General features: G+C 39.0%; 1 protein-coding gene across 2 annotated transcripts; it reads left to right on the forward strand.

Annotated features, from left to right (window-relative positions):
• Positions 1 to 46,790: 46,790 nt before the first annotated feature.
• Positions 46,791 to 103,737, forward strand: LOC117409371 (RING finger protein 24). 2 transcript variants are annotated; one of them, XM_034015321.3, is made up of 7 exons: positions 46,791 to 47,168; positions 67,370 to 67,420; positions 69,675 to 69,824; positions 85,289 to 85,331; positions 86,448 to 86,489; positions 96,569 to 96,648; positions 98,243 to 103,737. In XM_034015321.3, exons 3-7 carry the CDS (start codon positions 69,682 to 69,684, stop codon positions 98,379 to 98,381), a joined length of 447 nt encoding a protein of 148 aa, XP_033871212.1. In that variant the 5' UTR covers positions 46,791 to 47,168; positions 67,370 to 67,420; positions 69,675 to 69,681; the 3' UTR covers positions 98,382 to 103,737. The 2 variants fall into 2 exon arrangements, with proteins under 2 accessions (XP_033871212.1, XP_033871210.1); XM_034015319.3 differs by lacking the exon at positions 67,370 to 67,420 and having other exon boundaries at positions 46,794 to 47,168.
• Positions 103,738 to 121,896: the final 18,159 nt, after the last annotated feature.

Consider the following 121,896-nt stretch of genomic DNA (forward strand, 5'->3'; position numbering starts at 1 on the left):
TGTTGTAGGGTATGACGCTATCTATGGGAGGGGCTTGTATCAGGGTTCTAATAAAAAGGAGTTTCTTATTGGTTAGAGGTTCATACTGCTTAAAAGAGAAGAATCGTTAGCATGGATTCCGCAGCATTTGGCTATATTTCAGACAACTCTTGCGACGAGTGGTTTGATTTTGATTACGTTCCAGAGAATAGGGATGCTGAAGATCCCGAGGCGCCGTGGCAATGGTGTGTATCTGAAAAAGTGTGTTTTCTACCTTCTTACGATCTGCCGAACCAGAGTCTACCTACCACCCCTCCTACGGAGCCGGAGATTCCAACCGAACCTGTCTTTACACCGTTGTCTCACGCTCTTCCTACAGAACCCTCGGAGGATCACGACGACCCCGACAGCCTTTATGGAGTGACATTCACAAGAATCCTCAAGATTGTCAAGGGCCTTCTGGCCTCTCTACTGGAAGTGATCATAGACCGGGATCTGCAGAAAAATTGCGCCGGTTGCGCCGTGGACCACCCCAGCCAGAGACATCATAGCTGTCTCTTTGAAGCAGACTACGGTTATTTCAACAAGAGGTTTGAAGAACTAATAGCTAAAATACACGTACCTTGGTTAAAGATTCTGGTTTCTAAGGCTCTTCATCTACTCGATTTTTTCCTACCTCTGAACAAGATTCAGAAGCTGGTTGAGGATTGTTTAATTGAACTGAGACCTGAACCTTACATAAAAGAGAAGCTCCAGCAGCTGCAACAGGACCTGGATGAAAGGACTCAAGAAGTGGTTAACAAGATAACTAGATCTTTCTATCACAGAAACTTTACAGAACCCCAGGCTCCTCTGACTTATTACGGGGTTTTTGACTTTGAAGATGGGGAACCGCATGACTCGGGACAGAATGCAGAGTGAGTTGGAGGGTCTTCTGTTTGAACTCGTAGTTGACAAATTGGCTTCCCGGCCCTCTTTAAAAACCCCTTGTCTGTCGATGTAAAACGTTTCACTGAGCTAAAAAGAGCTACGCTTGAAATACACGCCTTGGTGGATCCTAAATATTGGGCTGAAATGATTGCTGATTCTGTAAAATGTGAAATACCTTTAAATGTTTTTCTAACGGCGATGATCCCTGAAATGTTTTACACTGTGTACCCCTGTAAATGGGAGTATTTACTGGTGTTGTATACATACGTGTCTGAAGCTTGTCTTTATCATCTCGTCAATGGTCTGAATACAGATATCTCTAGAGCTGTAAAAGATACTGTGTCTTGTTTAATGCATTACTATGAAAGGCAATGTCGCCTGTTTATGCGTCGTTTAAAGTATCCAATCATAATTGTTAATCTGTATACTGTGTGAATAAACCCTTTTGTACTTTACAATCACCGCATTTGTTTGACTTTTTTTCTGAAGGGATGACTCTTCAGCAAATGAAACGAATTTACTATGATGTTTCAAATCCTGGTGGGTTTGGAGGCCGACAGTCTCTACAGAGAGTTCTTAGGGAGGAGGGGTGTAGGGTTAGTGATAAGGATATAGCTGAATGGTTATCTGAACAAGACACTTACACCCTACATAAACCCTCTAGAATAAACTTTAAAAGAAACCGCGTATTTGTATCTAATATTGACGATCAATGGCAGGCTGATTTAGTAGATATGTCTAGTCTGTCAAAGAAAAATAACTGCAACAAGTTTATGTTAACATGCATAGATGTTTTATCCAAATTTGCATGGGTTCAACCTCTAAAAAACAAAACAGCTGGGTGTGTGACAAAGGCTTTCAAGAAAATCCTTGAAAGCGGTCGTTCACCCAAAAAATTGCAAACTGATAAAGGTAAAGAATTTTTAAACAAGTCCTTTCAAAACTTGTTAAAAAAATATAGTATTGCACACTTTACCACCGGTAATGAATTAAAAGCCTCTGTTGTTGAAAGGTATAATAGGACTCTAAAGACTAAAATGTGGAAATATTTTACAGCCTTCAACACTCATAAGTATTTAGATAAGCTAAAAGAATTGGTTCGCTCTTATAATAATTCTTACCATAGAAGTATTAAAATGAAACCTTCAGAAGTTAATGAAGACAATTCCTTTAAAGTTTTTAAGAATCTATATACTCAGGAATTCCTGTACAAACCACCCAAATTCAAGTTTCAGATTGGGGATGCTGTTAGAGTATCAAAATTAAGGGCCCCCTTTATAAAAGGTTATGAGCAGACATACACGGATGAGATTTTTAATATATACGAACGATTGCCTAGGAAGCCCCCTGTATACAGGCTGAAGGATTATGACGGAGAGGAAATAAATGGGACCTTCTACGAGCTTGAATTACAGAAGATAAAAGGGACGGTAGATAGACTGTTTACGGTAGAGAAAATCTTAGCCAAGAAAAAAGAAAAAGGTAAAAAGTATTGTCTTATAAAGTGGCGGGGTTGGCCGGACAAATTTAACAGCTGGATCGAGGCCAAGCAGCTGCAGAATATTAAGGGTACTCCATCATTGTAGATTTCATTACACCGTGGCTACTGACAAGATGGATCAAACCTCCTTTTATGTGACTCTACCCAGTAACGCCTCAAAGGATATATTTCCGAAGAACACTATAGCCGATTTTACTATACGGTTATCAAAACCTGTGAATCTACAAGGAAAATGGGAAGTTGGATTAGCAGAGATCCAATACCCTTATACGTGGGAAAATATAAGTGATGCAGAGAATAGATTTTTTACCCGTAGTATAGATACGCATGTTAAAACAGTATTTAAAATAGCCGCCGGTTATTATGATTCTGTAAAGGAATTAATCAACGCTATGAATAATGCTTTTCGAGATAGATTGATAGACATAGAGTTATTATACAAATCTGTAGAAAGAAAAGTTTATATACATGGAGATGCCAAATTGTACCTGTATACAGAGGGTCAATTAGGAAGGATCTTGGGGTTCTATGAAGCCGCCGCTGAGAAAGCTTATAAGAGGGGGTTTTATCCTGCAGACATTAGAGCAGGATTTTACACTTTGTATGTATACACCGATATAATAACCCATCAAGCAGTGGGTGATAGCTACGTCCCCCTTCTAAGATGTGTACCTATTAATGGATCCCCCAATGAAATAGTAACAATAACTTATGACCGACCTCATTATGTAGCTGTCAGTAAGAATTGTTTTGACACTATAACTTTGCAACTTAAGACGGATCAAAACAGTCTTGTTCCATTTCGTTTTGGGAAGGTCATAGTGAAGGTCCACTTCAGACCTGTTAAACAGTCTCTTTATATATAATTGAAAAGAATATGAAAATGAGGGTCTATGGAGATTCTAACCCCTATATACAATATTATAAAAATCAAGCTGGAAATGGGATGCCAGGGTTTACTGGGGCTCCGGTAATGTACGGGGCAGGGATTGGGGGTATATTCAGAGGGCTTTTTAGAAAAGCTATGCCTTTACTTAGGAGGGGTTTTGATATAGCTAAACCTCATTTAAAGTCAGCGGCTAAAAATATTGTGAAGGACGTGGTGTCGAACGTGATAACATCCTACGCTACTCACAACCATGAGGACCCCCAATCAGGATCGGGGTTAATGGTGATGTCAAGAGGCTATAGAAAAAAACGTCCCAGTCCTCCAGGAGCTCGAAGCCGATCCCGTAAAAGGGCTAGACGAGCACCTTCTAAAACATTAAGCAGCAGATCGCGGAGGAAGAGGTCTGTTAAAAAAACAAAGGCACGTCGTAAAAAGAAAACTAGAAACATCTTTTAAAACATGGCTCTAGTTCATCATTTATCTCAAGAATGTGTAAAATCTGAACTGGATTTATTCACCGTGCCTTACACCCAGACAAGTATAGATAAAAGCCTTTATGTTGAAATACCACCGCTCTCAGCCCTTTCGGACACCGCCCCTCTTGAATTTTATATTGCAGGAAACGGGGAGGATTATCTGGACTTAAATAACACTCTTTTAAGACTTGCTTGTAAAATCACAAAAGCTGATAACACTGATCTAGATGTCAATAGCCCTGTAAGCATTATCAACTATCCTATAGCTACAATTTTCTCACAAGTAGACGTTTCCTTAGGCGAAAGATTAATTAGCCAGAGTAGTAGCACATATCCTTATAGAAGTCTTATAGAAGTCTTGCTCAATTATGGTAAGGAAACCTTGGAATCTCAGTTTTCGGCTGGGATGTATTTTAAAGACACCGCTGGCAATATGGATGTTGGAGATCCTGCAGGGGCAAACGAAGGCTTAAGACAAAGAGGTGTTTATACCCGAAGAAGTCACATATTTGAACTTTTAGGACCTCTACATTCTGATATTTTTTTTCAAGAAAAACTCATGTTAAACGGCCTTGATGTAAAAATTAAAATGATTAGGGCTAGTGATAGGTTTTGTTTAATGGCTGGCGATGCAAACCAGTACAAACTTCACCTTTTAGAGCCTCTCTTTATGTCAAGAAAGTTAAAGTGTCTCCGGATGTGAAAATAGGACATGCTCAGGCCTTGATGACTTCAAATGCTAAATATCCTATTGAGAGGGTCGCTGTCAAGGTTTATAGCATTCCTAGAGGACTCAGAGTTAGTAATCAAGAAAACATGTTTCTGGGGCAACTGCCTAAATTTGTAGTCATAGGTTTGACAGAATTAGCGGTGATTATGTAAAAAATCCTTTTAACTTTAAACATTTTGATGCCAACTTTATAGCCTTGTATGTTGATGGAGAACAAATACCCTCAAAACCTTTTCAACCCAACTATGTGAATACGCACAACTCTGTTAGAGAGTATTATAGTTTAATACAGGCCACTGGAAGACATCTGAAAGACAAACCTCTGATTATCGATCGTTCCAATTACTCTAGGGGGTACACCCTTTATGCTTTTGATTTAACCCCTGACCAAGAAGCAGGGGATCACTTTTCTCTAGTTAAAACAGGAAACATGCGCCTTGAAATGCGCTTTTCTGTTCCGCTGCCGGACACTGTAAACCTAATCATCTATGCTGTGTTTGAGAACGTCATAGAGGTCTCCCAACAAAGAGCTGTTCTCTTTGATTACTGATTAAATGAAATAGAGTCATTTAACGTGACCATGAATACTTTACAACTTACCTCAATACTAACTAGTAACCCTTTTACACAAAAGAGTTTTTATGGGGTTTTAGCATGTGACCAACTGTCTAAGGGTAGAATTAAAAAAAATCCTGCTTTGATCATCGTGAACACTCATCCTCAGAATTATCCAGGGGAACATTGGCTGGGCCTTTATTTAAAATATGGGAACGGTGAATTTTTTGACTCATACGGTTACCCCCCGGATTTCGGATATTTTCCTAAAACTATTATGGAATTTTTATTCAAAAACTCTACACAGACTGTATTCAACAACCAACAGCTGCAAGGACCGGGTCTGGGTATTAGGAATCACAGAATTAGGGATATTTATGCATGCTAGACCCTCTAGGAATTCATCCCAACCTGCTGGGGCCCTACGATCTGTAACATTACTGACCCCGGTAACTGTTTTAATTAAATCAACCATATGGGTTCCTCTCGCCACATTACCCCGTAAAATAAACTCTCCTTGATCGTTCCACGAAGTAGTACTAGAGTTCTGGATCATGGCCTGTAAAATAAATTCAGCATTCCTCTTGGATCTGTGAGGGACGCTTCTCATAACATAATCCTCTATCTGAGAAACTTTCTCTTGAGCAGTACTCTGTCCATCTTGAGGAGATGCCTGGGGCCCAGTTGTATTATCAGTGACAGCATCATTAGGAGGGGTTAACAGTGTTAAAGTATTAGTTTCTTTTTCATCCTGTTTAATCAAGGTCAGATACCTTTGTAAAAAAGCAGTATATAGTTTAATTTTTTCATAATCGCTAATATCAGTTCTCAGTAACACACTTTTCATATCGTTATCAAGACGGCTTTCCACTGCTTTTCTAATAGGTTCAGGAGAAGTGGAAGGGCCTTGTCGTAGTCTGTCAATCTGTTGTTGGGGAACGAGGTACATTTTCTGAGCATACTCCATACTTTTAACGTCTTGCTGTTAAAAGATCTGATAAAAAAGGGATGGCAATGCCTAACAAGGAACCTATAAAACCTCCTTTTTGGTTTACTGTTTTTCTCTTCTTTTTTAGAGGTTGTTTTTTATTACATAACTTCTTTATTACAACTTTTTCTTTTTTAAGTCTTTTTAATTGGGCTTTGGTCAAAGGAATATTCCCCCTTAAAGTGTTTATGGCTATTTCAACAATAGATTTGATAAGATCATCAGAGGCCTCTTGTAAAACGATTCTTCTCTGGGGAGAAGACCCGCTGACTAACCTTTTTAAGAGGGGGAGGTTTCTTTTTATTCTAGCCGACATGTTGTCTGCTGTTGATAAAATAATCTTTTTAAGTATCTACAACCCTTTATAACCTCTTAGCCTTAGGTTTTTTCATAATATAGGTAGCAGGCCAATCAGGTTGGAACAAACCTGTTTGTAACCGATAATCTTCAGGGGTCTGTGCTTTTAAATCTACCAAGAGATAACCGTACGGTTGTTTTGTCGCATCTTCAAAAGCTTCTAAAAAGAAATTAGAGTTTCGCGGGTACATCTGTCTCGCTAGGGTGTTAATCTGCAGCTTGTCTCTGGGATTTTTAAAAAGAATCATTAGCATTTAAGTTTATGGTACGACTCATTTTACCCTGAAAAAACAAATTTTGTACTAGATATAATATACATAAATTCCTATGGTGCGTGTATTTTGTAAAGGCTTTCTGTATTTCATCATTTTCACTAGCTACCTCCATCAAATCGTCAATAATGATTAAATTGACTTTGTTAGGGGGGAGTAAGGTATCATCACAGAGAGATGAGGGTATCCCTTCAACAAATTTTAAATTGGGAAATTTACAAGCTAATTCATCGTATAATTTTTGCCAGCAACTATAACAGTATATTATATTCTCAGGAATTTGCGACAGAACCTGTGAAGAGTTTTCTAAAAGTTTTTTCACAAAAAAACTTTTCCCTGAACTAGAGGGTCCCGATATGATTGCTGCAAAAGGGATGGAAAGACGTACATCAAAACCTCCTTCAGTATCCATAGGGCAATGTGGTGTAGTCAGACTTCAATACTCTCTTATTGTACACAATCTGAAAAGTTTTCCTGTGTGGTCTATTTTCTAGCTGAAACTCTTTTTTATTTCTGTGATGACAGACTACGGCAAGGCCCTTCCACTTCTCCTGAACCTATTAGAAAAGCAGTGGAAAGCCGTCTTGATAACGATATGAAAAGTGTGTTACTGAGAACTGATATTAGCGATTATGAAAAAATTAAACTATATACTGCTTTTTTACAAAGGTATCTGACCTTGATTAAACAGGATGAAAAAGAAACTAATACTTTAACACTGTTAACCCCTCCTAATGATGCTGTCACTGATAATACAACTGGGCCCCAGGCATCTCCTCAAGATGGACAGAGTACTGCTCAAGAGAAAGTTTCTCAGATAGAGGATTATGTTATGAGAAGCGTCCCTCACAGATCCAAGAGGAATGCTGAATTTATTTTACAGGCCATGATCCAGAACTCTAGTACTACTTCGTGGAACGATCAAGGAGAGTTTATTTTACGGGGTAATGTGGCGAGAGGAACCCATATGGTTGATTTAATTAAAACAGTTACCGGGGTCAGTAATGTTACAGATCGTAGGGCCCCAGCAGGTTGGGATGAATTCCTAGAGGGTCTAGCATGCATAAATATCCCTAATTCTGTGATTCCTAATACCCAGACCCGGTCCTTGCAGCTGTTGGTTGTTGAATACAGTCTGTGTAGAGTTTTTGAATAAAAATTCCATAATAGTTTTAGGAAAATATCCGAAATCCGGGGGGTAACCGTATGAGTCAAAAAATTCACCGTTCCCATATTTTAAATAAAGGCCCAGCCAATGTTCCCCTGGATAATTCTGAGGATGAGTGTTCACGATGATCAAAGCAGGATTTTTTTTAATTCTACCCTTAGACAGTTGGTCACATGCTAAAACCCCATAAAAACTCTTTTGTGTAAAAGGGTTACTAGTTAGTATTGAGGTAAGTTGTAAAGTATTCATGGTCACGTTAAATGACTCTATTTCATTTAATCAGTAATCAAAGAGAACAGCTCTTTGTTGGGAGACCTCTATGACGTTCTCAAACACAGCATAGATGATTAGGTTTACAGTGTCCGGCAGCGGAACAGAAAAGCGCATTTCAAGGCGCATGTTTCCTGTTTTAACTAGAGAAAAGTGATCCCCTGCTTCTTGGTCAGGGGTTAAATCAAAAGCATAAAGGGTGTACCCCCTAGAGTAATTGGAACGATCGATAATCAGAGGTTTGTCTTTCAGATGTCTTCCAGTGGCCTGTATTAAACTATAATACTCTCTAACAGAGTTGTGCGTATTCACATAGTTGGGTTGAAAAGGTTTTGAGGGTATTTGTTCTCCATCAACATACAAGGCTATAAAGTTGGCATCAAAATGTTTAAAGTTAAAAGGATTTTTTACATAATCACCGCTAATTCTGTCAAACCTATGACTACAAATTTAGGCAGTTGCCCCAGAAACATGTTTTCTTGATTACTAACTCTGAGTCCTCTAGGAATGCTATAAACCTTGACAGCGACCCTCTCAATAGGATATTTAGCATTTGAAGTCATCAAGGCCTGAGCATGTCCTATTTTCACATCCGGAGACACTTTAACTTTCTTGACATAAAGAGAGGCTCTAAAAGGTGAAGTTTGTACTGGTTTGCATCGCCAGCCATTAAACAAAACCTATCACTAGCCCTAATCATTTTAATTTTTACATCAAGGCCGTTTAACATGAGTTTTTCTTGAAAAAAAATATCAGAATGTAGAGGTCCTAAAAGTTCAAATATGTGACTTCTTCGGGTATAAACACCTCTTTGTCTTAAGCCTTCGTTTGCCCCTGCAGGATCTCCAACATCCATATTGCCAGCGGTGTCTTTAAAATACATCCCAGCCGAAAACTGAGATTCCAAGGTTTCCTTACCATAATTGAGCAAGACTTCTATAAGACTTCTATAAGGATATGTGCTACTACTCTGGCTAATTAATCTTTCGCCTAAGGAAACGTCTACTTGTGAGAAAATTGTAGCTATAGGATAGTTGATAATGCTTACAGGGCTATTGACATCTAGATCAGTGTTATCAGCTTTTGTGATTTTACAAGCAAGTCTTAAAAGAGTGTTATTTAAGTCCAGATAATCCTCCCCGTTTCCTGCAATATAAAATTCAAGAGGGGCGGTGTCCGAAAGGGCTGAGAGCGGTGGTATTTCAACATAAAGGCTTTTATCTATACTTGTCTGGGTGTAAGGCACGGTGAATAAATCCAGTTCAGATTTTACACATTCTTGAGATAAATGATGAACTAGAGCCATGTTTTAAAAGATGTTTCTAGTTTTCTTTTTACGACGTGCCTTTGTTTTTTTAACAGACCTCTTCCTCCGCGATCTGCTGCTTAATGTTTTAGAAGGTGCTCGTCTAGCCCTTTTACGGGATCGGCTTCGAGCTCCTGGAGGACTGGGACGTTTTTTTCTATAGCCTCTTGACATCACCATTAACCCCGATCCTGATTGGGGGTCCTCATGGTTGTGAGTAGCGTAGGATGTTATCACGTTCGACACCACGTCCTTCACAATATTTTTAGCCGCTGACTTTAAATGAGGTTTAGCTATATCAAAACCCCTCCTAAGTAAAGGCATAGCTTTTCTAAAAAGCCCTCTGAATATACCCCCAATCCCTGCCCCGTACATTACCGGAGCCCCAGTAAACCCTGGCATCCCATTTCCAGCTTGATTTTTATAATATTGTATATAGGGGTTAGAATCTCCATAGACCCTCATTTTCATATTCTTTTCAATTATATATAAAGAGACTGTTTAACAGGTCTGAAGTGGACCTTCACTATGACCTTCCCAAAACGAAATGGAACAAGACTGTTTTGATCCGTCTTAAGTTGCAAAGTTATAGTGTCAAAACAATTCTTACTGACAGCTACATAATGAGGTCGGTCATAAGTTATTGTTACTATTTCATTGGGGGATCCATTAATAGGTACACATCTTAGAAGGGGGACGTAGCTATCACCCACTGCTTGATGGGTTATTATATCGGTGTATACATACAAAGTGTAAAATCCTGCTCTAATGTCTGCAGGATAAAACCCCCTCTTATAAGCTTTCTCAGCGGCGGCTTCATAGAACCCCAAGATCCTTCCTAATTGACCCTCTGTATACAGGTACAATTTGGCATCTCCATGTATATAAACTTTTCTTTCTACAGATTTGTATAATAACTCTATGTCTATCAATCTATCTCGAAAAGCATTATTCATAGCGTTGATTAATTCCTTTACAGAATCATAATAACCGGCGGCTATTTTAAATACTGTTTTAACATGCGTATCTATACTACGGGTAAAAAATCTATTCTCTGCATCACTTATATTTTCCCACGTATAAGGGTATTGGATCTCTGCTAATCCAACTTCCCATTTTCCTTGTAGATTCACAGGTTTTGATAACCGTATAGTAAAATCGGCTATAGTGTTCTTCGGAAATATATCCTTTGAGGCGTTACTGGGTAGAGTCACATAAAAGGAGGTTTGATCCATCTTGTCAGTAGCCACGGTGTAATGAAATCTACAATGATGGAGTACCCTTAATATTCTGCAGCTGCTTGGCCTCGATCCAGCTGTTAAATTTGTCCGGCCAACCCCGCCACTTTATAAGACAATACTTTTTACCTTTTTCTTTTTTCTTGGCTAAGATTTTCTCTACCGTAAACAGTCTATCTACCGTCCCTTTTATCTTCTGTAATTCAAGCTCGTAGAAGGTCCCATTTATTTCCTCTCCGTCATAATCCTTCAGCCTGTATACAGGGGGCTTCCTAGGCAATCGTTCGTATATATTAAAAATCTCATCCGTGTATGTCTGCTCATAACCTTTTATAAAGGGGGCCCTTAATTTTGATACTCTAACAGCATCCCCAATCTGAAACTTGAATTTGGGTGGTTTGTACGGGAATTCCTGAGTATATAGATTCTTAAAAACTTTAAAGGAATTGTCTTCATTAACTTCTGAAGGTTTCATTTTAATACTTCTATGGTAAGAATTATTATAAGAGCGAACCAATTCTTTTAGCTTATCTAAATACTTATGAGTGTTGAAGGCTGTAAAATATTTCCACATTTTAGTCTTTAGAGTCCTATTATACCTTTCAACGACAGAGGCTTTTAATTCATTACCGGTGGTAAAGTGTGCAATACTATATTTTTTTAACAAGTTTTGAAAGGACTTGTTTAAAAATTCTTTACCTTTATCAGTTTGCAATTTTTTGGGTGAACGACCGCTTTCAAGGATTTTCTTGAAAGCCTTTGTCACACACCCAGCTGTTTTGTTTTTTAGAGGTTGAACCCATGCAAATTTGGATAAAACATCTATGCATGTTAACATAAACTTGTTGTGGTTATTTGTCTTTGACAGACTAGACATATCTACTAAATCGGCCTGCCATTGATCGTCAATATTAGATACAAATACGCGGTTTCTTTTAAAGTTTATTCTAGAGGGTTTATGTAGGGTGTAAGTGTCTTGTTCAGATAACCATTCAGCTATATCCTTATCACTAACCCTACACCCCTCCTCCCTAAGAACTCTCTGTAGAGACTGTCGGCCTCCAAACCCACCAGGATTTGAAACATCATAGTAAATTCGTTTCATTTGCTGAAGAGTCATCCCTTCAGAAAAAAAGTCAAACAAATGCGGTGATTGTAAAGTACAAAAGGGTTTATTCACACAGTATACAGATTAACAATTATGATTGGATACTTTAAACGATGCATAAACAGGCGACATTGCCTTTCATAGTAATGCATTAAACAAGACACAGTATCTTTTACAGCTCTAGAGATATCTGTATTCAGACCATTGACGAGATGATAAAGACAAGCTTCAGACACGTATGTATACAACACCAGTAAATACTCCCATTTACAGGGGTACACAGTGTAAAACATTTCAGGGATCATCGCCATTAGAAAAACATGTAAAGGTATTTCACATTTTACAGAATCAGCAATCATTTCAGCCCAATATTTAGGATCCACCAAGGCGTGTATTTCAAGCGTAGCTCTTTTTAGCTCAGTGAAACGTTTTACATCGACAGACAAGGGGTTTTTAAAGAGGGCCCGGGAAGCCAATTTGTCAACTACGAGTTCAAACAGAAGACCCTCCAACTCACTCTGCATTCTGTCCCGAGTCATGCGGTTCCCCATCTTCAAAGTCAAAAACCCCGTAATAAGTCAGAGGAGCCTGGGGTTCTGTAAAGTTTCTGTGATAGAAAGATCTAGTTATCTTGTTAACCACTTCTTGAGTCCTTTCATCCAGGTCCTGTTGCAGCTGCTGGAGCTTCTCTTTTATGTAAGGTTCAGGTCTCAGTTCAATTAAACAATCCTCAACCAGCTTCTGAATCTTGTTCAGAGGTAGGAAAAAATCGAGTAGATGAAGAGCCTTAGAAACCAGAATCTTTAACCAAGGTACGTGTATTTTAGCTATTAGTTCTTCAAACCTCTTGTTGAAATAACCGTAGTCTGCTTCAAAGAGACAGCTATGATGTCTCTGGCTGGGGTGGTCCACGGCGCAACCGGCACAATTTTTCTGCAGATCCCGGTCTATGATCACTTCCAGTAGAGAGGCCAGAAGGCCCTTGACAATCTTGAGGATTCTTGTGAATGTCACTCCGTAAAGGCTGTCGGGGTCGTCGTGATCCTCCGAGGGTTCTGTAGGAAGAGCGTGAGACAACGGTGTAAAGACAGGTTCGGTTGGAATCTCCGGCTCCGTAGGAGGGGTGGTAGGTAGACTCTGGTTCGGCAGATCGTAAGAAGGTAGAAAACACACTTTTTCAGATACACACCATTGCCACGGCGCCTCGGGATCTTCAGCATCCCTATTCTCTGGAACGTAATCAAAATCAAACCACTCGTCGCAAGAGCTGTCTGAAATATAGCCAAATGCTGCGGAATCCATGCTAACGATTCTTCTCTTTTAAGCAGTATGAACCTCAAATAAGAAACTCCTTTTTATTAGAACCCTGATACAAGCCCCTCCCATAGATAGCGTCATACCCTACAACATGTCCAAACATGCCTGCGCTCTACCCGCTCTCTGCAATGAGGACGTGGGGGGTCAAAGTCCTCCACCGGCTAACATTTTTTCTAAATTACATTTTCATACGTTATTATTTAAACAACGCACTAATACAACTTGCTTTCTCTTCTTTCTTTCTATCTTTTCTTTGTAATAGTCTATAAAATAAGGATACAACAGACGCCATTTTTAGGTAGGGCTATTTTTGACGGATGTACGGTAAAAAAGGGACGGGTCATAAATCACTCAAAGCGTGGGAAAAAGGGGCGAGGCTTTAGAGCCATAAATCACTCAAAGCGTGGGAAAAAGGGGCGAGGCTTTAGAGCCATAAATCACTCAAAGCGTGGGGAAAAGGGGAGGGGCTTAAGGGTCATAAATCAATCAATGCGTGGGAAAAAGGGGAGGGGCTTAAGGGTCATAAATCAATCAAACCGTGGGGAAAAGGGGAGGAGCTTAAGGGTCATAAATCAATCAAACCGTGGGAAAAAGGGGAGGGGCTTAAGGGTCATAAATCACTCGGGGCGTGGAAGGGGCGGGGCTTATGGTCATAAATCAATCAAAAGGTGTGAAAGGGGCGGGGCTTATGGTCATAAATCAATCAAAAGGTGTGAAAGGGGCGGTGCTTAAGGTCATAAATCAATCAAAAGACGTGAAAGGGGCGGGGCTTAGGGTCATAAATCAATCAAAAGGTGTGAAAGGGGCGGGCTTAGGGTCATAAATCAATCAAAAGGGGCGGGGCTTTGAAAAGTGACAGACGCTGTCGTACCATTACTACTTACTGCGGGTCCAGAGCACAAACTATATCCCACTAGGTGTAATAACATCTCTGTCCTCTCCCTGAGATAAGAGTGTGTGCTGAGCAAATAAAAAGAGTACGTAAAGAAATCTGAACACGCGGATTTCGTGACAGCTTTGTTATTGGTCCTGAACCCTGGGGCTGTGATGTTAACATTAGTTCCACAAGAAATTATGCCTTTGTGTTTAACTTTTCTCTAAATCCCAGTTAAAAAATTAGATGAACATCTTGGCACTTGAAAAGGTTCATAGTAGACAAAGCCAGCAGCTCAAGCCATATGATAGTGATACCTTTAAAGCTCTGACAACATTGTAAAGTGGTCTCGGCCAAGTAGAAATATTTTGTACTTTGTTTATTAAACGTATACAGTAGGTGTCAAGGTACTGCATTGGTACCCCTGAGGTTTTTGTTCCATTTGTGCAGTTTTACTGCCCTTGGCTGTGATCATAAATAGCAAATGTATGGGGTTTCTTTGGTAAACCCTCACGTGTCCAGTAAATCACAAAACAACCAGATATATGGAAAAATGTGACATGTGCAGGACTGTTTCCACTATACCCCAAAAATAATAATATTAAGCACTCCCAAGTAGTTCCCCAGTTTCACACATTAGGTTTATTTTTTCCTTAAAAAAAACATGGGAGTTGATTAATGATTTGAGTCGTTTCTGTGAAAGCATGCCTCACGGTTTTCAGAGTGGGCAGTTTGGAATCTCTTGTAATTCCTTCAGTTTTGCACACAGTGGGTTACACCACAACTGTACATTATAGATGTGTTACAGTAAACTAGATATGTGTCACAGAGTACCTTGGAGAGTACTATTTCTTAAATACTGTGTGACTGGTATGGCAATACTACAGACATTCACAGTACTGAGAACTGAAATGAGTAAAACCAAGACACTGCAGACATTGTATAAGAAACCAGAAAACATTTGATACATATATTATGGTATCAGAAACAGCACCCTCTGGTATGTTTCTTTTGTTTATTTTAGGTCTTTGACATAGGGGGCAACATAGTTACAAAGCAAGCCACTATTAGACAGCACAAAGGAAGTTAGAAGAAGGGCTGAGTGGGTAGTCAGAAGGTCCATACAGTGTAGCAAACAGGTGCTGTACGGACGGCTTACTTTTAACAGGAAAGATCTACCAATTAAGAGCGCACCTGCACATAACCGATTTCACTTCATCAAATACTATGGACAAGGCAAAATATGCTCCAGCATGCATACTTTAGTACACAGGCTTGCCAAAATGTTTGCCTACTTGGCCCAGATTTTTATAATATTACCTACCTAGTGAAGGTTGAATGCAGATGTTTCATTGGGAAATCCGAAAAAAAAAACAACAACATATTTTCAATATATGGTAGAAAAGCTAGAAGTGTTTAAGAAGGTTCATCATATTGCTGAGGTTATGTGTCAGTTTTTTACCAAAAACATTTGATCTCTACCTTACTGTTCAGTTTTGGCAGGGTGTTACAAATGTCCCTTTTTGACAAAAATGTGTATGGTTTTTCGAACATTCCATGACAATGTCAACCCGCGGTGCAGAATTCTGATTGTCTCAAGCCCTTGCAAGTTATATGGAAAGCTTTTTTGATCATGATTTTCAGTATTTTCATAGGTAGAAGATATATTAGAATAACTATTTATATCTGCGCTCTAACAGAAATTCTTGTATCCTTCAAATGTAACTTGTGCCAAATCTTGACTTCAACTCAAATTGCAAAATTTTACCATTAAAAACATTGGTTACTGCTATTCAATATTTCACACGAGAAAATACATGTAAAAAATGCCATGCTGCATATGTGAGCAGTGACATAGAGTTCTATAGAACTTTGGAAGCACCAAATAAATTGTCCAGAGTTCTGAAGGTAAACTGAAGACATAACGTAAGTTTGTTTGAAATAAAAATGTATTTTGTGTAATATATATATATATTAGGGCTGTCAAACGATTAAAAAATTAATCACGATTTATGTTGAGATTTTAAAAATAATGTGTTAATCTTTGTTTTAATCGCATATTTAATTGATACATTTACTGCATCCATCTCATGTAAGTTTGTTTTTGTACTGATGATACTGATTATTAATATCATCATCCAAAAAACAACCCAGCATAAAATCCCTGTTTTCCTATTTCTGGATTCTCTTCATAATTTTATATTTATTTACAATCCAGCATTTGCTGTTAAATTGTTTGAACCAACTGCTAAATCACAATGGAGTCATTTAACTACTCACCTTAATGGATTTAAAACGATCAGTTTCCTTTACAGTTTAATCAAACTGATGTTTTTCATTGTCGTTTAAAGAATAATAATAATAATAACAATAATAACAATAATAATAATAATAATAATAATAATAATAATAATAATAATAATAATAATACAATTAAATTCTCTTTTATTAATAACTTGAAATTGACTAAATAAAACAAAACATTCACTGAGTAACAGTTATATCCTCCATAATTATAAATAACATTGTTTAAAATAAATGTGGTTATTGAAATAAAACAAAGCTACAATGTTAACGGGTCTGCAGTCGGTAGCTATCCAACACCACTGGTTATAGTATCGTACTGAGCTTGATTCATGGGTTTGCAGCGACCCTGAATTTCTAAAAGAGTACTCTGTCTAAACTGATGGGTTTCATTATTTGTATTGTTGTCTGTAGCAGAAAATCTGATAGTAGTGTATTTTGAGAAATGAAAGCATGTTTAGCAGCATGCAGGTGGTACAGCAGACTAGATGCACTTCTGTGATACTGGAGCTCACTTTGACAGTAGATACAAGTAACCCTCTTCCAATATTATAACATCAAGAGAACATTCAAAGAGGAGGTTAAATGTCTAAGAGACACAAATGGCAAAATCATAGATGAAGAAAAAAAATAGCAAATATATTAAATGATTACTTTTCACAGGTTTTTACAAAGGAGGACACGGACAACATGCCCGACATGTCGACCTGTTCCTATCCAATTTTAAATAACTTTAGCATAACAGAGGCAGAAGTGTTAAAGGGACTAGGAGCTCTTAAAATAAACAAATCCTCTGGGCCGGATGAGATCCTCCCAATAGTACTCAAAGAAATGAAAGAAGTTGTTTACAAACCTTATTTACAAAACCTTATCAAACAAAACTTATTTACAAAAGTCTCTTGACACAGGGGTTGTACCAACAGATTGGAAAATAGCAAACGTAATACCGATCCACAAAAAGGGAGACAAAACTGAACCAGGTAACTACAGACCAATAAGCCTGACTTCTATTATATGTAAACTTATGGAAACTATAATAAGATCCAAAATGGAAAATTACCTACATGGTAACAATATCCTGGCTGACAGTCAGCATGGTTTTAGGAAAGGGAGATCGTGTCTAACTAACCTATTTGACTTTTATTAAGGATGCAACATTGAAAATGGTTAATTGCAAAGCATACGACATGGTTTATTTAGATTTCCAGAAAGCTTTTGACAAAGTCCTACATAAAAGATTAATTCTCAAACTGAACGCAGTAGGGATTCAAGGAAATGCATGCACATGGATTAGGGAGTGGTTAACATGTAGAAAACAGAAAGTACTGATTAGAGGAGAAACCTCAAAATGGAGAGAGGTAACCAGTGGTGTACCACAGGGATCAGTATTAGGTCATCTGCTATTCCTAATCTACATTAATGATTTAGATTCTGGTCTAGTAAGCAAACTCGTTAAATTTGCAGACGACACAAAAATAGGAGGCGTGGCAAACACTGTTGCAGCAGCAAAGGTCATTCAAAATGATCTAGACAGCATTCAGAACTGGGCAGACACATGGCAAATTAAATTTAATAGAAAAAAGTGTAAAGTATTGCATGCAGGCAATAAAAATGTGCATTATAAATATCATATGGGAGATACTGAAATTGAAGGGAACTATGAAAAAGACCTAGGAGTTTATGTTGACTCAGAAATGTCTTCATCTAGACAATGTGGGGAAGCTATAAAAAAGGCCAACAAGATGCTCGGATAAATTGTCAGAAGTGTTGAATTTAAATCAAGGGAAGTAATGTTAAAACTTTACAATGCATTAGTAAGACCTCACCTAGAATATTGTGTTCAGTTCTGGTCACCTTGTTACAAAAAGGATATTGCTGCTCTAGAAAGAGTGCAAAGAAGAGCAACCAGAATTATCCCAGGTTTAAAAGGCATGTCGTATGCAGACAGGCTAAAAGAATTGAATCTATTCAGTCTTGAACAAAGAAGACTACTCGGCGATCTGATTCAAACATTTAAAATTCTAAAAGGTATAGACAATGTCGACCCAGGGGACTTCTTTGACCTGAAAAAAGAAACAAGGACCAGGGGTCACAAATGGAGATTAGATAAAGGGGCATTCAGAACAGAAAATAGGAGGCACTTTTTTACACAGAGAATTGTGAGGGTCTGGAACCAACTCCCCAGTAATGTTGTTGAAGCTGACACCCTGGGATCCTTCAAGAAGCTGCTTGATGAGATTCTGGGATCAATAAGCTACTAACAACCAAACGAGCAAGATGGGCTGAATGGCCTCCTCTCTTTGTAAACTTTCTCATGTACTTATGTTCTTTCTTTCCAACGAACCATCAGAAAGTTTAAAAAAACTTCCTTGCATGCTTTGTTAACCAATGCGGTTCCATGGCTAATTTTATATTAAAAACAATGAAACGATGACTTCACTCATTCAATCCTGGCATGCGGTATGCTCAGAGGGACAAGACAGGAGTGTGATTAACGTGCGTTAAAAAAATTAATCTCCCAAAAAATTAATGTGTTAATTGCAGAACTTAACTGTGATTAACTGACAGCCCTAATATATATATATATATATATATATATATATATATATATATATATATATATATATATATATATATATATACAGTACTGTGCAAAAGTTTTAGGCAGGTGTGAAAAAATGTTGTAAAGTAAGAATGCTTTCAAAAATAGACATGTTAATAGATTATATTTATCAATTAACTAAATGCAAAGTGAGTGAACAGAAGAAAAATCTAAATCAAATCCATATTTGGTGTGACCACCCTTTGCCTTCAAAACAGCATCAATTCTTCTAGGTACACTTGCACAAAGTCAGGGATTTTGTAGGCATATAGTCAGGTGTATGATTAAACAATTATACCAAACAGGTGCTAATGATCATCAATTCAATATGTAGGTTGAAACACAATAATTAACTGAAACAGAAACAGCTGTGTAGGAGGAATAAAACTGGGTGAGGATCAGCCAAACTCAGCTAACAAGGTGAGGTTGCTGAAGACAGTTTACTGTCAAAAGTCATACACCATGGCAAGACTGAGCACAGCAACAAGACACAAGGTAGTTATACTGCATCAGCAAGGTCTCTCCCAGGCAGAAATTTCAAGGCAGACAGGGGTTTCCAGATGTGCTGTCCAAGCTCTTTTGAAGAAGCACAAAGAAACGGGCAACGTTGAGGACCGTAGACGCAGTGGTCGGCCAAGGAAACTTACTGCAGCAGATGAAAGACACATCATGCTTACTTCCCTTCGCAATCGGAAGATGTCCAGCAGTGCCATCAGCTCAGAATTGGCAGAAAACAGTGGGACCCTGGTACACCCATCTACTGTCCGGAGAAGTCTGGTCAGAAGTGGCCTTCATGGAAGACTTGTGGCCAAAAAGCCATACCTCTGACGTGGAAACAAGGCCAAGCGACTCAACTATGCACGAAAACATAGGAACTGGGGTGCAGAAAAATGGCAGCAGGTGCTCTGGACTGATGAGTCAAAATTTGAAGATTTGGCTGTAGCAGAAGGCAGTTTGTTCGCCGAAGGGCTGGAGAGCGGTACACGAATGAGTGTCTGCAGGCAACAGTGAAGCATGGTGGAGGTTCCTTGCAAGTTTGGGGCTGCATTTCTGCAAATGGAGTTGGGGATTTGGTCAGAATTAATGGTCTCCTCAATGCTGAGAAGTACAGGCAGATACTTATCCATCATGCAATACCATCAGGGAGGCATCTGATTGGCCCCAAATTTATTCTGCAGCATGACAATGACCCCAAACATACAGCGAAAGTCATTAAGAACTATCTTCAGCGTAAAGAAGAACAAGGAGTCCTGGAAGTGATGGTATGGCCCCCACAGAGCCCTGATCTCAACATCATCGAGTCTGTCTGGGATTATATGAAGAGAGAGAAGCAACTGAGGCTGCCTAAATCCACAGAAGAACTGTGGTTAGTTCTCCAAGATGTTTGGGCCAAGCTACCTGCCGAGTTCCTTCAAAAACTGTGTGCAAGTGTACCTAGAAGAATTGATGCTGTTTTGAAGGCAAAGGGTGGTCACACCAAATATTGATTTGATGTAGATTTTTCTTCAGTTCACTCACTTTGCATTTTGTTAATTGATAAATATAAACTATTAACATGTCTATTTTTTAAAGCATTCTTACTTTACAGCATTTTCTCACACCTGCCTAAAACTTTTGCACAGTACTGTATATATAGATTTTTCTTGGTTGGAAGATCTTCTGGTTGAATCGGGTGTTGATGCAGAAAACACTGCTGCCAGTCTTCTAAAAGGAAAAGTATATAACGAGGCATCCGTGTTCACAAGTTGGTCATGCAGGTAATAGAGTGGTTGTCCTGGCAGTCATTCTGCAGCAGTAAGTCAAAGCTGTTTCAGTTCTGGGAAGAGTAGATTACTATGGTGCACATCCTCCTAGATTTCATCCGAGCAGAGAGAGATGACAACTGGAGCCTCCATCTGAATGCAGCTGCTGCCATGCTTCCCTATGTCTTTGCTTTTGATCGGCAAAACTATTTCCGGTGGCTCACTGTCTACATTAGTGATATGCAACTCCTTCCTGAGACTACAGCTGAGGTATACATTCAGTTTCAGAAAGGCCATTTTCCAGATCAGGAAAGCCTTTCTCTGGTGTGTGAATTGACATGGCCCTTGAACAGTGAGTAAACCAGGATACCAAGTCACCAGGAGGAATCATAGGCACCTCCCGGCAATCCAAGGCTCTGAAGAAGTGGCTCCTGACCTCCCACCAAAGATCAGCTATTGTCACTGCAATGAAGCAAATTAGTGACATGAAAAGGTGATGATGAATCTGCTCATAAAGAGGCTGAATTTCAAAGGATGAGCCATGATGAAAAAGACATCCAGCAACTGTACTCTGCAGTCAATGCCCTGATGAGGAACCCTTTTGAACTGCAGGAAGACTTTGTACCTCTTAGCAACATTGCAACGGGTATAGCACTCAAGGAGGAGGATGCCTTCAGACTGCTGAGTGCTAAACAGTTAAGAGAGGAAGCTTGCAACATATTTGTTGAAATCAGGCTTACACAACATGTCAGCGTTTGTGTTTGATCTCATCAAGAAAACGAGGCTACCTACATTTGCTAATATTAACCAACCAATACGGGGAACGAGAAGACAAAGATTGCTGACTGCTGCCAGAAAAAGAAAGATTGCTCTCCCTTACATGAGCTCTCTGCTGTTCCTTTCTCGCTACTCTCACCTGGGTTCATACTGCAAAACAAATAAGAGTGCTCTGATGGCTGAACTAGAAAAGATTTTTGCAGAAGACATCATCAAAACACTGCCAAACACCAACAAGGCCCCTGTTACAGCATATATAATAGATGCCATGGAGGTATTCAAGTTCAAAAGCCAGCAGTGAATATAACTTTTGGAGTGTATGCTGATGCATTCAATAGTACAGTGACAAGACCCCTGCCAACAGCCTCTTGTGTATTGAATCTTGTGATTGCATGGCATCAGAGGAGTGCCAATTAACCCTTTCAATATCAATATTATTATTATTATTATTATTATTATTATTATTATTATTATTATTATTATTATTATTATTATTATTTATTATTATAAACCATACACATTTTTTATCAAAAAGGGACATTTGTGACACCCTGCCAAAACTGAACAGTAAGGTAGAGATCAAATCTTTTTGGTAAAAAACTGACACATAATCTCAGGAATATGATGAACCTTCTTAAACACTTCTAGCTCAGGTGGAACACATTCTTCAGCCATTTGAACTCAAAAAGTCAAAAAACAGCTAAAAACACGACTGTGCCGTTTGACCTCTGATAATGCTGCACGATCATATTACCCCACATTGTGATATATTCAATAAAAACACAGGTCTTGTTCAATGCAATCATACCACTTTTGTGTTAATCCAATGTGTAAAACTCTAGTTACTGCCATTTGTCTTACCACCACACCTTAATGCACATTGTAACTATGCATAATAACATTTGTAGTGTGCAAGGTATATTTGTATTTAGACTAGCTTAAATTTTAATAATAAAATACCTTATTTGAATTCAAACCATGAAGAACCCAACCTCTATCGAAATAATCAGACTAGAAAACGTTTCCAGTGAATATAAAGGAACAGTTTTATTAGAAATAAAACTAAATAAAGGAAAAAATAAAGGTGCAACAATTAAGCTAAAGTAATACAGAAAGGAAGAATTAACTAAACTAAACAGTACAGAAAAGAAAGTATAAACGACGACACCCCACTCCCGCTGGTTGATCAGCTATCCAACGCAAGATTCCCTTAAAGGTTGCAACTGCATTCCTGACAGCTATTTAAGACGAAGGTTATCGTTAGTAACACAAATATTTACTTTCGTTAATATTTGATAATCAAAGCATTGTTAAATCAATAAAAGAAACATATATATATATATATATATATATATATATATATATATATATATATATATATATATATATAGGCGCTTTATTTTAAAGTAGCTAAAAGCCTGTAAACATTTAAACACGAAGTTCCACATACGAATAGCTAGTTGAATCTACGCCAGTGAATGGCATGTGTAAAATAACAAGCACAAACCAAAGTCTTAAATCAAGAAAAAAAATATAATACATCATGGGTAAGCGTGAAACTTCGGTATTATAATGAGATTCGTACATTTGCATACAAATGTAGTTTGAAATGAACAGTCGTAACTAAACTCTGTGTGTGTGTGTGTGTGTGTGTGTGTGTGTGTGTGTGTGTGTGTGTGTGTTTAGGTTTAGAAGGCAATTCTCACTCTTGCGAGATAAAGACCCTCTTAGCGTCCAGACAACCTATCAAGAATGATCTGTTACCAGGACAGCTACATTTGGATTCTAGCCTTAAATGCAGAATGATAATTGCCGTATAAAACCCACATCAATTTGTATAAATCACATACAAACGGTTACTATAGTGTTTATTAAATTCAAAACATGAATAGAATGTAATAATACTTTTCATATATTCTACCTAAAACAAAACGTTCATTTTACTTTAAGGTCTGCTTATTCTCGAGTTCATACGAGGATTAAAACACTACTCATTGACTATTTAACGGACATTCGCTGCCTCCTCCAGCTGATCCGTGTCATTAGTTATGTTATTATTCTTATACTTTCTTGGTAATGTATGTTCCTTTCTAACTCATTATATTTTTGTTATTGAGTTTTGTGATTGCAGCCTCTTGCCCGTGGGCATACAATACTTGTTTTAATTGTCCGTATGGCTCAGTGAATAGTAAAAGAGACCGAAAATAATTTTCAATAGGTATTGTTTACTGGTTTGCTAAATACTTCAACTGCAGTGTTTAGTTTCTGTCAGTAGGTGGCAGCACTAGCGCCAGCATTACAATGAATGCCACTAAGGAAAGTCCCACAGATAAAATCTTGATGCCAAAATGAATGTTTAAGAAACCAAAAATATGTAAACTGTTAACAACAATAATTAGCAAGAAAGGAAATAAAATGGCAACTAAGATAAAAGGACAATAATATGTTAAACAAGGGAGAGATGTTACAGCTATACACAGATGGATTAAAAGATCCTACATCTGGGAAAACAGGATGTGCTTGCTATGTACAAATATTTGAAATATGTAAAAAGAGGAAGATTATCAAAGCATTTATCAACATTTACTGCACTGATGGTGGCAATTCTTATGGCCACAGACAAAATAGAGGAATTTAAAGAAAAGGATATTGTGATTTTTACAGATTCTCTACTGTCACGAAATCCGCATGGTCAGATTTCTTTACGTACTCTTATGAACTGCTCAGCATACACTCTTATCTCAGGGGAGACGTTAGGAGGACAGAGATGTTATTACTCCTAGTGGGATATAGTTTGTGCTCTGGACCCGCAGTATATCCAGATGACTAATATAGAACTCAAGAAATTGACAGACTCATGTATTTAAAGTTTTTTACGAATCGGAGTATGATCAGTACTCGTTCGGTTTATTAACGGTTAAATATTGGATAGAGTAGCTACAGGCTACGTCGTATCCCCAGCTGAAAGACACACTGGGCAGTCCAGTGTCTTAACAGATATCAACGTTAACACTTTAATACATGTATATATGTGTTAATCAAGGCCGACAAGCAGGCCAAGAACACGTCATCTAAAGTACCCAATGGTCTATTTCAGCACATTCAACAAAACTCTCTTATTTCTAAAACATAGCGTGAGTCCGTTATGGCAATACATGCAATACATGTGAGATAAAATAATAATAATAATTGCTTAATGCTTACCCTTTAATATAAATCGTAAAAGGATATGGCTGTCTTCACCAGGCAAATGAAACTGAATTCAATCAGCTCAATTGTGTAGGTTTGCAAAAGATGGACCACCTTGCCCTGTCTGGGATGAGTGTGGTACTCCATTGAAATTACTCTGGAGTTAAATAGGTTTTTCGTCTCATTGGAATACATGGGACACCTCAATTAAATCCAATCATTAATCAGGTGAGACAGCTCTTTATCCCTTTTACAAATAATAGTTTTCAAAAGATCCGGACTAACTTTTCAGAATTAATAGGTGTCATGTACTCAATAAATTCAAAACTTCACATTTGTTTCAACTCTTATGATCTCATTTCTTTGCTTTCCTCCGAGCCCCTCCTTTATCTGAAATGTTAAGTGAACCAAGGTTCCCAGGATCTTGGTTTATAATATAACATAAAAACACTACTGCATGCAAAACAGTAATTTTATATGTGTTATATATGAGAGATGTTCTTAATATGTGACATCATCTTCTAAGTGATTATATTATGCTAAATTAAAGGTATGTGTTTCTTTTAACTTTATATTGTTTCATCATTTTGTTAATGAGTCAGTTTTGATTCCATATACCATTGTCTAACAGAGTATTTGACACAAGTTTGTCTCATACAATATTCAAGTCATTTAGTTTCACTAAGTTTAAGTGGTAATAGTTTTCATTACAATTATTTATCCATTAAGAGATGCACTGACCAGGCTCTGACCTGTACCTCTCTGGGAATATGTTACTGCTAGCAGTTTCCACAGTCTCTTGTTTTTTTCCAAGGTCAGAGTCTGTGCAAAGCACTTTATTAGATATATGACCTATCCATTAAGCCATGAGTTGTGCATATTATTTCAAGACATTTACTTATCAGTACTAAACCACTAACTCCATAAACATTAACACTCCATCTCTATGAGGCTTGCAGCTCTGCTGAAGTGGAACCCAAGGACATTCCCTCTTTCTAGATAAGAAGAGATGCCCTGGTTTCACTGTAGCAGTTTCAAATCACCACATTACAAGGAATCCATCTACCATCATTAGACAATAGTATAGTGAATTAATAACAAGGTACATTATAGTATATTATTACAAACTTAACACAAAAACATAACACAACACCTTTTAACTTCTATACTTCAATGGATATCATAATGTCTAGAAGTCTTATTGTTCAATAGAAAGAAGAATAAACTTGTACCATTTTCCCATTTAAGTAAATCCAATACTGCTCCAGGTTTTAATCTTCTTATCACTACAGCAAAGTCGTGAACAAGCAATAATACTTGTCAGTTTTAAATGATATGTTTTCTCATTATCGCAAATACTTAAAACATATTATTAATCTTATGAAATAAGTGTTATGAACTATAAACAGTTTCAATTAGCACTGAACCTGTTTCATTATAAGATAATCTTTCAATTAATTTACCTCTGTTTATCAATTGCTATAATATTATTTTGGTGAATCCCTTTTAGGATTTAAATCCAAATATAGGCCAGTATAACTGCATTCAACTAGGCGTGACCCTTTGTTCATACAAAATCCAGCCGAGACAGGATTTTTTTCTCAAGACCTCTGGCTTGTTAGTTAATCTTTTGGTCATAAAAAGTCTCTTCTTATCATGTGTTTTTCTTGACATATATTTTTGTAGATTAACGTTCACTTTTAGCCGGAATGGTGCTTTTTATCAAGCGTCATGCTTTCTGAAGAGAAGATATACTTGTGGTAAATCGTTCTTTATATATATATATATTTTAAAAATTCTCAGATTGCTAAATGTTTAATTAGAACCATATGTAGACTGACCTATTTCATGGAGCAAGAGAGCCATCCACTGGTGGTACAAGGATACTCTTTCTTTATCCTTCCTAATATCTTTGACACTTCATTTTATAATACATTCCGTATTTGAAATTGCCTAGTCCATGTCCTGCATATCCCAGCGTTCCCAGCAGGATTCAACTTCTGTGCCGGGTTCAGCTCTGGTTGGTTCCGCAAAAACGACAACAGGCCCCGGTATCCAAAGTTTAGCATCACAGGTGTGAGACGCCATCTTCCTCACTTCGTACCTACAAGATACTTGGACACGTTTAGCTGGGACACCTTCTACACATTCCAATTTACCTAGATGAGCCCATTTCACTAAATGACCTCCTTCACAATTTATGCATTCAATCCTCTTAATATCCTTTGGATCTACATTTAGATGAGAGAAAGAAATTCCTTCAGAATCATTACATTCAAACAAGATTCTACAGTGTTTAGCTAAATGACTACAGGCTGGACAAAGTTTGGGCCCAGTCACTGATGACTTGCTTTGGCACATATTACATGCACACATAACAAGAGGGTTATGTTTCAATTTGTGTGTCAGGGTTAATTCTGCACCATGTACAATAGTTCTGGATCTGTACACATTGTTACTATACATTCCCTTCTGTTCGCACAGAGTCACTTTGCGAGGTACGCCTTCCATCCAGAACACTGAAGGAGGCCAAAACTCACTGTTATTCATATTTTCTGGTATCCAATTACTGTTCTGCCTCACATCATCAGTTGGCAGACACAATACAACTGAATTTGAATCAATTGATGAACCATGAGCCTTAGCTACTGAGATCCTCCATGCAAAAGGTGTCAATGTTTTACTGACCAGCCTAGCTGATTCAGCGTCACCTGCGACACTACAATACAGGCATTAGAATCAGAAAAAGGAGATAGGATAGATATTATATATGAAATTATCCAGAAGTTACATTTTAGCTATAAAAATGGCAGAAATATACTGATAGCCTAGATTCCAAGCCAGTGGTATCTTAGGAAATTAAATTGTGGATTTGAAGCAAAAAAAGCAACTCTAAATAAAGACAGGGGCTAAATTATTATTATTAATTATTTCTTAGCAGACGCCCTTATCCAGGGCGACTTACAATTGTTACAAGATATCACATTATTTTTACATACAATTACCCATTTATACAGTTGGGTTTTTACTGGAGCAATTTAGGTAAAGTAAAGTTGCTCAAGGGTACAGCAGCAGTGTCCCATACCAGGGATTGAACCCACAACCCTCCGGTCAAGAGTCCAGAGCCCTAACCACTACGCCACAAAAGCAAACATAATGGCTGCATGGCAAGAACAATGGGAAAAACAGGTAGGAAAAAACTAATATTAATAGACTAAGGTTATGGCATACAACATTAAATGATCATACAAGATCAACAAGAAACAGTGGAACATATATTCATGAAATGCAATACATATACTCAAGAAAGAAACAGATTAAATAGGAAATTAAGGGATATCGACCCAGATATTCGAAAGGTTTGCACACCGCGCGGAGGGTTATGTGCCATATTGGAAACTTCTTTTTGTGTGCCACAATCCGTTTTGCGCTGTGTACAAATATAATGTATGCATAGCGCAATTTGGCGGGAGTGGCCGACAATTTTGGAGATCCTGCCATGTTCAAAACCATGCGGCAAGCATAAAACCAGTTTTGCGAGGCACAAAATAACGCTTTCAAAAAGCAAGTCTTAACTTCGCGCACATCACTCAAGCACTCACTCACCCAGTCACTGAAGTGAAATGCATTCCCTTTCCGAGGTACTACAGCAATGGAGAACACCCAGCGATCATACAAGGTTCCGTCCACATCTATATAATGATTATATTCAAGAGAACGATTGTGATAGCAGCATCACTAGTTTGAATGTTTAAAAAATAAACAGGGAAGCTGCAATAATTATCGTTCTTTCGGACTGAAACAAAACGAATCACATTCCCAAGCACGCTTTCATGGTGCTGAAAGAATAACTGCCAAAACAGAATCAACAGTACAGCACCGCATCACAGTACATACCGTTGGTATTGTAGCGATCCTGGTTCTCGCAGGCAGGCGCATCACACAGGGGTGCAGTAATCCACACACAGGCGGAAGGCTGGCGAGAACCCGGGGCCTCTTGCACTAATGCATATAGCCAATACCGCTGTACAAAATTCTTTCAAGCAGAAAAATGGTAAAAGACACGAATACTGTACGTATTTTTGGGTGGATTGATTTAGAACGGTGATCAAACGCAGTTTGAAAGATAACATTTGAGGTCCTTTATCAGAGATTTATGCCCTTGTATTGACCAATCAAGTTAAAGGGAATCTCTGACTCATTTCCTAGATGTATTAAAGAATATAAAAAGATGATTAAAATGTAGTTTGTTTGCCATGCACTCACTATAACAGAGGTCAATAGGAACTGAACTGTTGATTGCATTTACTTATGTTGTAATTTGAATGTAAATATGACTTCGGTAAAAAGTCCGTAGTTAAATACAAGTCCACTGTTATTGTTTTATGTTTAATATATAGAAGTACATATGTCTATTACCATAGATTAATATATATATATATGTACTTCTGATGAAACGTGTTTGGTATACACGTGCTCTACTGTCTGTACAGGCCCTAGTGGAATCTAATCGTTGTAAAATGAAAAAGTACTTATGACATATTATTTTGTTGGATTAAGCCCAATGCTAATATACATTTGTTATCAGTTTAGCTTGCAACTGTATATGTTTCTGAATAGGTTATACTGGCATACGCTCCAAGGGTAATTACTGGAGTGATAATATTCAGACTGGTGCATTTTCTGGTTATATAAATTTGTATATAAATAAAGTATGCTGGTTAACTGTAAATGGAATGTGTTTTTAAAAGTGACTACATATCTCAGTGTTGCAGTCTGATAACCACTCCATTTTGTTAAATTAAATCAAATTGCAGTACAAGAAAGCCTTTCAGCTGTTTTAGACCAGGTTTATTATTTTTCAAATCAACGATTAACATCAGGGGATGTTTTATAAACACTTTTAAAAAGACAGACCTCAAAAAATAAAAACATTCCTTAACGTTTTGTAAATAGGGCCCAATATCACAGTTTTTGCTGCTATTTCTACGGTAAATTAACATTAACAGGAAGTACAGTAATTTGCATCATCACATAGCAAAACAAAATAGTATAATATTTAAAGTGTATATGATTGCTATATAATTAATGCCAAATAATTGTTATCAACTGTTTCTATAGTAATGGTCTAATATTTAAATCCCTATTTAAAATTTTAAAAGGAATAGTCCAAAGCATTTCTTATTGTGAATTGTGGGTTTATTGTACTAACTATGTATTTGATGTATTTCATACTTTTAAAAGTTACATACCATTACCTCAACATTTTACTTATTGCAGCGTTTCTACAGCAAAACACAGATACTTGCCATTAATTTGGAGCAAATCATCTTCAAAGCAGACTCCTGCTTTTGGTGATGTAGGGCTCTAATGCAAAAGATGAAGGCGAAATGAATTTCTCAGTGTTGTCTACAGTGATGCTGTTTGAATTTCCAAAGCCTGGAATTCCAAAGCCTGTTTAATATTTACAGCCTCAGACTATGGGCAACTGATCACGAGCCATGCTTGAGAGATGAATGCCTTGTTTGCAAAGAGATGTTAATTCAGCATGCTCAGATTTATCCAGTACCCATGATCTCTGTTTATGCTTTGACTCTGAACTTGAAAACCAGCTGAAAGAGCTGTGTAACAACAAGAGCAGTAAACTAACAAACTTGGAAGCAGTAGAGATTCTGAATGAAAAACTGTACCAGGCATTAGGCAGCCAAGCCATTGTAAACTTGAAAAGGTACTGAAAATGAGGCAAATAGTGACAAGCCAATGTAATGGATCTCCTAGCGGCTGATGAGTTAATGACATCAACATCAGTATAAGACACATACTTAAGCTCTTGACTTCAGAGCTTGCTCTTTAGTTGAACCATGAAGCTAGCAGGTGTCCTCCCCAGCTCTCCATTCAGTTCAATGGGCTGAGACAAAGCCATTACGCTATCACTATATACCAGAGGAGGAAGGTTTAAGAGGATGGGCCAGATCCATAATGATTTATCTAGTGTTCTTTAAAGACTGCTTTTATAAAGGGTAGCAGGCATTCCTGAAATGTTTTTGCAGATTTTCATAATTTAACTGTATTTATTATCAAAGAAGACTTAAAATGACTCCTGAGTTAAAGCCACATGACTTAGGCCCAATACTAAGTAAATCGCTAACATGTTATGCAAAAAATGAAAGACTTAAATGACAAAGAAGAAAAACAAATTAAAAGAAACTCACACCAACTGGCTCAAAACATATTTCAAACTGCAGCTCACAAAACTATATCCCTTTAAAGCAACCACAATGCTACCGTAAGCAAAGTGCTAGGTTAATATCCTGGTCGCTTCACAGACATACTGCATATTTTGTTGTCATTATTGCTTGAAGCAACAGGAAGTGTGTTGATTTGCTACACAATTTCAAGGAAGCGTACTGTAGGGCATCATTTTGTTGATGTTCACACACAGCTGTTCCAGTCAGGATGATGAACATGAATTCATGAGGTGAATTCAGGACACCACAGTGAGACACACTACAGCACTCCACTGGACAGTAGGTCCAAACCCCAGCATGTAAAGGATGTATTGAAGTGAATAAGTATCACCCACAGGCGAGGACTTACTGCAGATGCTGTTGGAGGAATAGAAACCACCTGTGGCCGATACACAATATAGTGAAGAAACTAAACTACTTTAGGCAGTGTCATCAAAGACGGCTGTAGTGGGTGACGTCAGACCAGAAACAGGAAGTAACACACAGAGACTTGGGGTTTTGATGAAGCTGAGCGCGTGATCGTGCTCAGCATTTAATAATTAAACAAAACAGAAAATAAAAGGTTTGAACACAAAACACACGGCACTCGTTGCCAAAACAAAAAGACAAACAAAACGAACTATACCGACAAAACACGGTGAGCAGATTTAACTACTTATACAACTATTACCTCCGTCTCCTATCCCGTTCTCCACTCACCGAACACACAACCGAGTGAGTGAAAACATGCTGCTTTTATGCAGTTGTACCGAGACTCGATTGCTAGTCAATCATTCAATTGGAATCTCGGTACAACTGCACGTGAATTAATTAAGTGTACTCCCGTGACCACACATTACATTTTAACCAGCACGTGAAGTGATTTGTGCCATTCTCGTGCCTAAATACAAATCTATACTTTTAAATCACTCGTGTTACACAGACCCATTTATATCCCGTGTACCAATGCCTATACACCAACATTTACAGACAACACGTAACATATAAACAAACTACGCAAAGGGCGTGGCCACATTGCCACAGGCAGCCATTCTTTTTTTATTTCCAACTAGATTCCACAAGGGCCTATATTTCCCACACAGCTCAGGAGAACTGAAGGTTTAGTGGGTATCCTCCAATGCATGATCCAGAAATGTGCTAACCTTATTATACCACCAAAATAAAGTTGAACCATCATCATTTTTTGTGTACATTTTAATTCATATTGAATAAACCAATAGTGAGAAGCTTCCAATTATTCAAATGCACCTCAGCTGCATTTGCCTTACGATGCACTACATTTAATCAAAGGCTCGTCCATCCTGCCACAACCTGCGTACTGCCCTCAGCCAAAAAATCACCTCAATGAACCGCAAGGTCTCAAAAAAGGTCAATCTGTTGCACTAAAAGCCTAGCAGTAAAAATAAAATATAGATATTTATATCTGAATTAGAGGCAGATGTGTTTTCCATTAGTGCTTTTTTTTGTTAACAGGATTGGTTGGCACAGAAGTTGACAGTAATATGCCAATGGGCAAAGTGGGCACAGACATATGCAGACTCATCTGCATTAAAACTACTTGTAGGTAGACCATTGTGCATGTCTCTTTTTCTTTGTGAAAGGCAGTACAGTATCCTGATGTGACCAAACATCAGAATAGTATAATCATTAGACTGGATAGTGATAGTTGCATCAGACGGGTTACATTTTTTAATAACATAACCATTACAGCAACATATTTCGGAATGTATTCTGAAATCCAAATTATTATTATTATTATTTATTTCTTAGCAGACGCCCTTATCCAGGGCGACTTACAATTGTTACAAGATATCACATTATTTTTACATACAATTACATTATTTTCTTTACACATTATTTTTACATACAATTATCCATTTATACAGGTGGGTTTTTACTGGAGCAATCTAGGTAAAGTACCTTGCTCAAGGGTACAGCAGCAGTGTCCCCATCGGGGATTGAACCCACGACCCTCCGGTCAAGAGTCCAGAGCCCTAACTGCTACTCCACACTGCTGCCCAAATGCAGACTTGGGGGTCAACAAGATGAGAGCCAATGCACAAGAGACTCGAGAGCAAACCATGTAGCCCGACTTGTCAAACTCGTTTGGACAAACAGTTATAGAACTGAAATTTGTCCTTTACACCACAAGGGGCAGTCTGATATCAACTATCACTGCACCTCAAATAAAGGAGACTGAAGTATATATATATATATAAAAAATAAATAAAAAAACAGGTCTTTTCATGGAAGGTGCAGGGATGAGAGATGCCTATCAGATACCCTCTTTCAGACTATATTGTATTATTACTTGTACTGTAATACTTGAAATGTATTTGCTTACGATTGTAAGTCGCCCTGGATAAGGGCGTCTGCTAAGAAATAAATAATAATAATAATAATAATTTATATCCTGACTGCTGCATGCAGTTATCTCTGTGTTTTCATTGCAGTTTTTTCTAATATACTAGTTTCAAAAGAATAACAAAATCTTGTAGATTCCAGTACTGAAATGTGTTTCTGAATCCAAACTTCAGTTTTGACTGCCTCGTTTTCTTGATTAACATTGACATGATGCAAGCATCTCAAAGTGGGTCTGCTTTGATCAAATGTGGCTGGGTCTTAGTTACTCAATTTTCTTTCCTCAAGTGGTAATCATCTAAAATAGCTTAGACATAACGTCAATGCATGAGCCTTGTATCAGGAGCTAAGTTGCTACATTGCTGCCAGAAAACATGCTCTGTGTTGTACATAGAGTACTGTGCAAATGTCAGAACATCTCAGATTGTCTTTTATATACCTACCTGCATGAAAGCCTCTGGGTGTGAGAATTAGAATTCTTGGTCAGTAATAAGTGATATATAGAAACAATGGGCATGTATGTAAACATGTGGGACCTGTTTGTGCTTTAATTAGGCATCTTAAACAACTTCTAAAAAGTCTCATGCATTTTAACATTTGTGGCTATGTGTTCCTTTTCTCTTACTATTTTAAATTAATTGCATGTCTGGCCTATTAAAGTCATAAATTAAATTAGACAATCACCAATTTGCCTGTTTTTACAATTGTTCAAGATTTTAAGTTACAGTGGTTAGATTTAATGTGCATAACAAATCAAAACAACAGAACCAATGGGGTGTTGCAATAAATTTGCACACTGCTGTAGTTTTTGGCATTAAGGTCTGGATTAAGCTTCCTGTGACACAAATTTCAAGAATCTCCCGTCAATGAAAGGTTTGTCTCATCTGTTAGACTCTCACACAGGATTGTATATATATACTGTACAGTATGCAGAGTATTTACAGAACATTTAGAGTGGATTGTTATTAAAACTATCGGGCGTTGTTAAATATATGAAATTGCTTTTAGTCACTATGTTAGCTTGTAACGATCTCTCTGCACAACTGAGAAGCAGTTGCACTGTCCTCCCTAAGGAGATACTACTGGCCCTATTCCTATAGCTAAATAAGTCAGCAAGAGTGACAGACAGCAAAAGCAGGGAAGTCAGAGGTGTCAATTTCACGAACAACCGGTTTATTGTTGTGAACAATAATGTCAACAAATGAACTATAGAAACAAAAACAAAATACAAATGAGTATAGAACAGATAAAGAAAGGAGAAAAAGAAGAAAGGTTGAAAGAAGTAATAACAATAATCATTAAAGAAAACAAATAATTACAGGGAACAGGTAAGTATGTAGAAGTACAGGTAAGTAGGAAAGTAAAGTGAATAAAACAGAAGGCCAAAGAATAACACAAAGGAGAAATGGGTGGAGTGTCCAGTGGGCCTGGCAATGTTGTCTCAACCAGGAAGGGAGACTCAGACACAGAAAAGCTGTAGTAAAGTGCTAACGCACATGTTTAATACAACAAACAGCACAAAACACAGTAACAAAACAAAACGGCACAAGGGCCAAAATAAAAGGTCTTCAAAACACTCAGATGGGACGAGACAGCACAGAACACAAAAAACCTCCACCTCTCAGCAGCAACAACGCTAATCATTACTCTAACACTAGTGATCATTCTATTTATACACCTTAATTAATCATTTAATCATTTATTAAATTCACTGCTCCAGCCACATTCCCACGTATTTTGACAGGGAGAAATTGAATCCCCTCCCTGCCAACCCATTATTCCCCACACCAACAAATACACACCGGTGCACCGACAGGGCTTCCACCCTGCCACACCCATACCCCAAATTACTTAATTGAACAAATGTGACCTCCTTCCATAGTCTTAATAAAGTAATTGCTATAATGATAACCCTGTGCAACCTCGCCATACAGCTATGGCCAAAAGATTTGCATCACCCTAGAATTTAAGATTGATACATAATAAAAAATAAATAAATAATGATACAAACATAATTTAGATCTTTTAATTAACATCATGTAATCAAAGAAACTACAAAAGGATATCACAAAAGTCTACTGGAATCCAAAATAGTTATCAACACGCTGTGGCGTCGAGATGGGGGGAGGTGGGAAAAGTGGGAGGAACAGCATCACCCGGCGTCCTTCGCAGAGCTTGCCCTCATGGTTGTTAACTACCTGGCGGTAGATATGGGAGCGGCCCCAGTCATTCAAACAAAGAAGGTGGAGCTGCTGTCCCGAGAGCCAGAGAGGGAGGAGCTGCTGTCCCGAGAGCCAGAGAGGGAGGAGCTGCTGTCCCGAGAGCCAGAAGGGGAGGAGCCGCCGTCCCGAGAGCCAGAAGGGGGGCCGCTGCCGTCGCCGCTGCCGTCGCCCAGAGAGGGGAAGCCCGAACGTCCACAGCTCGAGAGGGAGGAGCCCGAACGTCCACAGCCCGAGAGGGAGGAGCCCGAACGTCCACAGCCCGAGAGGGAGGAGCCCGAACGTCCACAGCCCGAGAGGGAGGAGCCCGAACGTCCACAGCCCTTAGAGGGAGGAGCCCGAACGTCCACAGCCTGAGAGGGAGGAGTCCGAACGTCCACAGCCTGAGGGGGAGGAGCCCGAGCGGGAGGAGTTGGTGCATCCACGGCCCGAGCGGGAGGAGTTGGTGCGTCCACGGCCCGAGCGGGAGGAGTCGGTGCGTCCACGGCCCGAGCGGGAGGAGTTGGTGCGTCCACGGCCCGAGAAGGGGAAGCCCACAGGCCCAGGGCTGAAGGGACCCGCAGGGGAAGAATACAGGCTGTTCCCACCTCCACCGCCAGCAGAGGGGGAACAGCCGGAGCTGTCTCTCCCTCCATCGTCTGGGGTTGCCTGCCTGTCCGCGTCGCCTGGGGTTGCCTGCCTGTCCGCGTCGCCTGGGGTTGCCTGCCTGTCCGCGTCGCCTGGGGTTGCCTGCCTGTCCGCGTCGCCTGGGGTTGCCTGCCTGTCCGCGTCGCCTGGGGTTGCCTGCCTGTCCGCGTCACCTGGGGTTGCCTGCCTGCCCGCATTGTCTGGAGAGGCTCTCGGTGTGCTTTCTCCTGGGGATGCTGGTCCGCCGTCGCCGTCCCGAGCGTCAGAGGGGCCAAAGGGTCCAGCGCCGCCAAAGGGTCCAGCGTCGCCAGAGGGGCCAGGGGGTCCCGCGTCGCCAGGGGGTCCAGAGAGTCCAGCGCCGCCGGAAGGACAAGCGTCACTATTCCCGCCTCCGCCACCAGAGGGAGACAGGCCGTTGTTCCCGCCTCCGCCAGCAGAGGGAGATGAGCCGCCGTTCCCGCCTCCGCCACCAGAGGGAGTCGGGCCGCCGTTCCTGCCTCCGCCACTAGAGGTGCCACCATCGCTGCTCCTGCTGGAGGGTCCAGGTTCCCTGCCAGCGTTCATGTTTTTGGAAGGTCCGGGGCCCCCGCTGTTGAAGAAAGCTTGGGGGAGCCGACATCAACCCCACCCACCACCGCCCGTTGAAATAGCCCACCCAAGGGACATAAGGGGACTCTTGGACGGAGGGCTTGGGTTCAAGGGGGGAGGGGGGGGAGTTTGGCTGATTGCGGCCTCCGTACTTTGTACGTGGAGGGAGGTGTGTGGCAGAGCAGGGCTCTGCCCTTAGAAATACTGGTAGGGAAGGAGTTAAATTCTTGCCCCCAGATAAGCTCCTGATAATATCAATTTGTTTATTATCAATCACATTTAGCAGTAATACAGTACAACGTTGCATATCCGACCCTCTGTGGACTGGGGTATAGGTGGATAAGCGAACATCTATAGAAAATGACATTTACACATGCATAAAAAGGTTAGTGAACAAAAACAACACTCAAACTGCTTTAAACACAGGGAAATTCTTTGCATTAAAAGTAAGCAAACATAAACGAGATTAATTAGGCTGCAACACACAGTGTTTCTATGCAGTTTACTATAAGCCATCTCTACGCAAAGCTTTTAAAAAATATACAAAACAAACAGTAAATGTACAGTAACCTGCAACTGATGGCTTCTTTCTTAACTCTAGAAGTCCCTGCCTCCCTGGTTCTGCTTTCTAAATATCTCTGTCATGGTACTTTGTGCTCTTTCTTGATATTGCCAATAGCCGATAAGAAGCTTGGTTTAAATATTGCTACAGCTATTTTAAACAAATGGACAGTATAGTCCAGGAGCCATCATTGCATACGTGCTCTAAACATTGACTTAACAGTCCCTAAAAATACTAGAATTTTAATGTCCATTTTTGAAAACTACAGGTCTCAGAGAGAAATAAATAACAGGTCTGCTCAAAAATTGCAGAAGTCCTTAAAATTACACAAACACATGATTCCTTTCCAAAAAAAAAAAAAAACGTTTTGTTTTTAACAAAAGAACACAGTTGTAGTCTACATAGTTTGCAGTTCTTCCAGGTTTAATGTGCATTTACAAATTCCTAAAGTCACTTAAAACATGTGTAATGATTCATTGACAGACTATCTGGGCTCAGTCTGGGGCGTTTATTATATAAATATAAATGATATATCAATGCAGGCCAGTGGCTTTGGGGTACCCCTTGTGATGACCTACTTCAGTGTTGGTTCTTAACTAGAATACTATTGACTTCTCTTTATCTGAATCAAACTAGACATATTTAACTGAAATATAAGTTAAATCCTAATTCTGGGTTTTGCTAAATAATGATTTCAATTTTAAATAAATATTTAAGTTAAATCCTGAATCTGTGTTGTGCATGGGCTAGGAACAGCTAGCTGTTAGGAAAGTCAGTGCAGGCCAGTAGCACAGGGATTCCCGCATGAGAACCGTTTGCTTCAGCACAAAGATACTCTTGGCTTCCCTTTATTTCAGTATGTAGTATTTGTGAATACTTTTTAATATTAAGGTTTTTGGAGCTTATTGTATTAAGCTATCAGAAATGGATGCTGAATTTTCAAATGCCATGGAAAAGAGCTCTCAAACTCTGAATGCCTCTACTTTAAGAGACTTACAGCAAAAATACCTGTGCAAAATAATCAGAGACCAGCAGGTTGCAGTTGTATTCATATAGTTGGTGACCGCTCTGATGTAGACATAACCTCCTCCCTTAAGGGTGAAGAAACAGCTTGCTGGGGTTCAAAATCAGGAGTCTCTACGGTATGAGAATATGTCCCTGCTGATGACTTGCAAGTACCTGATTGGAAAGTGTTTTGTTCTAATGCCAAAAATAAAGGGAATCTGCGAGTCTTGGACTTCTGATCACATCAGTCTTCCCTTTGAGCTCCATCTTACTTCTTTCAATTTTATTTCTCAATATCTATATTTTGTGAAACAAAGCTCGGAATTTGTGGTACTTTTCGGACCCATTCATCCCAGATTTGCCCTACATGGCTCCCAGACTAGTAAGCATTGCGTTTATGAAGCTTGCTATGTTTAATTCAAATTCATTTAAAAGCTACAACAACACGCTGCCAATATCTGCAACTGTGCGCTCCATCCTATAAACACATTGCACAAAAAAGAGTAAAACACAAAGCTTTCTCAGCTGGTGTATTGAAACGTCACTGCAACACACTGCTGACTGACACACGCACACAGCACATCTCTCTTAAAGGGGAACGCAACAAAAGGCTGATTGCTATAACGCTTTCTTTCTGTTTCCATCGCGGATGCTGCACTTGCTGCCAATACCATTACTCTCGTAGCCTAATTTTAATATTTATTTATTTATTTATTTATTTATTTATTTATTTATTTATTTATTTAGAGAAGCGGTTAATTGATCAGGGTGGTTATGTGACGGTCGGATATACGGCATTCCACTGTATAACTAATTGCCATAATATCACTTTGGGAAATAAAATCTTAAGATTAGAAGGTTTACATGTAAGTTAGTTGCTGCACAGTACTGGAAGGCATACAGTAGGTATAAAGTACAGTACAATATACATGTACAGCATAGTAGAATGCACTGACTGAAAAACTAATAAACACCATTGTAATCAATGCGATACAGTACCAAGTACTATATTTTTAGTTCCACAGCAAAACATTTTTGCCAAGCCCCTTGGAAGTGACCTGTACAGTAACTGCTGGTAATTACAGCCAGACTGCATTTTTATTCCATATGGCTTGGAGTTGTAAATCCATTGATGCATGTGGACCCTGACCTTGACATTTTCTCGATTGGGTGGGTTTTATCTTGAACAGCATTGAAAATGCTTTTTAATATTGTGTATCACATTACACTGACAGGTAATCAATATACTGGGCTTGAGTGTGTCCTGGAAACAGTAATTGGCTTTTATACAGATTTATACGTGTTTCCTGAATGCTGCCAACACAGTTTTGTCATTTACTCTGCAATCAAACAGACATAATGGACTGATGTATTTTGGCATTGTATGTTCTGAAAATTAAATCATACGCATTTATTGTTTTTTTTTTTAAATGCAACCTAAATTAGTATTTTAAACTTGTCTGTTGCCAAATTCCTATTTTTTCCATTTGTATCAAATCCCATGTAGGCCCACAATTTTGCTAGTTTTAAGGTCTTTGATCACATGACCTGTCAACACTGGAAACTGTACTAATGAGAAAGATGGAAGGTGACAATTTGGCTCCAATGTGGCAGGGCAGAGCCCTGCTGGTAAATGTGTATTATGATTAGGGCTCCTGATTTTTGGTTTTAACCGATAAAACCCGAAAAAACACCCCTTATACAAAAAAATAATGAAATTGGTGGATAGCCAATAAACACCAGAGAAACTGTGGAAATGGGTGTGTTTTCACGTTTGGACCGCAACAGAACCGGGTTAAGCGATCTTTGACCAAGAACCAGTGAAATGGCAGAGGTTGAAAATGTAGTCGCAGCAGTTATGAGTAATAAGTTGTAAAACTTGCGTCGCCATCTTGACAGGAAACCTCTATCCCACAATACCTCTGGTTACAACCATGAACCGTGCTGAAAACCCGGTTCACTGGTTCAGTGGACCCATGATCGCTCGCAAAAACACACAACTAGATGACCTGACGATCTGGTCACATCTTGAAAATGCACCCCAATTCACGTTGGCTTTACCCTTTTCCCATTAAAAAATAAAACCTACCACAAAAATAACAATAAATACATTTCTCAGTGCTGCTGGGCAATGGCCCACCTTTCTGACTTGTATCTATCATTCTTCTTCTTCAGGTTAGTCGAAAGGGTGCATTCCATCTTTTTAGATGATTATCTGCATCTGTCTGCATTCATTAGACCCCCCTTTGTTTTTTTTCTTTATTATTCATAAAATCCCTTCTTTTACTGTTTCCTGTATATATTTTGTATATCTCGTGTAATGGAAATCATGAAGATCTGGATACGTCCAGTGACTGCTGTGAATAGTGCAGCTGGCAACAAGGGAAAGACCTTGTGACAGCCTGGAGAGACAGCTGACAGGAGGAAAGAGACCCCATTGGGGCTGGTAAGGGTTAGCTACCCTTGTCGGCAGTATCCAGCTCTGTGTTTACAGGATGCTGGAGACACCCGCCCAAGGCTTCTAAGAAATTAAAGAGAAAAATACCCCTAGAGTCTGCGAGAGCGGGGGCGGAAGATGACTCAACGTTGGACAACACGGTTAACGACTTAGGAACGGAAACGGATATGAGTATGGAGAGTACTTCACAAAAGACTAGTTCAAGATCTGCAGTTAACAAAGACATGGAACTCCAGGTTTGTGTCTGCTGCTGGAGCAAGGCGACAACGGTCAGGGGTTTGAAGATTCATCAAGGGAGAATGAAATGCTTGAGGGAGAAGGGACAAGGGCCTCGCATTGATCAGTACTTCTTACGAAGTCAGTCAAGTCAGTCGAATGAAATCCAGCGACAGGAAGCAAACCACAGTTCGCAGGATATCAGCACCCCTGTCATAGATGTGAGGAGGACTTGCATGGACATAGTTAGTGATGAACCTAATGATCCTTGTGAACCCGGTCAGACAAACCAGCATAAGAGAGAAAAGAACCTCAACGGGCACAAGCCTGGAGTTAAATGGCCAAGAGCTTGTGAGAAAACTGCATGGGACACAGTAAACACAGATCTCTGCGTTGCATTGGAAAGATTAAGAGGAACAGTTGAAAAGAAGCTGGATAAATTTGGGGACATCATCTACGCATATGGAAGTGAGAGGTTTGGAGTTGAAAAAAGGAAGGAAAAAGTACAAACTATTCCTGGAAAGTCTAGACGGCAGCAGGAGATTGAACGCTTAGTTAGAGAAAGGAGACAGCTGAGGAACCAATGGAGAAGAGCAGAACAAAGTCAGAAGGAGGGACTCAATCTCTTACAAAGGGTCATAAAAGATAAGCTTGCAACATTGCGCAGAGCTGAGCGCCTACGGAAACGCTACAAAAAGAAGGAGCGTGCGAGAGCGAACTTTTATAAAGACCCATTCAAATTTGTAAAGAAGTTATTCACCAGTGAGAAGAATGGCACACTAAAAGCATCTAAGGTTGAGCTGGAGAGATATTTGGAGGAAACACATACAGATTCAAAAAGGCAGGAGCCTATGTCAGTTCCGTCAGACATCCCACCTATCAATCCACCAGAATACCAAATGGAGGACTGTGCACCTAAGTGGAAAGAAATAGAGCAAGCTGTGAAAAAAGCAAGGGCTTCATCATCTCCAGGGCCTAATGGAGTTCCGTACAGAGTGTACAAGAGTGCTTCAGGAGTTCTACGAATTCTGTGGAAATTGATGAAAGTGGCATGGGAAAAACAGGTTGTACCAAGAGCATGGCGCCGAGCAGGTGGAGTCTTCATACCTAAAGAAAAAGATTCTACAAGCATCAGTCAGTTTCGTCCCATTTCCCTATTAAACGTAGAAGGCAAGATTTTCTTCAGCATTATTGCTCAGAGATTGTCAGCTTACCTATTAAAGAACTGCTTCATTGACACTTCAATACAAAAAGCGGGCATTCCAGGTTTCCCAGGTTGCTTAGAACACATCAATGTGATCTGGCAACAAATTCAATCAGCTAAAAAGGAGAGGAAGGAGCTCCATGTGACATTCCTGGATTTGGCTAATGCATATGGTTCAGTGCCACATGAACTACTTTGGGCAGCATTTGATTTTTTCAGTGTACCGATGACAATAACAAATTTAGTGAAAGCCTATTTTGGAGATTTGCAATTCAGTTTTTCAACTTCAGAATTCAGCACTACATGGCAATGCCTAGAGGTTGGAATAATGGCAGGATGCACCATTTCTCCACTGGCTTTTACCATGGCAATGGAAGTAATCATTAGGGCATCGAAATGGGTAGTAGGAGGAGAGCGCTTGGCTTCTGGAATGCGACTACCACCAATTCGAGCATACATGGATGACATGACAACCATGACTACAACAGTAGCCTGCACTAATCGATTATTGGGCAAATTAACCAGTAACATTGAATGGGCACGAATGCAATTCAAGCCCACTAAATCAAGGAGCATCTCTATAATTAAAGGCAAAGTAGTAGATAAAACATTCTTCATTAATGGTGAGGCAATACCAACAGTGTCTGAGAAGCCAGTGAAGAGTCTTGGGAGATGGTACGACGGGGATCTAAAGGACACAGTTCGTGTGGGAGAAGTTAGACAACAAGCAGTGGAAGGGTTGAAGAGCATAGACAGCTGCGCTCTACCAGGTAAACTAAAACTCTGGTGCTTTCAGTTTGGTCTACTGCCGAGGTTGCTGTGGCCACTGACTGTGTACGAGGTTTCTTTGACAACAGTAGAGAAGCTGGAAGCTTTAATCAGTTCATACATCAGGAAATGGTTGGGAGTTCCACGCTGCCTCAGCAGAGTGGGACTTTATGGTAAAAGAATACTGCAGCTACCAGTCTCTGCTCTAACCGAGGAGTTTAAGTGCGCCAAGGTCAGACTGGAAATGACATTAGTAGAGTCACGCGATAAATGCGTAAGGGAGGCAGCACCTGTGTTGAAAACTGGAAGAAAGTGGGCGGCAAAGAAAGCTGTGGAAGATGCAAAGGCTGCCCTTCGAATTGGTGATATCATGGGGCAAGTTCAGCATGGAAGAGGGGGTCTTGGTTTCAGTTCAACTCCTCCTACATGGCACAAGGTGGCCCCAGCTCAAAGGAGGAAGCTGGTAGTCAACGAGGTGCAAAAGCAGGAGGAGATGATGAGGTGTATAAAGGCCATTTCCCAGGCCAAACAGGGAGAATGGATGAGATGGGAGAGTGTGGAACAACGCAAGATTGGCTGGCAAGACCTATGGTCAATGGAACAGAGCAGGATCAGTTTCCTCATCAGGTCAACATATGATGTTCTCCCATCACCACAGAACCTAAACCTCTGGGTAGGAGAGGATCCCTCATGTCCTTTGTGTTCATCACCTGCAACATTAAGGCACATTTTGACAGGATGTAAGGTGGCTCTTAGCCAAGGACGGTTTACTTGGCGCCATGACCAGGTGCTGCGATGTTTGGCCTTAGCATTGGAAGACAAGCGTAACATGACCAATAAGTTGCCACCTGTTCCATCAAAACATTACACACAAAAGACAACATTCCTCCGCCCAGGAGAGCAACCACCAAGAAAAGGTGTTAAAACCAATCCTCGCCCAGGACAACTGGAAGCTGCTAGAGACTGGAATATGCTGGCAGATGTTGGTCAACGGCTTATTTTTCCACCTGAGATTGCCACCACTAACCTTCGACCAGATATTGTCTTGTGGTCTGGATCAGCATGCCTTGTTCACCTGGTAGAGTTAACAGTGCCATGGGAGGATGCTGTAGATGAGGCGTATGAGAGGAAGAAACTGCGGTATGCTCAACTAGCCACTGAAGCAGAACAGCGAGGATGGAGAGTTCGGGTTTACCCAGTGGAAGTGGGTTGTCGAGGATTTGTGGCACACTCTACAACCCGGTTTCTCAGAGACGTCGGATTCAGTGGCCAAGAGTTGTGTCGCACAGTGAAGAACTTATCTGAAGCAGCAGAGAGGAGCAGCTGTGGCTGTGGTTGAGACGGAAAGATTCTGGCTGGGGACAGGTAAGTAAACTGGGCTGAGTTGAGTGGGGGACGGAGGGGGGTGATGCTGGGACGCCAGAATCACCGTCGAGCCCTCTTGAGGTGTCGTGGGCTAGTCGACGAAACACTGAGGATGGAAGGTGCCCACTTGAAAACCCCAGAGATGTACCCTACTTAGCTCAATCCAGACGGCTGTCATGCTGATGCGCTGGGGAGGCCGCACTTTGGTTGATCCCCGGAGCCAGCATAGCAGCCGTTGTGTGTGCTGATGCGCCAGGGAGGCAAAATAAGCTGATCCCTGGAGCCATTACACTTCAGCCATTAACACCAGACAGAAGGATATCTACATCATCATATGGAAGGAAACGTAAATGGAGGGAGACACATATGGATCACATTAGTTTACTGTAAAGCTACGTCTTAGTTGGTGCTTATCTTGGCGAGAGCCGAGTTCAAATCAGCATGAAGTTTTAACATCTACTCTCGTGTAATGGAAATCATGTTAATATCTTTTCTCTTTTCAGTCTGCCTTCCTCTTTCCCTTTGCCCAGCAAGCTCTTTATGTTGAATTCATAAACCTCCACTTCCCTCAGCCTTTCCAATTTCCTTCTCTGCTCCTCAAATTTCTCACACTTAATAATAAATAATGTTCCACTGTTTCTGATACATTACATTCAGGTCTTTAGGAGGTAATGGTTAAATTTCAATTTCAGGGAGCCAGGGTTATGATAATAACCTAACGTTATCAAGCTTCTTGTACGTCGTTGGCTCCCAGCGTCTAATATATCTTAATGGTTACAGTATACTGCATGTGGTAGCTAGAGAATGGATCATAGAAATGCCGGGACAGTTAATTATAGCCTGCCTGGGAATTGCCAGAAACACGTGACCAGTGTTATGATTTTCAATTTTTTTAAAAAGTGTATGGTTGAATCCATTCACTTGCAATGCGTGTTAGTGACTTGATTCTTGACCCTTAGGATTTCTCTGTGCCGTCAGCCTAACCTACCAATTTTTCATATTGTTTGTGGTCAATAAAGCAAATAAGAATAATTGTTTTTGTTTTTATTGTAAGACCATGTTTTTGTACAGTAGTTCAAAGTAACATTACAGTTAAAATGTAAGGCTGGAGCTAATGCATACCCCATATGTTAGCATTAAATTATGTACAGTATATATTTATAATTTTTTTTTTTTTTGGAGAGTAAATTACTCAATGACCCAAACCCATATCTGGAGCACTGACTGTCATTATAAAGACTTTATTTATAAACACAAGAATTGAACCCATTTGCGTATGAAACAATCAGGACTGTATCAACAGTGTGTCCGCTCCTGAATGTCCTGCTTTTAGAGGCATTGTGCTCAATGTTGTTTTTATCGTCCTGAGTACAATACGCAGCTAGAAACTACTGACATGCTCAATAGCCTGAAATATAAACAAATGTATTTATTGTACAAACACAATGCCTAGTTATTTAGATTCATTTAATATTAGTACTTGCTGGCACTGGTCCCAAAGAACGTCTGTGAATGGTTATTTATAGAGCAATTTGAGTCATTAACTGATTTAAATTTAAAGTAAAATGTATTTATTTAACCAGAATAGAACCCCTGAGGTACACATCCACCTGATCCTGCCGAGTCAGCGCCCAGTGGGCGTAAAGTTGTCGTTAGGCAAAAGTAGGGCAGCAATATCACCCCCTTAGTCTCTTAAATCGCTTTAGATAAAAGCGTCTGATAAATTATGGAAAGATGGCAGTTGCAATGGAACTTGCACTGCAGTTATTTTTTACCATTTAAAAAGTAAAATTTATTTTGAATAGCAGACCCACGTCACCCACTTGACACTAGGGGGTTAAGTGTGTCAGTCCCGGGCTTAATGGCTCCGGGACGATATTTGTGCTGAATTCGTAGACACAGTGCAATCTTACAGTTTAGCGCCACAGTCAAACCATAGCATTTGTTTATAGCACATCACCCGACCTGCCGCATTATTTTGCAATGCCTTACTCGCTGTTCGGGGAAACAGTAAAACATGTTTTTTTTTTTTAAAGAAAATATGTAAATATACCCCAGCATAAGAAATGGCAGATGTCCCGTTTTTGCATTTTGAAAAGGTGGTACTCAGTATCCCAGTATAACTCAGTGTGAACTGGGGTTTACTTTAATAGTTTAATATATCCAGTTACCAGAACTCCTTGATCGAATTAAAACCTTATCATGTACGTGCACAAGTAATACCACTGGCTGGTGACATTGATTAGTCTTCCATATATTTTGTTACTTAAATATATAAGGCCGTGTCACATGTACAAAAACAGCTAAAATCACACTCGTGTTAGTCTGGGACTGCACCTTATTCCTTCATTTTGGAAGAGCATTATTTTCTGTTTTTACCGTTTGACTAAACTGTGGAAGGTTGCAGTTAACATATACCACTGAGCTTTATTTAAGGGTACATTTGCGCACGGTTGTGATGCACCGCAGGTTTAATTTGATGAGGGAGGGCGATGTGAAACCATCCCAGTACGTAGGGTACCGAAAGTGGATTTTTCATTCCTGAGCGATGACGTTACACCCCCTCCCCCTCGCATGTCTCTCTATTTCTCTCCTCCGTCTCCCGCCTATGTCTGCCTTTCTGTCGTCGATAACGAACCGGCAAGTAGGAGGGACCTGGTTGTGGGCTACGTGCAAAACCGAAACAGAAGGGGACGTTAAGTACGAAAATATCAACAGAGCTTTAGAAATCAGTGACAGATGACACAGGAAGAAGTGCGAGCTGCGACAGAATCATTGATGTTTATTTTCCTATTCTACAATCACGGTTTCAAGTTTAATCATATCGTATTCTGTTCTTGCTGCTGAATAAATATCGCAACGTCCCGGTGCATGGTCAGAATTGAAAAAGGTTATTTACGGAGGAGAACACTATTTCAATTCCCCTTACTGTTTTTTGTCGTAAAGAAGAGAACGTGAAACCACTGCAGATATTGGTAAGTTTGTTAAAATGTAGTAACATAAGGCGGAAGCGGAGCGCTTTTTTATTATACTGTGATTAAAATTATGAGTTTTCTGTCTTTTTATCGATGGTGAAAATAAGTCACTTTTTATACTTGAGTCATATAATATTAAAGATAGCATCAGTATAAACATCAAGGCATCAACTGGTCATAACAACAACATGCATTCAGTGTTAATGTGTACGTATCCATGTGCTGACATAGTGCACCGCATAATAGTGGGTTATTAATGCATTACCCTCTCCCAGAGTATAAATGCAGTTTGATACTTGTTACTCTTGACATAACCATAAGCAAACGTTCATTTACTCCGATTAAATCGTTTTGTTTACTATAGATATGTGCTTGACTTTGCTAAACCATATTTGATTGCAGTTTGTCTAGTATCTAATCTATTATGCTTTAAAATAGCTAAGCTTTATTTTGTTTGTTTTGTGGGTGCCTGACACCAGTACTGGAAATCAGTGAAAAACGGAAAAGTATTGTCATTTGAATAGGCTACTGTTAATATATTTGCTGATTTTTATTATTCGTATTCATATATTCTAAATACAAATATGATTAATTGCACGCACATTTAATACAGTTTATAATATGATTTCTAACCGTTATTAAAGTCTGCATCGTATGTTCATTGAGAAGGGAATGTCGTATCTCAATTCCAAAAAGTTCATTTTTTTAATGAAAGGATGTGGGTGCGCTCGGCGAAGGTTCTAGATCCATTGCTTGCCACTCCCCAGTCTGCGAGAGCGCTTTTTGTATAAACCATGTAGTACTGCAAATAAATATAATCACATGCTAACGTATTAATATAGGCCACTGTAGCCTTTATTGCCGGAGATTGTTTAACATACAGTTAAAATATGTCTCTGATTCCTTTTTATGCAGTGCACTTAATCCAGTGCATGAGATATGTAGATTTAAGAGGAGGGGGGCGACTCCACACAATGTTTCTTAACCCTTTGAGCACTAGTCGTTTTTGAGCTGCTGTGGTTCTTAAAATACCACAATACTGTGTGTGTGTGTGTGTGTGTGTATATATATATACACACACAACAAATGGATGACCTGGTTTTCTTTTGGCTAAAGACCATTTATTCAACTTCTACCTTAAGAGGCTGGGTATTAGCAGGAAACTGCAGAAAAGAAAGTAGTAAGTTCGAATTCAGTTAAGTATGATTTGTCAGGGCAGCAACCCTCACCAGCTTTATGAAGAAGTACTGCACATTTGTATTTTGTCCTACTTTTGTATTGGTTTAAGTAGAGAGCCAGTAAGGGCTTGTTTATTTCTACAGTTGTTTTACTTGCTACAGTAAACGCCTCTGAAAAGGGCTTTTGTTGAACTCATTTACAGAGTTTCACAAATATTTAAGCTGCAAGAATCCGGGGGCTCTAGTCATGGTCAACATTTCACAATATGTATCATAAAAAGGCCTTGTCCTAACTGGATGAATCTTTTCAACAAGTAGCTACAGATATTCAAACAAACATTGCGTGAAATGTCTTTGGTGGCAAATACTATGAGACCCTGCAAAGGAAAACAATTCATAAATGTCAGAAAAAAGCACGCATTCTACTTTACTCCCATGAGAATATACTGTAGTGTTTTTCAAATAGTACTTATATTTTCCAGCTAATTCAAATATTAAACAACAAAAAATCCAGGTAATGTTATCAAAACAACTAGATGTTTAGAATATAAGCATACTATGACAGGGCAGACGCCCTGCTGCTGATAATAGTGTGTGTGTGTGTGTGTGGAATGGCCGCATCTGTGATTGCTGGCAGGGAGAGATTTAACCCCATCCCTGCCAACCCTGCATTCACACACACACACTGTTTACAGCAACAGGGCTTCTGCCCTGCCACACATACATTTGTGTTGGTCTTCGTTAACGGAAATTAGATAAGCAGCATTAGCAGTGGTCAGTCTGCTGTGTTTGAAAACTGATAACAACTGGAAAGGAATCTTGTTGCACTCATTAGCAGAAGTATTTTAGATCAGTGGTACTCAACTCTGCAGCTGATCAAATTAACTAATTTAGGACCTGGTTAGAATAAAGGCCAGGACTGGAATAGATCTCGAGAGCCACAGTTGAGTACCACTGGTTTAGAAAAGGGGTCTCCAATCCTGGTCCTGGAAGTCCGCTGTCCCTCCTGGTTTTTGTTCCAGGACCAGGGTTGGCCACCCCTGTAATATTCAGTTCCAGAGCATAATTATTTTATTTATTTATGTATTTGTTTATTTTGAAGGAAAGCAATACATACTGTAAGGTATTTCATATTATCTGTACTTGTTCTGTTTGGTAATTTATTAACTATCCTTGTATTTAAATTGCTATGAGTTTTTAACCCTGAGCTATGTAGTTGGTGCTTTTAGCAGCAGTTCCTTTTAAAAGGGTAAGTTTGATCATCCTAAAACAATTAATACTTGGTCTCTTGTACCTCCTTAGTATGATTGGACAACAACATCTATGCACCACCCAAGGGAAGAAAAGGGAAGGGCTTTATTGTACTGTATTAATGTTGCCAAGGTGAGGTAGGCTCTGACGACAATGAAATGTTCATTTATCTGTTAACAGATACAAATGATCAGAATCATTCTGATCATCATAAATCATGTTTAAACTCATGTTACTTGTGACATTCTACCATATTCTGTAAATAAAATAAAGCCATACCATTGTTCTCTCCCACACTAGAGAGTTCAAAGAGTTCAAGGAATTCAAGCAATGCCCAGTTTAATTACATGGCTCTTAACCCCCACCCCCCCACCAGCATCTCTTTATGGACAAACAGGAAGAGAGAAACAGTGGCTCTGATCCTGTAGATGATTTTGATTAACACGTTATCTCTGATAATGATAACCTTTCAGGATAATAAACCCCCAGTTTATTAAAGTTTAAACATGGTCCAAGAACCAAATTAGTGATATTCATACTGCCCAGGAGATTATTAGTATTATTATTAGTATTATTATTATTATTTGTTTATTTAGTAGACACCTTTATCCAAGGCGACTTACAGAGACTAGGGAGTGTGAACTACCACCTCGGGGCTACAGCGTCAGAGGACCACGCAGCTCTGGGTAGCTTGCAGGCAGGCTCGCAGGCTCCTGGCCAGCCTACAGGGGTTGCTGGTGCGCGGTGAGCCAAGGACACCCTGGCCGACCTAGACCCTCCCCACCCGGGCGACGTTCACTCAATTGTGTGCCGCCCCCTGGGAACTCCCGGTTGGCAGTGGAATAGCCTGGACCCGAGCCAGCGACCTCCAGGCTATAGGGCGCATTCTGCACTCCACGCAGAGCGCCTTTACCAGATGCGCCACTCCGGAGCCTCATCCAAAATCGTTTATATTCAGAGCTTTCGCTTTTCATATACTGTATGAAATTATTCTTTTCAGTTACTTTCCACAATTCTTGACGTTTTTTTTTTTTCTTTAACAATATGTATAGTAACTCGACAGTACCGCTTCACAAAAAGGAAGATATAAAAAGATTGAGAAAATAAGGAGTTCAACTGTTTTTAATTGCTGGATTAGGAGCTCTGAAAAAGTGCTCCAGGGCATCTTGTAATCTCAGGGCATGAAGTTAAGGTCATGAAGTGCAAGGCAATGTTGCCTTTGTTGGGCATGAAAATTCAGGGGCACCAAGGAAGTTCTATTATTTGTTTATTTAGCAGATGCCTTTATCCAAGGCGACTTACAGAGACTAGGGTGTGTGAACTATGCATCAGCTGCAGAGTCATTTACAACTATGTCTCACCCGAAAGACGAAGCACAAAGAGGTTAAGTGACTTGCACAGGGTCACACAATGAGTCAGTGGCTGAGGTGGGATTTGAACCGGGGACCTTCTGGTTACAAGCCCTTTTCTTTAACCACTGGACCACACAGCCTCCTCAGTTCTAGGGGGCAAAAAGGCAAAGCATAATTCCAACATAAGGGCACCAAGGCAATTTCATACTCATTCATAAAAAAACAACAAAACAGAAGTACAGAGCCTATTATGTTGATGAAATAGTAATTAAAACAAACATAAACAATGTTTTCTGAGTGATCCACACAGCCTCCAGTAGACAGTTCTGATATTTGGTCTTTGAACCCAAGTTTTTTAATATCCGACATATATAATATTTGGTTTCACCATAGTGGTCACTATTGACATCGTATCCTGTTATACTGGTGGTCTTTATTACAGGTTTGACAGTGTTGCCTAGTTGCCTTCCTTTCCTTTAATTCATGTTCATTTGCAACCCAACGCCACCTCCATCTGCTACTATAGCTAGAAGCTGACAAGTCAACTAGAAGACTACCATTGTTATATTACTTGTTTGACCTTTGCATATTTAGTTTTTTGTTTGGTTTGTCCTGCCAGCTTTTTGTTTTGTTAAATACTCTATTTAGGCCAACATGTAACTCATGGTTCTGCATTACACTAAAGTGAACTAGCCTCCCTATGCAGACGCCTTGAGCCAATACAGCCTTCTAACCCTTAGCTCATAAATCCGATGTGACAGTGGCCAAGATGTGGCCAGAGTGACATCTGGAAGTATTTTATGCTCTGTTCCTACTGGGGCATTCCATTTTGAGGCAGTGTGTTCCAGTGGTTAAAGTCCAGGGCTTGTAAATAGAAGGTCACCGGTTCAAATCCCACCTCTGCCACTGACTGACTAACTCTGTGACCCTGAGCAAGTCACCTCCTTGTGCTCCATCATGTGGATGAAACGTTAAATCAGTGTCCTGTTGTAAATGACTCTGCATATAATGCACAGTTCTCAGCCTACCTCTGTAAAGGGCTTTGTGATGGTGGTCCACTATGAAAGGTGCTATATAAAAATAAAGATATTATTATTATTATTATTATTATTATTATTATTATTATTATTATTATTATTAGTTTGATAATTCATCAATATAGGACTACTGTCCTTGAAAGCCCAAGATGTTTTGCTAATTAAAATTCAGTGTATTCTGACAGAGTGATGGGCAAGCTGTTTGTTGATGTAACAAACGTCCATTTTCATTAAGTGGCCCAATCAAAACAAAACCAGGTATCCTTGTTAATGTAAGATTGAGGCTCGAAACAGGCCCACAGTCTTAAAGCATTACCACCATGCTTAGTTTGTACCCTTTTTGTAAAACAAAAAAACAGTTGCAGAGTTATTCATATTTGGAGTTTTTTGATGATAAATGCATGGCCCACAAGGTTTTAAAAGACCATTTACACGTGTCCCTTATTTGATTAGTAAGCCTGTTGTTTTCATTTACTATTATTTATCCAGGTCTATTTATTTCTTTTAATTTACAGAATGAAACAAAATATAATTGTTCTATTATCGGTTAGGACATGTGTGTTTTCTTTTTCACCTTTGTGGTGCAGTTTGGAGTCTCTAGGTGCCATGTTTAGAATGACTATGTTGCTAGACCCATAATTAGTTTAACACAATTTGAGACCCTGTTCCTCTGAACTGGTGGAATCTGCTGTTTTGAGACTTTAACAACCATGACTTTTAAATAAGGACTTGTCAAATTCCATATATGATGTTTTTTTGTTTTTTTAACTGTAACTGTTTAACTTATTCATCAATTTATGCCGTTTTATTAACTTTGATTTTAATCTTTGTTCTGTTACCTTCTTTTTTGTTTTTTGTGCAGCGCCTTGAACCTTGTGGTATGAAAGGCGCTCTATAAATAAAGTATTATTATATTATTATTATTATTGTTATAGCCATATGCTCAGTATTTTTCCAATAGAAGGAGTAATGCTAATTTTCAGTCTTTACCAGTAATAGTTAAGGACTAAAGAATAATAATGACAATGATAATAACGAGTAAACAATATAATATAACAATCGTGTTTGTAAACAAAGACAGTATTCATGCAGGTTAAACAAATATGTATAAATGAAGATGTGTAATGTAAAATATATGACTGTTTTATTGTAAAAGTATGAATGATAAATAAATAAGTTTATTTTTGTATAAAATCATTCCAGGTGTAAATGTTTATTGAATAATTAACCCTATTTGGAGCAGGCGTGGCTGAGGATTATAAAATGTTGTGTCTTTCTTTAGGAGAATGGATTATTAGGTCAGTCGTGATCTTGTATTTGTGAATGTCAGTCGGTGTATTTACAACCTGCTAGTCTGTGAGCATCAGTTGATATCATTTATGTGCAGTACCACAGTACATATGTATACCTGTGAACACTACCACGTGCTGTTCTAAAGACCTCAGTGTTCCTGAGAGAAAAATGTGATTGAGGGTGGGGGTAAGCTCGGACCGTTACCTTGTTACATGCATCTTTTTAACATTAGTTCATTTAACTGAAAATGAAAATATTTTTATTCTTCTTGGAGATGCCTTATTCAGACCATAGATCACAACAGCTGCATGTAAGAAACTTCCTGTGTTATTAATATAGGGGTCCATTTGAACCAATTTTCACAAGAGGTTTATTTCAGAGCTTGGCTGTGGTTTCTAATCACACACACACAGCACATTATGAATAGCTAACAGCATTACCCCTTCCTATAATATTGGCCGCTTTTGTTATCTCCTGGAAGGATCCTGGAAAAGGAACTGAGAATCTGCCATTAATCTGCAGGGACAGTGTATGATTGCACCTTTCTTCCTTTGGTGACACTTTTAAACAGCTGATATCAGACCATTTGTGAAGTGAAAAGGGTTACAAAAAAACAACCCTGGACCAAGCTAGATTTAAATGTATATTTCACACATACATTTAAACAAAATGTATATGTGAAAACAAAAAACTCCTAACCATTTAGTTATATGGGGAAATGAAACCTTTGGGAATGCATGGCTAAGTGGATTTCCCTTCCACCAGGCTGCTAGCTAAAGGTCTTATAGTGGTCACAGAGAGGGTTATACAGTATTGTTCATGACAGCATCCAGTCTGTTCTTGAAGGATGCGTTAGTCTCTGCTGCAACAACTCTGTCCGGCAGCCTGTTCAAATGGTTCACCACCCTTTTCTGTGAAAAAGCTCCTCCCCTCCGTTCTGAATGCCCTTCAGCTTCCACCTGTGTCCCCTGGTTCTGCTGTCTGTGACCTGTGAAATAATTCTCAGCAGTTACATTGTGAAATCCCCTTGACAATTTTACCTATGTTAAGTCGCCTCTGGCTCTCCTTCTTTCTAGGCCATACAGATGCATCTCTTTCAGTCTATCTTCATATGACATACCCTTCAGTCCTTGAATTAATCATGTTGCTCGCCTGTGTACTCTCTCTAATGCCTCAATAGGCCTTTTTCCATCCCATTTTTAAGCTCGGTAAAACCAAGAAAATATATGCGACAAACGCTGTGGAAAACAGTTTAAGTTGACTTTTAAGAAGTTTTTACTCGCATGACAAGCTCGCTCACTAGAGGTGGTTTTATTTTTTACTCGCAGCGACATTTTATTCAACACTAGCATGGTAAACCGTAACGAGTGTATTTCTGGTCCTCACCATTCCAGTGATGTCACATTGTTTAATGCACATGCTCTGATGATAAAAACAAGTGACGTGGAGAAAACAAGAAACACAATTATTTTTACAATTACTGAACGAATATGATGATGTCTCTGCACTTGATTTGTTTACGTTTTAAGTTCAAAGTTTCTACCAATTCATTAAAACTCCCTCAAAACTTCCCTCAAAACTCAGCGCTCAAACAAGAAGGAGACTTGTGAGAGAAGCCACAGAGAGGCCAACAATCACTTTGAAGGAGCTACAGAGTTCAGAGGCTGGGAGTGGAGTAATGGTGCACCAGTCAACCATATCAAGAGCTCTGCATAAAACTGGCCTGTATGGGAGGGTGGCAAGAAAGAAGCAGTTACTCAAAGTACCATCTGAAAGCACGTCTGGAGCCAGAAAGCATGGGAGTGACCCAGCTGCGATGTGGGAAAAGGTTTTGTGGTCAGATGAGACCAAGATAGAGTTTTTTGGCCAAACTCAAATCGCTATGTGTGGCGCAAACACTAACACTGCCCATGTCTCAAGACACACCATCTCTACAGTGAAGTATGGTGGTGGCAGCATCATGCTCTGGGGATGCTTCTCATCAGCAGGGACTGGGCTTCTTGTTAAAATTGAAGGAAGAAAGGATGGAGCAAAATACAGGGAAATACTGCAAGAGAACCTGCTTCAGTCCGCTAAAAAACTGAAGCTTGGGAGGAAATTCACCTTTCAGCAGGACAATGATCCCAAGCACAAGGCCAAAGCAACATTGGAGTGGCTCAAGAACAAAAAGGTGAATGTCCTACAGTGGCCCAGTCAAAGTCCTGATCTCAATCCCATTGAGAATCTGTGGCACTATTTGAAAATTGCGGTCCACAAGCGTCGTCCAACCAACCTGATCAACCTGGAACAAATCTGCCAAGAAAAGAAAGGCCAAAATCACTCCGACACTGTGTGCAAAGCTGTTACATACTTACCCCAAAAGACTTAAAGCTGTTATTGCAGCGAAAGGTGGCTCTGCCAAATATTAATGTGTGGGGTTGAATACTTATGCAAGCAAGATATTTCAGTTTTTTATTTTTCTTAAAAATATTTCCCAACATAAAACCAATGTCACCTTACAATAACTGATTTTGAGTTTCAGTGTTTTAAAATAAAATATCAAACAGAACAAAATTTCAATGTACCATTTGTAATTCAGTAATATGAGAGAATTGGTCAGGGGTCTGAATTACTTTTGCAAGGCACTGTGTATTTTTATATATATATATATATATATATATATATATATATATATATATATATATATATATATATATATATATAGTGGTAACGTGGCGGGCAGTCAAGACTAGTGGCAGGAACAGCAAACACCCACAGACAGAGTTATTGTTCAGCGCCTTGGCGCACTTTTATTCTCACCAAATAAAACAAAACACAGGAACAAAGTAAATATTTGAACCAAAATACTATAAACCCTTTTTACAAACAGAACAAACCAAAAGCCTATCTTCACTTGAAGATACTAACTTCACTGTATTGAAGTCCCTAACTCACACAGGACAGCTAAGCTGTTTCCCTGTCTCAAATCTATTTTATCAATTATTTTAATCCCTCTGTACTTACATTCAACACTCCTGCCACTTCCTTCTTACACTAAGAACAAAAGGACAGTTTATATAGCACAGATAATTGCAAACACTCAGACAATTAACACCCCTATCTGCCCAATTAGACAGGTGTTTTTCCCTTTTCTGGCTGAATACCATCAGCCCTAAAGGCTTCCGGGAAATGTAGTTTCCCCAGCCACTTCGGCCATGACGCCTATCATGAACTACAAGTTTTTCACCTTAACAGGGGAACATAGATCTTGTCAGCCTCAGACTGACATACTTATTAGCCCTCACTGCCCCATAATATATATATAATGTAAAATAAATTGACCGTTTTATTTTATGTTAGACTACTGATAAGTAAAGTGGTAGAAACTTAATTTCCTCTTCTGTGAGTTGTTCAAATGTGTGTTATGTTATTAAACTGTACTTTCGAAATCACTTTTGTTTTCTACAAACAAGTAGTCTGCTCCCTGACTACTTTAGGAAATCCTTCTGGATCACATTATACGTTAATTCAAATCATGTGATGAATACTATCCATACATGGACTGTATCGGGGGTTTACCCAAATATAAACCAATCTGAAGTATTAGTATTTTTTTTTATTTTATTGTGTCACTGCCAAAAATGCGCTTATTTGCCTGACAATCACACAAGCAAATCCTATTGAATGCGTCACCTTGTGCTAAAGATATTAATTTAAAATAAATTACTCAGTAAACACCCCTCACCCTCCCCGACTGGAATTTGTAAATGAGAGAACTGCTAGCATTATTTTGTATCATTTCAGATGTACGCAATAATAACACAAACTGAGAAATAATGTCGGAATTTGTTAATCTTTTTATTCTTTATTCAGTAATTATTTTCTCCCATTTTAAAAATGGGCTTTTGATTGGCTGCTTTGGCACCACTAGTCTCCTCAAGTCTCCACTGAATGTTTAATTGTCTTGTATACACACACATACTTTTTAAATGGCTTTATAATAATACAACTGTTTTTTTTTTCTTTCTGCTTATGCAGTTTAGTCCTATGCATCCTAGTACACTGTGCTACACAAAATTGGAAGACTTCTAACAAAAGAGCAGAAATAGAATAAGCAACCTTTAAACTAGTGGGAAGATATGTGAAAACAATGCTGCAGCTTTACCTTTGTAAGTACCTTTTACACATGCAACACTTATTTACATCAATTTTGACTCTCACTGCAGGTTCAGTTTTCCCATACGGGATGTATATTTTATTGTTGGTTTTGTGAACTGCATATGTGGAACAGGGCCAAGGTTCATTTTTTTTTTTTTTTAAAGAGCTTAACCTGGTAGAATGAATATACACGCTAGACTAGTGAGCGAGTAAAAACAATGTATGGAAAATCATCTAGCAAGTATATTTCTTGCGAATAACCTGAAAACGTAGCGACACATGCAAATTAGGCTATGACGAAACGTCACAGGGAATTCCCTTTGACTCACTAGAATTTGCAGTGAATGTAAAACTATTTTTTCGCCCTTATGTTGCTACAATTTCTGTAGCCGTTTTACCGAGTAACTTATAACCTCGCTCGATATTGTATTTGCTTACGATTGTAAGTCGCCCTGGATAAGGGCGTCTGCTAAGAAATAAATAATAATAATAATAATAAATGGATGGAAAGTGCACTAATGTCTTTTCTTAAGATAAGGGGACCAAAACTGGACACACTATTCTAGGTGTGGTCGTACCAGTGCATTGTATAATTTGAATATAACTTCTCTTGATTTGAATTCAACTGTCTTGGCTATGTAACCTAACATTCTATTTGCCTTTTTTTAACTTCTCCGTACTGTCTAGTTGGCTTAAGAGATTCATCCACTCCTACCCCCAAGTCCTTTTCATACAGAGCCTCCTCTATTTTGTTACCGTTCACGTTGTACTTGTCTGTAATGTTTTTTGTTCCCTATGTGTAAGACTTTACATTTATTCACATTAAGTTTCATCAGCCATGTGTCAGCCCAAGCTTGAATCTTGTTTAAATCTCTTTGTATTATTGAAGTTGCTGATTTGGGAGTTGCAAATGTGCATAGTTTACTGAGTCATTTTATATAGATTAAGAATAGCAATGGTCCCAGTACTGATCCCTGTGCTACCCCACTTGCTACGTTACTCCAGTTTGATGCCTGGCCTCTTATTCTAACTCTCTGCTTTCTGTCTTGTAACCCGTTATGAATCCATGCAGCTACTCTGCCATTTATTCCTACTGATTTAATCTATAGGTATTGTCTTTCATGGGGTACTTTGTCAAATGCTTTTTGAAAATCTAAGTAGATGATGTCATACGCACTGCCCTTGTCCACTCTAGTAGTCACCTCCTGAAAGAAATCTAGTAAATTAGTTAAACAAGATCTACCCTTCCTAAAGCCATGTTGGCTGTCTCTTATAATGTTGTTACTATATACATATGCTTCCATGTTGCTCCTTATTATAGTTTCCTTGATTTTACATATGATTGATGTTAAACTGTAGTTGCCAGGGTAAAATTTGTCTCCCTTTTTAAATATAGGAACAACATTGACAATTTTCCAGTCCAGTGGGATGGCTCCATTATTTCTAGATTTATTGAATGTTTAACAAATAGGTTTAAAAATCTGTTCTCAAGTTTCCCTAAGGACTTCTGGACAGATTCCATCGGTCCCTGAGGATGTGTTTATTTGAAGTGCTGCTAGCTCCCTTAGTACTTCATTCTCTTCTATAACACACTCTGGTAATGATGTTTGTGTACATTCTGTTAACCTTGGTATATTGCATAAATCCTCCTTTGTAAATACTTGTACAAAGTATTGATTTAAGTAAATATGTGATTTGGTAGACTTCAGTCACTAAATCACCACTGCTTTCATGTAACCTACTGACTTCCTCTTTCAGTTTCTTTTTAGCATTAACATATTGAAAAAACCCTTTTGGATTAAGTTTACTATCTGCCGCTACTTGTCTCTCTAGTTCGCTTTTTGCTCTCCTGGTCGTCTCTACAGGCCTCTGTATTGTATTTGTGAGGCTGCTCTCTTTGAATTAATACATATATTTTATTTTATTTTTAATACCCAGCGTAATAGATCGATTTTACCCATCGTGGTTTCTTTATTATTATTATTATTTTTTTATAAATTTAGTCGTTGCCAATTATTTTTATTATTTTCTCCCAATTTGGAATGGCCAATTATTTTATTATCCTCAGCTCACCGCTACCACCCCTGCGCTGACTCGGGAGGGCAAAGGTGAACACACACTGTCCTCCGAAGCGTGTGCCATCAGCCGACCGCTTTTTTTTCACACTGCGGACTCACCATGCAGCCACCCAAGAGCTACAGTGTCAGAGTACAACGCAGCTCTCGGGCAGCTTGCAGGCAAGCCCGCAGGCGCCCGGCCAGACTACAGGGGTTGCTGGTGCGCGGTGAGCCGAGGAAACCCTGGCCGACCTAACCCTCCCTCCCCCCGGGTGGCGCTCGGCCAATTGAGCGCCGCCCCCTGGAAGCTCCTGTCCTCGGTCGGCAAAGGAATAGCCTGGACTCGAACTCGCGACGTCCAGAGTATAGGGCACATCCTGCACTCTACGCAAGTGCTTTTACTGGATGCGCCACTCGGGAGCCCAATTGTTTAATCCAGTTGTTTTCAACATCATTGACAGATACAGTAGAATAAATCAATAATTAACACTAGAACCTCCATGGCAGTCATTTTGAAGGTTTGAGGTTTTCAAATTGAAATTACTCTGCGTGTCTGAAAGTTAGGCAGCTGTCCGTTTATGACTTTCCTAAATATTAATACCCTGACGGCGTTTGAAAGGCAGGATAAGGAAGTTATAATCCTGCATCACAATTAAGCGTGAGTTCATAAAACATGTAGGCTGACAGTGGAAACTAAAGGAGTATCTTGTTAAAATGAATTTGGGTTAGACGAATTTCCTGATAGTACAAAATTTCTACAAGGTCCCAGTAAAATTTTGAAGTTGCTTATTGTAAATGACTTCTTACAATCAGAATTCACTTAACACAAATTATTGTAGTCCACATCTTGCTTTTTGAACCACTGGAGTCCATCTGTATTTTTATGAAAGCTTCACCCTTTTCCATCCGTTTGATTGCAGTTCATTTAAACTCAATAGAGTATGAATTTATATTCCCTCTGTTAATCATGTTCTTAATCTCAACAATTTAGCAGACTACTACTGTGAGCAAGTCAGTTTATATTAATAAGGTAGCTTTGTTTACTGTGCATGAATAGAATTCACTATTGGGTATTTCCCCAAAACTGAAAGTGAAACCACAAAGGTGATTTCCTGAAAATCTGTTTGGTTTCTATAAAAGCAAGCATGATTCATGTGGAGTCAGTCTCCTATAGGTCATCAGTATGGCTACACGTTGAGAAAGGTGTAACAGCAGAAGCTTTGCAGAGGATTATAAGTGATGACAGCGAGTCAGATGATTTTGACACTGATGAAGAGTTTGTGCCTACAATAGATGAGACATCTGAAGCTGAGGAGCACCAGTCAGGTACAGACTGAACCTGATGAAAAAGAGACCAGTGGTAACCGTAGTGATGAGGGTGATGGACAAGCACAGTAAGAAGGTCCACCTCCAAATGAAGCACCACTGCAGGGTAGAGGAGGAGGATGTGGAAGAGGCCGAGGGAAAGCTAGGGGACACGGTCGTGGAGTTGTAGCTGCAGGAGATGTGGAACAGCTTTGCAGAAATGACATTATTGGACACAATGGGAATGTATGTAAAAGTTTGCCTACAATGAAAACAATAGCATAAAATTGAGTGAAAATGTGTTACGTGATGAAAGTCATTCAAATGTGAATATGACATAATTCGCTCTCCTCCAGGTGTTACTAGAGATGGGCAAGTGACATCTATAATATTCATTGCCCCTGAAATACTGAATATCATTATAAGACAAACAAATAGAGAAGCTAGGCATTTTCAAAGAGTGGAATGATGCTGTGACAGAAATACAATGAGTTCTGGTGATAAATCTTCCTCCCGACCTGTGACGGCGCTAAAGAACGGGAGGAGAAGTATCTGGAAGGGCTGGCCTGACAGTTCATTTCCGGGACCGGGAAGTGGGTCAGCCTGGAAGGAAGCGAGACTCTGTTGTAAGACCGTATTGATTTGACAGGTAAACGAGGGGCACTATAATAGGGTTTGGCAATTTGCTGTATCAGAATAATGAAGAAATGCCGAAATTGATTTGAACATCTTTATGTAGTATACAGTAGTTCTTTCAAGACAACGTCACATTGATCAACATATAAACTGTATATTTAAAAGAAAACAACAGTAAAGGAATGAAAAAACTAAAAAGTACTTTTATATGCTGAATACAGTAATTACGTGCCCTACAGTAATTACGTCTTGAAAAACATACCCAACGTAGATTGCTTCATATTTTTCTTGCATTTCTCAATGCACGCTGTTTCAATCTTATTACCTCCTCACGCCTATTGCCATGGTTGCAGTTTGTGTGAAGATGGCAACGGTTGCATACGTCACACATGATTCGCACTACAATAGGTTATCTGTGAATCAGCCTTATCTTTGGATTAGCCAACCAAGGTCTTGTTTTCACTGAGAAAATAACTTGCACTGGAGAAAGTTCAGTGGCAGTTACTAGAATATCTAGTCAAAGAATATCTAGATGGATTTATCTTTTAAATTATTGACTATTTGACTGTAATACCTTCTACAGCATATGCACGTCTTAACCTTTTAACTCGCAGGAATTTCCTGTGTAACTCAGAAAAGCATGGAAACGCCTCCTTTTTCACCAACTGGAGTTGTACATTAACAAGTTGTGGGAGAATTCAGACCAATTTGAGCTCACTCGAGTCGACTCGAGTTGGCTGTCCATGGAAACAAGGTATTAGACTGGAGTGGTGACAGTCCTGATTTACTTCAGTGAGTAACACCTGATTTATTGAAACAAGGCACCACAAGTAAACTGCTTCACTTTTCTTCTCTCTGTTTGACATGCCTTCCCCTCTGGCAAGCAATGCGGATTGAAAATTCACTGCTATCGGTTTTGATAAGCTTGTTTCTTTAAATATTTATGTATAAAACCCCTTTTACACCGGCATGCTCTACCCGGGTCAGGACCCGGTGTCATGCGGGTCGGCTACGAGATTTCACACTGCTTTTGATAATGCATGGTTGACCTGGGTGATATCAATGCCCCGGAAGCAGCTTGTTACAGACTCTTCCATCCAAGCTTATCTGGATTGAACTGTCGACCCAAATGTTGACTAGAGCAAATGTTTCTTCATTCCTTCTGCAATCTGGCTCATGGTGTGGCTTAAGCCACAAAAATATGGCTAAACAGAATAAACAGAAACTTTCCTTGCGGAAGTGAAACCTTCACGCAGGCGTGGCTGTTTATGTCGTCGGCATCTGAACGGCTGTCATGATTTTTGTCTCGCTCAACCCGGATCACAGTACCCGGGATTGTGACCCGGATACCCAGAACCGAGGTCGGAACCTGAGTAAGAGTGGCAGTGTGAAAGGGGCTTAAGTTGTCCCACAGCTGTCTGGAAGGTTTTATTACTGCTGGATTGTATTACGGGCTAGCTTGACCTTTTATATGTGTGGAGGATCACTGGAAGTTGATTTGGTCCACATTTGTCCCTGGGAGTGTTGCTGTGCTGTGCTGTACACCACACCTCTCTTGGCCAGTCTTGCACAAAATAAAACTTCCCGGCACTCTGAAGCTTTAAAGAAGCCGAATGTACTGAACATGTAATCAGAGCTGTACTATTTAACCACCTGCTGGTTTGTTGTGCTGTGGAGTGGGGCATCTGTTGCTTGTTTTGCCCAACTCTGACTTACTAAATATCTTTGTACCCCTGAATAGTTACTGTAATTGTCAGATTGATCACCTCTTCAAATGGATTCAAATTATTTTATTGAGTATGCGGTGTCACAGGAGCTGTGGTACCCCATTTATTTTCCATTTTCTAAGATACTTCACTTTGTAAGCAAACCATATGAGTGAGGTAAAACCAGCAAGAAAATATGTTCCACAAAGAAATAAATGCCTACAATATGAAGCACATGCTTCTGTAAATGGACAATCTCTTGAATGACAGTTTAATTTGTTATGCAAATCCCTGACATGTATTTGAACTACAAAAGAAGCACACCCCTGTTGCAATTCAGTATCCATCATGGTGGGCAAGACAGTAGAAGACCCTTCTCCAACAACACATCATGCACCAACAGTAACATGATATGAGAAGCTTGTCCTAGCGGTTTGATATCAACCCATTTTAGAGTTATGGTGTGGAAAGTGCCCACCCCTTTTATATTTATTTATGTATATTTTGTTATTGTAATTATTATTATTAGTGTTGTTGTATTGTATTTTTATGCAGGCGGACGAAGCCATCCGTCTTAGTTATTATTTTGAGATGACGGCGAAAAGCTGTGCGTTTGTTTTGTTTATTTATTTAAAAACCTCGTGCAGACGGTGACCATCGCCCGTGTTAATTCATTGATTAATTGTTGCTAATCGGGAGATGGTCACCTGTATAAAACCTGCAGCTTTTCTGCGCTGGGGGAGAGAGTGTTCAGGGAGTAATGAACGGGAGTTAAGGAGAGGAGAAATAAAAAGGTAAAGAGAAAAACTAAAACAACTGCTATTGTGCTGGAACCGCCAGCACAATATTTGTTAGTAGAATTGTTTGTTTGTTTTGTTTGGCCAATGTGCCCTTTTGTTTCTGTCTTTTTGTTTTGTTTAAATATTTTGTTTTATTATTTAATAAACGCGCTGAGCGCTGGTTGCGCTTCAGTTTTGCCCAGCCCTTCTTTGTTTATACTTTGTTCCTTCCTGGTCCGTGATGTCACTGCAACCAATCTGCCACATATGGAAATGAAGTATAGATATCAAGCCTTGGCCCTACTGTACATAGCTGTAAAATGTTGTGCAAGCTTGGACTTGACTAGGTTTTACACTGTGTAGCATGTCGGTTAGACTTGAGCGAATAATCTGATAAAATTAAAAGGTTTTGTCTTTCTCAAAGTAAATACTGTATGGTGTCAATATGCAGAGGAAAATTACCAGCTGTTACAACTTGAAGGTCATTCTAGTTGCGTTACCACCCAGATCTGCAGAATCACACATTACTAATGGCAATGTTTTATTGGTAGAAGCGACTAATATGGTGTGTTTCATATAAAACAGTGAGCCTACATGTAATGGGAAAATCCTCTGATGCATCTTGTGCAGTAGACCTTACACAGCAGTGTTACTGTTGTGCTGCTCTCTAACTGGGCTTTTTTTATACTTTAGAGTGCTACAACTGCTAATTCAATTTTGATAAACTTGCCATCAACATTCTTTAACAATGTCTATTGAGTGTATTGAGTGTTAGATTCTGATGTCTGTCTGTCGAACAGTGTGTTTCACTTAGTCCCTGCTGTTGCAGCATTGGTAATGTGAGATTCCTGTTCCTTGGCACATGCCGATCCTGTATCCACTATCCACCAAGGTCTTGAGGGAAAATCTCCAGCCATACCCTGTTATCGCTGACCAGATAAACTTCCCATTCTCACTGACTTGCATTCCCCCCACCCCCCAAATACAGTACATAAACATCAAAGCCATGTGTGCTTCATATGTGAACACTGCAGTTTACATGTTGAAGTGCTCCTACGTCATTAATGAAAAGACTTCCAAACATGTATGTAATGGAATTTAAATAGACCACATGGCCTAGAATTTTCTTTCAGTAAATTACACTCTACAAAAGAGCTGAACTTCCACGTGACTGATTGCTTTCTGGCTAGCGCAGCGTCTATTTTAGTCAAGGCTGTGCTCTGTAAATGAAAAGCCAGTAAAGCACAGTGTGTGCGTGGTCTTCTCTGGAAGGCACAGTGAAGTGAATGAACTGTTTTCTTTAGACGCCAGAAGTGCTGTTGTGTTCATTATATTAAATGGCTATTTTATTACCACTTGCCAATTTTAAATAGCCTTTCGGAGAGCAAGGCAGTTACAGTAGCTTTATTAAGAGCAGGACAGAAGGGTTTTAATATCAAAGAGTACTGTACTAAAACATCAGTACTGTAAATGCATTAGTTATATATTTTTCTGTCTTTTGAACTTACTCTCTGAAGGGCTGTGCTATGGAGAGTTGTTTTTGATAAAGAATGTGCATGGCAGTAACATGACTCAAACACTGCACACTATTACCTACAATCCCATTTATTATTGGGACTGTATTTTTAGCTTTTTTTTTTTTCTTTTTTTTAGTGCACTGTCTGCACCACCTGCCAGTGCGCACCTTGAAGTATTCCACAAATCTACGACTGTACTGATTTCATAGTTACATTGAAGACATCAAAGGTTTTGTGGCTCTGACTGGATTAGAGTCGAAGCAAAGCTTAGGGCATACAGTATTTAACTTAAACATTGTTTGTCACATGTTTTTTTTTTTGCCCCATCATTTCTTACTTACAAGAACTTGTGTTTTCATCTTCATCTTTTATTTACAAAGCCTATTCTAAGATTATCATGTTTGGCATTGTCATTTGTATATTTTTTGGAAGGTGTACGGTAACTTTCTTTGACAATGCCTACAGAGAGGTCAGGCCCTCCTTAGCTTGTAGAATTCTGCATGTTGCTTACTGTATCTAATAACACCGCCTGTGAGTAGACAGATATATTTTAAACACCAGATCCAGAGGTTTATATTAAATGAGTCTGAAAAGATCCTGCCAAAGGATCTATGAAAGTAGAAAAAGCAGTGCGATTTCCATTTGCCATATATGAAAAGCTGTAGAGACTGACAAAGTGCACACTTCTGCATATAAAATCCAATCTGCCCACTGGCAGTGAGAGCTAATTATTGTAGCATGTTTACTATTATGTTCCAGTCTGATGCAGACACTACTCGCTCATATACTCTAGCACTGATGACCATTATACTGTATAATAAAATATTACTCAACCCTGTTATTTAGGCACCTCTGCCACAGATATTGCTGGTTTTTTTTCTGTTTTCAGTAGATGGTTACCCTGAAATCATTGAGGAATGCCACATTGACCTACAGTACAGTTCAGATGTTGCCCGTTTTCTGTTTACTCCTGTTTATAGATGGTAGTACTTTGTTGACCCTTTTACAATTACTGACATTGTCTTTGCACAGTACCTGAGGTGTGGTTTTGTTATGCTGGTCAGGGTCAGATTGAAAGTACCAGTAGTTCTGCTGTCACCATGGCAGCAGCTTGCTGGTCTGTCAAATGCAAATGGTAGTGTTCACTAGTCCTGTGCAGCGAGTGTACATTCTTGCATCCTCACGCACCAGCAACCAGCAACAAGCATTGTCCATGGGGCAGGCTGCCTGCTTTCCGGAAGGGGTCACATTGTCCTTATGTAGAGACATTGTATTGTGTGGCCATGGTAACGAGTGTGTTACTATCAATCTATATATATATATATATATATATATATATATATATATATATATATATATATATATATATATATATATATATATATATGTGTATATATATATATATTTGCAATTCCCCTTTTGCAGGAGGCTGCATCTCAGTTTGATTTAAGAGCAGCTGTTCCGGGTCCTGGGCAAATTTGTTTTGCGTCAGCCGGGCCGATTCCACTCTGCGCAAGGCAGTGGTGTCTGGATACCTATTCAGCTCATTAGGCTCTGAATATACTGTAAACTACAGGGCGGTGATGTTTACTTCATCTACTTTTACTTCGAGAATAGAAATATTAAAAGAAACGTAATAAATTAGATTACAACATTTCGACTAGAAGTCTTTCTCAGTGTTTTTCTCATTATTTTTGTCAACGTCATTTAAATTTATTATGTTTCTTTATTTATCGGTGTTGACCATGTAGGGAATAAATTTATTTTAACACAAAAACTATGTTTTCCTAAACTTGAAGTCTCAAAAAGGGGGGAGCGACTTTTATGCCGGTGCGACCTATACCATGATTTTTACGGTACTTCTAGACACAGCTCTTGATGGTACACAGGTGTTTGTTTTATTTTTTTTTGTTGTGCCATACTGCTTAATCAATACATAGTATCATTTTTTAGGGACTGCAGGAAGGCCCACAGAAGAGAACTGGATCTGTACCATAGTTTCAGGTACAATAGAAGTCCTATCAGAATTGTCCTTTTGATCTGAATTGAATGTGTATGTCTCAACATTTCCCATAGACAGACTCCACTCCACTATCTGAATGCTTTTTATGCACATCTTCCAGAGCAATTGTGACCAAGGGGATTCTTCTGAATTTAATATCAGGTGCTCCAGCAGGAAATAGTGAGGATACCTGTGGTACACAAAGGCCTTATCTTATACAAACTGCCTGCAGTAAAGTTCAAAGACTTATTTTTCTTTTTACCACAAGTTTTTTATGTATTTAGAGACTTATTGGCATACTTTGGGTCAGCCGTTCCTGTGTAGAAATGGAGATGGCTCGAGAGAAGTGCAATGTGGCATTTTGCAAGCAGCTGGCTCCCAGCCACGGCAAACTACACTAGTGGGTGGGATCTTTTAAACAGACACAGTGCCCTTGTCAACCCGAGCCAACAGCCGTCGTTATTCAAGTGAGAGAATAAGCCACTCATAAAGTTTTGTTTTGTTTGGATTCGACTGAGGTACATGGGGAATTTCTGCTTGGTAATTTCATAACAATCCACTTATTTTCGCATCGGTATGCAGGCTATGCTTTGTCTGCCCAGAATTATGCCCAGTTGAACTATCACCTTTAACAAAGTTAAGGAATTGGGTGACAGTTATTCATCCCATAAAGTACATCTTAGAGTAATATTGTGCACACATTAAAGAACTGTTAAAAAGAAGCCTTTTGTATCTTGCTCTTAATTGTACTGTAATTCTTTATATGTATTTTTTTGTATACAACTGTAAGTCACCCTGGGTAAGGGCGTCTGCTAAGAAATTATTATTATTATTATTATTATTATTATTATTATTAATAATAATAATAATAATAATAATAATAATAATAATAATAATAATAATAATAATAATAATCTTTGTATCTGTGTTTTTACTGATGACATGTTTTTGATATTTCATATTTGGAACATCGGGTACAGTACTTTAGTACAATCCTTGACGCAGTGTAGTGGTGTTCAGCCTGCTTCAAAGAAAAACAGTAGGTGGTAAGATGTCCACAGAGTAACAACCCTTGGGGTCAGCATTAAAGCCTGCAGTATATAAATCAAACTGCATTTTGAAAGCCAGTTATTCCTGTATTAGAACCTCCGCATTTTAAAACCGGGGAGTGTAGTGAACCAGGAGGCCTGACCTGATTTGGAGATTAAATAGCAGAAGACAGGGTGTGTGGAAATAAGTTGGATAAGCCAGAGGAAAATCTGCAAGGAAGCATACAGCAGGGTGTCACATACTGGGATCAATTAGATGATCCCCCTTCAACACCATATACTTCTGAAGTAAATTAAATCAGCACCCGGAGATTATTCACAGCTCTGATGGCTATTTGCCCTTAGATAATGTGATCGGACAGCAGGCACTGTTTGGAACAACCCCACGTGTGCAGGACTCCGCTTTTGCTGGTTTAAGTGGGAAACTCAAACCTACTGTACTGTAAATGCAGTGCACAATAACACGGTTTTGCAGAGGATGCACAGCAGTGCAGCTTGTAGAGTGGCAATACAGTCAATGCAATCTCAGCAGTACAGTAGTTCTTCATTAGGTGATTCAAAGAGCATGCGGTGCAGTAGGCTAACCATTAACCACAGTTCTCAAATTTTGTGTAATGTTTATATTAAACTGTTGCAATCAGGCTTTACCGTCGAACAGAAAATGAATTATATTTACACTGTCTTGCTATTTTTGTTTATTGGTTTATCAGTTTTAGTATTAGAATCTGAGAATGGCACTCATTTACCGAAGTGCTTTCGATAATATTTTTAAATATATAAAAAAAAATGATCCAAATCTGAAACCATTAACAACTAATTTAACTACTGTAACCCATAACTTACAAGGTCCTGATTTAATGTCTGAAATGTGTCGTTTTCATTTGCCAACTTATTACATGTGTGTTTCTTTCTGAAAAAAAGAAATTTGGCCCATTCCACATTACGTGTGTCAGTTTGGAGCAAACCCTCCTGCATTGTAATGTAGGCTGAAGACTTGGTCTAACACATATTTTGAAAGTTATATAGCCAAAAGCTTCCTAAAGGAACATTTCTTGATTTACATGTTTAAAAACTCTTAAGGAGTGATTTCCAGACTCCTTAATGCTGCTGTGACACACATAATGTGGAATGGACCTAATTTGGATTAAATAGCTTTGAAAATCTAGCCAAATGTTTGCATAATCTACCTCAAACTTCCTTTCCACAGACTATCCATGAGCTCTGATTTCAAGCACTACAGTTTCAGGATGCCTAACATTGGGTTCCAGAACCTGCCCCTCAACATCTACATTGTTGTCTTTGGAACTGCTATATTCGTCTTCATTCTCAGCCTACTCTTCTGCTGTTACCTGATCAGGTAAGAGAATAATAAGTGACCTGAGCGCATCGTTAAAGACCTTATCACTTGGAAATATGAGGTTTTATACATTTTAAGGCCATTTGTTGTCATGGTTTTATTGACATTTTGACTTTTAGTTTTGCTTTCTAAGGTATTATCTGCTAACAGAACACCCCCACACCCTCTCCCTCTAGCTTTTGATAACATTTCTTGACAAATGCTTGAGGCATTTATGATATGTTTCTGCCGATATCATTGAGTTTGAAGCAGAAACTGCTGCGACGAGATTAAAACTGCCCCTCCTTTTAACAAACTGTTTTATTACCTGTGGTTGATGATGCAACAGGTTAGGAAGGTGACAAAATCCCTTATACATTTAATCAGAAGGCTGTACATACAGTACTAGCAGCTGGCATCAGATATGTTTATTGGAAGGGGTTACTGCTCTTCTTGCATCAGCAATTCTAGCAACCAGGAACTACATATATAATAAACATATTCTTACATTGTAAGCAGCTCTATGTGCAGCTCTACGTTTATAAAAAGCAGCTTACTTAAATGTAACTCAAATTAGGTTTTATACACGTTGCCTTGGATAAAGGCGTCTGCCAAATAAATACATAATAATAATAATAATAATAATAATAATAATAATAATAATAACTGTGTGTGACGGGGTACACCCTGCCCCTGTGTGTAGGTATTATTTTGTGTTTTTGTTGTATTATTATTTAAAACATACTCTAGTTTGTATTAACACAATGTTTTGTTATTGTTATTTTGCAGCATGGATGGGGTTAAAATTCCCCATCCATGCTAAACCCGTGCAGAATGTGACCGTTTCCAGGTCACATGTATATACACCCGCAGCTTTGGCTGTGTTCAGAGGCGGAACGAGAGACATGAGTCATGACACAAGATAGTCAATATTAGAAAGCAATTGCTACTGTTGTTTCTGTTTTGTTCTTTTATTTATTTTACAATAAACCAGTGTATTTCACTCACCACACTGTCCTGCATTTCCTTGCCTGGCGTGGCGTCACCACACGAGCCAGTCTGTTCATATTACTGAATTACAAATGGTACATTGAAATTTTGTTCTGTTTGATATTTTATTTTAAAACACTGAAACTCAAAATCAATTATTGTAAGGTGACATTGGTTTTATGTTGGGAAATATTTTTAAGAAAAATAAAAAAATGAAATATCTTGCTTGCATAAGTATTCAACCCCTGTCCTGTGGAAGCTCCCAGTTTACACCGTTTACAATTACCTTACCATTGGCCTCCACCTGTGAACCATTAAAGTTGCTGTCACATTTTCTGGATAAAAACCCCACTGTTGAAGGATCATTGGTCAGGCTGTGAATCTGAAGGAAAATGAAGACCAAAGAGCATTCTATAGAAGTTAGAGATAAAGTAATACAAATGCATAGATTAGGGAAAGGGTACAAAATAATATCCAAGTGTTTGGATATCCCATTGAGTACAGTTGGATCAATAATCAGGAAGTGAAAGCTGCATCACACCACCCAGGCACTGCCAAGAAAAGGCCGTCCCTCAAAACTCAGCGCTCAAACAAGAAGGAGACTTGTGAGAGAAGCCACAGAGAGGCCAACAATCACTTTGAAGGAGCTACAGAGTTCAGTGGCTGGGAGTGGAGTAATGGTGCACCAGTCAACCATATCAAGAGCTCTGCATAACACTGGCCTGTATGGGAGGGTGGCAAGAAAGAAGCCGTTACTCAAAAAGTACCATCTGAAAGCACATCTGGAGTTTGCCAGAAAGCATGAGAGTGACCCAGCTGCGGTGTGGGAAAAGGTTTTGTGGTCAGATGAGACCAAGATGGAGCTTTTTGGCCAAAACTCAAATCGCTATGTGTGGCGCAAACCTAATACTGCCCATGCCTCAAGACACACCATCTCTACAGTGAAGTATGGTGGTGGCAGCATCATGCTGTGGGGATGCTTCTCATCAGCAGGGACTGGGCATCTTGTTAAAATTGAAGGAAGAATGGATGGAGCAAAATACAGGGAAATACTGCAGGAGAACCTGCTTCAGTCCGCTAAAAAACTGAAGCTTGGGAGGAAATTCACCTTTCAGCAGGACAATGATCCCAAGCACAAGGCCAAAGCAACATTGGAGTGGCTCAAGAACAAAAAGGTGAATGTCCTACAGTGGCCCAGTCAAAGTCCTGATCTCAGTCCCATTGAGAATCTGTGGCACTATGAAAATTGTGGTCCACAAGCGTCGTCCAACCAACCTGAACAACCTGGAGTAAATCTGCCAAGAAGAATGGGCCAAAATCACTCCGACACTGTGTGCAAAGCTGTTACATACTTACCCCAAAAGACTTAAAGCTGTTATTGCAGCGAAAGTTGGCTCTACCCTAAATATTAATGTGTTGGGGTTGAATACTTATGCAAGCAAGATATTTCAGTTTTTTATTTTTCTTAAAAATATTTCCCAACATAAAACCAATGTCACCTTACAATAATTGATTTTGAGTTTCAGTGTTTTAAAAAAAAATATCAAACAGAACGAAATTTCAGTGTACCATCTGTAATTCAGTAATATGAGAGAATTGGTCAGGGGTCTGAATACTTTTGCAAGGCACTGTAACTAGTGCAGGTTTATTTAATGCATTCAGAGAGAGGCAAGGTGTTTAAATACAGCGCTCTCTCCTGATTTCAATAATTGTTGAATTTTAAAAGGAAGCACTGTATTCATGATGATGGAATGTAAAGACTCCCCCCCCCAAAAAAAATAAATAAATAAATAAATAACCTTTCTCGGATGTGGTGAGCAGTGACCACTGGAATGGGGTACCAGTTAATTCTCCTCTGACAACAAATGGCCTTTATATTATAATATATTGCTATTTAAAACCATTTTAGTTTAGAATGAGGCGTTTCAACTTTTACTATACAGGTATTTGTGAAGTGAGTGAAAAAAAAAAATGTAAATGTATAATTTTACTTTGCATACTAAATATGGTTTTAAACTAAGGGTACACCAGCCCAGTATTGACTTGATAATCTGAATAAGCCATCACTAGGACAGATACAATATGCGCACATATTTACTAAGTGGCTACTGCTCCTGTACAAAGTTTGTGCTAACTGTTTGTAAAAGATCTACTGTGACTATTACAAAACTAGCAAGAATCAACTTGGGTACCTAAGTTAGCGCCATGATTTTGAAACATTGGCAAGTTTTGTGGTACAGCAAACCCTTACAATTGCTGTATTAGTTTGGATGCTGTAACTTTGCAGCCTACTGCAAAATACGTATTATAATTATGCAGTAGTCCTGCACTGTGCATTAAAAAAATTTCAAATGCAGTACAAAAAAAATTAAAAATTAAGGGGAGTCGTGGTCTGTCTGACTTTTCAGTTTTAACCCCGCCCTCCACCTCCAACTTGGTCGCCCTAGGAAACATAACATATAACATATAACAATAATGGTGAGGCTGTGAGGTTATGCACAAGCCTCTCACTGGTGGAGGCCAGGGCTAGAATGAAGATTAACTCATAAAATGCAATTACTTTCATGGTCTCAATATAGCCCTAAGTGGACTATTGTGTATTCTGCACCATTAAGAAATGAATGAATGGGTAAACTGATTTGTTCCATCTAAGGGCAGGATTGAAACGGGGACGGGGATACATATTTAGTTACTGATAACAGCAAAAATGCAATCAGTCCATAATCATTTTTTACAGCTCTGAGGTATACTGATAAATGTCATTGAAACCCACCATCTTTTTTACATTATTACCACAGAGTTTGTGAGCTTTTTAAATTGTTTTATAAGATAAACTTATCTTTTCTAATAATGTGTGTTTAACCACATATGTTGCAATTACAGTAGATTTCCCTAAACAACAGAATGTTTGTACTGACCTCTCCATAGGTCTTATGTGACACATGCCTGCACTGAACGGCTGTGGTATTCAGTTGACAACCAAGTCAATGCATTCAATAGAAAATAATAACTGGCAAGTCCCGTGGTCCAGCTGACCGTAACACTGATTTTATTACAGAATAGGTTTGATGCATCTTCTTTACATGGTCACACACAGCATTCCTTGTAAAGGAACATGCTTTATTACATTGATACTTTAGTGTAATGGGAGCTGTTTTAATTGTTTTTTTAACACTGTGGGATAAGTCCATGAATAAAAACTCCTGAGAAATCCCTTGCACCAAGTGGGCACTGGAAACACAACATGTACGCTGTAAATAATGATAGCAACTAACAATCCCTATTAAAGTCTTGAGATTTTTGCAGACTCAGACAGAATCATGTTTGGCTCTATGCTGTGTTGGGAAGACATGGAGAGCACTGGCATGAGCCGGTCCCTCATTTTTTTTTGTGTCTGTATAAATAATGTGCAATTGTAGCATCTTTTACCAAACACAGTGAGAGAACTGCTTTCCACAAAATTGCAGCTCGGCCCATTGTAAGCTAACCAGCGGGCATATTGGTAAGTTGATTCCACATTTTTATTTACTTAGTACAGTTGTATTGCTGGATTATTGAAATTGAAAATACAGTGCAACCTCCATATTTCGGTATCTGCCTTACACATACAATTATAGTGAAATATTAAAAATACTGAGTTATGAATTAGTGAAGGGCCTTTATCAAATCGTGAAATAATGAGGGAGCACTGTATATAATTGTGAATCATTTTTATGATCCTAAAAGGTGGTCAGATTACCAAGTCATTTTTTTTTCTTTTACTCTGAAAAGGAGGGGAGGGAGGGATGGGTGCATTCACCTCTTAGTTATGAAATATATCAGGTGGAGGCAGTGAGAATCTAAGGCAGCCACATCCAGTAAGTGTTTGCTTAAACTTTTCAATATTGCTATCATTTGTTTCCCAAGAAATGATTAAACCCTTGGTATAAAGTTAACTGTTTTGACTCTGACTTTATTAAAGTTACTAACACCTGGAGGACAGTGTCCTTTACTTCAGGTGGTGAATGTTCATCCACAGTGGCCAAGTAACTTTGTAGCCACCTTACAAAAAACCAAAAAACATACTGTAGGTTCAAAGAGATGGCTTTTTGTCAAAACAAGAGCAGTAGACAGACAGCTCTGATCAGAATGTTACATGCTTGAGCCTACCTGTGAATGGATTTCTTGTGTTAAAGAAGCATGACAGGGGCCACATCACAACAAATAAGCACCTCTAGCACGTTTGCCTTGAGAGCCTACATTGGTTTGTAAAATATTTCACACTGCAATGTAGAAAGTGCTGTGGTGGAGGTACTGTTTAACTGGAGTTGTCCATTTAAAGAAGTCCAGTCCTCCATGATCTAATTTTTAATGACAGAGGGTGATTTTTGGCTTTATTTAATAGTGCTGGGATAAATATCTGAATATTCGAACAAATATTTTTTGACGTGTATTCGAATACAAAATCCAAAAGTTGCGCTACAGTTTCAAACATGGCAAATGAAAAAAGAGCTCCGTGTGATATGCGATACTAATATATTAAAAAAAAAAAAAAAAAACAAAAAAACAGGATCAACACAGCAGCTCTTTAGCCTCTATTTAAAAGTTTTAGACAGCAAAAAGTAAACAAATCAATTAATGCACGTGCAAGCATAGTGCTGTCTATGGAAAGCTATCTGGGTCAAAAAAGCGTTGTGCTGCTTTTAGCGCAAATGAGAATTTCATGACAGAAAAAAAGCAATTACGTAATTCTGAAACAGTGCCCAACTTGCTATAAATGTTGTGTAGTGATTTTTGTATAGATTGTATATTATATATTTTTTGTTGAGACTTTGCGGATTGTAATAAACGAGAATCAAAATGCGAGTCTTTTTCCCCTTCACTTTACAATGCCATTTCCATGTTTTGTTTTGTTTGAAGTGTTTAAAGTTAAATTTCAGTTTTTGTTTGTTGGTTCAGCTACAATAAGGCACAAGTAAACCTCATGTTGTTATGAAAACAGGTCTATAGCCGCTGTTTACTGTGAAAAAACGACAATGGCAAGGAATTAAGAAAAATTAAAAAAATAAAATAAAGTGAAAAAATAAATAAATTTGTGGTAGTGGTCATGCTAGCTTTTAAAAATGTTAATTTGTAGAACGCATACCATCTCAAAATCTGCGTTTTTAACCATAACATCTGCATATTGCATCAACATAGTTATATTTACCGTATTTCCCAATGTAACTATTTCAGATTCTTAAATAACCTATTCACAATGTCAAAATCAGTATTGTAGAAAATGTACCAATGTCTCTGCCGGTAGCTGTCAACATCATAACTATTTACAGTTTTGCTGTTTTAAAAGTTATTTACATTTTCCTTTTAGCACCCAAGTCAAAAAATGACTTGTGCTCTTTTCAAATCAAAGTCTTAATATGGTATTTAAAAAGAGGAAGCAGGGAGCAGTGGAACCATTTTTACACTTTGCATTGCATATAACTGCTTCGAAATATTAACAAAATTATTGGATAGGTATGGCGAGGATCTGTTGTCTTTTACATCTGTGTTTTAGAAACGCACTGCTGTTATTTTTTGTTCTGCGTATATAACACAGAATTCTGCTTAAACGTGACCTCTGAAATGCAGTGTCAACTTTATGTAGTATTTATTTCAGGAATAAAGAAAACAACTTTAAACTTGACTGGGGTAAAGTAAGGCCTACACCACATATTCTTTACTCCTGTGATATTTTTCTACTATGACATGTTACTGTAACGTCTTGCTGTTAAACACAGGCACACACACAGGCCACGGCCCCTGCTGCTATGCTGTCTCTGCCTGCATTCTGGGCAATATAATGGCTTTTTGAAAACGAACGAATATTTAAATTTGAGTGAATATCCAAACATGAAAGTCCCATGTTCGTCCCAGCACTATTATTAAAAGAACACTGTATTATATTACTTCAAGATCACAGATCAGATGTTTCTAAAGCCTCTGTGATCCAAGCTTAAGGATAATACAGCTTTTGCTTCAAACATTTAAAATTGGGTTGATGAATGAGAGCCAAACCACACCTGCTGTGAAGTGTTATTGGCATGTGGAATCCCTGTATTTTGTTTTAGTCTATTTAATGGAGGACTGCTCGCAGCCAAGAAGGATTTCTGCTACTTTTATATTTGAAGATTGTGTGGAGTGGCTGACTCTGGGAAGCAGCAAGAAACATTTTCTATTAAAATCCTGTGCAATAATTGTGCTAGGATCAAGCAAGACATTCAAGACCATAACTGCAAGTTTAACGCAAGAACTAGTATGTTAATAATCCATTATTGTTCAGAATACTCAATACCTCAGTAAGGTAGGCAGTATTCTGAAATAGGAGTCTTAAGAATAAGATATGTGGAATAGCTGTTTTACAGATTATTAGTGGGATATTAATTAACATACAAGGTTAAATAAGGATTTAATGCATGCCTTTCACAGAAGTATACATTTTTGCAAATTGCTTGTGCGATCTCTGCATCCCTTGCATCATTCAAGTATAACCCTTCAGGCATGCATGGAACCATTTCTTGCATACTGTAGTTCTTGCTCTAAACTTGCAGATATGGTCATGCTTGATCTGACTTGATCCTTGCATTTTTATTGGCATGGGAAGGTGAGACATGATGGAATAATCAATTTACTGTAAGTAAGATCAAGAATCACCCCATGCCACTTGTAAAAATGTGTTTTATATAAATTCATCTAATTTTAAAGGTGTAATAACTAAGGGTTATTAAAAAAAAAAAAAAAAAAGATAACAGACATTTCCCTTCATCTCCTCTCCAGTCCGTTCTTGTTTTGCTCCTCATTTAAAATCGACTTTCTCACTTTGACTTTGACGGTGAAGCCTGTTCACTGTATCATGCCACTGTATGAGGTCGCTAATAGGAACTCCTCCTTTCCTATTACCTGTATCAAAGTAATAAAAAAAATTGGCAACAGCAAAACAAAAACGAACTATTGAATTTTGATTTATTTTTTTGAAATTTTGTTATTACCCCTTTAATGTAGCAAACCATCTCGTAGAGCTCTATACTCAGTTCGTCCTCTCCTGCATCTTCACATGCTGATCGTGTTCGGAATGTACGCTTTTTTTGTTGAGGTATTTTTTTCTCCTAGACCGTGCTGCCTGTTTTACAGATTTCTATCATTGAACTTCGAGAGGTTAAGGTTACTAGTAATGGAGGTAAATGTACAAAATATGTTCTTTCTCTTACCTTTTTTTCTATATCCGTGTTTGTGGTTTAGTACACAAGCAGCATGGTCCTAACTGTGTTCTAGATGTGATTTTCTTTCCTTTTATGTATTAGTTTATTTATAATTTATTTCATTATTCAGTATACTGCCCATTTTTATGTTAATATCCACTGTGCCCATAGTAATCGGGTTTCAAATTCCCAAATCAATATTAAATGTTTAGCTCTTAATACTAAACTGTTTTAATTTTGGTCAATTACAAGAAACAGTGGGTTCAATTTATGAAACTTTAACATGGGCTTTATTAAAAAAATAAAATAGTAAAATAAAAAATAATGTTTCCTAGCAGGTGAAAAGTGTGAAAAACAAAAGGTTTGAGTGTTGCAGTGCAATAATGAACTCTAAAGATCTGTTAGAAACAGTGGACAAAGGGTCAGTGTACACCAGCCATTAATTAACCAAAACAGTTTAAATAGCAAGTGGGTTGAAGTTTTGTGAATGAGACCCAGTATTGCTACTAAAATTCCTAAAATAAAGTAGACTATTCATTTATTCCTTGATTTGCGGTGTGTGGATTGTAGACACTATGTATCAACTCTTCTTCTTATAAATGATCAGTAGATTCTTGGCTTTGCTCCTCACTAATGGCTTAGTAAGTTCAGAATTGTCCATAGGCTCCCCTATGGTTAGTTCTTGTCTCTGCTCAGCTATGAATGGATGACTGATTGTAGGTCTGGTGGTAAATCTCTTAAGGCCACGATAAACTATGTGATTTCCGTGCAATGCGATCAGATTGCAGCCATGGATCGCATCACTATTGCATCAGTGTTGCACCCTGCAATCGGGCTTATAGGTTTGCATTCAGTCGCAAGATATCGAGTGGGGATCTAATTTTTTGCAATCAGAGAAATTAAAAAAAAAACAAAAAAAAACGGATCAATATGTTAGCATTTGTGCGAGATTCAGAGGACCGGCGTTGGGGCTGCTTAATTAATGTTTATCATTATTAACTCTCTATTAAGGCACAATCTTACGCTTTGTAGCAAACGATCAGATGCTGATATTCGGGCTTCAGCTCAACGTCGCTATATATAAACTTCATTGCCTCGCTCCTTTCACAGTAGGTCACTTATATGCACAGCGCTGCCAAGATATTATCAGTCATTTTCCTACCTGCTCCAGTGATTCTTCTCATCATTCAGCTCCAACGTTAGTCCTTCCTGCAACCATCCAGTCTCCAGCCCAGCAACAGCACCATTCAAAGCGCAGCTCCATTACTCAACTTTCTCTGCGTCTTCATTAGAAAGACTGGCCCTCCGCTAAACTTTCAAAGCTCCGCCGACAAGACATAGAGTTTCCCTCGTCGGTGATTGCCTTGCCTTAGCTACCACAAAGCTTTGTCTGCTGAATCTCTCTTTACTCCTCTCCTGAATCAGTACCGTCTACTTCTAATGCAGACTTCTCTCAGCAACCAGACTTGCTGCCCCAGCATTACAGAGATCAAAACTTCGCCGCCAGCAGGCTCAGCCTCAAGAGCAGCTACTTTATAAGGATTGGCCACTCAGCTAACTTTTAAAAACCCTGCGCGACGACAATATCAACATCTCGGCTGGAAGCGATAGTATGGCGTTCTTCAATATGTTATTGTACCTTTTTATATCTGCTTCTCCATGCTGCCTGTTCCTCAAGCGTGCTTCAGCAAACTCTCGCGCTCAGAGCTTCAGGACAGGCCGGCAGCACCACCCTCCTCTCCAGCAAAACAGGTCCCACCCTTCAGCTTCATAAAACAACATTTTCAAAGACACGAAGCCCCTCATTCACCCCATCAACATTTCAATCGCTTCAATTAATACACGGCTCAACAATATGGACAAACAGGTCGCTTCCAACACTACAGCAATCTCTATCAAGCCCAGTATTCGCCACTCCATGGGATCCAGTATCACTATCGTTTTATTGGCAGTTTTTCCCCTATCTCGCTGTCTATCCCAACAGTCTGTCTCACACTTCCACCAACTGGAAATATAGTTTAAACAATAACATTCAGGTCTTTTACCAAATAAATAATTAACAGCAAAGATATCGGTGTTACACGCAACATCAAGTTCCACACCGCCATCAGGAGCCGGATCAATATTTATTTTACATTATCAAGCTCTCTTAGATATGGGGGTATTATGTTCTATGAGTACCATAAACATTCTCCACTAAAACCGCCGCCATCTCAGCAGCAGATAACCATTTTGCCGATCGCTCTTCCCCGAGTCAGTCCTCTTAACCGCATTTTTAGCGGTTCTGTGTATTCACTGCCCATTCTACCATCCTCTGCCAAATACAATCAGATACACCATCAGAGCATTTATTATAAACATTCCAATTGCGAGAGTTATATATCACAATAATCAAATACTCCACCCTGCATCACTTTCTAAAGTCAACGGTTTTATTCTAATCATAACCTCTAGATGGCAGTATAACACCTTACGTTCTGTATATTTTAGCGGGTCCTCTTTCACTGCGGAAGTCATGTATTTTCAAAACAGGACCAATTTACTTCAGAAGTTAAGATTTCATTTGATGCAAGACATATGTGGGGTACAGAAACCATGTCCTACGATTATCAACGTTTCAGTCAAGGAGCCCTCCTACCCAGTAATGGACAATACACTCATGGACTGCTCCTGATCAAATCAATAGGTTTCACAGCAGCCTCCGAGCAACGTTCTACAGCGGCCTCAGATCTATGCATTCTTTATCTCTGCGCAAAGGTAGCCCCATCTTTGGTTCAGTCTAAACTGCCTTAACACTCAAAGACCAATATCACTACCGATGGCAGTCCACCATTCACTATTACAAATAACTGCTTCAACAGATCTCCGCTCTCTACAGCTTTGCTTCTGCACACTACTGACAGCACTCCATCTTTTACTTCCTTAGATCTCTGCACTGTTCAGCAGATCCCGCCCTCTACTCTTAATCGCTCCTCACTACAGCAGATCTCGGCTCCCTCTTCAGATCTGCTTACTGTTGCAGCAGGCAAAAGTTGCTTTAGTTTACCATTTTAAATCTGCAACTGACCTCCTCCGACCTTCCAGCGCTCCAGCTTGCCTCCAATACTCGGATCACGGAAGCCATTTCGCTTGACTTCCTCAGCAATCTAGTCATATGTCCGGTCATCCTTTCAAATACTACAAACATTAATACATTGTGAGAGACGTGGTACGAGACTGGAAATCTGTCTTGATTATGAGTTAAGGAGTTCCACTATTAGGAGAATGACTGGAGTTATGAAACCCAAATCTCTGAAAGTGAGTTCACATCATTTCCATTCCAAGCAGACATGATATTATCAAACCTCTGATTGATCCTGTATTAACTAACAGATAGGATTCTCTCGCCACTGTCGTCTTCAAAACCGGCCTTTTTCCCCAACCTTATACCCCCCCCCCCATTCAGTTTGAATCAGAGCAGCTACTTTACAAAGCCAACATCAGTCTCTGTCTAATCAAAACTTGGGACGCCGGTCCTCTGCAGTAATCAATTTATATACCCGTTCATCCCATACCGACATAGCAATAGCCCATCAGAGACTAGTTAGCATGCCCGGAGTGGGGGCTATCTGACTGCCGGGGCCACCAGAAGTTTTCCCCTTCTAGCAAAGTATTTTTTTTTTCCTCTCCACTGAGCAGCAGGCAATCACACAAACTACACTAACACTATTTTAACCTCTTCAGTTTGTCTTGTATGTCCCTTCCTTTCCCGTCTTTTCCAGCTATTTATTTTATGTTATGCACTGGCATGTCTATTGTTTGTCTCATGGTGGGGTTTCTGCAAGGAGTCGGGGTTCCATTCTTTGGGGGGCAAGTGAGTCTCACTTTCCTGACCTCAGGCCTGCTTCAGTGATCTCGTCCTCGCTCTGGGGGGTTCTCACCGCTGTGAGTAAGAGGGGACCCCCGGCCACACTAATCCTGTCGCAGCTCATGCTCTAATCTTACCTCGTCCCCTGAGGCTCTGTTCTTTTTCCATCGGGACGTGGCCCGTTTTACACTCTCATTGCCGTCCCAGACTAACCCATCTCCTTGTTTCAGGTTCCCAGCGGGATGCCTCTCTGCTCCCGGCTTCAGAGGCCTGTGCCTAACCTCGTCCGAGGGCAGCACCATATCAGTCAGGGAACCCTTTTCTATCTCTCCTTTCAGGTCCTGATTGATTCATCGGACTTTCCTTCGCCCCAAGAGGTGCCTCTGCCGAGTCAGAGCCCTTTTATGTGTTTTCAGATCCTCGAAGCTTCAGCCTTCAACCAAGCCCGGTCCTATGTAAAGGCGGCTCATCGGTCGGGGATATCTTCCTATCCTAGCTTCAAGTCCGGGCCCCTCCAAGCCTGCTTCTAAGTTCGGGCCATCGGCTCGCCTTCTATCCTAAGTCCGGGCTCTCTTTGTCCGCCTCGGTCCCATTAACAAGCTTGTTTCTGCTTCCTCTGCTCTACCCTTATAGCCTCAGCAAACGCCCCATGAAATATATGTATGTATAGGGACACACACAATGTGAGCGTTATAACCGAAATGCATTATAAATGGGGGAAGGGGTGGGTGGCGCTGGAATTAAAATGGATTTAATTGGGATTTTTACCATTTGATTTACACAACATACTTAACACTTTGAAGGTACAAAATATGTTTTATTATGACACAAAAGTTAATTAAACAAAAAAATAAGTTGTTGGTTGCATAAGTATTCACCCCCGAGTCAATACTTGGTAGAAGCACCTTTGGCAGCAATTACAGCTGTGAGTCTTTTTGGGTAAGTCTCTACCAGCTTTGCACATCTGGATCCTGTAATTTTTGCCCATTCTTCTTGGCAAGCTCTGTCAAGTTGGATGGGGACCGTTGGTGAACAGCAATTTTCAAGTCTTGCCACAGATTCTCAATCGGATTGAGGTCTGGGCTTTGACTGGGCCATTCTAAGACATTCAGGTTCTTGTTTTTAAACCACTCCAGTGTAGCTTTGGATGTGTGTTTAGGGTCATTGTCCTTCTGGAAGGTGAACCTCCGCCCCAGTCCCAGGTCTCTTGCAGACTGAAACAGGTTTTCCTCTAGAATTTCCCTGTATTTGGCTCCATCCATCTTGCCCTCAATCCTGACCAGTTTCCCAGTCCCTGCCGATGAAAAGCATCCCCATAACATGATGATGCTGCCACCACCATGCTTCACCGTGGGGATGGTGTTCTCAGGGTGATAAGCAGTGTTGGCTTTGCGCCACACACAGCGTTTTGCGCTAAGGCCAAAAAGTTCAATTTTGGTCTCATCAGACCAGAGAACCTTTTTCCACATGTTTGCTGTGTCTCCCACATGTCTTTTGGCAAAATCCAAACAGGATTTGATATGGTTTTTTTTCAGCAATGGCTTTCTTCTCGCCACTCTTCCATAAAGCCCAGTTGTCCCATGGACGGTTTCTCCCATCTCAGCTGTGGATCTCTCCAGCTCCTTCAGAGTTACCATTGGCCTCTTGGTTGCTTCTCTGACTAATGCCCTCCTTACCTGGTCACTGAGTTTTGGTGGACGGCCTTCTCTAGGCAGAGTCGTGGTTGTGCCATATTCTTTCCATTTTTTAATAATGGATTTAACGGTGCTCCGGGGGATGTTCAGAGTTTGGGATATTTTTTTATAACCCAACCCTTATTGGTGCTTCTCCAGAACTTTATCCCGGACTTGTTTTGATAGCTCCTTGGTCTTTATGATGCTGTTTCTTTAGATATGCTCTCTAACAAACTCTGGGGCTTTCCAGAAACAGGTGTATTTAATCTGAGATCATGTGACACTTTAATTGCACACAGGTGGACTCCATTCAACTAATTATGTGACTTCTGAAGGCAATTGGTTGCACCAGAGCTTATTTAGGGGTGTCACAGCAAAGGGGGTGAATACTTATGCAATCAAGACTTTTCAGTTCTTTATTTGTAAATAATTTTGAAAAATATGTAGATTTTTTTCCCCACTTCGACATTATGGACTATTTTGTGTAGATCAGTGACAAAAAAATCCCAATTAAATCCATTTTAATTCCAGGTTGTAACACTACAAAATGTAGAAAAGTACAAGGGGGGGTGAATACTTATGCAAGGCACTTTGTATGTATGTGTGTATATATATATATATATATATATATATATATATATATATATATATATATATATATATATATATAATTCACACTCCAGACTTTCTCCCTGTCTTTTGTATTTGCTTTTCTCCTCACTCCTCCCATTCCCGTTTCCAGTCACCCTCTACATAGTGCATGAGGTTGCACCCTATCGCATGGTGTTTCACCTGGAGTGATCGACCGCTATTGCTTGCAATCAATTGCGTGCAATCAGTCGCATGCGATCACATCGCACGGAAATCACATAGTCTATCATCGCCTTTAGGAAACCGCCCCCATCTTCCAACATACAAACACTCTGCTTTTCAGTTTAAAAACTGATACAACATTTTTGGGGAGTTGATTAACTGTAAAGCGCAAGTACAGTGTCACTGTTAAGGGGTGGCAGGCAAGAAAATGAACTTCCAGCTGGGAGACTGGAATTCACATTAAAATCTAATGGAAACATCTGTTAAAAAGAGAGATTAAACACTATATTTAATTCATACTAGACTAAACTAGACCAAATGGTTCTTTTTTTTCTGGCCTGCTTTTGCCTTATGATATTGTACACTAAGGTGATTAAGTGAACCCCGTGGTATAAAACGTTGCTGCAGTTTGCAGCCAGAACGTCTGTTTTACAGTTTGTTTCTAGACTAAGAACAGCCTACCAAAATTTGGCAATCAACAATTGTTAATTGAGGTTCTAGTCACTAAAGTTTGCAGGAGACAGGTCTATTTTAGAGTTCCTGAAGGTTATGTACTTTGATTTTGCGGGTTTTATACAAGTTGTATAATAATATCATATAATATTAATGAGTTAGCGTTGTGTTGTTGTCTATAACTTCCTGGATTGTGTGACATACTGTGGACCTGTAATAAATACAGATTATAGTGCCAACATATACCTGTTGCGGTGCTATAGTCCTATGAAATATTATGTTACTATTGTACCGTGATGGCTCTAGTGGCTTTATAATTTATATTTATCCCAGGTCTTAGCCTTGCATCTTCTGCAATGAAGAAGACTGAAGGAAATTCATATTCGTGATATGTGTGTGTGTGTGTGTGTGTGTGTGTGTGTGTCTGTATTTGTGTTTTCTTTTGTAAATGTGTTGCATCAATTTAATAATAATAAAAAAAAAAATTTCTTTCAGGTTACGACATCAGGCACACAAGGAACTGTATGCATACAAACAGGTAACTAAAACATATTGCTCATGTTCCACTCCCTTTAACCCTTTGCGGTCCTATGTCGGACCTGGTCCGACATTGCAATTATTCCTATCCGGTCTAATGTCGGACCCTGTCATCAAAAAAATGTATCTCATGAACAGTCATACTTGCCCCTGGCATCAGATAGGGGCGGTCATAAGGAAACAAGCTGGCTGTTACTGAATCAGCGCACAGAGAATATCACGGACATTTGCAGAGCTTTTTTGAGATGTTATAGTAATAAAATAATGGATTGCATTATTGAGGAGTTTGGTGATAAAACGAGTGATCAGGAGATGATTGATCGGTATGTACGACTATTATTATTATCATTATTTATTTCTTAGCATAGGTGAAAGCTATAGCGAACGAAGGGGTGGGGCGGGGCTGGAGATGCCTAGTGAGTGCTTTGTTGATATGCAGGGCCTTTTAAACCCGTTTGACTGGAAAAAAATACTTTTAAACAGCGCGTCTAAAATTAACTACGCATGTGAAAATAAATTGGGCCTGACACACACTTAATAAATGGACTGCAAAGGGTTAAACCCTTTGGCAACTGCATGTATGTTAAAAGGCGAAACCCAAACACTTCTATCAAACTTTGGCCACTAAAGGGTTGATAAGGCTTCATTCAAATTCCTAGGACCTGATGAGCTGGTTAGTTATACAAGATAACCAGGTTGTGTTTTGTGCTCAGATATCTGCAAGGTTTGATACAGACTTCCAAGTGTTGTATCTTTTTAACGCTAGGTTACCTATTTTTGTAACAAGACCTATACTTTGAGCCTGTGCTAAACCTGCCATCCTGAAGGTGATGCAAACATTCCATGAATTCTAAGACATCAAACTAGGATCAGGAATGCAGTAAGATTTTTGGTAAGCCAGTCTGGCTCAGGTCTTGTCTCGTCTGTAGCAATTTGCTTTAATGAGATCCTCTGAAAGTGCTTTAAATGACTAAGAGTAACCTTGATGGCATCCTACAGCTCTCATTTTTTTAGCAGGTTTCTTGTCAGAGTGTCAGATTATTAGTGGTAGACAGACTCGCACACACACCCACGAACACCATTTAATCTTGTGGGGTTTTTTTCTTGTTTTTTTTAGGTTATTCAAAAGGAAAAAGTAAAAGAGCTCAATCTACATGAGGTAAGTTTGAACTGAAATAGTAGCATTGACTTGTCTAATAACTGCAGGGATCCACAGCATTGTTATCTTACACTTCTCAAAAGAGAGCTGTACAATTATGAGACTGCATGTGTCTTCTGTCCTTTGCTGCTCCAGAACAAAAAAATGCTAGAAAATGTATTTTAAAAAACAAGCAAACTTTGAACTGGAGCTGCTTGTCACTGTCCTTGACAAAAAGATGAATATGAGTGTCCTACGCCTCCTTGGTAGCTTTGAAAGAAACTGTATGTGAAGCATCAGTCTAGCATTATTCTGGCTATCGGACATTTACAACTAAAAATTACAAATGGACTACCCTGTACTGCACATAAATACATCTGTAATCTTATTGTGGGGCCCCTTGCTAAATCCCCAACCTTATTGGGTCAATTGCAACGAACTTGCAGAGTTAGTATGGAGCTGCGTACTAGCTAGTACGGTACTATCTCGGGATCATCCCCAGCTGCGTACTAAGTTAGTATCAATTGCATCGAAAAAACAAGTGGAACAAAGTTGGAGACTAGCTGATCCCCAGATTTAGTACGGTACTAAGGATCAAGCATTGTTGTTGTTACCAAAAAGGAACTGAAGGGGGCTCTAAATCATTAATTCATTCATTATCAGAACCGCTTCAGCCTTTTACAGGGAGCTAGACACGGTGCAAGGTGGGATGGCTCTGAATCAGAACATTTGAAATATTTGTAACAGTAATGTATGTATTTTACGGTATTATGAGCTAATAATCATTTTTACAATGTTACAAATAGGCCGACATTTATACATAAATATTAATTCGTCTCTAACATATATTTATATGTGTACATGTAATAATTTTTATTTTATTTTATTTAAGATATATATGCATGGTAAAATAATCCATATCAGGGCACACGGACTGCCTATAAAATACTAACGAAGTGCAGTGCCATGAAATAAACTAGCAAAGCTGGTTTTTGACACAACCCACATAGGCTGTTTCGACACCGTTCTCATTGGACCACAACAAGTACAAAACAAGGAAGGGGTGGTATTTTGAAGAAGTATCATAGATAATCACTTCTAAAAACACCCTGAGAAGAGCTCTGTTTATTTTATTTTTCAATGTGCCCCCAGGTCCTACTACGTAAAATAACACTTAACTCGCCCCTTTATATTAGCATGTAGCAACCACTTTACTGTATTGCTGGCACAGAATACGAAGTGTTAACAAGTGAGTTTCATTTGTTTATTTTTTACAACAGTAGAATTGTGACACATTTATTTGGAAGGAGTGGTCACCTTCAGTTATTTATTACCAGAGGAGTGTTAAATGGATTTTTTGCATTCTGACAGAACTGCACAAATGAAATGTTTCACTTTATACAAGTGTGACAAATGTATCCACAGCAACACTCCCATATTGACACTGACACAACTTTTACAGGCAGTAATTCTGGAAGTTTACAACGGGCTGGTTGTCAAAAATTTTTAAAAAAAATTTAACAACGTCAATAAGACTTATTGTATTAATGTTAAACTCCCTTTAGAAATGAATTGCTTGTGTTTTTTTTTTGTTTATTTTCTGTTGACAGTTCTCAATAAGTTAGTGTTGTAATGAGTTATAAGCAATGATAATTTATGGCAGATACCCACTGGTTACTTTTTCATCCCTCTTCAGCAATTTCTATGCTTCTGAATTAAAGGAATCCGATCTTATGTGCTACAGTAAAACATGTATTATCTGAACTTCGACTGGGAAATTCTTAACAGCAACAGTTGTAATTTGATTATCGGATAGCAGAGGTTTGACTGTATAGATTTTAGTTTATTCACTTTATTCAGACGAGTTACAAAAGTGCACATGTACGATAAACAAGAGGTGCCACTCTGTTTTGACTATTACACATTTACATAGTTTCTTTGGCAACTATGAAACATTTTAACACAAATGCAAAGAAGTTCAACTAAAGAAATTCAACCTTGTTACAGAGACATGCAAATACCATAACTTTTCAAGCCTTGCTAAAGTTCTTCGGTGACTATTCTGGAATTTAACATTTGTCCGGCTTTTTAGTAAAACAAAAAAGAAAAAAAGAAAAAAGAAAAGAATACTTGCATTGTACTAGTTAAACTAAAATGGAACATTTAAACATAAAAAAGAGTAATGATACTTGGCCCAGAAATGCCAAACCTAATTGAAATGGGTAGTAAAAAACTCTCCAGCAGTCAGCAATGATTGTAGACCCATTTCTAGCATTGTGACTACATTTAGTATTGTTTTTTTAGGAGAATAACAAAATGACAACTGAAAAGGAGGATTAAAATGAATGTGTACTGTTACACAGTATGAGGATGAGCCAGATTCACCAACTGTAGGTTGTACAGTAGACTCCCATGAATTTGTGTTTCGATAATCCCTGTGGTTTAATACAGTACATTATCAAAATGTGTTAGTGCAGAAATCATCTGATCTATGAGGAAGCGAGTATTCACGTGCTTCATTAGTGTGGAAATCACCGTATCTGTGCAGAAGCGGACGGTCATCATTTAATTTAATTTGATTAAATTGAGTACAGTATAGTGCAAGCCAACAGACAGCACTGTATTGTTGTTACTGAAACCAAGCGAGCAGAAAGCAGACTTAAGACTCTTAGCCTGGCAGTCTGAATATGAAGAACAGTTATGACAACGCTCATTATGTACACGGTGTATTTTGACAGTTGTTGGGACGTTATATTTTATTTTTATTATCGCATTTTTCGAGTTTTCAATTAATAGCGCAGGGATTTCCCAAACAGTAAACTCAATTTCAGCTAATCAGCTTTTCACTAATTCGGGCTCAAATCTGATTAACAGGGGTCTCCTGTAGTGGTTTTGTAACAGGGACTAGCAGAACATTGTGGATGAAGGCTAGACCATCAAACTCCTTTTACTTACCTCGACTGGATTTGTACCCATGCTAGATGAAGGACTAGTACATTTTGCCTGTGAGACTCGTCTATTCTGGGAGAAGAGCTGTAACAGCAGGAAGTGTTACTTGGGTAGGTGATCACTGGACATTGCATTTGACACGCCTCAAAGGCGTGCTGCAGTTCATGATTTGGTGATTGCAGTTACATGGTGCCACCACTAGGATACCAACAATGGTACCTGGGTTGAAGCAGGTATAAAAACATTCAAAACAAACACAATGAAAACACAGCTAATAAATAAAAGGCGTCGTCAATACGGCTAGCGCTACCTCCACAAGGAGGGTCCTGCTAGTATTGGAGTCTGTGCGCTACGCCCTCGCTATACTTTGAGAGGATTTCTAAAATCCCCCTGAACCAGGGGTCTCCAACCCTGGTCCTGGGGAGCTCCTATCCAGCAGGTTTTATAGTTGTCTTTACATCATCAGTGGCTAAAGATCTGGAACACCTGTTAATCTTAACTAATTTAAGCCAATAATTGGTTCAATTAAGTAACAGAGATTGGTTGAAACGAAAACCAGCAGCCACAGCAGCTCACCAGGACCTGGGTTGGAGACCCCCTGCCCTAAACTAACCCTTATCTCAAACAATAAATAGTCCTGGTCCTCACACAGCAACTGCTTCATGTCAGGGTTCACAAACACTTCCACTTTTTATGTGGTGTTTTTGACGAAATCAGAGCAGTTATCGTATTTTGCTTCATAATAACTGCATATATTGAAAGTGCATAATACATACATAGTGTTCCGCGTTTTTCGGTTTATTCCGAATTTTACCGAAAAATTTACAGGATTATTTTAAAACTGGACGTTGGTTTTTACTGATTTATACCTGATTTCTTGTGTCTTCAATATTTTCCTGGTTCTGTTGTCTAGGAAATACACAATATTTTGATTAAAATGCTGTTTTAGTTTGACTCTGGCATTGTAATAAGCAGCCCTACACTGTATGCTAGGATACAGCAGATGTTTAGACGTCGGAGGATCAAATAACGTTCAAACGTGGTTCTCTTGTCACTTCACAAACACATTATCGCCTGATCATGTTGGCGAATCAAAGTCTGATTATTGTGGCAATTGCTGGGTGTTCATACCTTCTGTAGATACTATTTCCGTCAGCACAGCGATTGCGCAAACGTTCACAAAGTACCAGCTAACTTGGTAAAACATGGCTTCGACAGATTCTGCTTATCATACGTGCCAGGGACAATAAACTTAATCAGAAACCAGAACTGCTACGCATCATATTCCACATGTAAAGTATGTATACTGAGATTTTTTCTCCCAAATTATTACCGATGTTTCAATTAAATACAATTTTTTTACAGATTTTTATCCCTATTTTAATATATGTAATTCCATGATTTTTTTTTTTTAAGATAAAAACCGAAAACGCGGAATACTCTACATACAGGATAAACAGGACTAATGGGAAAACACCATAGTGTTACATTTAAACTTTAATACAGTAAACACATAAGCCGTAAGGCTCTTCAATGTTCTCCTTGTTCTTGTGTATTTTGCTGCCATTAAGAAATAACAACTACTGTACTACACAGAGTATGTGCAAGAATCCGTTATAATGTTTGAGAGAATTAAAAAAAAAATGTTAAAAACAATGCTAGTATTTGAAATGTCTTGCTTATTTCATGTTTTACAGAGTGTGTCTTGCGGCTGTCTTGGTACGTGGCTCATAGGGTCAGGAAGTTTGCCTGCCCCTGCTATGTAACCTACAATAGAGGTCAATCAGCAATCGGTAGCCTCACGTTTAGACATGACAAAAGCCTGACCAGCTCTCCTGACTTTCCAAGGTCAGCAGTTTGTATCGGCAGTGTAGTTCATTGTGCAAGCAAATTCTCTCATGAATGCTGGTGACCCATTTTTTCCCTCCTGTATAGTTCAGGTCTGGCTTGTTTGAATCAGTTGAATAAAATACTATAATGTCATGCTTATGCTATAGCAGGACAGGGTTGTCTACCTTGCATTATGCTTCCAAGTGTAATGTCTCATTGCTAACCCAATGGATAAAGGGTCATTAAGTGGCAGTAATTACATAGTGCTGCAGTATAATGTACTTAATGGGTAATGACAGTATTAGTATTCACGCTACAGTATTAGTATATTCTTTATATAATGTTAGTTGGTCAACTAACTGACTTTTTATTATTACAAACGGTGCACTAGTACACATTAGCTGCTTTGTACAGCAAATACATTTCACCGACCATGCTGAGACAGTAGCAGTAGCTATGTATTTATGCTGTGTGTGCAATTGCTACCACTTAAAACTAAGTGGTACCAGTGTTTTTATGTTTGCACATCCCCCAAACTGAAAACAGCATTATGCCCACATTGAATCTTGCTCTGTAAGAAATGTTTGCTCTTCCTTAATTTTACAGCGTAAGTTGAAGCCCGTCCCACTATAATCAGTTTGAGAGGCATGACTAACTATTGACATATGTGGTGAGAATACGTCATCAGACAGCGGGACTTGCCCAAATAAATACAGCTAGACATCCTAAACAGATCCCGTTGTACATCTGAACTGGAGAATAATTTTTTTTTTCTATCTGTGTCAATATGAAACAGATCAGCCAAGCGCTGATGTCCCTTTAGGAGTGCATCTTCATCCCCAGGAACCTGGTTCAGGCAGGCAGGCAGGCTTGGTTTGCAGGCATGTCTGATGGAGGAGGATCAGTGTGCAGATTATCTGAACTGATAAGAAACACACTGGTGATGCACCTGGAATGAACCCCTGTGATTAATTGTTTATTAGTTAACCTTTCGCCTCTATAGTTGACTTAAGTGGACTGAGTTCAGGTGGCCTTAGTCGAGTTCAGTCCTTCATAGACATTAGTCCACATCTGACAGCACCAATATACTGTTCATAGAAAAAAAAACTTTTTTTTTTTTTGTAAATATATTAGGGCTGTCAATTAATCACAGTTAACTTCTGCGATTTAACGCGTATAATAATGTACGTGTGTGTGTGTGTGTGTGTGTGTGTGTGTGTGTTTATATATACAGTTTTTAACGTGGTTTAAATTACATTAAAACACTGAATGGCTCATACCTACAGATTAATTACAGATTGATATAAAACATTTATGGAATTGTCAAAGAAAGTGTTCTAATTTGCCAGCAAGCCAGAACAACAAAATGAAACCAAACAATGACTATGAGCTGTCTTAACGACTACTGTATTTTTTTTATATATATAAAATAATAATTATAAATGATATATTAAAGGAAACTGTTAAGAAAATATACAGTATAATTTGAAATGTAGTAAGGCGACTAATAAACTGACTCCATTGTGATTTAGCAGCTGGTTCAAACAATTTAACAGCAAATGCTGGAATGTTTCTGTATAAGTCTGTGTAAATAAATATAAAACTGTAAAGAATGGGCAACATTGTTAAGCCAGAAATAGGACAAAACGTTTTTTTTTTTGTTTTTTTTTTATGCTAGGTTGTTTTTTGGATAATAATAATAATAATAATAATAATAATAATAATAATAATAATAATAATAATAATAATGCAACTTTCACTTAAATAGCGCTCTTCATGCAGGGTGCTTTTACAAAAAATATATAAAAAATCCTGTGTAAATATAATCCAGACCCAAACAAATACGTTTTCAAACAGGATTTAAAAGATTAAATTGTTCTGGCATTACTGATATGAATCGGGAGCAAGTTACAAAGACGAGGGGCATTATAACTAAATGCCCCGGCTCCGACAGAGTTCAAACGAATTTTAGGGACTGTCAGAAGAGTAGCATTTTCTGATCTAGGGGAACGACCAGGAAGATATGGGGTCTGCAGATCTTGAAGATAAGAAGGTCGAAGACATTATAGGTAATAAGAATAACTTTAAAATAATAAATATGCACTTAAAATCAAGATTAACTAAGATTCTTTTTTAAAATCGCGATTCATTTTTTTAAGTGCTTGACAGCCCTAAGATAGATAGATAGATAGATAGATAGATAGATAGATAGATAGATAGATAGATAGATTATATATATATATATATATATATATATATATATATATATATATATATATATATAAAAACATGTTGACAGCTGAAAGCTGAGGCACGACTGAATTGTTTATAAGGTTGAAACTACATTCAAGTTTTAGGAACAGTAGTTTAGAAGTACGATCGAGTCGAGTCACTCGTCTGTTTATGTTAACAGTTGTTGGTGACTTGAAGCCCAGCGTTTTACTGTTTGACTACAGGTACTGTAGCAGTACACTTTCAGTAGAGCAGGAGTGTCAGATTATTAAAACATTAAGCAGTGTCTGACTCCTGTTCACACCAACCTGCCACCTAAACGCACTCATGGAAGGAATGCTTTTTTGGTGTCTTTAAGAAATCCATGCTGCAGTGCTGTAGACAGTTATTTAAATGGAAACTGCAAATACACATATTGCTTACATATTACATTGCAGACTCCAGCTTGCACATTCTTTTGTATCAAATGCTGTTTATCATGAAAATTACCCCTGTGGTTATGTAACCTATAATTATGAGTTCATTGATGTGAATCACCCTTCCGTATCACGTCTGGGAGTCTATTTCACATAGGGTGTGAACAAACATGTTTGTTCATTTTACAAGGGATGGTGTGCATTAAGTGCTGGGTCAATTCTTCTGCCTGTTTCACTATATGTGAAGCTGCAGATACTACTTGACAGTTTGTCTCAAAACCTGGAATGCAGTAAAAAGGTTTCAAAAACTGGAGTTTGAAGTCGTACAGAAATGGTCAAGTTTCCAAAAACAAATAAAGACCAACCAAGACAGTGGGGTTTTTGTTCTCCTTTTTTTCTCTTTTTTTATCCCTTTTCCATGCATAGTCTTGACAGAGAGAGTTAGCCCTGGGGTCAGTTAATTACTTCCTTCAAAGAACCAGATGTTTCTGTACAGACTCATTTGTTTCTGGGCAGCAGCATTTGGAGATTGTGTTTCAGACTGCCTGGGGATATTGGAAGCAGCTCGGAGTTAAGCTAGAGCGGTCTCCAAGCTTTATTTTAACTTAAAGTAATATCTGTAAAGCACCATCTATTCCAGGCATAGGCAAAGTTATCCCTTTTGAGCAAAGTGTTCTAACCATGTTCTAAATTGTGTAATTTAACCAATCAACCTCCATACAAAGTACTTAAATTAAACTTAATTTGACCTATTAAACCTGGAGTGGAATGGCCCACCACAACTGTGGTTGGAGCTTTATTGTTTATTTATTTCAGTCCTTCTCACCATGTTGATTTTCCCTGTTGAAATGGTAAGTTACCTTTCATGCTGCCAAAATGTTGAAAAAGGCAACACTGCTGTAGGTTATTCCATTGGCCTTTTCCAGTACCTCTGTTGAATCCATGGATAATAACTCCATGGATGGCAGTTGACATCATAAAAGCACCCCACGATTTGGGGCTGTTTGTTGTTGGATTGGAAGTGAGGTAGCAAGCATTCTTATAGGTTGCATCCAGACTATTGTCTAACTTAATGAGCAATAACAAGAGCCTTTCTTTATCCAAAAAGCGTTAGATTATTATTATTATTATTATTATTATTATTATTATTATTATTATTATTATTATTATTATTATTATTATTATTATTATTGATTTGTTTATTTAGCAGACGCCTTTATCTAAGGCGACTTACAGAGACTAGGGGGTGTGAACTATGCATCCTCTGCAGAGTCACTTACAACAACGTCTCGCACGAAAGAGGTTAACACAAGGATGTTAACACTACAACCGGCGGATTTTCAAACTACCTAGAACCACCACGTGGGTCACTGTGACCCAAACATTTTTAAACTGCTTCGTTATGAAAATGAAAGACATACTATCGGATACAACTAAAACGTTTTATTCATGATCATATCTAACATTTGCATCACAGAAACGCCATATTTAAATGGAAAATTAAACATAAAGGCTTTATTTTTAAAATGAGCACATATACAGCAAACTACAAACAGTGAAAAAAATATAATAAAATACACATTTCAAAAGAAATGGGTATGTACATATACCCGTGTACAGGTGTAAATGGGTATATGCACACACAAAACTATAAAACCAAAATCATTGTTTCTAATACTACATAAAAAGAAAATATAACTGCTTCCGTTATGACGGCTGCATTGCTCTATGGAGGAGCGTACACGTCTGCCAGCTGACTGTGCCTGCATCCAGGAGCTGTGTTGTAAACACAGACACAGTTCCATTGAACGCTATTGTGTAAACACATGTAAACTGGTACATACAAACCTGTAAAACCAAAATGTTGTGGTGTGTGTTTTTTTTTTCCCTCTAATAGTATGCTGTATGCATCTGAGTGCAGCTTGCTGTATTCCAATCAAAATGACTACTTTCAAGATTAAATATTTCCTTCATATCTATTCCCAGTTGCATTTCTGGAACAAAACGAAGGATTGTTGTCTCCAGGTACATTGGAAAATAAGCAACTCGGCTTTCACTTGACAAAGTGGCATCTTGACAAATCCACAATCATAGCAATCACTGTCTCATAGTCACTCTACAAACAAAGAAAGGCTTGGAAAAAAAACAAACACGTGTGCTAGGAGAAGGAGGCGTGTCGTTTGCTGCCTTTACAAAAAAAAATAGAATATCTTGCGTTATATTATGGGTCACATTGACCCATGTGGCAGTTCTAGGTAGAACTGTTTTAAGTTTTATAATTTTTGCGATTTGGCTGTCAAACGCCGTCTGGATATTTAATTAATATATTTAGGAAAAGTCAAAAATGGACACACACATATGATTTACAACGGAAGAGTAATTAACATTTTAAATCCAAAACAGGCCAAATTGACCCGCATGGCGGTTCTAGTGTTAAGTGACTTGATCAGGGTCACACAATGCATTGAGACATTTCTTACTTTGAGACACTGAGAAATGTCAATTCTGAGCCTGTTTACCAGGTTAATAAAAGGTCAGGTCTCTTGTGTACATTGTTTAAAGCAAATCTGAAAACATAGCTAGTAGTCACAAACAAAATAACGGTCTTTTTTTTAAGACCTGGGGGGAGGTGTTGGAAATGATTTTTAACCTCCTTGAATTTCCCTTCCTCAGATATGTGCAGTTTGTTTGGAGGAGTTTAAGCAGAAAGATGAGCTGGGAATATGTCCATGTAAACATGCCTTCCATAGAAAGTAAGTACTATCCGGAGACAAGCAATTATGGATTCATAAGAGGCTGTGGTAGAGGTGTTTTTTAAATAGAACATCCTTGCATAAAAATGACTAGATTGGCCTTTTCTCGTAATTGCAGTTTGAATTATACAATCTTAAGGCATTTTAACAGCCTTCCTCATTTATTTGTTATATTCACAGTAAACACCTTTTGATGTATCACTGCTTCTTTGATGTGCTTCCCTCCTTCACGTGGCACTTGAAACTAGTCTGTTCAAAAAGGAGAGTTTGGTTCACTAGCCTATATAATTTACAAAGTAAAATTAATTGTTATTTTGGCCAGTGTGTAAATGTAGGGCTACAGTGTACTATCACATTGTGGTCCAAACCAGTAGATGCTGCTAAAGTCTTCAATGCAAAAGATACCAAGACATTAAAACTAATCCTAGCGTATTATACAATGAATATCCATGGTTCTAAATCAATGGTTATAATATATACTCGCTGATATAGCGCTATGCTAGCTTCAGTGTTTTTGTTTTTAAATGACGTGGAAGAGAGTGGAAAACTGTTATTTACTGGATACAGAGACAAAAGCTGCAGTTTAACCTTGCAGTAACATGTGCGTCACTGCAAGACATACAGTACTTATACTACATGTAATGGTGCAAATTCATATGAAATGCTGCATGTAAAATAGCCAACAGAGCGTGGCATGAAGCTGCTGATCTCTTACAACGTTATAAACGTCTCGACTATTGAGCAATCTGTATACTAGATGTTGCTCTCCAAGTTATAGAAGTGACATTTGCTTTTTGTACCAGACACGTGTGCCCCATATTTTTTTAATTTAGTAATTGCCAATTATTTTATTATTTTCTCTCAATCTGGCATATCCATTTATTTTTTAGGCTCAGCTCACTGCTACCACCCTTGCACTGACTCGGGAGTGGCGAAGACGAGCACACACTGTCCTCCGAAACGTGTGCCGTCAGCCAACCGCTTTTTTTTCACACTGCAGATTCACCGCAGCTCTGGGCTGCTTACAGACAAGCCCGCAGGCGCCCGGCCAGACTACAGGGGTCGCTGGTGCGCTGTGAGCCGAGGACACCCTGGCCAACCTAAGCCCCCCCCCTGGGCGGCACTCGGCCAATTGTGCGCTGCCCTCTGGGAGCTCCCGTATATGGTGGCCAATAGAATAGCCTGGACTCGAACTGGTGACCTCCGGGCTATAGGGCGCATCCTGCACTCCACTAGGAGTACCTTTACCAGAAGCACCACTCGGGAGCTCCGAAGTGTGTCCCTTTTATTCAATTAAACGGTCTAGCCACTGTATCTGCTGTTGTCCAACTTTCTTTTTTTTTTTGTATAATACAAATATACAAAACAAGCTGCAAATGTTTGAATGAGAGTGATTGGAGGTGGGGGGGGGTGTTATGTATAGCGGGAGATTATATATATATATTATGTATTTATTGCAAAGCTGCTGCCACCAGAGTGTCAAAGCCTTCTTTTGGGAGTAGTAATTTCACATTTGCAAGGTTATCTAAAGGCCCTGTGATGCTTGTATGATTGGATTGGGTGTGTTTGACACTGTATTGTGTTTATTCCACAGGTGCCTCATTAAGTGGCTGGAGGTGCGGAAGGTGTGTCCCCTGTGCAACATGCCCGTTCTTCAGCTGGCACAGCAACACAGTGCCCAGGAGTCAGGACCTCCACAGCAGCCTCTGCCAGGGGTGGAGAACATGGTGTAGCACCCTCTGCAGACACTGCCTTACTTAACAAAACATATATATATATATATATATATATATATATATATATATATATATATATATATATATATATATACATACACACACACACACACACACACACACACACATAAATAAGTGGTTTATCTATGCAGACACCCACAACTTGTGAATCTGCTGCTTTCTCCTGACTGTCTCTTGTGGATTTCCTTGGACAGAAGACGATGAACAAAAATAAAATATAAATCCAGTGTCAGGGCAGGGCATGGACATTGTGACTCTTTTGCAACCAAAGCACTTTTTTTGGGACACCAGCGCAACAATTAGAATTATTATTATTATTATTGTTATTTTCTTTTTATATAGAGTTAATAAGAAAAATAGTGACGATAAACGTGTTTTTTTTTTTTTTTTTAAAGGAGCACTTTATAAGAACTCAACCCAAAATGTTTGTGATGGTAGTAACAATGTCATATTTTTTGTATTATTATTGTTGTTTGTTATTATTATTGTTATTATTATTTTATTTTTACTTAGTTGAATGTGTACAGAACCACATTGGTTTTATTCAAAGTAGAAGGGACATTAAAAAAAAAGGCAAAATGTTTCTCAAGGATAAAGAAAATACTAAACGAGCAAGCAATGGGAAATAGTATACACTTGAAGCCTCTTTTGACAACTGCAAAAATAGCTCTACATGTTGCAGTCTTTGGTGGATCCTCAGAATTACAGTATCATAGAAAAAAAATAAAAATCTGTTCAGCTTACTGGGAATACAACTACTTTCTGGCAATATTGCAAACTGATACAGCAATCGCAACAGAATTTGGCTCGTATATGCATTCCATGAAAAAATGCATTTTAAGTGAAGATGGAGTAATACTAATCCCTCTGCAATGAAATATATGATGTAATACCTGCAGGCTGTGGGTTGTGTTAATAGGGGGGTTGAATGGTTTTTCAGAACAGACAGAACTAGTGTAACGGCTCCTTTTTTTCAGGTTACTTCTACTTTTACAAGCATGATGTATAGACCATATATTACAATGGGACTCTTCTATTATATCCATTAAATGCACTGCGTACAGCAGTTCAACATTTATGTTAATGTTTTGAACCACACTGATTTGTAAGGGTGAGTTAGCACCTCAGATACTTCTGTCACAAGGGCTCCATTTCGGAGGCCCCTCTTTGGTTACCATATATTTATGGAACGCTCATGTTACTTTACGCTCATGAAAAGAGATTGTGTTACATCTGCCACTGCTGATTTACTGTTTAACCACTGTGTAAATTCTTCCTACATTAAAAAAATATATATGGTAATAAGTTCAGACAATTCCCAGGATCCAGTGCATCAGGTGCATAATATTTCCCGCTGTTATAATAAGATGTGAGACATGCAAGCATTGTTTTTAAAACAAAAAAATGCAGTATTGCATATCTTACACTGACATTCTCCGTCCTTTCGTATTGAACGCTGTGTTGATATGCATAGGAGTCGCTGCATTCAGAGACCAGGCTTTTAAATGTCCCTTTACCTGCTCTTGTAAACTTTAAAAGGGCTGCATGTACACTACTCTTAGAAACGCACAATATCACGTCACATTAACAGTGTTGCTGTCTAACTTGTAAAAGTGAATAACCGTCAAGCTGCGGAAATTGGATAGCAGGGATTTAAGCTCAATACCTACACACATTCTTGGCAACTTGTGCATAGCACTCTGTAGTCTATTTCTTGGCAGTTCACAGCAATTGACCCCCATAATCTATCACAGAAAGCTCATGGCTCAGCTCATGAGACTCTCAGGCCATGTACTCTACCACCTAAAAAAAAAAAAAAGTTTGAAATGAGTATTTAACAGCGCCTTCACTATTTCTATTTTGGTTACTGTATTTGGTTTAATTTTTTTTATCAGCAACGTAGTTCTGTTTAACAGAGCTACAGTCCAGAACTTTACTTTTAAAGGGCTAACAGACATCTTTGTAAAAGTGCAATTTGCAATATTTGCCAGAAGGGGCTTTTAACCAGTGAATGGGGGCTTCTACCACTCATTCTAGCATGTGGCTTTGACTACTCTGCATATTGGGCTCACTTGCTCATATGAAAGTGCTGTGCAGTCTGCTTTGGAACAACTGAGGGGGATCATGGCAATCCAGCCTACCTTTTTGTGGCTTATCAGAGGGATACAATACCCAAATCTTGCAATGCCTTACTGGATCAGCCCAGAATAACACTTATGGTTCTATTATGAGCCAAAGCTGTCCAAATAATAAAGAATGGGCCTATCAGATATATACAGTATATGTCCTGGTCCTTAGTCTCTCACTAGTATGGACAATTCTGCTTTCTACCCAAATTATGGCACACAGCATACAACACTGACTTCAACGTGATTTAAATAGCATTACATTCTCCATTTTGTATTTTTATTCATCCTTTTGAAGAACTTACAGTACCATTAGTCAGGTAAGGGATGAATCAGCCTTAATAATTTGAAAGCCTGGTCTGTTTATTAAAGGTAGATTCAATGTCTTTTAATCTTTTTTCCCCCAATCTAAAGGGGAATCTGAGGTAGGTGTCTTTTTGTGCCATGGTCCTTTCGAGTGCTGAATATATCTACTGTACACCCCCTACATCTGCTCTGGAAATGTGAATTAAGTTAACAATGGTTGGCTTCCAAAGATTGTACAGGGGATCATTGTGGTGTGTTCATGGTGCACCCCTTTTTCGTGCTGTGTTATCTTGTTTGGAACTTGGGAAGTGATTTAAACATCCTCATTCAGCTGTGATCTTAAAAAGGCCAACTTGGCTATATTGCATCGGCTTAATGAAGGTTCCATGTGAACATTAATCCTGATGCAATTTTCAATCATCTTAATTTATGGGATCCAAGTTTGTATTGAATCGGTGTCCGGTTGGGCACAGTCAAGGTTTTTTGGCGATTGCAATTAGTTGTCTTACCATGATGTTTAACGTATGGGTTGTTTTTTTGTGTACAAGAAAAGAAAAAAAAAAGATACACAATTGTGGTTGTTACAGCACCTGTTGTTAAATTGTATTCAAATTAGGTGTGGCCCTTGTTGCCAGTCATGTCTTCATTACTATCTAGTTTACTATTATTGTAACCCCCTACCCGCTACACATCCCTTCTCCCCAATCAAAGAGCTTTTTATTGGAGAGTTTTACAATCTGTAAAATTGTGCAGGGTCTAGATCCACTTTACGATTAAGACTAACACATCTTCCTTAATCTAACCAAACATGGAATTATAGTTGCATTACCTGCTTTAGATGTTTAAGAGAGCTGTCAGAATCATAATTCAGCTGTTTTTGTTAAAATTGTTCAAATATTTAATATCTTGGATGACATGGCTGGGAATGGATAGGCTTGTTCTGTACAAGTGACAGATTATTGTAAAAAAACAAACCAAAAAAAAAAAAAACCTGGATACTAACTTAGACCTAAAGAAATCACTTTTATATTAGGGTGCTCCTTAATATTCAGCACTTCTTACAGCGAAGCATCGCTGATGTAAATGCCACAGGGACTAACACCAGCATACATATATGTTGCATTTAATCCTTTGTAAATTTCTTGAGGCAGGCACTGTTAAATAGCAAAAGCTGTTTTTCTGACGTAAATACAAAAAAATGGGGTTTCACTCCCGACTGCCTTACTTTATTTGATTTTACACAAGGTACTCCGTCAGCTCTGGGTCCTCATAGGATGGGTATCTTGAATGCCTGTGCTGCTGTTCAAACCCCACACCAGCTCCTGCAGCATGCTAATTATAACATCAGGGCTGTAGCCCATTTTAAAATGTACATAAGACTTTTAGGACCAAGAAGGACTTGAAAACTGTACAGACCTGGTTAGGAGTCTAAGGTATGTTTACTACTGTGCTGAGTAAACACACTTGGTCTCCAACTCTCAGAAATGTTTGTAGTTTTTTTTTTTTTTTTTTTTTTTACAGATAATCTGGTTATTTAACGCATTTAGTGCAAACAGTGATCAAAGTTTAGGAAGACATGTGGTTCAAAATATCATCCTGCAGAATAGTCATTACAAAATGAATCCTGACTGTTTAAGTGTCTTCTTTGAGATGTTTACTTGTGGGGAATTTGGGTTAGGGGGAGGGAGAGGGGGTTGATTACTTTATGATGTAAAGAACCTTTGTGACATTTTTCATTTTCTTGGTATTCAGTGTTAGGTCCTGCACGCGGGGATCAATCTTGCCATTTATATTTCAGGAAAACAAATGTCATTCTTCTTTTCCTGTGCCTCTTTTAGGTCATCATCCAGTGAGCATCAGATATTTATATGACAGTATTTAAATAATCTGTAAAGTTAAAAAGCACTGGACCCTATTTGGAATGAACTAATTGAATACAAAGTTAAAATGTAAAGCAATTTTTTGGGTCACATGGGTGGGGATGAGTTGAGGGAAAGAAGCATTGATTGCCAGCTGTCAGGTTCACCATGAGTTGTGAGTGTTGGTATCAGCATCTGGAAAGATTTTAACATGAGGACCTTGAACGGTTAAAACTTGTTTTATTATTATTATTTGCATGGACAAGATGTCTGTCAAAAGGCATCTGTAATATAAACAAGGGCAGCAGTGTGGAGTAGTGGTTAGGGCTCTGGACTCTTGACCGGAGGGTCGTTGGTTCAATCCCAGGTGGGGGACACCGCTGCTGTACCTTGAGCAAGGTACTTTACCTAGATTGCTCCAGTAAAAACCCAACTGCATAAATGGGTAATTGTATGTAAAAATAATGTGATATCTTGTAACAATTGTAAGTCGCCCTGGATAAGGGCGTCGGCTAAGAAATTAATAATAATAATAAAGTAGGACATTACAGCAACGCTCCAGTGCCTGTCCCTGCAGGCAATCTTTATTTTTTCCCCAAGTTCTTGAGCTACAAGAAAATGACAGCTCATAATTCAGTGTTGTGATGTACAGATGTTTGATAGTGTAGTATCCCTTCTTCTTTGTCATTTTATCTGAATGTTAACATTTTTAATTATTGTTAGATAAATTCACAAATGTAACATGGACAGATTTTAGGTAACAATGTGATTGAACTTTAGAAGTCTTTTTCTCTCACAATGTTTATGGAGCCTCGAGACTCAGTTTCATAGACATGTTTGTAAACTAAGAATTCTGCAGCAGAATATTTTTTGAGACATTTGCTGTATTTGTAAGCTCTATTTTTGTATGTTTAATTGCTATTTTGAAACTGAGATGCTTGTTTTTTGCTAATTTTATGTTTATTCATTAAAACGATTTTTTTCTGCATGTGATTGACTTGAACTGTAAATAAAAACAATACAAAGTTTTGGAAATAAGAATCCCAATGCTTATTTGTTATTTGTAAAAAAAAAAATTTAAAAAAATAAAAAGTAGCAAGTTCTCGTTTCCTGCGTGTGTGCAAATGGATGCATGGCACGTCTGTAGGTCTTCAGCAGTTTGTAGGAATAACACTCAAGCACCATGTGCTATTCTCAGAAAAGGTTCCCCCAACATACACTTGCATGAAAAAGTGTAACAGGGTGGCAACTCTGCACACCACAAGTGAGCATCTTAATCACTGTGCCTTCACAGTCCTCATTCATGGTTCTAGTGCTTTCAACATCATCTCATCTCACCAATGGGACAGAATCTATTATGGCAGTGCATTGAACACAGTTGGAGGTGAGATGACTGAGTCAGCAAGGAGTTCTAATTTCCTGTTGCATCACACAAAACCATCAGGTTTGACACTGCAGAGCAGGCAAGAGCCGCAAATGTAGTACCCACAATGCATTTTAACAATTTCCTTGTCATCCATTACCGATGTAATGTATTCAGAAAAAGTAGAGTATTAGAGTGTTCCCTATCAAGTATGAAATGTAACCATTACCGTATGGGTGTTTACCTCCTAAAGACCCTGAACCTGAATAGATATATCAAAACTGCACCCAGTGCCTGTGACACAGAGGACTGAAACCTGATGGGAGAGTCAGAGACGGATGAGTACTTGTTGCTTTTATCTGTGTATATTACTTGCTATTTGTGTATTACACTAATTAATGTGATAATTATTGACGTATTAGTTTACTAGTTACACATCATTTTTTGCACACAGCCTGTCTGTTACGTCCCATAGCGACCTTGTACCCTGCATGAATCCAGTGGCTCGTGTCGCCCCTTCCCAGGGACCAAGCAACAAGTTGGCTGACATGTGCTCTCTTCACAGGCTGCTTAGCTCCGGCTGGAATTAAAAATAAGTTTTGTTTTTGTAAAAGGTATTATTATTTTGTGAACGGTATGGAACCCCCCATGACAGGGTCTCCATATACATCTTTTGGAGCTGCAGGCAGTTTACTTGGCCTTGCAGAATTTTTTGCAGAAGGTTCAAGGGAGACATGTGCTTGTCCGTATGTAATCACCGGGGCGGCCTCAGGTCTCCCAGTGTCCATCACGTAGCCCGCAAGCTTTTTCTGTGGGTGCACGAGAACACCCTCTCACTGCCCGGGGTGATAAACTGGGTGCCGGACCTCCTCTCAAGAGGAGGCTTCACCCCAAGGTGGTGAGCCTCATTTGAGAGAGGTTCGGGAGAGCAGAGATAGATCTCTTTGCCTCCCAGGAATCGACCCACCTTTTGTTCTCCATAACGGGAGCCTGGGACCCGCTGGCGATAGATGCCTTGGCACACCAGTGGCCGAGGCAGCTGTTATATACCTTCCCATTGCTCACCCTGCTCCCACTGTGTCTGGAGAAAATCAGACAGGACCGGGCCAGGGTGGTATTAGTAGCCCCTTCTTGGCCCCTTTTCAGCTCTGAGACAGCTCCTGAGTGGCCAGCTGTGGATACTGCCAAAGCTCCACAGCCTGCTCAGTCAGGCGAAGTACAGTACAGCTCTGGGTTTGGCCCCTGAACAACTGCTTTTAAGGTCTGTCTAATAGGGTCATTGACACCCTGCAAAATACCAGAGCAGCGTCCAAGCTTTCCCAGTATAGGTACAGACACGCCTGTCTCTGGGGTTTTGACTCTACGACCTGTCCCATGGCAGTTATACTGCAATTTTTACAGGACCTGTTTGATGAGGGGAAATCCCCCTCTACGTTAAAAGTCTATCTGGCAGCTATTTCAGCTATCATGTCAAGATTGACTCGATCTCCCCAGGAGCTCACTTCTTGGCAGGGCATTTTTTAAAAGGAACTTGGCAGCTTCGGCCATCTATGAAGGATATTGTTCATCACTGAAGGCTTAACGTGGTGCTTAATGCACTCATGAAGCCTCCATATGAGCCCTTGCATTCAGCTGAGCTGAATTTTTTATCGCTAAAAACTGCTTTCTTGCTCCTCCATAAAGCGGGTGAGTGAGATGCAGGCATTTTCAATTGCAAAAGCCTGCTTCATTTTTGCAGAAGCCAGGACAAAGACTACGCTTCGTACCAATCCTGCTTTTTTGACGAAGACTATCTCAGCATTTTATGTCAACCAGTCTGTGCTACATACCAGAAAGGGCGCTCTGTAAGGTTGGTGGTAAGCTTTCCCCTAGATGGGCTAACTCGCTAGTAGGACAAAACTGGAAGTCGGCCATCTTGGGGGAAGTGTGTAGCTGCAAGTGCCCTGAGCGACTCCATTGCAATCAGCTGTGAGGCAGACACCAATTGGAGCAACCATGGCAACGGGCTGATTACGGGGAGGAGTCCTGGTAGTACAAAGGGGACACAGCTACGTGAGTACAGCCCCTTACTGCTGATTAATTAACCAAGCTGGAGTGTTATTGTTTGTTTTGTTTTGTCGTTGTATGTGCAGAGGATTGAGAGTGAGGGAGCTGCAGCCATGGAGCCTGCATAAAACCACAGAAGGACACCATGCACCTTTCTGTGCACATTGTGGATTATACATGGTTTTGTATTATTACTTGGGGACTGAACCCTGCTATGTTGCACCCGATACCATAGTTGGTAGAGGGTTTCTTTATTGTTTAGTTTTTGTATAAATAAACACAGATCGTTTTGATAAAGAACTTTATTGTGTGGATCTTGATTATTCACCTGCACCACTCGCACCCTGACAGGTACATAAAAGGTGGATGAATAACAGAAGAAAAAAAACAAAGCCCACATTGACCTCAATTCTGTTTTCATGGGAGACTGTACTTCCCTAACCAAACAGCAATGTACCATTGACATTTACATTATTCCTGTGGTCTTCCAGACACTGCTGCTACTGGTACGCTACCACGGTCCTGTGTATTGGTTAATACCATTGTGATGGCATACTTTCATATTTTTACATCACTCGATTCTAGCAATGGCTCATATAATTGTAGCTTCTCTTCTACTGCCATTGCGCCGTTGTACAGAGGTATTTAAGAAGCCCCAGATTCTGATTCTCCAAACCAAGTTGCATCATAAACAAATAAGCATTGTATATACACCCGCCTTCAGTATCTCTGCAATGACATAGAGATACATTACATATGCATGCTGTAACAGTAGAAAAACATTATGCATCGTAACACTGTCTTTCTAAATGTTACTTCTAATGTCATATATTCTTTTAAAAGTCTCTGTGAGATGGTTAGCTTCCCAGACAAAAAGAGCACCTCTACTTACAGACAATGTTAACATCTGGTTAATTACAAACTGTCCCAGTTCAGTTACTTTGGTTTAAATAAACAGTGAATCAATTTCCTTGCTGTTCACACTTACCTGAAAGCAAATGGACTGAGTTTGTTTAGGTAAGAAATTATGAAATTTCATTGCTTTTTTTTTGTTTGTTTTTTTCCATTTATATGTTTTCACAGGACTGAGTTCATGTTGTTGTTTTATGATTAGTGGACAGGATGTTCACACTGGCTGCAATGCATCTTGGCGTTGTTTTAGATTGAATAAAACCTAAACACATAAAGAAAGACATATGACTGAGAGAGTGTACTAAGGAGGGTGTAGCCTGTGGTGCACAATATCACTTTAAGGGTTAAGCCTGGACTCAATGAGAGACGCGGACGTCAGCCAGTCGCTGTTTTCTTTCCTTGCTTTTTTGCTCTTTTGTATTTGGTTTTAATATGATCTCTGTATTTGTTTAGTTATTGATTTTTAACTATAACAAGATTGTGCGCTGTATCTGTTTTACAGCACACGTTTTTAGCAGATCGTTTTTATTTATTGTTTGAGTCCTTTTGTCTCCCATCCCTTTTTAAATTTGTAGTGAACATGATTTATACATATATAATACGTTGGAATCTAATTTGGACAATGACATAAAGTTACTTTAACAATTGGATAAGTGTGCACTTATTGGGTAAGCCTAGCAATTGTTTTATGCAGATCTACATGTGCATACTAACCTATTCTGTTACAAGCTGGGTTGCTGCTGCTGGGGGAGAAGCCTGCCTGTTATGTTCCCTGGGGTTCATTTTGTGACTGTGTCAAGCACATGGGTTTGTTTTCTTTGGATTTTGGCATACTTTTGGGCTGCACATTAAATCACTAGTTAAAAATGTAGATTTGTTATTTTGTATTGTTTCTTTTATGTTTTGCTGTTTGAGCACTTTTTATAATTCGTCACATGGTGGCGCTATTGGCCTGGACTGGACTGGCCTGGTGAACAGGAAGGGCAGGTTTAAGGGTCTTGGTTACCTTGGGTGTCCTCTCCCTTAGTGCTTCAGGCCTTTTATTCCTATGGGTGAACTTTCTCCAGGACTCCAACAATTATTTATTTTAATAGTTTTTGGCGCTCCTCATCCTGCAGCTGTAATTTTATTTTTATATGTTATTAATAAAGAACTGCTCGGAAAAGAGCAATAATTGTACTCTTTGTCTCTGATTTTTCATTTAATTGAAAAGGCTTGCACATGGGGAAAAATAAGTCATTCTATAGGGCCCTTTTTTGGGTGGCGTAGTCAACTATTATTTAGCATTCTGCCCTTTATGGGTATATACCCCGCACTCTACAATTAGTAGGTCAAACTGTGAATGAATGGTATGACCCAATACAAGAAAGACTGACATTTTAACAACTGTTTGAATTTGTAACTTTGAGCCTGGTCATGAAAGTGTTGCAACAAAAAATATTGAAAAAATCTTTGTAAATAAATATGGGCAGCAGTGTGGAGTAGTGGTTCGGGCTCTGGACTCTTGACCGGAGGGTTGTGGGTTCAATCCCCAGTGGGGGACACTGCTGTTGTACCCTTGAGCAAGGTACTTTACCTAGATTGCTCCAGTAAAAACCCAACTGTATAAATGGGTAATTGTATGTAAAAATAATGTGATATCTGTATAATGTGAAATAATGTATAATGTGATATCTTGTAACAATTGTAAGTCGCCCTGGATAAGGGTGTCTGCTAAGAAATAAATAATAATAATAATAATAAAAATAAAATATTTTTTCATGAGAAGCACTGATACAGCATGAAATGGATGACGACACGTGTCCTTCAGGAACATACAGAGGCTGCTGAAGGATACATTGTTCCATACATCAGAGCATATTCAGTCAATTCTGCAATACACAAGACAGAAGCTGGTGTCAGGCAAATACGCACAGTATACAATACACTTTGTGTACATGTGCAGAGGCTCTTTTTAGCAAAACAGGCTAATTGTAAGGGAGTAGAATAAAGGTTTGCTTCAGGTAAATGCACTGAGTGAGTAGAAATAGTACAGCAATGCATCTTTTTTTTTTTTGCAACATCTGCAGGGATTGTGCCCAATGAAAAGGCTGCCTGTGTGTCCAGAGGGAGCCCCTGAGATGCCTGCTGTCAGAGATTCACTGAAAGTGCAGGCAGCAGCAGAAACTGTGTTGGAACCTCTGGGGGGATACAGGGAAGCTAAATTGAAGCTGATGAGCTGAAAGAGAACAAGAGTATCCTTGACAATAACACTGCATTGGTGCATGGCATTCACTTTAAAGACTCACTCTTACCCACTCTTACTTATCTGTGTTGAGGGAGAAACCAAGAATTGAAAAATCTGGAGATTTTATATGCCATCCATACATAGAGATATATAAGCTTCCTTAAAACAATTGGGACAGATTAGTAAAAGCACAACGACAGGGGGTGTGCAATTTGGTTGCCTATTTTCACCGATGTAAGCGTTGAAGGTGAAGCCTGGCTTTCTTGGTTTCTTTCCTGGTATCCCATTCAGTTGCCTCCCACGACTGCCCTGCTCCCTCTCTCTCACTCTCTCTCCGTCCTGTTCTGTTCTCTGACGACTCCTCTTCTCACAGTATTCTCTTACATGACTGCTCAATTGTGAAAAACCTCAAATCTAAAACCTAAAGTCAACCCCAATCACTATTTCAATCTTAGCACGTAGAACAAGACAAGGCGGGTACATCTGGAAGATGAATGGAGGCAGGTTGTAATTAAATCTCTCCTTGGTCCGGGTAGCAGGAGAGGGTCCATCATACCAGACAGCTCAGTCCAGGAGGATAGCAGGCTGGCTAGGGATCTAGATGGGACGTTTAGTGGATGAATAACATCAGCCAGAGGCACAACTGCAGCAATGTTCGTACTATCTGAGTGTAAAGGGTAAAGCAGGTTCCAGTTTCTATAATACGGTATATTATATTAGTACTTAACATATCGGAAAAGGTTCTCACTTCAAGAGCTCATCTCTTATGTTACACCTTCTCTCTCTTTCTGCGCCTCTTCACTGCCTCACAGCATCATTCAAAAGGGTGGAGCTGAAATACATAAACAACATTTCAGGACAGAGGGTTGGAAGCAGTTTTTCACAGAATATGCTGGGTGCACAGTATAGATTGGGTTTATGGACCAAGTTCTTACTGCAAGAGAGTCTCAATGCACTTCTGGAGTAAATTAGCTCCTAGTAAGTAAAAAAAGTTCAGATGGGCCGGATGGCTTCCTCTCATTCGTTACATGTGTTCTTATGTTATTGTGAATTAAACCAGATTCAAATCCAGAATGTGAACCAACACATGGACCAACTGCATTATGGAGTCTTCTTGTGTAATCGCTACACTGTATGAATAACAGGGTTTTCCTTTAAATGTGCTGGCCCTTGACAAAGACAGGGGATTTCCATTTCGTGAAACCTGGCCACTGTTTAGGCACACAGAAACACAGGCGCTCTTCTCTGACACCCTCTGGTGTCAGATCCTGGTATTCCATTTCTTGTAATTTTGGAAAATCACATGGCTTTTTCAACAGCTGAATTGTTGACCTTTGGTATATATATATATAAAATACAATAGAAACCATAGGGTGTTTTTCCGTTACTCATGTCATTAGAGGTGCAATACATTATTAGGAGCCACAGCTTTAGACAGATATATTGTATTTATAAACATACTGCAATCCAAACATTTTAGAGCTGTGTACTATTTCATTGATAATGGTTTTGAAAAATACAAGAAAAAAAAGAAACATTTCTGATTAAACTGCATATGCCTGCCAAATGATACAAATAAAAAGCTTAAAAGACTTAAAAGACTTAAAAGATCGGTTTAAGAATTAATAGGACACATTGGCTACCCAAAAATAACAACACAACAAATTAAATTAACCTTGTTTTTTTCCAGAACACTTTTTTCCAATACAATGCTGGAAAACTGATGCTTTCAAATAACATTTAAAAAAATCTATGCTCTGTGAGTCACTGTGCCTTTATGTTACGCCAGCACATTTATGACGAGTTAACACAGCATTGTAAAGCTGAGATTGCAGATTTTTTATTTTATCTGGCTCAGTCTCCTGTACATAAAAAGTATCACCTTTGGTTCGAAGGATCGAAGGATCGAAGTCATAGACTTGGATTAGCAATGGTATATTTTTAGATATCATTTGGAAGGCTGTTTTTAGAACACAGAAATTCCAGCACTCAGTCTGTCTTCAGACAGAGGTATAGTGTCAAATTCTGTGACTTGTAGAAAAGGAACTGTACAGAGGCTGGTATAAATATAGATAATATGACGGGTTAAGGTAGTCGATTATTTGTCTAGTCATCTATGATTGATCCATGACACAGGGCCACTAAAGACTGAACATTCTCATTATAATCCTTTACTCACAAGATGATTCTCAATATAGTTCTAAAGTTACCCAGTGTTGTAATTGAGTCACAAAAACTGGGACTCGAGTCGAGACAAGTCACAGGGGGGTAAAGACTCGAGTCAAGTCTTTGACATGCTAAGCTCAAGTCAAGTCGAGTCTTTGACATGCCAAGCTCGAGTCGAGTCACGTATATGGCTTTGAGTCAATTCGCATCATTAGTTCTGCCAGTTCGAGACAGTTTAATTTAATCAGATTAATTTTACAGGACATTTGCAATCTACAAGTAAAAAGAAAAGAACATTTCAATTAAAAATACAAAATTGAGATGCACACTAATGTGGTCATACTTGCTACACTGATGTTCACCATTAAAGGGCCATGGTTTCTGCCTTGAGTTTTGTCTCTCCATTTCAGTGAATTCACAATTCATTGCCTATTTGTAAGCAGATTTTGTTATTGACTATACAGAGGCCCTGTTACCTATACTCAATTGGGTTGGATGTACAGTAATGGATACCACAAAACAAAATAATGCATTTAACCATTCATTTACAGTTTTACTGATGGCAGTGTTTTTCACTTTTTACTCAACAGTGAAGTTTTTTTCAGATACCTTAACCATATGAAACGCCATTTTGTGGCATTTAATTTGATATTTGATATAGAGATTTTGCTTCTAGGCCTTAAAACATAGCAGTTACAAAGGGAAACAGTCCAAGTAATGCAACTGAGGCGAAATCAGAGTTTTAAAACCATTGCATACTCGCACATATATGCTCCAGTTCAAAATCAATAAACTCAACGTAATTTACATAATATTACAGAAAGCAATGTATATTGAAAGGCTATAATAATGCATGTTACAAAACAAGTAATTTTCGTTATTTTCAGATAAAAAAGGGTTGTTCACTAAAGCCCCTTTTCACATTGGCACTCGGGTCAAAATCCCACGTAATATGAAACCACGTACCTGGATTGTACCTGGGTTAACCCGGGCCCCAGCTACCCACCTCAGGGTGTGGGTCTACACGCTTTGACCCGGGTTGAGCGAGACAAAATGCTTGACGGCCGTTCGTGAGCCGACGAAATAACAAACAGCCACGCCTAGTTTCACTTCTGCAAGGAACATTTCTGTTTATTCTGTTTAGCCATATTTGTGTTGCTTGAGACACATCATGAGGCAGATTGCAGCAGGGATGAAGAATGATTTGCTCTAATCAACATCTGGGCTGATGGTTCAATCCAGAGAAGCTTGGATGGAAGAGTCAGTAACAAGCTTCTTCAGGGGCATTGATACGCGCATTGTGTACTTGCGTATGTCATCCAGGACAACCCTGATTTATCAAAAGCAGTGCGAAATCGCATAGCTGCATGACACCGGGTCCTGACCCGGGTAGATCATGCCAGTGTGAAAGGGGCTAAATACGTTTTAAAAAATAGCAAAAATATTTCACACAGAACATATCGCACCATAAACCCTGTAACCACCTATACTTAGCACAATAAAATCCCAGTTGTTTGTCTAAATTAAATTACCAATGTAGTTAAAATGCACAAACGTACAGTAATACTAAGAGGTCAATTGTATTTTGAATAACCCTACTAATGTAAAATACTGGTATCGTAGCTGCTGTTTCATAAACACATGCAAAATACCCTAGCAGCGCAAACAAACACATTTTTTCACCGGTGTAATAACTGTTATTAAAGCTCTGGAGGGTTGTTTGTGTGTTCATATTGTACAGTGCATTATTACGTTACATTTCGTGTGCAATATATATATATATATATACACACTACCGGTCAAAAGTTTTTGCAATTTCTCTAAAGGAAAGACCTACACTGTTAAGGGTTATAATGGTCTGTCTTTCTTCCTTTGTTAATTGCCTTTTTCTCGCCATTATGAGAGCAATATACTACTTCCTGCAGTACAATACTGTCCAAATAATGCTTAAGAGGGTGTAGTAACACAGTCTGTTCCAACACTGCTTTTATACAGACAGAGGGTTTGTAAGTAATCAACAAAAGTTGGGACACCTGTAGGAATTGTTAGCATCAACTTTCAAGGCTAATTTACTTCCATTGCTGCAGAACAGCTGGAAGTTGTTAACCCATTACTTGTTCCCTGAAAAAGGACTTTTTGTATAACTCTGAAATGTACATTATTTTTCAGTTTTTGGTAACCTAAACTTTTTTTTTTTTAACCTCTGGCAGTTTACCGCTTACCTTTGTACCATTTCAGGTTATTCACTAGACTTGAACTGCTTAAATTTCAATAAAAACTGGAAAAATGGGGGTGTTCTAAAACATTTGACCGGTAGTGTATATATATATATATTTAAGTTTATAGCTATGATTTTAAAAACAACTAACAGTTTTAGCAAATTATGACTTTTGTATTCTAAAACAATGTTTATTTTTTTAAAAAAAACATAACTTTAGATCACCACTTGGAAGTTGGTTACTTATTCCCGGTTCCTTATTTGCGATGTAGTTGACAAAGCAGCGCGTCCTTTTTCTGTGTGTCTTAACTCACTTACACATCTTGCTCAATTAATATATTGCCACTATTTAAAAAATAATCGATCCTTCTTTAAAAAAAAAGAAAAGAAAATATTAATAACAAATCTGTATCAGCAGCATAGCGGTTCCCTATATTACCCGCTTGTTTCGCCCCATTTAACCCACCTTAGACGCCTTGCTCACTAAATATCCAGGTATCCCTAGATAGGTTATAACCCCCTCTTTGCAAAAACACTAAAGATTTTAGTGAGCAAGCCGTACCCCACGATCAGCAGCACCCCAAAATGTAGCCGATTATAACCTATACAGAACGCATGGGGGCACATCTTTTGATGCCCCATTTAACCCAGGTGGGTTAAATGGGGCGAAACAAGCGGGTAATATAGGGAACTGCTATGCTGCTGATACAGATTTGTTGTTAATATTTTCTTTTCTTTTTTTTAAGGAGCGATTTTTTTTAAATAGTGGCAATATATTAATTGAGCAAGATGTGTAAGTGAGTTAAGACACACAGAAAAAGGACGCGCTGCTTTGTCAACTACATCTCAAATAAGGAACCGGGAATAAGTAACCAACTTCCAGCTGGTCTTTAGATCAGTATACATGAAACCAAACAACAACCACTAAACCCCTATTTTTTCTACCGCATTTGAGTTTTAAGCTTACTTAGATAAAAAACAATGGTTGGCTTCCAAAGATTGTACAGGGGATCATTGTGGTGTGTTCATGGTGCACCCCTTTTTCGTGCTGTGTTATCTTGTTTGGAACTTGGGAAGTGATTTAAACATCCTCATTCAGCTGTGATCTTAAAAAGGCCAACTTGGCTATATTGCATCGGCTTAATGAAGGTTCCATGTGAACATTAATCCTGATGCAATTTTCAATCATCTTAATTTATGGGATCCAAGTTTGTATTGAATCGGTGTCCGGTTGGGCACAGTCAAGGTTTTTTGGCGATTGCAATTAGTTGTCTTACCATGATGTTTAACGTATGGGTTGTTTTTTTGTGTACAAGAAAAGAAAAAAAAAAGATACACAATTGTGGTTGTTACAGCACCTGTTGTTAAATTGTATTCAAATTAGGTGTGGCCCTTGTTGCCAGTCATGTCTTCATTACTATCTAGTTTACTATTATTGTAACCCCCTACCCGCTACACATCCCTTCTCCCCAATCAAAGAGCTTTTTATTGGGGAGTTTTACAATCTGTAAAATTGTGCAGGGTCTAGATCCACTTTACGATTAAGACTAACACATCTTCCTTAATCTAACCAAACATGGAATTATAGTTGCATTACCTGCTTTAGATGTTTAAGAGAGCTGTCAGAATCATAATTCAGCTGTTTTTGTTAAAATTGTTCAAATATTTAATATCTTGGATGACATGGCTGGGAATGGATAGGCTTGTTCTGTACAAGTGACAGATTATTGTAAAAAAACAAACCAAAAAAAAAAAAAACCTGGATACTAACTTAGACCTAAAGAAATCACTTTTATATTAGGGTGCTCCTTAATATTCAGCACTTCTTACAGCGAAGCATCGCTGATGTAAATGCCACAGGGACTAACACCAGCATACATATATGTTGCATTTAATCCTTTGTAAATTTCTTGAGGCAGGCACTGTTAAATAGCAAAAGCTGTTTTTCTGACGTAAATACAAAAAAATGGGGTTTCACTCCCGACTGCCTTACTTTATTTGATTTTACACAAGGTACTCCGTCAGCTCTGGGTCCTCATAGGATGGGTATCTTGAATGCCTGTGCTGCTGTTCAAACCCCACACCAGCTCCTGCAGCATGCTAATTATAACATCAGGGCTGTAGCCCATTTTAAAATGTACATAAGACTTTTAGGACCAAGAAGGACTTGAAAACTGTACAGACCTGGTTAGGAGTCTAAGGTATGTTTACTACTGTGCTGAGTAAACACACTTGGTCTCCAACTCTCAGAAATGTTTGTAGTTTTTTTTTTTTTTTTTTTTTTTACAGATAATCTGGTTATTTAACGCATTTAGTGCAAACAGTGATCAAAGTTTAGGAAGACATGTGGTTCAAAATATCATCCTGCAGAATAGTCATTACAAAATGAATCCTGACTGTTTAAGTGTCTTCTTTGAGATGTTTACTTGTGGGGAATTTGGGTTAGGGGGAGGGAGAGGGGGTTGATTACTTTATGATGTAAAGAACCTTTGTGACATTTTTCATTTTCTTGGTATTCAGTGTTAGGTCCTGCACGCGGGGATCAATCTTGCCATTTATATTTCAGGAAAACAAATGTCATTCTTCTTTTCCTGTGCCTCTTTTAGGTCATCATCCAGTGAGCATCAGATATTTATATGACAGTATTTAAATAATCTGTAAAGTTAAAAAGCACTGGACCCTATTTGGAATGAACTAATTGAATACAAAGTTAAAATGTAAAGCAATTTTTTGGGTCACATGGGTGGGGATGAGTTGAGGGAAAGAAGCATTGATTGCCAGCTGTCAGGTTCACCATGAGTTGTGAGTGTTGGTATCAGCATCTGGAAAGATTTTAACATGAGGACCTTGAACGGTTAAAACTTGTTTTATTATTATTATTTGCATGGACAAGATGTCTGTCAAAAGGCATCTGTAATATAAACAAGGGCAGCAGTGTGGAGTAGTGGTTAGGGCTCTGGACTCTTGACCGGAGGGTCGTTGGTTCAATCCCAGGTGGGGGACACCGCTGCTGTACCTTGAGCAAGGTACTTTACCTAGATTGCTCCAGTAAAAACCCAACTGCATAAATGGGTAATTGTATGTAAAAATAATGTGATATCTTGTAACAATTGTAAGTCGCCCTGGATAAGGGCGTCGGCTAAGAAATTAATAATAATAATAAAGTAGGACATTACAGCAACGCTCCAGTGCCTGTCCCTGCAGGCAATCTTTATTTTTTCCCCAAGTTCTTGAGCTACAAGAAAATGACAGCTCATAATTCAGTGTTGTGATGTACAGATGTTTGATAGTGTAGTATCCCTTCTTCTTTGTCATTTTATCTGAATGTTAACATTTTTAATTATTGTTAGATAAATTCACAAATGTAACATGGACAGATTTTAGGTAACAATGTGATTGAACTTTAGAAGTCTTTTTCTCTCACAATGTTTATGGAGCCTCGAGACTCAGTTTCATAGACATGTTTGTAAACTAAGAATTCTGCAGCAGAATATTTTTTGAGACATTTGCTGTATTTGTAAGCTCTATTTTTGTATGTTTAATTGCTATTTTGAAACTGAGATGCTTGTTTTTTGCTAATTTTATGTTTATTCATTAAAACGATTTTTTTCTGCATGTGATTGACTTGAACTGTAAATAAAAACAATACAAAGTTTTGGAAATAAGAATCCCAATGCTTATTTGTTATTTGTAAAAAAAAAAATTTAAAAAAATAAAAAGTAGCAAGTTCTCGTTTCCTGCGTGTGTGCAAATGGATGCATGGCACGTCTGTAGGTCTTCAGCAGTTTGTAGGAATAACACTCAAGCACCATGTGCTATTCTCAGAAAAGGTTCCCCCAACATACACTTGCATGAAAAAGTGTAACAGGGTGGCAACTCTGCACACCACAAGTGAGCATCTTAATCACTGTGCCTTCACAGTCCTCATTCATGGTTCTAGTGCTTTCAACATCATCTCATCTCACCAATGGGACAGAATCTATTATGGCAGTGCATTGAACACAGTTGGAGGTGAGATGACTGAGTCAGCAAGGAGTTCTAATTTCCTGTTGCATCACACAAAACCATCAGGTTTGACACTGCAGAGCAGGCAAGAGCCGCAAATGTAGTACCCACAATGCATTTTAACAATTTCCTTGTCATCCATTACCGATGTAATGTATTCAGAAAAAGTAGAGTATTAGAGTGTTCCCTATCAAGTATGAAATGTAACCATTACCGTATGGGTGTTTACCTCCTAAAGACCCTGAACCTGAATAGATATATCAAAACTGCACCCAGTGCCTGTGACACAGAGGACTGAAACCTGATGGGAGAGTCAGAGACGGATGAGTACTTGTTGCTTTTATCTGTGTATATTACTTGCTATTTGTGTATTACACTAATTAATGTGATAATTATTGACGTATTAGTTTACTAGTTACACATCATTTTTTGCACACAGCCTGTCTGTTACGTCCCATAGCGACCTTGTACCCTGCATGAATCCAGTGGCTCGTGTCGCCCCTTCCCAGGGACCAAGCAACAAGTTGGCTGACATGTGCTCTCTTCACAGGCTGCTTAGCTCCGGCTGGAATTAAAAATAAGTTTTGTTTTTGTAAAAGGTATTATTATTTTGTGAACGGTATGGAACCCCCCATGACAGGGTCTCCATATACATCTTTTGGAGCTGCAGGCAGTTTACTTGGCCTTGCAGAATTTTTTGCAGAAGGTTCAAGGGAGACATGTGCTTGTCCGTATGTAATCACCGGGGCGGCCTCAGGTCTCCCAGTGTCCATCACGTAGCCCGCAAGCTTTTTCTGTGGGTGCATGAGAACACCCTCTCACTGCCCGGGGTGATAAACTGGGTGCCGGACCTCCTCTCAAGAGGAGGCTTCACCCCAAGGTGGTGAGCCTCATTTGAGAGAGGTTCGGGAGAGCAGAGATAGATCTCTTTGCCTCCCAGGAATCGACCCACCTTTTGTTCTCCATAACGGGAGCCTGGGACCCGCTGGCGATAGATGCCTTGGCACACCAGTGGCCGAGGCAGCTGTTATATACCTTCCCATTGCTCACCCTGCTCCCACTGTGTCTGGAGAAAATCAGACAGGACCGGGCCAGGGTGGTATTAGTAGCCCCTTCTTGGCCCCTTTTCAGCTCTGAGACAGCTCCTGAGTGGCCAGTTGTGGATACTGCCCAAGCTCCACAGCCTGCTCAGTCAGGCGAAGTACAGTACAGCTCTGGGTTTGGCCCCTGAACAACTGCATTTAAGGTCTGTCTAATAGGGTCATTGACACCCTGCAAAATACCAGAGCAGCGTCCAAGCTTTCCCAGTATAGGTACAGACACGCCTGTCTCTGGGGTTTTGACTCTACGACCTGTCCCATGGCAGTTATACTGCAATTTTTACAGGACCTGTTTGATGAGGGGAAATCCCCCTCTACGTTAAAAGTCTATCTGGCAGCTATTTCAGCTGTCATGTCAAGATTGACTCGATCTCCCCAGGAGCTCACTTCTTGGCAGGGCATTTTTTAAAAGGAACTTGGCAGCTTCGGCCATCTATGAAGGATATTGTTCATCACTGAAGGCTTAACGTGGTGCTTAATGCACTCATGAAGCCTCCATATGAGCCCTTGCATTCAGCTGAGCTGAATTTTTTATCGCTAAAAACTGCTTTCTTGCTCCTCCATAAAGCGGGTGAGTGAGATGCAGGCATTTTCAATTGCAAAAGCCTGCTTCATTTTTGCAGAAGCCAGGACAAAGACTACGCTTCGTACCAATCCTGCTTTTTTGACGAAGACTATCTCAGCATTTTATGTCAACCAGTCTGTGCTACATACCAGAAAGGGCGCTCTGTAAGGTTGGTGGTAAGCTTTCCCCTAGATGGGCTAACTCGCTAGTAGGACAAAACTGGAAGTCGGCCATCTTGGGGGAAGTGTGTAGCTGCAAGTGCCCTGAGCGACTCCATTGCAATCAGCTGTGAGGCAGACACCAATTGGAGCAACCATGGCAACGGGCTGATTACGGGGAGGAGTCCTGGTAGTACAAAGGGGACACAGCTACGTGAGTACAGCCCCTTACTGCTGATTAATTAACCAAGCTGGAGTGTTATTGTTTGTTTTGTTTTGTCGTTGTATGTGCAGAGGATTGAGAGTGAGGGAGCTGCAGCCATGGAGCCTGCATAAAACCACAGAAGGACACCATGCACCTTTCTGTGCACATTGTGGATTATACATGGTTTTGTATTATTACTTGGGGACTGAACCCTGCTATGTTGCACCCGATACCATAGTTGGTAGAGGGTTTCTTTATTGTTTAGTTTTTGTATAAATAAACACAGATCGTTTTGATAAAGAACTTTATTGTGTGGATCTTGATTATTCACCTGCACCACTCGCACCCTGACAGGTACATAAAAGGTGGATGAATAACAGAAGAAAAAAAACAAAGCCCACATTGACCTCAATTCTGTTTTCATGGGAGACTGTACTTCCCTAACCAAACAGCAATGTACCATTGACATTTACATTATTCCTGTGGTCTTCCAGACACTGCTGCTACTGGTACGCTACCACGGTCCTGTGTATTGGTTAATACCATTGTGATGGCATACTTTCATATTTTTACATCACTCGATTCTAGCAATGGCTCATATAATTGTAGCTTCTCTTCTACTGCCATTGCGCCGTTATACAGAGGTATTTAAGAAGCCCCAGATTCTGATTCTCCAAACCAAGTTGCATCATAAACAAATAAGCATTGTATATACACCCGCCTTCAGTATCTCTGCAATGACATAGAGATACATTACATATGCATGCTGTAACAGTAGAAAAACATTATGCATCGTAACACTGTCTTTCTAAATGTTACTTCTAATGTCATATATTCTTTTAAAAGTCTCTGTGAGATGGTTAGCTTCCCAGACAAAAAGAGCACCTCTACTTACAGACAATGTTAACATCTGGTTAATTACAAACTGTCCCAGTTCAGTTACTTTGGTTTAAATAAACAGTGAATCAATTTCCTTGCTGTTCACACTTACCTGAAAGCAAATGGACTGAGTTTGTTTAGGTAAGAAATTATGAAATTTCATTGCTTTTTTTTTGTTTGTTTTTTTCCATTTATATGTTTTCACAGGACTGAGTTCATTTGTGCTCACGTTGCAATTTGCTAGTTGAACTCTGTTGTTTTATGATTAGTGGACAGGATGTTCACACTGGCTGCAATGCATCTTGGCGTTGTTTTAGATTGAATAAAACCTAAACACATAAAGAAAGACATATGACTGAGAGAGTGTACTAAGGAGGGTGTAGCCTGTGGTGCACAATATCACTTTAAGGGTTAAGCCTGGACTCAATGAGAGACGCGGACGTCAGCCAGTCGCTGTTTTCTTTCCTTGCTTTTTTGCTCTTTTGTATTTGGTTTTAATATGATCTCTGTATTTGTTTAGTTATTGATTTTTAACTATAACAAGATTGTGCGCTGTATCTGTTTTACAGCACACGTTTTTAGCAGATCGTTTTTATTTATTGTTTGAGTCCTTTTGTCTCCCATCCCTTTTTAAATTTGTAGTGAACATGATTTATACATATATAATACGTTGGAATCTAATTTGGACAATGACATAAAGTTACTTTAACAATTGGATAAGTGTGCACTTATTGGGTAAGCCTAGCAATTGTTTTAGGCAGATCTACATGTGCATACTAACCTATTCTGTTACAAGCTGGGTTGCTGCTGCTGGGGGAGAAGCCTGCCTGTTCTGTTCCCTGGGGTTCATTTTGTGACTGTGTCAAGCACATGGGTTTGTTTTCTTTGGATTTTGGCATACTTTTGGGCTGCACATTAAATCACTAGTTAAAAATGTAGATTTGTTATTTTGTATTGTTTCTTTTATGTTTTGCTGTTTGAGCACTTTTTATAATTCATCACATGGTGGTGCTATTGGCCTGGTCTGGACTGGCCTGGTGAACAGGAAGGGCAGGTTTAAGGGTCTTGGTTACCTTGGGTGTCCTCTCCCTTAGTGCTTCAGGCCTTTTATTCCTATGGGTGAACTTTCTCCAGGACTCCAACAATTATTTCTTTTAATAGTTTTTGGCGCTCCTCATCCTGCAGCTGTAATTTTATTTTTGTATGTTATTAATAAAGAACTGCTCGGAAAAGAGCAATAATTGTACTCTTTGTCTCTGATTTTTCATTTAATTGAAAAGGCTTGCACATGGGGAAAAATAAGTCATTCTATAGGGCCCTTTTTTGGGTGGCGTAGTCAACTATTATTTAGCATTC

The sequence above is a fragment of the Acipenser ruthenus genome, chromosome 2 (genome assembly GCF_902713425.1).
Source record: "Acipenser ruthenus chromosome 2, fAciRut3.2 maternal haplotype, whole genome shotgun sequence".
Taxonomy (NCBI): Eukaryota; Metazoa; Chordata; class Actinopteri; order Acipenseriformes; family Acipenseridae; genus Acipenser; species Acipenser ruthenus.

Bases quoted from the DNA above. Each gene is read 5' to 3' on its own strand.
- LOC117409371 (XM_034015321.3), top strand. From the start codon at position 69,682: ATGAGCTCTGATTTCAAGCACTACAGTTTCAGGATGCCTAACATTGGG. The intron at 86,490-96,568 runs GTAAGTTTGAAC...TCCCTTCCTCAG, and splicing joins AAGAGCTCAATCTACATGAG to ATATGTGCAGTTTGTTTGGA. The intron at 96,649-98,242 runs GTAAGTACTATC...TTTATTCCACAG, and splicing joins AAACATGCCTTCCATAGAAA to GTGCCTCATTAAGTGGCTGG.